The 121,896-nt window shown below is 42.7% G+C and overlaps 2 protein-coding genes across 6 annotated transcripts; one reads left to right on the top strand and one right to left on the bottom strand.

Moving 5' to 3' along the window:
* The first annotated feature begins 2,195 nt into the window (after positions 1-2,195).
* LYSMD4 (LysM domain containing 4) lies at positions 2,196-8,499 on the top strand. Its single transcript, XM_066559099.1, has 2 exons — positions 2,196-2,820; positions 6,205-8,499. The coding sequence occupies exons 1-2, from the start codon at positions 2,548-2,550 to the stop codon at positions 6,721-6,723; spliced, it is 792 nt and encodes a 263-aa protein (XP_066415196.1). The 5' UTR covers positions 2,196-2,547; the 3' UTR covers positions 6,724-8,499.
* Positions 8,500-10,369: 1,870 nt separating this feature from the next.
* MEF2A (myocyte enhancer factor 2A) lies at positions 10,370-90,605 on the bottom strand. Of its 5 annotated transcripts, XM_066559098.1 has the most exons (12): positions 90,504-90,605; positions 56,703-56,900; positions 52,021-52,224; positions 35,123-35,254; positions 34,920-35,057; positions 31,844-32,063; positions 31,577-31,636; positions 21,107-21,297; positions 19,503-19,526; positions 15,828-15,957; positions 12,983-13,109; positions 10,370-12,569 (listed from the first exon to the last, which is right to left on the bottom strand). In XM_066559098.1, the coding sequence occupies exons 2-12, from the start codon at positions 56,754-56,756 to the stop codon at positions 12,224-12,226; spliced, it is 1,626 nt and encodes a 541-aa protein (XP_066415195.1). In that variant the 5' UTR covers positions 56,757-56,900; positions 90,504-90,605; the 3' UTR covers positions 10,370-12,223. The 5 variants fall into 5 exon arrangements, with proteins under 5 accessions (XP_066415195.1, XP_066415191.1, XP_066415190.1 ...); XM_066559094.1 differs by lacking the exon at positions 34,920-35,057; XM_066559093.1 differs by lacking the exon at positions 35,123-35,254.
* Between the last annotated feature and the right edge of the window lie 31,291 nt (positions 90,606-121,896).

The raw sequence follows: 121,896 nt of genomic DNA, 5'->3' as shown, positions 1-121,896 counted from the left end.
CAGCTGATGTTGTATCTAATCCAGGGGTAGCCAGAGCTGGACAGGGAATGCCCTCCCCTCTTGCCTGCAGCACTGGGGCTGCACAGGGGAAGGCAAAGGGATGGCCAACGACTGCACTTAGCTTTAATTTCATTTAAAAGCAGATTTAATTTTTTAATTTCACTTAAAGGTGGATTTGTCCATCACCTGTAGGGCACAGAGCAGCCAGACCCTGGGCTGAGCCAAACCCCAGGCTGTCCCTGCAGGAGATCTTCACTCTGTGGGCACCTGGGGGACTGCCTGCTTAATTCTGGCAGCTGGCAAGGAGGGCATCGTTTCTGCTGTCCCTGCACTCCAGAAAAGCTTCCAATGTGGAACTTGCCAGCAGTGTGTCCTGAGCTTGTTTTTTAAACATCAGCCATGAGTCAGGGTGGGCCAAGGCAAACACAGCAGTGTGGAGCGCAGCGGGCCAGCTCTGCAGGCACCCACGGGGGGGCAGAAATACGGACACGTTGTAAATTGGCGTATTGTAAAATTGGCAAATTGGAATATGGACACACTGTAATATGGACACATTGTAATATCGGCATATTGGAATATGGACACACTGTAATATGGACACATTGTAATATCGGCATATTGGAATATGGACACACTGTAATATTGGCATATTGGAATATGGACACACTGTAATATGGACACATTGTAATTTGTTATTACATATTAATATTGTAGTAACTGAGATGTTACTGTAGCACAGGGCTCTGCAGGTGTGTGACATGACCCCTTGTACCCATGTGTGAGGTGTCCTGGGGCAGTGGCACCTCACCCATGGCTGTACAGGTGTGTGACATGACCTGTGGTTCAGGTGTGTGACATCACCCATCATTCAGGTGTGTGGCTTCACCCATTGTACGGGTGTGTGACGTGTCCTAGGGCAGTGGCACCTCACCCGGGGCTATGCAGGTGTGTGAGGTGTCCCTCTGTTCAGGTGTGTCCCTCTGTTCAGGTGCGTGACCCGCTTCCCCCGAGCGCTTCGGGCTCAGGCTCAGGCTCGGGCTCGGTCCCGGCCCGGCCGGAACGGGGGCGCGGGCCCTTTAAGCGAGGCTCCGCCTCTTACCCGGCCCGGCTCCGCCCGCTCATCTCCTCCCTCCCCACCGCCCTTCCCGAGCTCCCATTGGCCGAGCGGCGCTGAGGTCCCGCCTCCCGGCGCCGCCAGCCAATGGGAGGAGCGCTGGGCGAGACCGTGGCCAGGTTGGTGCGGGGCCGATGGCGGCGGGTTCGTGAGGGGAGCGCTGGGAGGAGGGTGGGAACCGGGAGGTCCTGAGGGGAACGGGGCCCCTGGGAGCAGCGGGACATCCTGAGGGGAACGGGGTCCCTGCGGGGAGCGGGGCCCCAGGGGGTAGCGGGACACTCTGAGGGGATCCGGACCCTCCTCAAGTGCTGAGGGCGCTGGGGTCACCTGAGGCGCTGAGGGCAGCGAGACCCTGTGAGGGGAGCGGGGACCCCTGGGGGACTGGGACCCCCTTGAGCGCCGAGGGCAGCGGGAGCTGAAGGGATCGGGACCCCCTTCAGTGCCGAGGGCAGCGGGAGCTGAGGGGAGAAAGACTCTCCCGAAATGCTGAGGGCACCGGGCTCCCTTGAGGGCATGGGGGTCCCCCTGAAGTGCTGACGAGGTCGGGTCCCCCGAGGAGCCTGGGGAGAATTCGGCAGCCCCTGAGGAGGGAGCTGTGCCGGGGGAGGCCGGGGGGTCCCACAGCAGCCGGGTCCTGGGGGTTGAGCTCCCTCGGCACAGCCGAGCCCAACCCGCAGCTCTGGGTGCCGTGCTCGGGGCCAAGGAAATGCCATTAAATCGTAGTGGTTTCACCTGAGGAATCCCTTGGGGGTAGATGGAGAACGTTAAGGTCAAGGATCCATAACAATGTGGGGTTTTCTTACCTATACCTCGTCCTGACAACAAATTGTTTGTGGAGCTGAGGATTGAAGGAAAAAAAAAAAAACAACCCGAACTTGCAGCTGTAGGCTGAGCAATAATTAAAGTGCTCAGGCAGGTTCTAGTCTTCATGCAGTAAAATTAAGCCTTGTTATTCGGCTTGAAGTTAAGTGTAGCATGAGCTGTCCTTATTTAAAAAAAAAAAAAAAAGGTGCTTTTCCAAGAGCTTAAAATGTAGATTCCAAAAGTGTAGAGAGCTAAAGACTTATGAAAAGGATAACTTTGCTCAGTTTTTAATGTCTCTTGGTAGACAGACTGATGTACGTTTTGACCGTAATTAAAGACCGTTTGCTCAAGGGACTGTGTTGCTTTTTTAATAAAATTATAGAATGTAGCATTTAAAATGTTGAGCAACATAGGTATAAGGTGCTTTTTAAATAAAATTATAGAATGTAGCTTTTTAAATAAAATTATAGGATGTAGCATTTAAAATGTTGAGCAACATAGTTATAAGGTTTGTTCACAGGTGGACCAAAAAAAAAATTGGAAAAAAATTACTGATTGCAGAGCTAAATGCTGGTCTTGAGGAAACTGAAAGTCTCTGGGTTTTGTTGCAGGTGCTGCCGGTGTGAAAGATGAGGCTGCACGAGAGCCGGACAAGACCCTTCCAGGCTCCTGCCACTGTGCACACCTTCCCCGGCAGGCAGGTGTTCGTGTTCCCCAGTGGCCGCTCCGACTCGGAGGAGTCCTCAGAGGAGGAGCTCAACGTGATGGAATTGCGGCCCCGGGGCAAGGAGCAGCAGCGGGGCAGCGCCGCCCGGGGCAGGCCGGGGGACGTGGTGCTCCTGGAGAGGGAGCTCACCGAGGAGGACAGCCTCAACAAGCTGGCCCTGCAGTACGGCTGTAAGGTGAGCCTTAACCACCCCCGGGGCTTCCCCTGTGCTCTGCTAGTGCTGACACCGGCAGGTGCTGGCCCTGTGCATTGTATGAGTGGTCATTGTCTGGGTAAAACTGGAGAAAGGCAAAAATAACCACAGACAAACACAAGAAATGGTTGTTCAGCCAAAAGCCTGGGAAGATGTTGTCAGCCTCACACCCTGGCTGACCTGCTTTCCTGTTACAATTTCAGTGACTAAGTGCAGGTTGTACCAAGTTATTTCAGTGAGGGCAAACATTAGGGAGCTGAGTGTAGCAATGAGGGCCAGGGCTCTGCTCTCAAGGAACATTGGAGTTTTTGAAGCAAATTGAGCAGTACAAAGAAACACCACAGTTATGGGTGAGGTTTTTTGTTTATTTTTTGAAGGGTATCAGCTTACATTTTGCAAGGAAGGTCTGAGTCTAATGGGTGGATGTGGAGAGGCACCAAAGGTCAGTCCCAAAGTCCAGGTGCTGTCTGTGTTTGGGTTTTGGTTGTTTGCTGTCATCCCAAGCGTGCTCAGTTCAGGTGCCTGTGGGCAGGAGGGAGGGCGTGTGCACAGTGAGATTTCTCAGTTGGAACAACTACACAGCACGTTTTCTTTGTTCCAAAAAAGAGCAAAACTGCTGGAAAGTTTAATTACCTGCTCTGAACATTAGAAGCCCCCCATTGTTCCGCAGTTGGAGCTGTATTTTAGAGCCCCCTTTATCTGCAAGCTGGACTGTGATTTCAGAGTTCCATGATGAAACATTGGCCCGCGACCGCAGTGGGGATAATGATACAGCTCTGGCTCCAGTGCTGCCCTGCCAGTGCAGGCTGTCTTGCTTAACCACACAGCAGCTGTGTGGTGCAGCTGAGGCAAGAGGCCTTAGAGGGATTGCAGCAATTCCTCCCCTCTCATGCCCTTAGAAACAAAAACGAAACAAAAAAGGGACCCTTGTAGGTTCTGCTGATGCGTGTGGAGAAGAGAGTCTGGTAGGACTTGAATAGGCCTTGATTGGCCCCAGGAGAGCCTGAGAAGGCAGAGCTGAGCTGTGGTTGGGTGTGAAGCTGTGTGCTGCTCTCAGCAGCCCCTGGGCAGACTCACAGCAGTTGGGTGAACTCCGAGGAGGGAGATTCTGAACAGTTCTTTGGTTTATGAAGAGTCCTGCTGTGCCTCTGCACTGTCACCCAGTTCTGTCCCTGCTGTGGCTGCCCCACTCCCGGAGCCTTTCAGCCCCTCTGGAGGCTGCTGGGCCTGCCCAAGGGAAAAGCAAGCTGATGGAAGGGACCACAGAGTCAGTGTTCTCCTCCCACAGGACAAAAACTGTCCTGCTGCCTGCCTCCCTTCCAGAAAGGGCACTTCTGACTTATTCCAGTTAAAGTGAACAGGTACCAAAGTCCCTACTGTGGGAGATTTGTCTATTTAAAGACTGGCATGACAGTTTTCATGTGTTTTATTTTATTTGCACAATTAAACAGCTCCTGAAAGGTCACCAGGACAGCAGTGAGAACTGTAACCACAGATATATAGGCAAATGTGTGTAAAAATCCAGGAGGAACTTCTCCTTGAAATCAATGAGAACTTGACATTGGTTTCAGAATCTGCTTGGGGAGGGGATAGTAAGACACTGCAACAAATAGCTCTGTGTGTGTGCCACAGATAACTTGGCAAGGATGCAAAGCACTTCAAAATTCTCATTTTTACTCTTGACCATTTATAGTCCTGGCTTGCTTTTGGCATTGTTCTTAGGCTGGGACAAGAGGAGCTCACTGCAGCCAAAAAATGAGTACAGAAAATAAGCCTAAATGCTTGTGCAGCCCAATCTCTCGCTTGCTTCCCATCGGCTTTGTTTGTTGTTTCTGTGTGAGTGCTGCTCCACTTTCTGTTTCTAGAGTCTTAGCACCACACTGCAGTATTTGATTGCAGACACCACGGGGGATATTTACTGTCCCAGTAATTTGTTTTCATTGGAACAAATCCAGAAATTGAAGCAGCACCTCAGTTAGGAGGCTCTGGGTGAGATTGTTATTTCATAACTAAGAAATTTTGCAGTGTTTAAGTCCAGAGCTGACACTGGGGCTGGCCATGAGGAGCCCGGAGCAGTGACTGAGGATCCTTTTGCCTCAGGGTCCCCAGATCAGGTCCTGGGTTAAATGTGCTGTTTTCAGAGTTCTCAAGCTTTGCAGAGTAAACATGAGATTCAGGCCTCCATCTCCTCTCCTCTCTACCTCTGAGCAGAGTGCTTAGGAAGTAAAGTGGGTTTTTTTGTTTTAGCTCCCCAGTTTCCTTGGCAGCCCTGAGCGTGTGTGCAGTGAATGCAGGTCATGCTGTGATTTCTGGAGAGCAAAGCACAGTCCCTCTGCTGTGTCTCTGCTGTGATGGATGAGAGGTGCTTTACCTGTTTGTGTTGCCTTTCTCTTTCCTTTGGCTCCCGCTGGTTTTTGTGCCCTCCAGCCTTTTCCTCAAGGTTCTTTCACATCTCCTTGGCTGCAGCAGAGAGCTCCTGGCACACACTGACATCCTGTTCCTTTCCTTTGACAGAGGGTTTAGTGCAACTGCGAAGTTGCTGTGCTTGCTGGGTGGCTGTGAGTGGCCACTGCATTAAGCATCTTCTCTTGGTTAATGTTACCTGAGAGATGCTGCCTTGCCTTTGTCCTTGCATTGGCACTGCCTGTCCCTGTGCCTGATGCTGCACATGAGGCTGGTTCTCCCCTGCTCTTCCTGCTGCTGGGTGGGGACACAGCTCACAGACAGGAGCCCTACACAGGAGCCACCAAAGGTGGTGTCAGGAGCACAGAGGTGATTGTCCTTCAGCAGGACATGCTCAGGAGGAATGGGCTGGATGAGCTCTGTCCTGCAGCAGAGAGGTGTTCCTTGAGCAGAGGATGCTCGTGCCTGTGTGGGAGGTGCTCACCTGCTCTCCAGGCTGTGCCCTTGCTTTCAGAACTGGTGTGCTCCCAAAATGGAGCTCTGATCACTCTGAAATAATTTCCTGAGCAGGAGATGCTCACACTGGTGTTGTGCTCTCTCCTTAAGCACTCGTGTAAGGTATGAAAATAGTTTTTAAAAGGATCTGTTAGTTAAAAAGATTCTTCTTGCCTTAACTGAGAGAAGGGCAAAGAAAGCAAGGAGAAGGGAGGGCAGTATGGAGCAAAATAGAGCAGGCACAGGAGATGGAGGTTGTAGACTGGTTTCACAGGGGACTGACTCTGTCCTGCAGGGCCTGGAGCCCCCCTGGAACTGCTGGAGAATCTCTCAGAACATCAAACCACCTGCATCCAGGGCCTGCTTTTATTCCCTGACGGCTCCCTGCACACTGGTTTTGTAGCTGCTTCCTGCCTCACTCCTGGGCTGTCCTGCCCTCACTGTTTGTGTCCTTTCTGGATTCCTTAGGTTGCAGATATCAAACGCGTCAACAACTTCATCCGGGAGCAGGATCTGTACGCGCTGAAGTCCATCAAGATCCCGGTGCGGCCGCACGGGCTGCTCACGGAGGGCGCCGGGGTCCTGCGGCCGCCCCCGGCGGGGCCCGCCCAGCCCGGCCTGACGCGCGTGGAGCCGCCGGAGCCCGACCCCGGTGCGGGCAGCTCTGCTGGCGGCTCCGCTGGCGGCCGGCGAGTCAGTGAGTACTTCAGGGGCATCGACCAGAGCATCCAGGACGCCGTGCAGGTGGAGGTGCAGCTGAACGCGGAGTACGGCGGGGAGGGGCTGGAGAGGCCCCCGCCCGAGGCAGGGAACCGGGACAAAGCCGGGAACGGCGCGGACTGCGGAATCCAGTGGTGGAACGCCGTGTTCATTATGCTCCTGATAGGAATCGTCCTGCCAGTGTTTTATATCATCTATTTTAAAACACAAGGCCTGGTGGCCCACACCTCTAACATGACAAACTCAAATGTTTCATCGGCTGGATAGGAAGGGAAATTACCACGAGACTCAGTCGTAGGAAAAAAAATCCTAAGGTGAAAGGGCAGTCCACTTCAGCCTCTCCAGCAGCGATGCCCGTAGGCTCGTGACTGACTCCAGTGCACCCGAGGGGATATCACAATACAGATTATTTTTATTTTTATAAGTAGCTGATGATGTAATCCTGAATTTGACTGAAAATGAGGTGATGTGATTTTGATAGAAAAACAAGGATGCTTTGTTGCTTAAAGAGATCATCACCCAGGTGGCTTCAGAGTTGGGAACTCTGTTGAGGGAAAGTATTTTGTAGCAATTTATTCATTATGGTTGCTTCAGGTATTTCTTAATGCCGTGTCTAGAAGCAAATTCTTTGCTGCTGAGCTAGAGAGTGCAGTATTAATGTGGTTGGAAAGTTGGGGGTTGTTTGCATTTTAAGGAAACACTTTTTGCTGGAATAGAAGCGGGGGACGCTTTTTCTCAGAAGTGTCATTTTTGTCTCTTGCAGACCATGGTGGTTTTGGCCTGCTTGACCCTAATGATGCTTTCTGGAGCTCTGAGCTGGGTGTGCCAGGGCACGATGGCGCTGCCAGCACCCCACCTTGTCACCCTCCTGAGCAGATCTTTGAGCTGTGTTCAATTGAGATGCATCAGGCCCTGGGAAGGGTGAGCCCAGACCTCTTCCCCTCAGTGAAATCCCTCAGAGATCTCAGTGCAGGATCTGTGCTGTCCCAGGGTGCTGCTCAGCCCTGCAGGGGCTGTTGGATGACAGGAGAGCACGAGAGAGGAGTCACAGGCACTTCTCAAGGGCTCATTTGCTGGCAGGAGGTCTAGTCAGTATTATTCGCTAAAAAAACTAATAATAGTCTATAGTGGTGCTTCTCAGAGACCCAGGCTCAGTCATGGAATTACTTCCTTGTGTGCAGTCTGAGTGGGAGTGAAGTGGGAGCTGGGTGCAGGTTGCAAGGCCCAGGACAGTAGGCCAAGAAGGAAGAAGGGTGAAGCCTTTCTGGAGAGGACTGGCGCTGCTGATTGTGACAGTTTCTGTGAACTGACCACGTGCACTGAAAAGCTTCACAGGGCCGTGCTCTTCAGGGCCACTCAGCAAACACTACCTGCTGCAAGGGAGCAGCAAGGGAGGCCTTGGGAGATTTGCTAAAGAGAAGAACTTGCCTCAGAAATTTGATTGAGCAAATTCTGGGCCTGTGGGCAGAGGTGAAGGCTTTTCTGGAACCAACCACTACATGTGTGGGCAGGTTGGTGCTGAGGGTGAGGCCAGCGCTGGTGGGCAGGAGCGGGAAGCTCCTGTTCATTGTCCCCACCTTGGCCAAGCCCCATTTGCAGCTTCCCAGCTGCCAGCAGGACCACAGGGCTTTTCCAGCTTCCCCTGGCAGCCTGAGGCTGGCTGGGGCAGGGCAGGGGCTGGGGAGGGGCTGTGCTAGGAGCACCTGCTGTGCAGGTGCGGCCTCAGCCTGGCCTCAAGGACTGACTCTGTGCCTCTGTGCCTGTGCCGGGCACTGTCTGCCTCGACAGGGAGCATCCAAGTGTCTCCAGCCAGTGAGGACCCCACACCACACAGGCACAACTGTGCTGCTACCGTGAGAACCTGCGTTCCCTGCAGCTCTCAAAAGTGGGAACCTGATTTTATAAATGAACATGCCAAAGTATCTTATACTGAACAAAATCTTGTATTTTTCTTCTGTGAAGAGCTGTATCTCCTTGTTCTGGGGAGGGGGTGGGACCAGGTTCTTATATTTTTAAATAAAGCCACATGAAATAAAAGCACAAGGGGCAGAGCCTGTGCTTCATTTGCTCCCACACAGCTGAGCACCAGCTTAGAACGAGGGGCCCCTTGCAGCCTCACCTCAGGCTCTGCAGTGAGCGGGACTGGGAGCAGCAGGAGGAGCCGGGGCTGAGGCAGGACTGCCCTTGGGCTCTGCACTCCCAATGGAGCCTGGTTCAGCTGCCAGTTTCTCCACGGTTTATGAAAGGTTCCTAGCAGGCATCAGTCCTTGAGTGCAGTAACAAGTGTGCCTGTATCCCTGCTGATGAACACCCTCATGGCTGCAATTAAGAACCAACACCTGGCACCTGGACTGGCACCTGGAGGGGGCAAGGACGCGCCGGACGGGACCAGTGCTCTGCAAACACGAGAGAGGCCGGAGTACACAGTAAAAGCCAGTATCTTTACTTTAGTGAATGCAGGATACAAATATTTTACAACAACCTCTAGCATTTTCTTAACCATTTGATAAAAAGTTCACTAGAATATTTATTGTATATTGAAGAAAAAACAACACATTCAGGGAAAAAAATTGAGATTAACTTATTTTTTTTCTTAAAAGATTCGTCTCAAGGATGGCAACAAAGTCCAGCTTGTGCCGCCAAACGGCTTATCAGCATTAAACCGTGAACAGCTTCTTGTGAACTGTTGACTACAAACATTTACCAAATACATAAATCTCTTTTAAAAAAGCCATTTTAAATATAGCAAAGCAGTGTTCTCTTGCACAGCAAAGTGAAGAAAGGTTCTACTAAGATTTAAATGTTTACATTGGTTAAGTCTTTCTTTCACATTCGGATTTAACTTCTGCCCAGGATCAATTGTTAGGAGTTGTTTTGTTCCTTATTTACTATGTATTTCTTGTGCGCACAGTAACTCGCAAGTTTCTGATGCATTAGTGTCCTTGGAGGGAAGGCAAGGCTAAAGCAGTTCTCTCTGACGAGTCCCTGACAACGTGGCGTTCTCAAAACTATCGTGAGAGCTTGAGGATGGAGGTGATTTGTCACAACAGAGATAAAAATCTTAAATCATTCAGACCTGACTGGGTTCAGCCCAGGATTGGATCCACTTGCACTTCAGTCAGCAGAGATAATTTTAAAAAGTTTTTTTTTTTTTAACCTGTTGAAATATCTGTGCTATGTCATCTCTTTTTTTTTATATAAAACATTTTTACAATTTCTAAAAAAGTATGTTTCAAAGTGAGTTACTTGTTATTAAAAACCAGGATTCCCATGTCCTCGGTGGCAGGAGGTGCTCCCCGAGACCGGAGGGCTGTGGAAGGACGTTTCTGCCGGGGCTGGGGCAGCACAGGGCCACTCCCTTGCCCAGCTCTTTAGAATTGATTCTTTTTATTATTTTTTTTAATTCATTGGTGCAATTTCAATACAAACTCTAACCCTTGTGTAGCTTTGTCTTTAAGAAAACAGTAGTTAAGTACTGTTTAAAAACCTGCATAGAAATAAAGACTATTGAGATACAGTCAGCAAAGCCATCTGATAAGGCACACAAGAAAATAGACAGTAAATGTGAATGCAGAACTCCCACTCGGATGTACAGCAAAGTTCATACAGGTGCATAAATCATGGAACTCACATCACTGGTCAGAGCAGCAAAAGGTTCCAGGGAGCAGCAAGTGGATTCGGTCACTGGGGACAGCGGCCACGGGAACGAGTCCCTCCTGCCTGCACCCTCCTGCCAGCCGGGACGAACCCAGGAAAGGGGAAGCAGTTCCAAGGGAAGGGCCGGAGGGCACTGCAGCCCCTGCGGCTCTGAACGGTGCCAGGACAGCGAGACAGGGCTGGAGGCCACAGGGACAGCGCCCTTCTCACCCCTCCCTTACCGCATCAAGGGATTTTTCCTAACTGGAAAAAAAAAAAAAAAAAGCCCAAGCAAAAACCGTAATAAATATCAGGGCTAACTCTGAAGTGTTTGGGCAATCCCACGGCTCTGCAGCTTCCACCAGAACCAGCACTGCCAGCCTGGAGGTGACCGGGAGCACCGGTGGGATCCCAGCCCTGCATCCAACACCAAACCTGCTCCCAGCCCAGTCTCGTGGCACAAGGGGGCTCTGCATTCCTCCCTCTCTTGGAAGCAGCAAATTTTTCCCAAACCACTTGCCAACTCACAAAACCTTTTGTGCTCCTCTGATATGTGTCATTTCCCTATCATGAGAAATTAGGTCAAGTTTTTCCACTGGTTTTTTTTCCTCCTCAGAAGAGGCAGCTTAAAATGATGCCTTAAAATGTGTTGTAACAGATTTTTTATATTTATGCAGGATGAACTTAACACCGGATTTTTTTTTGCCACTTTGCTATTTATATACATATATATAAAATGTATAATGAAGCTTAACCATACAGCACAGAGATTACAATTGAACGGCACACATTCACCACCAGTGAGGGGGCCAACCCCTTTATACACCCTCTGAAAAATCTGGATAATAATATTAATAATAATTAAAATCCAAAGAAAGTACAGTATATTTAACAAAATAGTAAATATTAAACAGTGAATACTCTACTTAATAAGGACCTCGCCTTGTTTCAAGTTGGCGTCAATCCACAAAAATATACTTTTTAATCTGGTGACCGTACAATACATAGGTACTTACACCAAAGGTGATAATATATTTAGGATGCTATATACACAAAGAGTTTGGCTCAAATTTAAATTTACATATAAGTGTTCATGGCTTATTTTTCCCCCAAGGTTCCGCCTGCAAGTTTTTCCTTTTCATCTTTGAAAGCAAAAACTAGAAAGTCAAAATAAGATAAAACTATACTCTACAAAAAAGCTACAACATACAGCTTTGGCTTATATAAATAATTCATAGCAGAATGTGTTCAAAAGTACTGTATATAACTTTATATATAGTCTTCAATTCATTAGGGTATTGTTTTCTTTAATATAAAATATACATGAGCTAAAATCCGTTTCTATATTTTTCAAAGGTATGAACGTAAAAACAAATTTGTCAAACATATTCCAATTATAACTTAATATATTAATTTTATTTTGTTAATGTTCTATTTTCTAGGCTAATATTTTCTGAATATTTCATGCGAGTTCTCTATGCTCTCTTTCACTCATTAAAAAAATCACTTCTTTGACCCAATACACTTTTTTTTTTTTTTGCACGTGCAAAACAGGGTTTTTGTTTGTTTTTTTTTTTTTATTTCTTATAGCATCAGCCCTTCTCCATGCACCCTCTGCAATAGAGACCCATGCCAGGTTGGGTAATAGAAAGGTCAGTTTATGTACAGTATTGCTTTCTTCTTCCTGCTTTTCTACTGCTCTGCTGCTACAAAGCAATTATTTCTTAACTACGAGTAACCATAGAGCTGACTACACACAGGGACGGTACTACAGGCGAGCCCTCGCTCGGGTGGGTGTGGAGGAGGAGGAGACACTGCGGGGACGCCGCTCTGCGCGGGCCGGGCTGGGGTCACACACGAGTCCAGGTAAGTGCCAGACTAGAGCTCAAACCTACGGGATTGTTCTGTTACTTTTACCAAGGGACATCTGCAGCTATACAAGAGTTTGTCGTAAGTGCCTGATGATTGGTGTATGCTACACACACTAGCACATATATATGCATGTGAAGATATATATATGCACGTATGTATATACATATAAATATACTTATTCACGTCCTTATTTATAAATTTAGATATGTCAGGACAGTTCATGTTGAGAACACAAAGCTGCGAGGGCGGCACGGCGGGTTTATGTCACCCACGTGTCCATCCTCATGCGTTTTACCGAGGGGCTCTCCCGATCCTCCGCGTTGGGCGGCCGCCCCAGCACCACGGGCGAGTGGAAGTCGCTGCGCGGGTCCTCGCGGTCGCTGCCGTCGTAGGAGCTGCTGGAGCTGCTCAGGCTGTCGACCGGCGAGCGCCCCAGCTCCTGGCGCGACGGCGGCGGCGGCGGCTGCGGCTGCTGCGGCTGCTGCGGCGGGAACCCCGAGGGGGTGACGCGGTCCCGGGGAGGGGAGATCGGTTCCGATTTAATGTTGATGTTTTGGTTGGTGTTAATGGAGAGGTTTGAACCCTGAGATAGCTGGCTGCCAGTGCTGGGGAAGGAAAACCAAAGGTGCAAATCAGAAAACGCAGAAAGTGAAAACCAAGTGACGATTCGTGTGTCTGTGGTGGTGAGGGCTTGGGGCTCAGCACAGAAACAAATGCAGTTTACTGGGAAGAGCAAAGGTGAAAAAATCATTAATTAAAGGTCTGAGCTGCGTTTACAGAAGTTCAGAACAAACAAATATTTCCTATTGCCAAACAGTTCAGTCACCACACAGGTGCCCCCTTGGTGAGAAGCTGAGCCTGCAGGGACACAGCTCATTAGCTGGAGGCTGGAGGTGACTGAAGGGACAAACACCCCGACACAGGAATGCTTTCCAGCACAGACAAGAGGTGGAAATGTGCTGAATATTCCCCTGGTGCAGCTGCTCCAGCCCCCCCCAGTGCTGCCCTGGGTACTTACACAAGAGAGCTGAGGGCCGCGGGACGGAGGTGGTGCTGCTGCCAGGCAGACACCTGCCCCAGGGACAGCATTCCTGGGGAGTTAAACCCCTGCAGGGCAGACAGGTCTGCACTAGTCAAGGAGTAATCTAAGAGGGAGAAACAAATAAACAACAAAATAATGTATAGGGGGGTTCATATATATAACATACATACATATATATATAAATACAAAGAGTTTCTGCCCAGAACAAATAAAGGCAGCTGATCCAAAGGAATCCAAACATGAAAACTCTGAAGTCTGGGAGCAATCCTGCCAAGCTCATGGGGAGCTTAACAGTACAGAGGCCTCCAAATGAAAAATTTTTGCCTTCTGCTTTCAGGTTCTCCATGTTGCTGTCTGGGAGCTTGTTCCAAACCCACAGGTACAACACATTAATGCAGTGTATATACAGAGGTGTGCACCTTACAGTAAGACTTGGCCCTGTGCTGTCAGAGACCCACACACATCCCTGCAGGAGCCTTCCTAAAGGCCTCAGGAGTCCCAGCTGCTCCAGCAGGTGAAGTTTCTTGGGCTGCCTTTTTCTTTCTGCTTCATTTCTTCTCAGTTGTCACTTCTACTAAAACTCTGAAAACCTTCACACATATTTCTGCATAGCTTCAGAAAGGTTTGTCCTAAGATGACTGACCCAAAAAGCCCCTTTTGCAAGACTAAAATTGAATTCAAAAAATAAAGAAAAAATAACAACTGTGCAGCCCCTGCAGTGACCCAGACATGCACTGAGCCTGCAAAGCAGCCAGGCCTCCAACACCTGCCCGCTGCAGCCCAGGCACACCCTGGAGATGGATGTGCTGGGCTGATGGGATTTGTCAGAGCAGACCTGAAGGAAACACTGATAGGAATTCAGTTCCCATGTAATTTTTTTCCACTGCAATTACAGCTTTCATGACCATGGACAATTAACTTCTGACACTTCAGACAGGACGTGTCTGGTGACAGGGCTTTGAGAAGGTATTTTTCCAAAGAGCACATAAGTCACTACACAATTAGCTGCATTATTAATTCCCTAAATAATCCCGTATCTGCTGGCAGTGACAGGAGGACACCCCTGCTGCAGGAGGAACCTGGTGTGAGATGTACACACAAGAGCCCCTTGTGCACCACAGAAACCATCACTGCTGTGCCCCCCACAAGCAGCACTGCCAGTCTGTACCTCTGCAAAACAACTGACCTGCAGCCAGGAATTTATGGCTTGGTGTGCTCTGCTCAGGTGTCAATTATTAATTAACTGATTGCAAGGGGGTTTAATATTTTTTTAAATGCCTGGATTGTTTTAGTAATTCAGTTAGTTCTGGCCCTTCCTCTAACAATCTACAGAATACCAAAACAGATTATATAAAATAGGGTATTTGTGGAAAACTCATATCCAACATTTTAATTAAGGATCCAAGAGCTGAAGCTATCCCTTCCAGTCCTGAAAAAAATCAACCTTATCAATCCAGAAAAACAATTAAGGTATTTAAATTTTATCTTAGTGCTTGAATTGCAAAACTGAAATTGTGCTGTAAGTGGAGACTACCCTGAGAATCCCCAGGCAACAATTTGGTTTCAACATCAAATTTCTTCCTGCAAATCCCCTGAAAGGTTCAATCTGATAGAAATGATTCTGAAGTGTGTGAAAACCACTAAAGGCTAAAAGCTTTGCACAAATTATTTGCATTCTCAAAGGAAATGGGCTGGAGTTTAAAATCACAGCCCAGCACTTGTCCATTACGTAGGACATCAGTTCCCACTGCCTTTGCTGCTTCCCGAGATTCCAGCCCCTCTCAGCTTTTGGTGTTCCAGCCAGCAGCTCCCAGGTTATTCTGAGTGAGGGATGCACCCAGCTGCTCCCTGAAACAGCATCCTGGACAGAAGGGCTGTGTCAGGTGAAACTCACTGAGGCTCCTCTGAGCAGGGACCACAAGGGTTTGCTCTGAACAGCCACTGGACACCAGAGCTATCCAACCTAAACCTCCCCTTGTGCAACTGGAGGCTGGCGTTGCCTCATGTTCCATCACTTATTACTTGATTTTCATGAACTACTTTCCCAACCAGCAAACCACTCATCACTTTTACATTACCAAATGCCTTACATCACACCCAGCTTGGATAAAAAGGAGTTTTAAGGTCCTGCAGACAATAAAAGTATCTGAAGAACAGAAGTACTGAAGGATCAGCTATTGCCTAAACGTGAGGCACTCCAGTTCCTGGTGGGATTGCTACAGGCTCGGTTTTGATGAGTAAGAGCCTTCATTTGAACTGAAGAGGAAAACAAAGTCAAGTGTCACAGAAACACGAATTTCCTGGGCTTCTGACTCCGTGTGCAGTCCCAGCCCTGACCCCAGCTGTGGAGGCCAGTGGGCCAAGAGGAAAAAGAATCCACAACGCTCCCCTCGACCCCTCAGGTGACAGCCTCATCTGTTAGGGTGAGAAAAAAGCTTCTCCCAGCATGCCCTGCTGCTGAATGTAGATGAGATGTATCCTATTGGTCCCTCCCCTCTGTCCCACCCCTCAAGATCCCCATACAAACCCCTGCTTTCCCTGCCTCAGGGCCCTTCATCCCTGCACCCTTCTGAGGAAGGAGCTCAATAAAGGCTCTCCTTGGAACCCCACGCAGACCCCGTCCCTCCCTGTGCGTGGCCCGGATCCCAGGAGAGCTGGAATCACCTGGTGTGAGCACGGGTGTGAGCACGGGTGTGGGCACAGGTGTGGGCACGGGTGTGGGCACAGGTGTGAGGTGTGGGCACAGGTGTGGGCACAGCCATGGCTGTGCCCCCAGGGTCTGTCTGAGGCCCCTGCTCCAGGCACGGTCAGCAGCACTTACCGGTGCTGGGGGTGCTGTCCCAGGTGGCCGTGTACACCAGGCCCTGCGGGGGCAGGCTCGGGGTCGTCACCGACAGCACGGGGGTGGCCAGGGGCTGCGTGGACTGAGAACTGCTTATCCTTTGGGTGTTCTGCAAGGGATGGAAATGACAAACCTTGTGAGCCCAGGGGCAACAACGGGAAAGGCAGTGCCAGCGTAACAGAGCATTGCATCCCAGCGTGCTGCTCTGCTGGGTCTGAGTTAGGAACGCGTCCTTTTTGTCAGCATTGGTTTTCTAAAAAAGCTAAAATATTTCAAGACAACCAAAAGGATCTTGGCAAACTGAAATGAAAAATTAATTGAAGGCTCAGTGGGCCACTTCCCAAGCATGCAGATTTCAACAGTGTTAGCGTTGTAGGACACACAAAAATTAATGCAATTTCTTAGGGATACACACAACAATTCTCAGAAGTTCTTAAGTGATTTAAGAGTTTTGAGTCTTATTTTTAAAGAGGTTTTAGTGCAGATGGTGAGATGCAGTTCCACCAGAAGAGAATCTCCCACTTCACAGTTGTTTATCCAATTTTCCAAATTTCAGCTGCCAGTTTTGACACTGTGCTGACTACACCTGTCCTGAAAGGAACACAGAGATCTTCTAAATTTGTGTTGATAAGACTTCAGTGATAAAATAATCTTGCTGTTCCCATGGTTCCTGAGAAACTGAGAGAGCACTTGTTATAATGCAGATATGTTTCCAAGCAAATGACACTGGAGTTCACAAAGAGCAATGGTGCTTTTCTGACAGGGAAAATAGCTAAACTAGATTGTCTCAGATAATTCAACTGTGGGCACAATTTGGCTTTTTAATAACAGTCCTTCTTTCCTATATACTGGAATGAACATCTGCAGCAAACATATCACTCAAAATTAGCTCTAACCAAATTTGCTGGTTAGAAAATTAATTAAACACTTTGGTGAACAGCACCAGACAGCAAAGCTGCTGCCACAGAATGTTCTGCTCTCCACGGTGATAACTGCAAATATTCCTGAAAAATAGGAGGTTCAACACCATTTGGCCATGACAAATACTGTCAAGAAGAGAAAATGCTAGGGTTTTATTTTTCAAGAACAGATGATTACTTTTATCTGCAGAATTCTTAGAAAGAGCAGTAGTTTCTACACCCTGTATTTCTACAAGGAGCTGGGTTTCAATCTGCTGGAAATATGTTTTCTTAAAGCAAACTTCTCTCTATCTCGGAAAAAATATTTGCTACAAAAGGAGCAGTTTCTCATCTCTGGTAGGAATCCATTTCATAACTTTACAAGACTGAAGTTACTACTCCTTTCCCTTATTTCAGACACAGATATTTCAGGATCTGCAGCACTTAAATTTTTTCTCCACTCTAATCTTGAGAGAACGAGCAGCATTAAAAATGCATCATTCCCTTAAAAATATCAGAATGAGCAGGTACAGAAATGGGGCTGTGTTCAATTTCAGCTTAAATTTATGAAGATGAATTGAGGGTTATCAATCTTGTATCTTTCCCATTTGAAGAAAGAAATATATATCACAGCTCCCATATTAAAATTAGCCACAGCTGTCACTGGCTGCCAGCTTCTGATCTCTCTTGTGTCTGGCTGCTCTTGAATTCCCATCTTTGAGCCTCCTGAGGATTTGGGGGCTCTTTGGCATTTATTGCCAAACACACACATTGGCAGATGTGCCCACTCTGCTTCAGAGCTCCCAGGTTTCAAAGCTCCCAGAGAAAGCCCCTCTGATTTTCTGTAACTGATCCCTTTAAATCACTTACGTACTTCTGAAAATCTCCCCTAGACCAAGTTTATCTGGCATAAAGAGATGTTATTAGAGCAGATTTTTGTGTCTGTCAGGAATTGACCTTTCTCCAAAGCTTTCTTGGATGGCTGCCTATAAAGTTGGGATTACTGCATAATGGAAAAGTAAAGAGGAATATACTGGGAAACAATCCAGACCAAAGGATTTCCTTATGGGATTTTTTTTTTGAGTGGCTAATAAAGGTGGTTTTCTGAGGTAAATTCTTTCTGAATATAATTCTTGGAACACTCAGCCACACAAAGACACTAAGCAATACTAATACTTGGATGAGCCCAATATTTGTTGTCCTTGCATGACAAATTTCAGGATTTTTTTCTTTTTAATCTTTTTAACTGGTGCAAATGCAGCAGGAAGAATTCAGTATCTTTATTTCATGCTCTGCTACCATTGGTAGCTGCTTTTCACATTCAGCGCTCAGCTCCAACCACAGAGTGAGTGCTCAGAGCTGGGATCTGGAGCTGCTTCCCGACACAGGGATGAGCAGCAGACAGGAGCCTGCAGGTGTGGGCTGTGTTTGTTTGCCGCGTTGGAGGCAGACCCTGCACCTTTCCCTGTGCTGCTCCTGGCAGAGCTGCTCCCGCTTCCAGCACTAGATGGCCCACGCCGCACACGGCATCCACGCGGCTCCAGCGCCCGCCTGCGCTGGGCAGGGGCCAGGGGCTCGCATCCCAATCCCAATCCCAATCCCAATCCCAATCCCAATCCCAATCCCAATGATATCTGATCAAGTGTTTTTACACTGAGATTTCCTTCTTGCGCTGAAAACCAGACACTCCACTCTGAAGACAAGAGGAAAGTGGGAGAGCTCTTTCACTGCTCAATTAGGAAGACATCCCAATAATGCTTAAAAACTTCAATTTGAATTTCAAAAACCGTTTTCCCTTACTTTTTATATCTATTTCTCATGTTTAAGGTAAAAATCAACCAGCAGCATGCATTCATCAAGAAATGTATCTAAATCACTAATTTTCCATGCTTTCATGCAATTAGAGCCTCATATGAGCAACAGGTCCATGTTCAACAAGAAGTCAAGGTCTGCAAGAGGTCGATTTATTTCTCTGTGATTCTGACACAGCATCTTGTGCCTGGTTTGTGCCACAGCAGCCAAACAATTTGAAATTTGCTCTAAAAATAAGTTACGAATTATTTTAGCCTTACGTTGATTTTCCAGACAGAATGCCAAATGTTAAAACCTTTAGGGAAAAAAAAATAGAAAACACTCAAATCCCAAGAGTTTCCTTTTAAAAGCAGAATGTCTTTCCACTGGAAAAAAAGGTAGAATTATTCATTTGCAATTCTCTGTTCCTTTTGGTAAACAGGGAACACCCCTGTGGTTTGATAATCTCACGCAGGATGAAATAATTCTAACCTCCAAAAAGGTGACCTCACCAGCAATGATGTCATCTCCTTGAAAGGAAGAGAAGTAACACAGGGCTGGTGTTACAATCTGAAGAACTTCACAAGTGAAGCCACTTCCTAAAAATATTCCAATAATTGAGGGGGTAGGAAGTGATTATTTGTATTTCATACAGAAGGCAGTACACATCCTATACACATGGACAGTTACTTTGTAAGGCTCTTTTCCAATGTTCCCTCCAAGAAAAACAGAAACATTTTCGGGGAAAAAATTGGAAGTTTACAAATGGCAAGCACTGACTTTGAACGTGTTTTCAACTTGAATTGGTCAGGTTTTTAGTTTGATAAAACAAATATATTTTTGTCTGCTACCAAGGGAACACTGGAATCATTTGAAATATGTAATGAAACTACAGTTAAAAAGCTGTAGTGAAAGACATTTCCAGCATCTTGCTGTCTCTCAGCAAACAACAGCCCAAACTCACCAACTCCAATTCATCCTCCTCCGACTGTACTCAGCAAACAAGAGGGATAACACAGTTACTAAAAATAGCATTGCTTCCAAATGAAAGACAAAGTCACGTTTGTGCTTCAGGATTTTGATTCATTTTAATTAATAATGTGGATTTGCTACCCGATTCTGTGGATAATACTGCTAGAAATGTAATACTTGATGAAATTCGTGTCACATAAAACCTGCTGTACTGAGCAAACAATGGCTTTGGGGAAATTGGTGCAGCAAGAGCCTGGTGACCCCAAGGACACGGCTGCACACGGGGAGGTGCAGCACGGCAGTCTCTGCCTGCACTGATCCAATAACCAGCTCAGCAACAAAATACTGGTCACATACAACCATCATTCCATGCCAGCATCTACTCTGAAATCTCCTAATTCCCCCAAAAACACAGACAAACCCAAAGCTGAATGTGATGTTGTTCTTTGCAACACAACATTAAACAGGTGCTGTGCACCACTAACATCAGAACTGAATTAATGCTTCTATTTCTAATTAAAAGCGTAATTGTCACTGTAATGATCAGCCAGTGTACTTCCTATCTCTCCTACACTTCAGTATTCCTAGAAAAACCTTTTTTTTTCAAGAATCATTACTCTGAGGCTAATTATAGCTTTTGTTACTTGGATTAATTTGGCATTATTCATCATGAGTACTAGTAACAAATGTAAGCACTTGTTGTAGCTTAAAGACAAATAGGAATTATACAGAGAGTACTTGTGTTGTTTATATCCTGCTCCTCCTGGTTATGGCCCATTCTTCCATATACAGAAAACATCCACAGAGACACTGAAAATTTCTACATGGCAGCAAAAAACGAGGACCAAAGGATTTGGCCAAGTAAATTAAAGGAAAAACCCAGTAACACTTCCTGCAAGACCTGTTCTGGGCTTGAGGCCGTGGCTGCCTCATGGCTGACACAAACCCGTGTGCTATTCCCAGCCTGGCTGGACAAACCCTGGTGCCAGATGCCAGAGAGCAGAGCAGCCCTGCAGAGCACTCAGTGCCCTTTGATGGCCCCGCTGGGGACACGAGAGCCCCGAGGACAGGCAAGGGCACGTTCCACGGTGCCACATCACAGCAGGGCTGCTCTCAGCCCTTCCTCACCACAGAGGCTGCACTTCACATCCCACAGCCATTACGACCCAGGAAAAACAGGTACAAAATGTGCTTTAGGGCACATTAATAGAGCTCACATCACCAATAAGATCAGCCATTCCTCCACAGAATAATGGATAACCCTTTTTAAAACCCACATCCTCCAAACCACCGGAGTTCTCAGTACCAAGTCAGAGGGATGTCAGATCAAAACACCCCGGTCCTGTCTCTATGATTGTGCTCTTAGCACATTCAGGTCAGACTGCTGTTTTACAGCTGTAAAAATTCCTTACAAGCTGAATTCTCCCCACATCACAATCTGTACTTCTGATTTTCATCAGTGGCGTTTCAAAATACAAACACCCCTCTATTCCTGTACCCTATGGTAAGCAGGTGAGACAGTTTCTCCCTGTGCCTGTGGGCAGAACAGCCCATTTCCACAAAGCCAGACCCAGAACTCTAAATGTTTGAACTCACCAGTGGTGGCATCATGCCCTTGCTGGAGGGTGGGATGACGACACGGAGGTCGGGTTTGCGGTTGTTCATGCCAAGGTTTCCTCCTCCTGGTGGAGGTGGGGACTTTGTAGGCATGACTTTGCCTAGGCCATTCCCACCACCACTGGTACCAAGTAGACTTGGTGAAGCTCGGGAATTCACAAACCCATTTCCTGAAAGAGGAAAAACCAATGGACCGTAAGACTGAGGAGAAGGACGATACAAAATTTTGGTGCTCACGTAGCAGTTATGAAATATTTATTTCGTAAAACTTCCGATAACAAACTTCCCACAAGGGGCTGAGTATTGAACAATTGAACAAACACAAACCACTCTGACCAGAGGATCAATATGGAAAGGGAATATCACTTCAAGGGCACGCTGTGGCAGCTTAAATGCTGAGAAGAGCAAATTGCCAAAGAACTATTTCTAATAACATCCGTTGTGTTTCGTTTGCCCTTTGAAGCTCCTCCAGGCTGAGCCTGCAGAAAAGTGAGGGTTTTGCACAACCCCACTTGGTCCCCACCCCCACAGAGAGAGCATGGACTACGCTGAATTGCTGCTGTGAGAACAAAAGATCAGCTCTTAAAGTCTCTGTTTCTCAAATTTATTCTTCGTATACCTCCACGACATGTAGGACTAATTTCAGCATCAATACATACTGTCTGATAATTATATTTAGCAATGGGGGAACAAATCCTTTCCCTTCAAATTCATTCCAGATATACACATCATTTATGCCCATAGGTTTAACAAAGTCTTTGTCTTACTCCTGGTACTCATTTTAAGTGGAATTGGGCAAGTTAAATCCTACAGGTCCAGGATTCAGCACTGAAATCTCCAAGAGTTGAACACGCTCAAGGTAGAGGCCTCAGCTTACACTCAGAACTGACCAGAAAACAGCACCAAGGCAGTAAATCAGTCAAGTGCCCAGTATTCTATTTTCCCATCCTGACAGAAGCACCAATCATGTTAACCAAAATATATTTCTCAGAAAAAACTTTAAAGCCACATTCCAATCACAGAAACATATTTATAGCAACAATTCCCAAAATACACAAACCTTATTCAGCTGCAAACAGAAAAAAAGTTGTTAAGGAGAATTTTGCAACAGGGAACCCCATAGTTCACCCTACAGAACCTGTGTGTGTGTATAAATAAACACAATTCATAGTAAGATTCTGTTTGCACTAACACTGCAGGTCTGAAAGCAGCTTTTATAGGCACAATCAGGGAAAAGTCTGTGAGACAAAGTTCACTGTGTGGGAAATTCTCTCTTAATCGCCCATAGCGCCACGCTGGCATGAATTTTGCACTATTATTCTAATTTGAACAGGCCCCTATGCCCAATCCAATTTTATTGCATTAAATACATATTAATCTAAAAGCAATTAAAATAAGAAAGTTGTCAGTGTCACATTCTAACTTCTTTAGCAACATTTTAATGCCTTTAAAAGCACAGCAAGAGGGAAGAACAGCAACATGTCTGGCAAGGGCAAAAGCAAGGGCAAAAAACTTCATGGAGGTGCCTGGTACCACCAAGATACTCAGCCAGGGCACACTGAGAACCTCGATGGGAATTCACCAGGATGCTGTGAGGAGGCCTCCTCTGGATTTACTCACTATGTGCATTTCCCACTGTGCCAAAAGCCTGACCATACATGGATGATCTGATATGTCCCTTGAGTTTTCCAAGGTTAACGGAGCAAGGAGGAGTCATTCTAATTTAGTACTTTCCTGAAGCATTTGCATAGGAGGTATGGGAATATGACTTTTAACTCAGAACTTATGGGGGAAAGAAGGAACACAGCAGAAAGCAAAGTTTTTAATGTCAGCATTCTTCCTTCTGTATTAAAAACCACAGCAAAAACTGATTTTGTGATTAAAGGATCTACATCCCTCAGCAGAAAACAGCAGAATTTATTCAGATGCTTCTAGGTTAGAGATAAAATTTAGGTGGAATGGTTGAAAAGTTGGGCTGGAGCTGAGAATACACACTAGAGCTAAATATACTCTTGACTGGTAGGAGAAAACTCTCCACAGCTGGGTCACATGGAAAAACCAACAAGCCAAAAGGAGAAATTCAGTTCAGTGCTACCCTTAAGGTTCCTGAAACAGAGATGGTTTTCGTAGAATCTTGATTTTGTTAACGCAGTTATGCATCAATTCCTATCCATTATAAATGAGAGCAGCATGAGCTACAGCCAGCCTGCAGAGACTGAGAGACATCCTACACAATGGACAGAGTAAAAATTAAATGGATTTGCAAACACTCTAGGGAGGAAAAATGCCAGAAAATGGCATAATATTCACCAAATTATATCTGAAACTTTCTTATGGCACCTCCCATTTTCAGCAAAAATGCCAGAGCATTTAAAGAACTTACTGTTACAATGGAAGTAAAGTCTGGGCTTTAATGCAACAATAAATAGCATTTTATTACTCACTGGGGCTGTCAGTGTCACCTTTCCAAGGCAGGGCTGTGAGTTCTGAGCGGTTTAAGCTGCCCAACAATCCCACTCTGTACAAACAGTGGGGTTCTGTACACTTTGGGCCATCCTATGATACCATTTCCTGTCCTCCGGTTCAAGTATTTCGGTAGCCCGTGTGTTAAATCTGGACAGTGTCTCTCTTCCACACCCAATCCAGTCATTTCCTGAGCCCTTATTCCAGGGCTCTGCCAATCCTTCAGAAACATTTCATGCTTTTAGTGGTGCTGTCAAAAACAACAAACTCTCTGCCACTGCCTGCTCTGCGCAGTATCAGGCGGCAGCAGGGCAGCCAAAGCATTTCTTCTGACAAAAGGCTGAGCACTTCTCAAAAGGAGTGTTTAGAATAAATTAAAATGGGAGAAACAGTAATAAAAAAATCTCCTAAGTGTGCAATACTATGGGTATGAATCCAATAGCAGCCCTTTGTGATAAAGAGCTGGCTCTGAACATTGAGCAAACACTGGAGTGCCTGTATCGATCACCTGAAGGATCATATGCTGGGGCTGCAATAGGAGTGCAGAATATTCCTTTTTAGTATGAAACTTCAAGCCTTTTTCCTTTTAATAATCTAATAAGAAAATCAAATTACCAGTTAAGAGTGAAAGGATAACTAAATGTGTGGTATTTCTTAGAGCAAGGTCAGGAGCCAGAAAAAGATAATGAGTACAGGATGATGCAACTACACAGCCCTTTGCCAAACCGAGGCCTTAATAACCCCATAAATTCTACTTACTATTTCATAGAATACAGAAATTGTTTCTACCCCACCTGCTATAGATCTTCCCCAAAGACAATACTTTATGTTTAAAAATGTTTTCAAACTGGAAATCGGAACAGAATATAAAATCCCACATATGTGTAAAAATACAACCATTTTTAGTTCCGAAGGAAGAGTTTTATTTAACTCTAATTCCTTAAAACAGACGTGAAAGCATGTTCAAAACAGTCCTTTGGAAAACAGACACCAATGCAAATATAAGCTCTCAATTATATGAATCATAATTTAATTAGATTTGATGATAACAAAACCTGCCAACGTACATTAGCTTACTTCTTGTTTAGTCAGAAAGTGTTTACTTTTGAAGCAACACCTTTTCTGAAGTGAAATGTTACATCCCACCCATGATACCAACTGGATATTCTGCCTTCAGAGACATAATACAGCTTAATCTCATTTACTGTCCTGCAGCCCAAGACACAGCATTCAATTACATGAGCCAGACTCATATTTCACTATATAAATCACATCAGCTGAAACAATGAACACACGTGGCTGGAAAGTACTCCATGTACTTATTACTACTCAAGGAATAAATTACAGGCATTGATGCCATTAATCTTTCTTTTTTGGTGTGGGTCTTTTGGTTTTTTGGGTTTTTTGGGGGTTTTTTTTTTGGGGGGGGGTGGTTGTTTTGTGGTAGTTTTTTTGTTGTTGTTGTTGTTTTGTTGGTTTTGGTTTTCTGGGTTTTTTTTGTTTGTTTGTTTGTTGTTCATTTTAGAGAAAGACTGAACACAGTTATACACAGTTTTGGAATAATTGTGGACAAGCAGCTAAGCCATGTAAGATTAAGCAAAAGTAAGGATTGTAGTAAATAAATATTTATGCCTCCAGTGACATCATAAAAGCCAACAGACATCACCCAATTAGAAGAAAACTGAAAATTGTGTTTGCAACAAGCCATTGATTCACACGGCATCAGGAGGCCAGATAAGATCTACTGGAGGAAAACATTTACATGAAGAACCTTGGGCAAGGGGACATATTGCAAGTAAAACCAACAATAGCATTTCTGTGTGCATGAGTTGCTCAATTTGTTTACTTTGGGGTTAGTATGACAGATTCAAGTGCAAATTAAAAACAGCATATGCCATTCCTGCCATTTTCAGCTCTGTACAGCACTCACTGCTGATTCTACTATTGTTTCAAAAAGCTCCAGTTCTATATTAGCTTTGGAAAGAATTTACTGTAATATCTCAAGGAATCTGATATAAATGTATTTCTACTGATCTTTACAAATCAATACCTCAGATTACAATTAGAGTTAAAATACTACAATTAGAGTTAAAATATACCTTTGATAGTAATATAAGGTCTTGAAATATGTCTAACATGTAAGATTTATGCTTCTAAGGCAGTACTTTAGGTATTAGAAGGCAGCAAAAAAAAAATACACATGACTAAATGTCAAGGGAATGCTTAGTCATGTTACAGAACTTTAAAAAGAGCTAATTTCCCAGGTTGTTGGAAATTTTCTTTTGCCTACAGCTACATAAAAGGAGAAAGAATTTTCAAGGATATTTAGAATTTAAAGGGGTGGTTATTGTTCAGAATGCAATAGCAAACCTAAATAAAGGCATATTGCTCTTGTAGCTGAGTGAAACATCACCAACAGCAACTGGATGTCCTTTAGGTCTTCTGTCAATTAGACAGATTACAGTTAATTACATCAGTTTACTTCCTAAACTTGCTGATTTCTGTGTGTCTATTAAAAGCCCATGTAAAGAGTGGCAAAGAAAGGAGGAGAGGAATGACATGTTTACAGCAACCTGGGATGTGGCAGTGTATCCTGGCCAAGGGGACATTATGTAAATGTTGAGATTTACTTTAACCCAGCTGGGAGATTAATAATTTGTTCTCTGTGTGGCAAATTCTAACCAGAATCGTCATGTACCTCTCAGTAAATCAGAAATTTTGCTAAGACAACAAACACACATAGCAAGATGTGAAATTTCAACTGAAACCAAGGCCAGTTCAGGGGCTGAACTGACCTCATGTCATGCAGATGGGTGGTTTCCAAGGAGAAAGAGCTACAGTAAAAAAAAAAAAAAATCAAATTCTTTCTTCTTGCCAGCACATTTTTAATGCCGACTTCAGCCACTCATTTCTTGTGAGCTGATTTAATCAGAGAGAGAAGGATGGATCAGCCTTTGTTAGCAAAGGAAGAGGTTCAGCTCCCACCCTGTGGAACAGCAGCCTTTCTGCCCACTCCCAGAAGTCCCTTTCCTTCAGGAGAGCCTGGCAGCTGCAGCAGTCCATAGGCTGCACGTTCCTCAGGGATGCCTCAGCCCCTTCCCTGGAGGAGGTGAAGCCCTGCCTGCTGCACTGCCCTGTGCCCTGCCAGGGACCAGAGCAAGGCAAAGCCACCATGGCCTGACACTGCTGAGAGCAGGCAGGAACCTCTGTGGGCTGCACTTAGCAGCACTCTGAAGTCAGATCCCTTCCACACAGCTGGGAAGTGAGGAGCTCTCACCAGGGAAGCACTGCCTGGGACTGCTCCCACCTGTCACACTGCAGAGGAAGGCCAGCCCTGAAATAGCACAGGAGTGCACAGCCTGAGGCAGGAACGTGCTCTCGGGGTTTATTTGCAGCTGCTTTCCTAGGGTGGTCCTCTCCCACAGGGCCAAGGCTTGGAGCTGATGCAGCTTAACAGGCTGGCAAAGGGACATGGTGGAAATGGCAGAGTGGGGCAGAGGCAGCAGAAAGCTGCTTTCTTAAGGAAGATGCTGATAGCATCAACGCAGAACATTTGCCTGAAACTGCAAGAGGTGTTTTTCAGGAGTCAGCTGCACACCCCTGCTGGGGTGTCTCTCATTTCACAGACCAAACTCGACTAGAAAGGTGTGCACAGGGAGCCTTTGTTATTGAAGCCTCTGGTGCACTCCAGATTGCTGCAGATTCAGACTTGTGCAAAACCAAGCTCAGAGATTCTTTTATCCTCCCCCATCAGCCAAGCCCTCGAGACAAAGGGAACCATTTACAGGTGTGGCTATTCCCAGTTCTGTCTTGATCCCTTTCTGGCAACTCCAAGCAGTTTACAGGTGTGTGCAAGCTGTCAGTGGCACCTCTGCAAAACCCCTCCTCGGGCCAGGATAAAAGACCACACATGATCTACACTGACTCTTAGCAGAGATCCAACAGCTCACCAGACACAGCTTTTCCAGCAGATATACCCTTCAGTTCTGCTCCAAAGGAAATCAGTATTCCTGAGGTTACTTCACATTCTTAGAACCTAAAGATTAGTGAGGACATTAGAGAACATATAGCTCTGGAACAAAGAGGAGAAATTCAGTACTCAAGCAGACCAGATCTTTTTATCCATTCTCCTGGTAAAAATGTCAGAGGAAGGATAATTTCTTCTTCTTTTTTTCCTCTTTTCCAAAAGATTAACTGTGTCCTTAATCTGCATTATTGATCAGAAGGGCTATTTCACTGACACGGAAATGTACAGACAGAAAATACTGTGTCTTTGTGAAATCATAAACAGTCTCCACTTCCAAAAATTCCTTAAGAATCCCCTGGAACTGGGAAGAACTTAGGTCTCAAGGTTTATGGTTTTCATGCAGCCTCGGCACTGAAAACCAGCTCAGGTCCTTGGGATGGTTCTGGCTCAACACCACACGTGAAAGGTGTGAAAGAAAAAGCAGAGACTGAGTAACTGTGGTGCTGCTTCGGAGCTTTTCTGGTTCTCAGAGTCCTCAAGGATGGCACAAGGTCACTGCAAGTGCATTTCACTGGGAACCTGGGGATCCTTCATGGGGTGATACCAATCTACTGGAACACAGCAATGCAGAACTCATGGCAAACTGGAGTGTCATCCATCTGTCCATCCATCCATCCGTCCATCCATCCGTCCATCCACCCTCCATCCATCCATCCATCCATCCATCCATCCATCCATCCATCCATCCGTCCGTCCGTCCATCCATCCTCCATCCATCCGTCCATCCATCCATCCATCCGTCCGTCCGTCCGTCCATCCATCCATCCATCCATCCACCCTCCATCCGTCCATCCATCCATCCATCCATCCGTCTGTCCGTCCGTCCATCCATCCATCCATCCGTCCATCCATCCATCCATCCATCCATCCATCCATCCATCCTCCATCCATCTGTCATCCATCCGTCCATCCGTCCATCCGTCCATCCGTCCATCCGTCCATCCATCCATCCATCCATCCATCATCCATCCATCCATCCATCCATCCATCCATCCATCCATCCATCCATCCATCCATCCGTCCATCCATCCATCCATCCATCATCCATCCGTCCGTCCATCCATCATCCATCCATCCATCATCCATCCATCCATCATCCATCCATCATCCATCCATCATCCATCCATCCATCTGTCCATCCATCCATCATCCATCTGTCCATCCATCCATCTGTCCATCCATCCATCCATCCATCCACCGATCCCTAAGCCAAAGAAACTCTCCCCTGTGTCTGGGCATATGAGGCTCTGCTTTGCTTGAAGTGTTCTCCCCATCCCGGTGCTATGAGACTCCTGGAGCACGTTTAATGCCCACTGAACATTGACCAGGGAGCAACAAGATCATCAATGATCTGGCTCAGAAACATTTGATCTAATTAACAGAAAAAATAAATTAGCTCTAGAGCAAACTCCATTATAATGCTGGACATTTTTTCCCTCTCAAAACTGGTATATTTGCCAAGTAAAAATTTTCAGCAAATGTTTTTTATGTGGTGGGTAGAATTTTAAAAATATTACAAAATGAAAATGCTTTTTCAGAGTTATGACAGCTGCATGTGAAGTAAGCTCTCAGTATTATAAAGTGATCACAAAATTTTCTGTTCTGGATATAAAAAACCACCTACCAATCTTTGCTACAACATGCAGATATTTTTACTCAAAGTTATTTTCCACAGAAAAACTGTTAAGTTGGCAGATTGACTGCTAAAGCAAATCATTTCCATTCCAATCAAGTTACACAGGACTTGAGAAAAGGACTTGTGTGAACTCAATATGAGCCATTTTATGCAACATCTTTGTTTGAACTGGGTCCCAAATAAGCAAGATAACCTTTACTTGCTTGTTACTAAGAGATAAAGGCATGTAAGTGTCTTTCAAGAAAATGAGAACAAAACCTCAGATTCCCAAGAACTTCATAATATTGAAGAAGATGGAGTTTTCCTTTATTTATTTATAAGAGAATATATGGGAATATGGATATGCCAGTACTCCATCTTTACCTCTGACATCACTCCTATAAATTGTGAGCTGCAAATTTGGCATGTGACCTTTCACTAAATCCACAGGAGAATTCTACATCCCTGAGAATTTAAAAAAAAAAAAACCAACCTGGAAGCTAAAAGCAGAAAAAAGTGAATTCTACAATAAATGCAGCAAGAAACTAAAACCATTATTGTCTGCAGACATAATTAACATGAGATACATTTCAACAGCAGCTGTCAAGCTCAAGTTGACAGCAGATTTAGTCAATCTGGTTACGTATGATTTCTTGATTGTGGCTGTAACTGAGGTTCCTGTGCACCTGTCAATAGTTACAAAGTCTTTATGCCAGAACTTACAGCAAGTGGAGCTCTGACAACTTTGGGTACCCCTCTAATTTAGCATTCTGGTGTTAACCAGGTATTTGAGTTTCACTAAAGATGTTCCCCTGTTCTTGTACAGTCACAACTCTCACTTGCATGACAAACCTTTCTAGAAGTGAGTGGGTATATGTATAACATCTTGGGTGTGATATTCTGCAAAGTAAGAGATAAGTGATGCATTTTGACTTTTTACATAAACTATTAATAAATGCAAGGAGGAAAACACTTTACTGCATTAAATATGTCCCCCAAGCTGCTGTAACTGGGCATTTCTAGAGTTTGATACCCTAGAGCAAGCACTGTAACCACTGTTTTATTTGCTTATTGAAGGAAGGAGTCTTAAATCTGAAGCTTCTCTTAATAAAGCCTGATTTGGGAAAAGAGGCCTGAAACAGCCTGATAATAAACTTATTTAGTCTGACTTGAAAAATTCTATGGAAATCAACATCTGACCTCTACAGTTTCTAAAAATAGTAATCTTTTTTCAACTGAGGAAGCTTCCTCCATTTAAAATCTTGCTTACCTGATGGAAACCACTCTTTAATATTTCATATCTTTGCTGCACATAGCCAAGGAGTGGATAAAGAGTGGAAAGTCAATCCTGTGCTTTCAGCCTTGGAGAGCTGCAGCATTTTTTATTCATCAATTCAATTGCTTGACTTGATGTTCAAAGAACTTTTTCCCAGCTGCCACACTAAGTAGCCAGTGGGCAAACACTGAAAGGTCAACAGTTGCTTCTCTAATTCCATGCTATGAACACTTCCCAAGGGGAGCTGGGTGTGTTTGCAAAACTGACCTTCAGCCAGCACGGCTTCCAGAGGCGCAGGAGGAATGTGACCAAAGTGGGTGAGCTGTCATTTATTTTGTCTGTCTGTGGCACGACACATTTCAGTGGCTGCCTGCCCCTCTATCAGAGTGCTAAATTTTGTTTAGGGGAGACAAAATATCATTGAAATGAAAAAGTGCTATCATATATTTTTACTGAAGGCCAAAAAATATTGTGGATTTGATTTTTGGCGAGATCTCTAATTTGTTTTCAAAAGAAATTCTGATCATCATCCAAAACTAAGACAGATCCTAGCTATCAGTTTCCAAGATTTATTGCTTTCTTCATGTAATTGCTAGAAAATGATTAGCAAGATACACATGGCAATACAAACAACACAGTCTGTATTTGCTTCATTCTGATTGGCACCACAACCAGTATCAAACATCCAGGTCCTGCAAATACTGAATTTGAGAACTGAGCTGAGCTGCCTTTAGTGCAATAGTTCAGATTTGGCAAACATAAGATGTTTCTAGAATGCTGTAATTACACCTGTAGAGAAACACAAAAGCAGCAGCATGCTACTACTGAAAACCACTAAAATAAAAAAGGCAAATATTACTGAAGTGGAAAGGGCACAGCAGTAAAAAGTTAAATGCCTGATAATAATTTATAAAACTTGACAATAATAGTGCAGCTAAAAAAATTACGACCTTTGTTCTCCCACAGCCCCTTTTTCCAAAGAGTCAAAATAAAAAATTGCTTTTGAAAAACTGAGAAACTGAAACCACGAGACTATTTATTATAACAAAGACACGATACTGCACTTACCCACTGGACTGGTACCAGCTCCATTTGGCACTGAGAGATCAGTTGTCCCCAGCATTCCACCTAATCAAAATAAGCCAGAGCATTAAACTGACTTGCCCCATGACAGTACTGTGGAATTCTGTACATCAAAACTTGAGCTGTGCAAATGCACTGGCAGCACTGAGAGCCTGTTAGTCAGGAGGGCTCCTGTGGGCTCTGGCAGGGGAGGGCCAGGTGTGGAAGGAGGGGCAGCAGCAGCAGCAGCAGCAGCAGCAGCAGCAGCCTCACCTGCGTTGCCGGCGCTGGGCGGTCTCTGCGGCGCCCCGGGGGACACGTTGCGGTGCAGGGTGCTCTGGGGTGGGGACAGCATGGTGGTGTCCGTCAGAGAGGAGCTGGCAGCCAGGGATGGGGACACCAGGGAGCTCCCGGGGTTGCTGTAGGTTAAAGTGTTGGGATTGGACACCGGAACCGTCACCGACATGGAGAAGTTCTGGGCGGGCAAGCCGGGCTGCGGGAGAGAAGACGAGGAACAAGGAGACAGCGTCGTTAGCATTAACTGTGTTTGCAGAAACAGCACATCAGAAAAATTCTGTCACGGCAGTTTGTTGATTTTTATTAAAGTTAATTCTGTTAGTTTTTAAACTCTATTAAGCTTACAGTTTTAAAACATCCATTTGTTGTAAAGTATGGTGTTAAATTCTTACACATCACATAATTTACAGTGCCAAAGAATTACTCAAAACTTCTCAAATATGTAAAGTTCAAACAGAGAAAACTAAAAGTATTCACGTGAATTCACAAGCTTATAAATACAATAAATCTAACAGTTAATTTGGATTATTACAAAGCAATGACAAGCTAAACATTTCTACAAATCAATGAACTGTTGAACCTTCAAAATTTAAGCATAAACATGCACGTTACAAACAATTATCACACAAAAAAGAACAAGTTAGTAATAACATTTTCTAGTAATAACTTTGCCAATATATTACTATTAATCTCTAACACTTTGTTTTTCAACAGTTTAAAAAAATAAACAGATCTTTAGAAAATCACAAAGTTCAATAATTTGAATTGAAACATTTCAGGCTCCCCAAACCCCTGCTTTAATAACCATTCCATCTTTTTTGCAAATCTGATTCTTTTAATTCTAGGTTTTACAGGATTATTTAAAAGGCAACTGTTTTTCTGCAGTATATATGTTTGTTATTCAACAGCTATTGAATCAAAAGCTGAGCTGCCTGCCCATCTATGGTACTCATTTGGTCATGACTAACTTCTTTGGCCTTTGTCTCATTCCTATCCTTTGACAGTGATGGGTTTCTGAAACAAAAGGGACTATTTTTTTCACAACTCTCATAATTACTGGAAACAAAACCATGACAGGTACAATTTAAGGACAAAAACTCAGTAGTATTTATTGACAGAATAGAGAGAGGTGATAGCTGTGATTAAGGGGTCAAAAGCAAAAGACCAACACACATGACCTATCAAGAACACTTTAAAAAATGCAATTTCATCATGTGTAGCTTAAAAATCACTTAAAATGATACTTCTGCATGAAAAGTTAGATAATACAAGAAATATAACAACAACTATACTAATTCAGAGAGCAGAATATATTCTCTATAAGAAACAAAATCTCTTACTAGTGAGAGCCAACAACAATGTCCCTACTGAAGCATTCTAAGAATAATCATCAATTTTTGGCACAGATGGAAGGAAAAATTAATGAAGCAGAACAACACAAAGCTAGCAAATCATTCACAGTATCTAACCAATGACAAGCCCTGCTGGTGCTTGTTTTCAGGGGAAACTACTGGAAACTACTCAGTATCTACCAAACCCAGGGTGTTTTTACACAGCACACTGTCAAGCAGCTCAGACTAAACTGGAAATACCTGAAGTATGCTGAACACACTGCTAGGAGGGAACAGCTGGAACATTTTTTCTGTAGGTTTCTCAATACAGAACCAATAAGTGACAGCCTCCCCCCACACCTTACAATGAAGGCTGTCTGCCCATCTATGGTGTTCATTTGGTTACGACCGAATTCTTCACGCTTTGCCTCATTCCTATCCTTTGACAGCAATGAGTGCTCGAGAACAAGAGAAACTGTGTTCTTATACAGCCCCAGAAGTACTGGAAACAGAAACATAATTGGTCAAACTTGAGTTACAAACACAGAGCTGTAGAGCTAAAAAATAATGTTGCCCTTTTTATTTACACTAATGTCCACATAGACATTTGGGCTGTTCCCCAAAAACCCATTGAGCTGTAACATACTGAGAGATGGGGCCCGAAGATGTCTCAACACGGAAATGTTGGATATCAAAATCTTCAAAACAAAGAAAACCCAAAATATATTGACTTTATTCAAGCATAACAGAAGTGATGCTGGGTGTCATGACTGTCAGTTTGCTGTTCAGTCCCCAGAGATCTCCTAGGCTCTGAACGATGAAATGATTTCCAATATCAGCAGTCATTTGGAGACACTACTCAAGTGCCCCAGGGTCAGTGCAGATTAACCCACCCAGTTCATCTTCTTTAACTGCTACACGATTTGCATTCTTAAAATATTCAAAGGCTGTGCCAGAGCCCTGTATTATTTTTCTTAGAAAATACTTAGTAATACTCAACACTAACTGAGTTTTGTAGGTGGAAATTAAATGTCACCGTGAACACCTCCACAGAAAACATGCAACATTTCCACTCCTTTTATCCCCAAACTGAAGTTCTGGAGCCAAGTGACTTATGGCTGCACACTGGGTTGCCACTTGGGAGAAAATTTTTAAATATCCTTCAGTGTTCAAGGAAGTATCCATTGGAATTTCAGAGGAGCAATCTTTTGAGGCTCTCATTCTGCAGCAGCCTTGGTTTTAAATATCTAAATAACTTTCTATGTCCAGACTTGAGCAAAATAAATTCTACTAGTTAGATGACAAAATTCTATTTGCCTGCTTGTCACATACTGTAAAATCTTGATCACCAGACAGATGAAGACCTACAAGATGTAAATAAATGATCCTACACCCCACAACAAAAACCTATCTTGGTAAATATATTTTAGGTAGGATTAGGTAATGCAGTATGCTCCTGAAATTTTGAAATGTTGTCTTGTGTTCCAAAGGTATGAAAAACTGGGAGTGCAAAACCCAAGCTAGAGATGATTCTTCTTATTCTTTACAATAAAATGCATTTTAACAAGACCAGGTATCACAACCTCATTTTTCCTCAGAAGTCCTTTTCCCTTCTCAAGCCATTACATCCTCTTGTTTTCGAAGTTGTTTTCAGTGGTAAGCAAACACCATGAAAATTCTCATGCATGTAAGAGAAGCACAAACCATACTTTAGTACTCACTGCGATTTTATGATTCCGCATCATATTATCAAACTCTTCATTAATTTTTTTATATTTTTCTTCTGTATGTGGCGTGAGCACATATGAAGTGTCAGGGTCCGGGCTGTCGCACCCTCTGTGTTCCTTCTTGTTCAGAGCCTAAATAATGAAGTTAATAAAAAGGATCAACAAATAAAAAGTAGAGATAAAATAAAAGTACTTACAGGGCCTCGCTTGAAAATAAAATCACTATCTTCATTTAGTTTGCTGAATCTGTCCTCCGATAGTGGACTGTGCTCAAAGTAATCGTCAGCATCAGGGCTCTCACAACCATTAAGGCCTTTCTTTCTTAAGGTCTGAAATACAATTGGAAAATTCACATACAAATCATACTAACTTGCCAAGAAGTTTTGTACACTACTGAATCATTCAGAGCCCCTGAAACTACATTAAACTTTCACAGACAAAACTCACTGTGCAACAGACAGAATCAGTCTTTCAAGATAGTGGCAAAGTACACAAAGAGAAAAGGTTCACCCAGGTTCCATCTCACAGGTAACTTCCCCCTACAACCACTTCATCTCCCAGCACTGCATGCAAAATCATTTTTAGATACTGGCTGATGGAGAGAAGTTGCCTGACAAGGAACATTCAAGCTTGTGGCAAAGGAGTTAATGTATTCACTGGTAATTAAAAGCCAGTTTACTGGATCTTTAATGAATTGATTTTAGCTCCCAATTTTAATATTCACATTTTAAAGAGCATACAGTTATATTGTGACAAACACAGTGGCTAAAATTCTGATCCAGTTAACTAACTGCAGGACATTAATATCTGTAACATTCAGTCTCGAAACTTGACAAAGACAGGATCTTCCTGTCATCCTGCATGATAACAAGAACCGCAAAAAAGAAATTACATAATGCCTCTCTAAAATGACTTAGTTTGCTAAATATAAGCTTTTTCAGGGTCCTTCAGACTAACTTTATGGATCTACTTCCTGTTTTCTGATGGAGAACTCACATCAACATCCCCTGGAAAAAAAAAAAAAAGGCAAGCTTGTCTACAGTCCAGCCATTAAAGAAAGGATGTGAAACTACAGGTCTCGTGACCAAATTACATGATATATTTGTATTTCTTGTTTTTCTTTTTTACCCTGTTACACAATCAGAAATTTTTCTCTGCAAGCTCTAATTTATAACAAAACAGTATTTAAAGCACTACCTGTAAAAAAAAAAAATCTTTATTTTTTTTTAAAGTTTCAAAAGGAAAGCAATAAAAATTTTAAACAGATATATGTTACTCGTACATAAAGCAGCAGTGGGACCATACAGGGACGAGGGAGTTGCATACTTTCTTTCTGTCAGAAATTATCTATATTCCATGAATTTTACATTAAAACCCCTGAAGATCAGAAATCTGCAAGCTGCCGTTTCCAGTGCCATAAAACCCCCCCGTGTTTTCCTATAGAAGCAATTTCCATTACGCACTGAAATTCTGATTTACAAAACATTTTAGCTCATAGTATTCACCAGCATTTTTTTACTGTCAACTGATTTTTAGTACAATAAAAAATACATACTACTTCCTCACTATTCATATATATGCAAAATCCTGCTTATTTCTACCGCAGTTTGAAAGCAGGAATTGAAAATCCAATTCCGCTGCCTGAAATTCTTTAATATCACAGTTCACCATAAGCTGCCATTCCTTCTCAAGTTTCCTGGCTTGCTCCACGTATCCCACACAGTATCTGGAACTCCCACAAAAATGTAATCACTAAATCAGCATATGGGGAAAACAGGTGTAGGCTCCTCCAGCACCTGTCACAGCTCTGATGCCGCTCCTCTGACCAATAGCCGGACACGTAAATGGACTTGGCCATACAAGGGCCGGCTGCTCGGCCTCTCAAGGTCGGAGCCTGTTATCCCTCTCGCAGCCCTTCCTAACAAGTCAGCCTGCCAGTCTGCTACACTTTGATATCAGCAGGGAAAATGTTAACGCTGGGTAATCTGGATTACACTTAACCCCTGCAGCCCACGGCGCTCTGGAAATAGAACCCAAATGTCTTTAGGCGTGTTGGGCGTCAGCGCGCGGTGCCCTGCACACGATGACAGAGCTGCACGGAGGCTCTGCAAAGAAAGGGCTGCAAGACATGCACAGAGTGCAGCTCCTGTGACAAACACGCTGAGGCAACTGAAGTCTTGCAGCAAGGAGCTTCAGCAGAGCTCTTTTCGATAGTCTAAAGCAATCCAGTGAAAGCTTTTAAATGTAATGCTGCCAACTCATCCCCCCCTCAACGGTAAATTATCCTCCTGCGATTTAAACAAAAAGGAAGAGATTTAAATGTAAAAATGCCTCCTTCCTCTCGGTGACTGTGTGTCATTTTTGCTAACAATGGGGTTAACTCTGCTTTGACTCCTGAGGAAGGAAAATGCCTCAGTATCTCCTGTTTCAGGCTCTGGAAACCGTCACTCCAGATGGGGTTCCTGTCATTGTGGAGGGATTTAAGCCACAGTTCCCTGTCACAGATAATAAGGCTGGGTCCAACAGCCAGAGCTCTGCCTCCTTATCACCAAAACACCAAGTGCCACTTTGAGGACCTGACCATAAAAAGCCTGCGAACTTTTATCAGTGCCCAGTAACACAATAGTAAAACATTCCTGCTCGGTGGCCAGGGCTGCGCACGGAATGCCGCGAGCTGTTGGCATGGGCAGGCGCGGCCGAGGGGAGCCAGCTCCGCCACAGAGCCCGGCAGGGCCCCGCCACAGAGCCCGGCACGGCCCCGGCACGGTCCCACAGAGCCCGGCACGGGCCCCGCCAGAGAGCCCGGCACGGGCCCCGCCACAGAGCCCGGCACGGCCCCGGCACGGTCCCACAGAGCCCGGCACGGGCCCCGCCAGAGAGCCCGGCACGGGCCCCGCCACAGAGCCCGGCACGGCCCCGCCACAGAGCCCGGCACGGGCCCCGCCACAGAGCCCGGCACGGCCCCGCCACAGAGCCCGGCACGGGCCCCGCCACAGAGCCCGCCAGGGCCCCGGCACGGCCCCGCCACAGAGCCCGGCAGGGCCCCGCCACAGAGCCCGGCACGGCCCCGGCACGACCCCGCCACAGAGCCCGGCACGGCCCCGGCACGGTCCCACAGAGCCCGGCAGGGCCCCGGCAGAGCCCGGCACGGCCCCGCTGCGGGGAACGGCGGGGACCGGCCCCGGCCTCTGGGAACCGCTCCGCGGGGACCCGGCAAAGCCAAATGCACAAACAAGGGCTGACTCCGCCCTCGAGATTCTCCAGGGCTAAAATTTGTTGTTTCTCCAAATAATGTAAATAACTCGGCTCTCTGAGCAATTTCCAAGATGTTAACACAGAGATCAAAATGTTATTAACTTTGAGGCTGTTCAGAGGAAAAATTTGGTGAGACCAAATAATTTGTGTAACATGAAGAGAGTTTTATTTCTCTGCTCTGATACACAAGCTTGTTTAGAACAAAATCATAGTATTTGCAGTGGAGACCAATAGATATAAGGCATAATTTTTTATTACCACAGGAAGAGGGGAAAAGAACATTAAATTTCAGGTTTTGTTATTGGATGCTCACTGCAATTACCTTCTGGTGTGAAGTCTTGTTTTCCAGATCATGTAAGGGAATGTGTAGCCCTTTCAGTAAATCTGTGTTACTTTCCACTTCCTCTAAGACTTAGCCAAAATTACTGGAAATTGTTCCAACATGTTTGCCAACACACTGTATTGTGCCCCAGTAACTAAGATTGTGCAGCTTTGATGTCAGGCTGCACTAACTGATGAGAGAAAAATACTGGTTTCACTCAGAAAATAATGCTAAGTATTTACAATGATCCAATGCAGGTGTGAAATCTCTTTTTTAAAAGAATGAAGGAAACACAAAAATACATTTTTATGACACACAAAGTCACTACACAAGTGTTCCAGACAGCTTTGGTCATCTTGATATTGCAGAATGACCAGGAGCTGTAAACTGCTTCTGTTCCACTCTTAGTCTAGTATTGATTTATTTTGATTCGAATGGCAGAGCTTAGAAAACATTGTATGAGAATGGCTGGACCAGCTATGACGGGTTTAAATATTGCAGTCAAGCACATGGTACATGAGCCCCAATATTTTCCTGAACTTCCCCACACATATGTAAAGTAGTTTTTAATTGCACTTTGCAATTAAAATTAGCATTTTGCTAATTTAAGAAAAGAACCATGCCTTGGCAAGAAGCATCTAAGGAACAGAAGAAGGGCTTCTTGCAAAACAACAACAGAAAGGAATAACTGGCTTCTCTCTACGATTCAATATAAATTTTACTGAAACTGATAATACAAATAGCAAAGAGTATAAAAGCACAATAAAGTCATTTATTGTTCGATCCTTGAGGAAGCAGAGCTGATATTCAACCATATCATCTTCCAAAAAATCCAGCAGAGACACATGGAAGGCAGGAGCCTGAAGGTGTCTGAGCCCCCAGAGCAGGAGATAAAGCCACCACCTTCTCCAGGCTTGTTCCAGCCCAGCTCCCAGGGGCTCCAGACACTGCTCAGGGGCAGCTCTGGGGACCAGGAACTCGGAACCCATAAGCATGGATGGGGCCCTGCTTCCAGAGAGCAAGTGACAGCCCCCAGCTGGCCCCTCCCATCCAGACCCCAGGCTTTCCATCCCACTCCAAAAGGAAACGTTGCTGATGATTAAAGAGCACAATCAGTGGGTCTTGTGCTCCCATCAGTGAGTTTGGTTAAAAAGCCAAGACTTCTGATATTGTGATCTGGGCTCCTTACCAGCCCTGGCAGAACTGTAAAGAACTTGATTATGTTCATTGTCACGTCAGGAAATGATATTTTTCTGCCTTAAAGCAAGAATTTAGGATGACCTCATGTGTAAAAAGTGTTATGAAGTGTAAAAAAGTGTCAGGTCATTCAAAACACTCAGTGTTTGGTTTCTTGTAATATTACACAAAAAGGAAATGGTTGCTGCTGTCAAAGCTACCATGTATCATGTTAACAGCTCTATTTTTGCACTTACTATTGGAGCTGGCCAGAGAGAATTTTGTTGGTATTTCATCCCAAATCACTGGGAAAACCATGTCCAAAATTTGACTAAGACTGAAATGAAAAGTGATTTCCCTTGGAAAAGGCAAACCTTTCACTTAAATCCTATGGCTAGTTCTCCTTCTGCTCTTGCAATCAGAGCATGGAAAAGCTGCAAAGCAGCACAAATTTGGAGTAAATATGTTTTAAATATCATAACTTTTTAAAGTGTAAATATTCCTAAGGCCTGAAGTAATGGAAAAGCCCTACCAGTACTGCTAAGTATTAATGCTGCTCTGGTAGGCACCTCCACCATGGATATCAAAAGGATAAATGATGAAAGCTCCCTGATGCTCTGGAGATGCCATGCAATAGTGGAGAGTATTTTTGCCTCACTAAAATGAAAAAAAAAAAATTCTCCTCGTCCATTCCTTATTTAAGTTGGTTTTGCTGGTTTACACTCATCTGCAGCAGGAATAGGTGGGTGGCCAACGCGTGGGCAGAGGAGGCAGCAGGACCGGCCCAGCCCCGCTGGCAGCAGCAAACCTCAGCCACACCACCACTGACAGTCACATCCTACATGAAGAGCCACACCTTTTTTTTCTGTGAGAGTCACAGAAAGAAGGACAAATAAAGCAGTCACAGCACCAGATTCCCACCCAGTTTTTTTCTTAATACATGAAAGATCAGTGAGACAAAGCAGGGCATATTCTTTTACTGCAGCTCAGCTCCCTTCCCACAGCAGGCAAGGACCACTTGTATCACTACAGGCTTTGCATGCAGAGAAACATCCTGCTGAAAGCAGGACAATTGTTTTATTATTTGCTTCCTGATACATATTATTGCCAAGAAGCTGAGCCTAAAATCTGGCTGTTTTTCTCTTCTTTTATAACACAAAATATTCCACTTTCATCAGCCTGAACAATGGTAAGGTGTCTCATCCTTTAGATATCATTATGTCTCCCCTATTATGTATAAAACATATTCAAGTACCCGAGGACTATTCTTAGTCACCAAAAGCTATTTTTAGTTTTTAAACTTCCTGCGGGTCAGTTTGGCTACAGAAGCATCATCATTGCTGTTTCTTTTCTCTAAATTAACAACACAGCTCTGCAGAGTCAGACCTTGACCCTACACTGCCCTGTACACAAATTTACCACTGTCTAAAATCCAAACAGGAGTGAATCCCCACCAATATCAAACGAGAACAGCCAGAGAAAAACCAAATAATTCAACTCAGTAATGGTGTTTTGTCTATTTAAACTCATCAACATTATTTCTGTAGGCTGAAATTCTTTTTCCACAGATAGATGCAGTGTATTGTTTTATGTGATGTTTACAAACTCAGAATATTTTCCTCAGGCTGTATTAATATTCTCAACTTCAACCACTGAAGCATCTGCAAATTTCCTTATGGAGCTGTTTTCCTGTCCTTTGAGTTGGGAGGCTCCTTACATTTAGCCCTAATACTGCTTCTTTCAGTATCCCTGACACATTTTCAATTACATTTTGCCACGCTATCAGTTCAAATTTCACATTCTAATTATAGCCACAAACACATCCATCCCAAACCAGCTCAGGGAAGGAGTGGTGCCCAGCTTTCAAAACTTCCCTGAATCGCACAGGAGGCCAAATTAGATTATGACAGACATTTCCATGAGCTAAGCAACTTGGAGAGCTTAACTTCTTAAAGAACAAGACCTTCCCAATCTTTCTGGCAGGCTCCCCAACCATAATACTGCATGCTAAAGAAAATCTGAACTATTGACATACTCTCCTTTCAGCTTACTTAAATAATATTTTCCATACTTGTGCTCAATTAGTAGTGATATTTAAAAAGCAAATAATTGACATTATGCAAAAATATATGGACATGAAAAATTCTGAGTGCAGTACCCAAAGTTTGCTACAGATATTGTATTTCTTGGCCAAATATTATAGCTTGCTATGGAGAAAAAAAAGGAGGTTTAGGATTAATTACTTATTCCAGGGTTTTACAAATAAAAAACTTCGAAGCCTGCCTAAGATTATCCATACAAATACAAAGAAAAAGAAGAGCCCTTTTAGCCACGCTCTATGTTCAATTTTAGGCAAAGGTATTCAGCATTTACAAATGAAAAATGTTCATGATTTGAAATTTTATCAGTGTCCCTGCTATAAACCACTCTAAGAAAAGACACTGTCTTGTTTCAAATGTTGGACCACTTCCAGTATCTGGCAAATTTTAACATGTATCCCTGGCTTGCCAAACATGAAAGCTAGCTGTCAAATTCCTCCCAGATATGATAAAGATGGCACTCAGGATTCAAACTCTCATTTATATAAAATAACACATACAAAAGGTTTTTAGACTTGATATGGCATGAAGTTTAAATTCTAGCCTGAAGCATCTTTGCTGTGAAACATTATTTTAAGTAGATAACCACAAGCAATTACTAAAGAATTAGAACTTTCTGGGCTATAAAATCCACTCTTCACCCCCAGAATATTACCCAGCTCTGGTCTAGAAGCTATGGGAAAGGCAGCTTCATGCTTGTATTTGTGATTTTAGAGAAACACTATCTGTGAACTGTGGACTTTTTAAAGCAGTTGCTGACCTACAAACAAGCTGGATTGCTTGGTCCTAAATGAACTCCTTGAGACTTAAAATGATTAGTAATCCATTAGCACTGATAATGCTGCTTCCACAGTGACAGCTTAGTCAAGCTCTCAAAGTCCAATTTTTTGATGCATTTGTCTTTGTTTCACTTTCTATCCAACTCAGTAGATCATTAAATTTTATATCACTGAGCAGATTTGCATTTTACCTGTTTTACAGACAGAACCATCAACTAGATTTTCCCATTAAAGAGCACTAAGTGCCAGTTTAACTCGAACTTTTTCAATCTTCTTATTAAAAAAAAAAAGACAAAATAGACTGATATTCATCTTCAAGAAGCACAAATTACTCCTTAGCATATAAATTAAATACATTTTATAGTCCTTCCAGGAACTAAAAATTTGCCAACAAACAAAACTAATGGTAAAATGGAGCAAAACACAGCTCTATGTTAGAACATTCAAAGAGGTATTTCATGGTACATAAATGCTTGACTTCAGTCCTCACCCAAATAACAACACACAGAGCTACAAACTCAGCCTCCCAAGTGCAGATCTTCACGTACTTGCAATGGTTAAATTATAAATCAGCAGCAGCAGTAGCTGACTGAAGGCCTCCTTTCAGCAACAGTGCACTGCAGATAAGCCATATGGAACATGAAAAGTTTCCAAGTGCAGCAATCCATCTGCATAATATCCCTCATAATCTTTTAGAAGTTCTTTAGGAAAAATATTATCTCCTACTCAGAGTTTGCCAAGAAAAAAAATGGCTTAACTCTGATTAGAATTCATTTAATAAAAAGAATGGGGTTCTTTAGGTCTACCTGCCCATGTAGTATTGCAATTACAAATACTTTTTGTCCTGAATAGTTCTTTACAGTTTTAAAATTGGAAAGGATAACAGAACTGTTTCAGAGTCTTGGTACTCAAGATAATTTAGTGCTATCAAAACAGTAATTACAACATGAATGGCAACCATTCCCAAAGAAAATGTTTAGTAGATTCCAAGGATTTATGCTATTGTTAAAACAGTGTTCACATGTAAGATTATGGGCACTGGCTACATCTCCCAGAACAAGATCTAACACCTTTAATATTTGTATGGAACAACCACCTTGTTTCATCATAAAACACCTCAAAAATAACCCAGCTGAATAAGACAACTGAAAGCAGATATTTGAAAGCACCAGCTGAGATCAGTGAGTACAATAAGAACCAGAGAGCCTCCCCAAAAATAAGGAAATAGGGTACAAGCAATTACATCTCTGCTTTTACTGAACTCAAATAATGAGGGTGTGGGACTTCCAGATACAGCTCTAATAATGTCCCACTTCATGTATCAAATACAGAACTTCTCAGTTGTGTGTCAACACAATACATTTAACATGTTTTTTCCTGCATAGCCTCCATTTAGTGCAAATTACTCAAAAGCCAGAGCACCACTTTGAAGACTGTCCTGACTTAAATGTGAAAAGGGGTGGGAAATCAAAGGTGAGGTGGGACCTTAAGAGGTAAAAAGAAAAGGCTGTACAGGAATCAGGGACGGAGAAATTTGAGTAAGCTTTATCATGTAATTCATGTCAACATTAGATAAAACTGGCTCTGGAATGCTTGATTTTTTTTCTTTTTAAAAACTCATTGTAATCAGCAAGTACTGAATTTTAATTTATTTGCAGGAAAGAGCAGGGCTTTAAATGGTACCCATTTGTTACAGTTATAGAAGAGTTTACAGTGGGACAATGTGTAACAGCTTTGATCTAAAAAATCTTCACAACATTCCCAAAATATTTGGGAGTTTTTAATAAAAAATGTATTATTCACTTCCTGTTGAAATTACCTAGTATTTCCAGTAAAACATAAACTTTATATTAAAATTCACCCTACTGCCAATTTAACTAACTTGCCTAGCAGTGCATAGTCTACACTATGACTTACAGGGCTCCCATATGAAATATCAAATCACTGATATGACATAAAAAAACCTGGGCAAGTCACTAAATGAACTGGATGTATACTCGCCCACAAGTATTGCAAAGAAAGGCGTGTCACATGTTGTGTGTCACATGTCATATGTGACAGGCTGTCAGGGTACTTAGAAAATATTGGTGGTGGCAGTTCCTGTGGTACAGACCTCTATCTTCAGGTGCAGCTGGTCCCCAAACCACTCCAATCACAAGGGAAGTGTTTTGTCCAGGTGAGTGCTGAGCGTTACAGCCCCCATGGGCCACAGCACCTGCAGTAAAACCCTGGCAGGGAACAAGGCACAGACTCCCTGAGCCTTCTGCTGCACAAGCACCATCAGCTCGTGGCCCAAACATTAAGATTATTGAAAAGCAGCATATTAAAAACTGCAGACATGGTGAGGTCCAAAAGGCAGGGAGTAGTGAAGCACTGGAGATGACCCTCCCCTCCTTTGGGCAGCTCATGCTCAAACACGAACGTGAGGAACGGAGACGATCAGGAAGCTGCACTGCTGCTGTCCCTCCTGCAGGGTGGATAATCCCTGCCACAAGACACAACCAAACCCACGAGCCTGAAGTCAAAAGATGGGATTACATTAAGTCTCCACTGAAATCAAGCCTACCACATAAAGAACAGTCCTTCACCTTGCTGCAGTTGCAGGAGATGCTTTGTTCTGGGTCTATTCTTTCCACGCACAGCTTGTGTAAAGTCACTCTCTCTTGATCAACAGATGCCATGGTCCTCACTTTGAAATTGCAAAGTAAAAATACACTTTTCTGTCACTACAGAATTTCAAAAGCACCAAATTCTGCAGCAACACAAGGGCTGCAGAATACACGAGACCAGCACAGCTTGAAGAACTTGTTCATACAATAATTATGTCTTTGTGTGACTGCCTGCATGAACTCCAGCACTAACAAGCAATGAGCTGTTGCGGATTTTCTTGGAGTCAATTTTCAATCCTACTTGACACAATGTCTCCAGAACAGCTAAACCCAGAACTCAATCTCTGACAAGCCTTTCCCGAGCAGTGGGTGTGAGAACTTGGACCTTGTGTGTCTGCCCTATAAATTTCAAAACCAAAAATATTCTCCTAACACGGAGCAGAAACAGTTGGAAAAACACTGCTTGTGCAGCTGGGAAATAAAACCAGTTTTCAGACATAGGAGAATCCAATCCCTGCCCTTTGCAGGGCTGATTCTGCAGAGATTTTTGGTAGAGCACACAAAAGCTCTGTACCAGTATTTGACACGGATTTAGGAACCTGGCCCTCCCCAGCAGCACAGCCTCCAGAGAAGCATCCGATCCAATCTGAGATTGTAATGATGCACAGCCAAGTCAGCTGCCACTCATCACTCAGTGATCAGCTTTTTCTGGTAGTTTATTAAAAAATGAGAACATCACAGCGAATTTCAGTTCACAGCTCTAAAGTCATGTCACCGGTGTAACTGTGACAGGGCTGGCGTAGGACAGAGAGCACCCTGAACTGCAGCTACATAAAATCACTGCTGGCAATACAGCAGCCAAGTACAGTCATTATTAGCAAGACTTCAGAAATTTCTATAAAAAGATGCATTATAGACAAACTTCAGATATCTATATGCTTTAAGTAGTGACTAAATCTGGAATTCATCAAAATTCAGAATACCAGCAGAGCATGGTAAATTTAAAGCACCGGCAGTGTTTTAAAGAGGTAGAAGAAATAATGTATTCTTAACCGTAAAACACTAAATTTATTCACTGCTTTAGATACAAGGGAAGTACAGCTTTAGATTATTTGCAGGCAAACCAAAGCTGCTTCAAAAAAAAAAAAAAATCTAAGTCTATCCTACTTCTGAAAATTCTTTATATATCAGCAATGAAGGAATGCAAAACAACATTAACTCAGAACAAAAACTTTTTGCCAGTACTGTCAGCTTGCCCAAAGTGACCAATAATCTGATATTTTGAAATAAATAAATAAAGAGGTACGTTAATCATGTGTATGTCCAAAGCAATTTCAGCACAGCCAAAGAATTAAACTAACATTGTTGAGTAAAACAGTATTACCAAATGCAAGATATGGAAAAATCAATAACAGTAAACAGCTCAAAAAATACTGTGGGAATTAAGAGTTGAATTTAATCTCCCAAACAACATCAGGAGGGGCAGTTGTTCTGTTCAGCACAAAATGCACAGTTGTCTTCTGTCACAATACTGAAGATAAATATGTGCTACCTTGACTACAATTTACATTTTTCAAGGTAGTTGTTTTTTCCTAAACCATGAGTGGGAACTAAAATCCCTAGGTGGAACCTGTTTATAAGTCAGGTTTACAGCAAACACTTCTACTAGAAAAAAAGATGAGATTCAAACCACTCTACACAGACACATAAAAATTTACATGTGTATGTATATATATATATGTATGTATACACACATACATACATATAAAAGCTTTTGATGACTCATTCCAGACCACTTCAGTTTTCAAGCACTTTCCCTCTTTTTAAAGTAAGCTAGAAGGAAATTTTAGTCCTTAACCATACATAAATCCTCCTCAACCACCTCCTTAAAATGTCTCAAAGGTATTTGTGTGCCATCTCAAATTATTTGAAATGTTATATGCAGTATAATTACATTTACATAATCATTTAGCAAATCAAGCCCAATAATGCCTACATTTTCTCAGCATCATGGGCAGATTACCAAGTCTTTTCCTTCCTTCACTGAAATAATTTTTAAGCTTCTTCCTTCTTTTAAATGTGCACCACTTATTCCCACAGTGTTTGGAGACCAAATCAAATGGTTTGAACTACAAAAATACATAATACTACATGAATACATGTTCTTCTATCAGCCCAAAGCTTTCTTCTTTCTTTATTCCCCCCAGGTTTTGCTCACTTCTGGCAGTTCTCCATCTATCAAAAAGGCAGGAATGCAAAACAATGTTAACACATCACAGTGCCAGCCTCCCTCCACTCTCCAGTGTGTGTTTAACCATCAGCATTCCTGGTGCCACCTCACAATTCTGTAAAGCTGTGCTGACATTTCACAGAGATTTGGAGATTTTAGTCACATACATTCAGCATCAGTTTTCATTTTCTTGGTTGTGGGGCACTTTCTTCTTAAAAATAAATTTTAAAACTTACAGTGTAGCTTGTGTTATAAAACACTTCAAAGAAATAATTATTTTTTAAGAATTTGGCCCAGTTTCCACCATCTTACTTTTTAGCTTTGAATAACAAAATATGGAAGCCCAAATTGCTTTGCAAATCCTTATCTAGATCGGATACACCAGGTATCCACCAAGGAAGGAAACAAGATCAATTAACTGAAGGTCATTCTCATCTAATTTTGTATGTGTGCATCCAAGTATATATTTAGATACAATTCCCAGATCTTCATTTTCACATGAAGTCAACCCAAATTTAAAAAAAAGGAAGCAATGAACCAATTCAAGTGCTACCAAAACAAACTACTACGCACCAACAACAGTTCAAAATACACATTGGTTATTCCCAGCCTGGAAAAGAAGCAATGCTGGGAGGTGGAGAAAGCTGGATGAAAAACAAAACCAGAGAGCTTTTGGTTTATAAACACAGTGTTTCAACACCAACTTTTCTGTTTATGCTCCCCACACTGTTACACTTGTCTCTTGGCATATGCTCCATCTGGCTGGGGAGATGCATCTGCTTCTTCCTGCTGCAGGCTCTCCACGTGCAGCTGAGCTCTCCGTGCTCACTCGGAGCCAGGAGCCAACAATCCCATCTCTGATCCCAGAGATGTTCCTGACTGCACAACGTGCACTGCTCCTCTAACAGCTCCATTAACATTTGGTGAAAAGGCAGAGATGACATGTATTTTAATGCAAGAAAACAGCTGATTACAGCAGCAGATGAAACTGGCTTGGTGGCCCTGCTGAAAGCAGCAGCAGGGTCATTTACCTGCTTTGGCTGAACTATGACAAAACCACTCTCACACCAAACCATCACAAATGTTACTCCCCATTACAGTCACCTATCCCCACGGTAAGGTATTTAATACAAACACCCAAATCATTTGCTGGAATTTACACCAGAGCAGTCCTTCCACAAGAATGAGTATGATTGCAATAATTACGTGCCATAGTTTAAGAGAGATTTTTTTGTACTTTCTAGTTATAATTTTTATTACAGATCATTACCTATTTCAAGGACAGCTGTCAATATCTGGGGTATAACCTAAGCCTTATTCAGCACATTACTCTACACTGAAAACAGCACTAAGCTACAGAGCACAGGAGAGGCTCATTAACTGACACCCACCCGGAATTCTCCTGGGCACAGATGCCAACTGGGAAAGTAGGTCACATTTTACACAGGCTCCTAAAAATCAAACCACCTCAGTCTGATGAGGTGAGATGAGGAACAAGCAAAACCCACCATGGCCAAGTGTAGGTGAAATAAACCCTGGTTTACTGTATCAGTCAAGGAAAATGAAAACATGGAAAAAAGAGAAAAAGCTGAGCTAAACAGGCAGGAAGAGCCATCTTCAGCCCTTGACTCCCAGAAGTGAGGCTGGGAGAGAGGGAACAATTGTGCAACTGCTGCTTTCTGAAGCCTTATTGAGGGTCAGGAGGACCCAAAATGGAAGTGATATCTTATTGTAAATAACCTGCAATAATCTTAACATCCTGCCCTAAAGAAAATATACAGTGCCTGTTCATCTCCCTCTTTTCCTTTGGATTTAAAAACAATGAATGCTCAAGGTCTCAAATTGTCTTTTATACATGAAAACATTTTGTTGACCATATGGATACAGAATCCTGATAAAACCTGAAATTCTTCCCATTTTACTTTGCAGAAATACTTCTTTCTTCAGGAAAAATAATTACTTGTCAAGAATAATCTGTTACAGAAAAAAAGTCCGTGAACATTAAAGCATCAAATGCTTTAACACCTACAGCAAGTCCTTCAAATCACAGACAGCACTTCAGTGTAACAATCTGCAACTGTGCCATTATGGGTTTGTAAAACCAAATACATGATCCCAGTATTTCAAGAATTCAAAGCATATACTGAATAAAAATTTCACTCTTTTCAATACCTCTATATGGTACATCTATGCTGTGCAAGAGCACTACCTTACACTCCAGTAACCTCATGAAAGAACAGGTCATTCCCATCTACAATAACACGTTCAGCAAAAGACATAACTGCATGCATCAAAAAAAATTTCTAATATTCACTTAAGATGCCAGTGCTCTCCCTCCCACTATGTTTTCACAAACATTCCAGCAGCAACAGAAGACACCAAGCTCTGGGCATATGAAAGCAATTCCTATGCCAAAACTGAGCAGGAGACAACTACAAGGGGGAGATGTCTCATCGATTTCACTTAATCATTTACAGCATTGATATCTACCCAGTACTGGAAATGAGTAGCAGCAGATTTGTTTCCTCCCTTATCCAGCTTCTGAGCTGTGTGGAATTACCTTCTTCCAGCCCAGGAAAACTCACCTGCCTGTCATGCACATCAGGACCACAGTGGCTCCAGAATAGTTCCACGGTGAGCCAATGCCCCAATAAATGCCATTTGCCACATTCAGGGAGGTAAGTTAATTACTAAACATCTATACACTAGCTGCAACTCCATACAATGGAATTACTTTTTATAATTCAGTTTAGTATGAATTTGACAGATTTTAGGTGCTTTGCTGCAGTAATTTTCATTTGTTAAAACAGAATTTCAATGTCGTTACAAAAAAAGAGAAGCCATTTTACATTGTTCTTTCAGCATGTTTCCAAAATGCTGGTGATGTCACTAAACATCTATCACACTCCAAGCACCCATCAATCCAGAAAGAAAAAACCCAAAAATATTTCACAACCAGGCTAAAGAGCACACAGGGCTTATCTGAAGAGATAGGAGGCTGCATTCCTAAATTACACTGTATTTGAAAAATGGGAATAAAGTCCTGAATTCCACACTATCATGAAACATTAAATCCAGAGAGGAAAATTAGAAACAATCTGCAGATGAGTCCTTGCATGTTCCCCCAGAGCACATCTGCCCTGGGGTGCTAAATGCACTTTTATTGTACTGCTCAGGGGTCAAACACCTGACCCTGGTAAAAAACCCACCAACAAGAGGAACCCAAAAATGCAGCCTTGCACAGAATTACTCTGGAAGAGGTCCTCAGTCCTCGTGATGTGAAGAAGCACCATTACCATGAGTCACAACACAGAGGCCCTGCATGCAGAACAAAACCCAGCTGGACTTGCGTCCCTGGCTCCAACTCATGTCTGTCACCATCCAAAGCTCATTCTGCAGGAATTAGGTTTTCCCTTCCTCTCCAGTGGCTATCCCTTATTTATGCTAATCCAGGGACTAAGCCTTCAGCTCTTCATGGCTTGTATTATCCCTCTCTTGAGAACTCAGTGCTGAAGACAGAAGTTGGGGAGGGTTTTTTTCTGATCATAAAAGACAGTTGACAAATTAGCAGAGAATCTTCTCAGAAAGAAATATAAAGCATTTGTCTGTAACTCAGTTTTGTCAATCTGATTTTTTGCTTGCACACTCATGTACAAGATCAGCTAGTACCATCCCTGTACTCTGATCCCCCTGGCAATAGACTCTTCAGCTATTCAAGGCTAATCATTATTCTGAAATCATTCCTAAAAAGCAAGGCATTTGTTCAGAAGACAACTTTAGAATTTAAATTAAACCCTTAAGTCAGCCACCTGTTTTGGTCTATTTACAGGACTACTGGAGACATGCTCTGAAATGCAGTTACAGTACATCAAGGCTCCAATTGCCAAGAAAATCCTTGAATTCTACTGCACCTAATTTAGAAATTATGTACTGAAAAGAGTTTCTATTTAAAGCTCAAGCATTATAAAAGTAGATGAAACCAATACCTTGGAGTAAATATATTCATGTTATTCTATTACTGCAGAAACTGCAGTCGTTCTGCTGCTATTTTAATTGACAGTCACTGGACAACAAATTTAATTAAGTTCATTTATTCCACACATTGGCTTTTTTTTTTTTTGCTTTTTTTTTTTTGGCTGAACAAGGGGCAGCAGAGGTGATGGCTGATTTGATCCAAGTTCAAGATATGACTGGTAAAGTGGCTACTACCTCAGAGGAGAATAAGGGCCAACTATAATTGTCTGTTAGGCTGAGGGCACTCTTCTGACCTTTCTCTCCCACTTAGTTCATTTTTTCTCCCCATTAAAACCTTGAACATTTCTCCCCCTCCTTCCCCAGAAAAACAACCATTTTTCACACCTCTATTTCCATTGCCAAATGTGATTGAAATCAAACATGTTTCCCAGAAACTGGCAGGGGGTGGAGGGCAGATGGGAAAACAACATGGCTGTAAAGACAAGTTATTGCCTTAGAGAAACCAGACTAAAAGCAGTAGTTTACATTTTATAACACGGTATTAAATAACTTTAAAGCATTTGATTAAAATATCTTAAAATGCTCTATGTTGCTCTATGTTTTAATTATTAAGGAGATAAGAAGACTGATGTGTCTTCTCAAATTGTTACCTCAACAATATCTGAGTTGGTTCTGCTTTCATGGGGCTCGTTGTATTCTGTGTATTTTAGTAGAACTTTGTCCATGTCAGTGCTGGCATACTGAAAGAGTTTGTTAGAGCTGTTAAAAATGATGAGTGCTATTTCACAGTCACAGAGCACACTCAACTCATAGGCCTTCTTCATTAATCCAAACTTCCTCTTTGTAAAGGTGACCTAGAGAAGAAAGAATAATGATTGATTTATTTTTTTAAAACACATGACAAGGGTTTGAAAGAAAATAATAAAGAGAATAATAAAGGTATACACTGACTGAGCCTACACCATTTACTCCTCCTGTAATATGTAGCTTAACACAAGAACTGCCTATAACATCTGGTACCAATTTTAGGGCCCAATGTTCTCTATTCGACCAAGTTAAACAATTACAAAACAGCCCAGCTCTTCCACTGGTACATAACTACCAAGAAGAGTTAAATTTTAGTTAGAGTTTCAGTTAGAATAGGATAATTTAGCTTTACTTCCTCTGTTCAATAGACTGACTTTCCAGGTATCACAATATTTTCTTCTGTGGTACTCAACCTTAATTGTAACAAAATCAAAGAAAACAGAACACTCAATGGAAGTAACACTTACTATGCACTATGAGTTCTAATTATGTAAAGCTAAGAAATGTTGCTATTTTGTTGCTATTAAGTAATTTATAATTTGACTTGTTTTCTGCCACTTGGAAACATCAGGAAACAATTGTTCCCTCCAGTTAGAACTGCTGTGGGGAAACAAACCCATTACAGACCATCACACAGGAGCATCTGCCCATCAGGGAAAGAGGAAACAGTTATGGAACTTATCATCAGTTATGATAAAAAAAAAAGTCTAAAAAATCATTCCTGTCATAAGACAGCAGCTAAGGATATAAAAGTGTCAATGCATTTGACACCTCCCCATTGCAATTGCAAGCACGAGTCTCTGTCACAGGTGAGCCATCCACACGCCCCATGTCCCACAGACAACAGCCAGGGAGATTTTGCAAGAGAGGAATGAAGTAAGACACAAGAAACAATCAAACCTGTTTTCTGGGTGTCTGTAGTTTAATTACCAAGCTGTACAGCGAGTTTTTGGGAAAATGGATGGGAGACTTCTTCTGTATATAGACACCTGAAGGCTTTTCTCTCCTCATTATCTCACACATACTACTTTTTTAATACCATTAATAATACAAAGTATATTCTATTCTTCCCACCATGTTAACAGACTCAAAGGATACACAGCTGCTGTTCTTCTGACACCTAGAAGGTTATTACCTGAGTATGGGCAGGTATAGAGAGGTATTACTGCTTAGAGTTTGTCAGGAAAAAGGCATTATAAACAAAATGTGTTTGTGCTGTGTCACCTGGAGAAGTCCTCAGAGAAAAGAATGAAGGTTTACTGCCACTGAGGACCAGTAGGATCCTGGACAAGAGCTCTCCATTTCTTTACTGGAATTTTATCTTTCTCACCTCCTGTAAAGCTGCTTCACTTGTGAGATTCTCAGCTGGCATCAGCTTCTCTCTTGGTGCTTGGACAGTGCTTAGCACAAAGCCCACAACCACAGCACCCTGAGCCTTACTTCAACACACACAGATTATTTTAAACTCAGTTTTCATTTCAGAACCCAAAAGCAGTCTTAGTTTTCTAAATTTCTCCTTTTTTCCTGTTCCATTTAGGACCACATCAAACTCAAAAAATATGTCTCGTTATTGCAGGTAAATCATTTCCCCAGCACTATTTTAATATTGCTTAGCAAAAAAATGGGTGAGGAGGAGACAGCAAAGGCAGCAAGATTGAGCTCCTTTGATATCTAATTTACTGTGCTGGATTCTCTTCAGCTTAATGAAGATAAATGTCCTACAGCTCATTCAAGAAGATAAAGCTGCTTAATTAATAATACAATGACAGTCTCATGACAATCATAATCCCCCTGAGGAATGGTCTATATATTCTGTTTTGAGCTCACATACAATCCCATCAGAAATAAGATGCTTCTGACAAAACAGTAGTTTTTCCTCCCACACAAGTTATATGAACTTGCTTTGCAGGCAGAGCTCTGTCCCATTCTACTTATATTTGCAAACAAAGAAAATCCAAACCTCAGACTAAACACCCAACCAGGACATCATAGGCATGTCCATGAGTGATCTGCTCACCAGCTCTACATGCCATAGAAAATCTGACAGGACACAACTGAACTACACTGTCAGATCAGAACAAACCCTGAATGCCCTCCTTATCTGGATCAATGAAAAAAAATCTCCAAGTAAATACCTTATAAATGCCCAGTGCATCAGGGCATTCTAATATGTTGAAATTCCATATCCTGGCTACCAAAACCACAGGACACCGGTGGGGATGAAGGCCATCGATACCTCCACATATAAGAAGTAAGATTCCACTAACAAAAACTACTTCATCTCTCTAAAACCTTTTAAAAAGAAGATGCAGTGTGTTTTCATCTGAGTTCCCAGAGAAAAAGGATAAGGCAAGCCTAACTCTACTTTCAAGTTAGAGCTTAAATCCTCTTCCTTATCACTAAGTAGCCCAAAAAGGTGCTAGCCAAAAACCTGCCAGAAACAAAACTCGAATTTAATCTCCCTATTTTGCTTCAGTCACAGCAATGGTGTAAGTGGTCTAAATTTTTATACAAATGCACTGATTCTCTTCCTCTCCATTGTTTCAATCTGAACAATGGGATGGGGATTCAAAAGAAAAAAACAATTTCTCCTGGAAAAAAACCAAAAAACCCCTCACCAAAGTCAGGGTAGAAATGTAACACTGTTTGTTCCTCAAGCAGAACAAAACCAAGGCTGCCCAACTTAATCCAGATTCATGTAAAAAAAGGAATAAGCAGGATCAATTCCCATCTCTTCCATGTGCTTTAAGTTGTAGAGCAAGATCTGAAAAGAACTGAAGTCATTAATTCATCTACTTTTACTACGTGTACTTAAGACATTTATCTACATCAAACATAAAGTCACTGGGTGATTAAAGCTGTTCAAACACAATACTTGGCTTTCTCCCAAACTCCAATAATACTTTTCTTGCTATATATAGACTTCTCAGAGTTTACATTGCTTTAAAGTGATACAGGGAGAAAAACAATCTTGATCTCACCAACAAAACAATGGGCTCTGAGCTGATGTGTCAGCAGCAAGAGAGTCCTGTGGAATTCTGACAGTACCCCAACGTCAAACTGCTGCTCAGAAGTTAAAAAAGGAAATCAAACAGCAGGAAGGGAACAGAACAAAACAGCTGCACAACACTACACTAGTCCATATTTTGCCTGCACCTTGAATTCTGGGTCCCTTGGCCATCAAAGTAATGGAGTAATACTCCAGAAGGTTTCAGGTAAAAGGAGCAAGAGGTGTGAAACAAATTCTGTATCAAAACAGCTAAGCAGCTATAGCCTGAAAAAACTTACTTTAAGAGAAAATAAGCAAGTGTGGACAGACTCTAGATAGGGAGTCACTGTTGGCTCTTCCATACAAGAGCTAAATGATTGGCAGAACCATGACAAAGGGCAAATAAAACAGTGCTTCTTGAAACAACGGGCAATAGGGCTGGGGATTCTAGACAAAAGATGTTGTAAATGCTGCAACATTGTAAGGGCTCAAAGGATAACTGAACAACTTCCCTGGTGGGGGGTGGGGAAAACAAACAAAAAAACCCATTAATGGTTACTAAATATACGGAAACCACATCCAGCTCAGGAAATCCCTGAGCTAAGAATAGTTAAAAGCTGGAAGAGGATTACAGGGTCGGGTGCATGTGCATCTCCAGCCCACACGTATTTGCTCATGGCCATCGCTGGACAAAAGACGTGGCCCAGCGGCACCTTTGGCCTCAGCCACCAGCGCTGCTCTTAAAGACTTTAAGTCATTCCTGTAATAATTTGCCTTAAAAACGACAGCTTCCAGTTATCCCACTATATTTTTCAGTATCCAATTAAAATTTTATTTTGCATCCCATGTAGCAATTCAGAAATTAAGAGGAAACATTACAGCAAGAGTCATCAACTTTTGGTGCTTTTCAAGTTCACAGGGCACCTCTGTGTTAGGGCACCAGCAGCCAAGCGAGCAGCTTTCCCTGAAACATTCATTTGAAGCCGTCTTCCCTTCTAACTGACAATTTTTAAAGACTTTTGTAACAAACAGCTCTTAGAAGAAATACAAATCGATGCTTTTAAATAGAATGTTAACAGAATTTGTTACTGTATCCAAAGGACAGGATTCTGCCCACAGCCACCTCAAACTCCTCTGTCTACAGAAAAGTGCTACAGAAAATACCTTTACTAGATCCTTCCTGAATTTCTCATCCTTTCTCTGCCTCCGGTACTAAGTGTTCCTAGTAGTTATCAGATCAAGCCATGTGTCTTTAAAAACACCCCTCCACTGTACTGCTAGCACAGCAGGATATCATTTAAATAGGAACAGCAATTTTAAATTTTAAGTAGTAAGAATTATTACTTATAAATAAATTTTTTTCCTCAAACAGTCATAAAATCATTGAGGTTTCTTATTCATATTCTGGCAAGGGTATCTGTGGATACATGAAGACAAAGCTCAGCTTTAGAACAATGAATTAGGATGAATGTATTCAAACTTTCCATTAATTTTTAAGATTACTGATGGACCTGTTCATGCAGACTTGGTTCTCACCTGCCTATTCCGTTCATCCATTATTCTCGTGATCTGTATTTTCTTTCTCCCCATTTTCGCCTCTTCTTTCTTTTGTTTAGCAATCCAGAAATAAACTAATCCAAGAAATGTCCCTCTTCAGTGTTCTAACACATGATACAGTTTTCTTTTACTTTGTCTTCAGCTTGAGAAACGGTTCCTACTTCTTCTTATAAGCACCTAAAAAAAAGTGAAAATATTAATGGACAAATTACTAAAAAGGAAGTATCATTAAAAACCCATAGAGCCAAAAACATGTGCATCATGAAATTTCAGTGAGAAATCAAGTGTTTTCATTAGTAAAGTATTATACTACACACTGTCTTCTAATTAAACTCCCACTGGTTTGCTGCATTCTACGTACAAACTACAGACTTAAAATGACCAATAATTTCACACACTTCCAACTGAATGCCTCAAAAATACAATTATCAAAGGGGTGGTGCTCATCACTCTAAGACTTAGGCCTTTAGTTATCTGAGGTTTCACACATTTACAAGTTTTGGTAAACTCCATTCAATAGTTTAGAAAACCTTATAAAGAAACATTTTGTGTTGCTTGTTTTCTCTTATGAAATTATCACAAAAATAACAAAACAAAGCCATGAGAATATCAAGTTTCTGTTCCTAAGCCAAATTACATCTCCTTTTGTGAGCCACTTCTTGGGGTTCCATTGGGAAACAAAAAGGAGAAGGAAAGAGGGGAATCTCTCTACTTAAGAGACCAGAGAAAACAGTTTTGCAAGAGAAGTATTTAATGGTTACCATGACACCAAGGAAGACCTGAGACCTGACATAGGTCCAATTCCTCTCTCCAATAACCTCTAAGTGCCACATCTGCCAATACCCATTTGCAGCCCAGCACCTGTTTCATTGTTCTATTGTTCACCAAGAGAAATGTGCAGGAAACTTGAAAAGCCAGTGTGCCACCACATTTAAATCTGCACTGAACAAACTTCAAATGTATTTTCAGTAAAAAAATTGCTAAACTATAATCCAGACATACTGCTTAAATTGTAGGACAAACTTAGTTGAAGGAAACTGCAGAAAAATTTAAATCAAATGGCTTCTAGAACATGAAGGATCTACTAGAATGTATAGACATGAAAGAGGTACAACTCATTTATCTTATTATCACCTCATACTCATTCAAAGGGGTAAAACCAGCCCAAATATTAGCTGATAGCCTCTCTAACTTCCCAACCCAAAACATCTTCTGAAGCAAAGCCTTGCATATTTTAATCTGGGTGTCACCATGCCATCTCCTTGAGGCCATGTGTAGAGAGTGGTGCAACCACATCACCATCAGGCAGTTAATGAGCAGAGACAGCAAGAGGCGATTAGTCACAGGCTACACTTCACAATACATTCAATTTACACCGAGCAAACAGACATGATGTTCTTGGGAGGAAAAAACAGAGGTGGAGGAACATGACAAAATGAAGGGATGTCATTTTCTATTTACCTGACAGCAACAAAGGACTGCTTTAGAAAACAACACAAAACGCCCAAGAGTATTTAGAAATACTATTTAATGAAATTTAAATTAAAATAACACACAGTATGATGTCCACTGGTCTACAGGATATGCACTAAACACTGTGTATAAAGCAAAGCATTTCAAACATCCATCAACATTGCACTGCTTTTGTTTTCTTCATGAAAAAGGATTTCTTCCAAGGTGCTGCTAAGGTAATTAATAGACAGTGGAGATCAGATGAAGCAGCCTCTATACAACCAACAGCACCCAGGGAATATCTTCCAGGGAAACAACAGTTGGCATATCGATTTATCCCACTTTTGTTTAAAAAAAAAATTCTCAGCTCATGCTATGATCACACATTAAATTTAGTTCTGGAAAAATCTGGTTGCATCCCTTGAACATACCTAATCAAAGGATCTCTAACTAGCTCCTAAAATTTGTTTTCTCCTATATGTATGGCTTCAGTTTTTAAACCTCCCATGTATTATTGAAACAGTTCTCTGAATACAGAATTACCAGTTCTGGTAATTAAAAGCACCCCATCATCACCAGTACACAGAAATGGCCACCACACGAGGCCAAAGATCCACCTGGTGCAGCATTTTATCTGTGGCTAGCAGATATCACTGGGATGGCCAAGGAAGAACACAGGAATAGAGTAATAAAAATATAAACCACATATTAGGTGGTTTAGTCTTTCTGCCTCCTGCAACACATACTCAAAAGCAAGTCTATACAGTGAATAAAGTAAGGAACTCTGGGGAAAAGGGAGAGAGGAAGATAAATATGATGTGAGATTATGCAATATATATACTAAAGAGCACAAAATAAGAGATGCACAAATGGATTGTATGAGCTCAATGGAAGGCACAGTAGCAGGGAAACACTGTTATCTGTTCTGTGCACTGCCACACAAAGGGAAATGGGAAGCAGTAATTTTCACCAACACCCTGTTACAGCTTTGGGGTGTCACTTCAGGTCTTTTACAATGCTTATGCTCTATAAGGCATAAAAACCTCAAGCTATTCCCCATTTATGAGAGTTCACTGTTCCCTCTCATCTCAGGTCTGACTTTCTTTAACCTTCAACACTTGTATCACTGACTCAGAAATTCCCCATTGCTATGTGCACATGTGCCCAGCCCAGTCCAGGCTCTCCTCCCTCTCCCACAGGTTGCTATGGACACCAGAACCTGCCTTGGAACTGCATTTTCCAAAGGCAGCCCAGCTCTGGGATGCAGCATCCCTGTCATTCTGAAGCCCCACTCAAGGTGATTTGCACAGCTCAGAACTGAAACAGAAGTTTGGCTTGAGCTCAGGGCAGAAAGGACCTTGGCACAGCAGCAAAATCAGAGAAAACTGTGCAGTAAAAAGGCACTTTCCATGCAAGCTCAGAACATCCCAATGGGAAGTTACTGCCAGTGACAAAGGCACCTTACATTTCTAATGAGAAGAATGACTTTTCCTTTTACTCATCCTTGATCATGTCACAGTTGTGGTTTCATTTTCCATCCTGACTAGCAACAAAACTATGTACAATAAGATATAAAACTGGGTCCAACATCAGGTTCCATCAGAAATGTAACTAGCAAAGCTTTCATTTTGCTAAATCATAGTTACATTACAAACACACATTAAGTGAAGCTCTTAATTCACAAAGCCATTTCATGTAGATCATAACACACTTTTGCCCAAATAAAGGAAAATCTGCTGATATACATATGAAGATCAACCCACATTTACATCTGAGACTAAATCTGAAACGAACACAAAGTAACCTTGATGAAGGTAAAGTTCTACTTCCTTAAGTGGCACAATCCAATCACAGCCACCAAAGCTGCTTCACATTACTTGCATGGGCACACAGAAGCAAAAATAAGTTTGTCTTCAAGAAGAACTTCAGGTATATATTAAACAAAATAATTAGAGTAAGAAGAGAAAAAGAAGGAAAAATCCCACATGCTTCATTACGAACTTCAAATAGAAAATAATGTCAGCTTGCAATAAAGGCAAGAAAAATTCTATTTGTCTTGTCCAAATAACAGCCTATTTGTTTCAAAGTAAACGATTCCAAATTTTCTGGATTTTTTCCCTTCCCCAAAACCCGTGAAAACAGCACACTAATTACTGACAGACAACAGAACCACATGCAGAAACATACCCTCACAACTGCACATCTTCAGGAGCTCATCTGAATTTGTTGTCAAGATTGCTTTCAGTTTCACAGATTGTTGAGAGAGATGTAACTTTAAAGCAAGGAAACTGTATTTGACCTATTTAAAAAGATTCTTTCAAGGGTTCAGTGGAAACACATTATATCTGTACAAAACTGCACAAGGTCTGGAAGCCTCCTGGCAGAACAGGTTAGGAAAAACTGTGTCAGAATCATACTCCTTCCATTTAATTTCCTTTTATTTCCCTCTGACTCTGTTTTCTTGAAACTTCCATTTCACCACCATGGTTACAGGTTACATCTGACAGTCCCCGTCTCCTCACGGCTCATTTACTGCAATGCACACAAAGGAATGAGTGTCCTGACGTCAGATCATTTGCATGAAAACACAGATCTGCAGAGATGCATCTTACACAAGCCTTGGCTATGCCTTACTAAATTGCAGAGAGTCATTTTTACTGAACCAAGATTAATAGGTCTTTTTCTAGTCTTAAAGGAGCCTGTGCAGATATTTTTGTAGATATGGCTCCCCAGCATGAACTGGTGAGCACAGACTGATCACAGCTGAACTGCACACCTGCTGGTTATTCTGACATTTTGCACACTCACATCAGCAGAATATAAAAATTCCCATTCACAGCAGCACGGAGATGAGCCCCACCACGTGTTGGCTGTTGCACACCAACAAGGCAGATAACACAGAGTATCTCATTTTTCCACAGTATAATAATGGACAAATGTCAGTGTCCTCTCTCCCTGCCCCACAGTGCTGAGTAGAAGTAGCAAGGGAAAAAAAAAAGGAGTCAAAGAATGTCTTCACCAAAGCAATTTATCTAAAGGTTAAAGGGCTGTGTGGAACACAGCCAAACATGATCCTCAGACTCCATTTCACTGTCCAGAAGTGAGAAAGAAGAACATTTTCTTCTTCAGAACTTCACAGAGATACAAACCATATAAAGTAAGTACACAACTGCAAACACCTTTTTTTTCTAAATCCCATACTAATTACACAAAATATGTTCACTCAGATATGACTGCACTGACACACGTTGAGGTCCATGGGATGTCATCTCTGTGCTCTAGACATTCCACCAGCCCTGCTCCAAAACTCACTGCTACCACCTGGAAGCTAAATTTGAAAATTAAAATTCCCAGCAAAGGGGTTTTTACATACCTTTATGTCTGCAGTTAACAGAGAGCACACTCAGATCCTTGCTGGGGTTTTTGCAGAGGTGTGCAAAACCAGCACCAAAGCAGTTTCCTCCAGCCACATTTCTATAGCCCTGTCACCATATATTGCTGTAAGTAATGTCAGATGTAATTGTTGAACAAGCACACAGCTCCCCTTCCAAAACAAGGGTACATGCTGTCATTTATCTCTCCCTGCTTGCTGCATCACAATCTTAGGAAATAAATCTTTTTTCCATCCTGAGTTTAGAAGCCATTCTTCTCCATCCAAGCAGAGCCTCTCAGTAAATGAGAGTGGCCTCACAGCTTCAAGGTCCTCTGCCACCAAGTGATACACAAGCATTGTTATAAAACAATAATATAACTCTTAGCCAAAATTACTGTTTTTTTTAAAGTGGGACAATGTAAAAAACAGGAAGCCATAAACAATTCTTTATTGATATTCTGGTTTTATGCATCATAAAATCCTTGTTTCTTTCAGCTGGGTACAAGACAATTTAAATAAATTGTACTTTTAAGATTTGTGGAGTTTTGCAACCGAACATGGTCCTCAGCTTCCACACTAAAATCAAATCTATTTTTGAGCTCCTAGTTTGTAAGTAACAGAGCTTTTCAAATTAAGTTTTGAAGGCATTAGAATAGATCATGGAATATTTTCAAAAAATATCCTTGCTGAAGAACTGCACCTTCCAAGTGCTCCTTAAATCGACTGTTGCTGGAAAAGGCCCTTTCTGCCATTTCCTCCACTGCCTAAGATGAAGTGGAAGAACTCCATTTTCTTGCACACAGAACTACAGAAATCTGAACTGTATCAAAAATGAACTAAGATTCAAATGTCTGTTTTAAAACAAGTTTTATTACTCCTAGAATGCACTTTCAGGTTGGATTTTCCTGACCTGACGGACCAGTTTTCCAGAACTATCAGCATCACCTATGACAGCACATGCACTCCTAGACAATGTGGCCTTGTCCAGGACCAGGGACACCCAGGAATTCTGCTCTGGTTAGTTACTTTCAATTAAATGGGTTAAGATTTAATAATACTCAATACTCTGACTGTACACTTTCTCTTGGCCTACTCTTCAGTTCAAAAAGTCTCTGTCTTCCTATTCTGAGTATTTATAATTTATACTCAATGGAACCAAAGCAGCCATTATCAAGCTGTGTACATATTTACTACATCTTTTCAAGTAACACTAAATTCTATTTTATTATTCCCATCCATAACTTTGGTATTTTCTAAACTAATTTATCATTGCATTCTCAAAAATACATTAGAACATGGTTAGAAAATAAGATCTGGAAACTGCTGAGCCAACAGTGGAGAAAGACCACAGAAAGAGAACTAAACTTTCAATACTGGATTAAAATCCAATTTTAGATACAAGTAGAATATAAAATATTAAGTAATCACAAGAATTCTGCTGCCAGACTTCTACAAACAGATTAAGAAAATAACTGCATGACTGAATAGCTGTCTGGAAAACATGCTCCAGAGAGTTTCTCAAGAAACTTGCTCCTAATTTATCATGTAATTTGTTGAAAGAAGTGCCTTTTCCACGGTATACAAAAATAGCCACAAACAAAGATGATTCGGGACACTGTTAACAAAACAAACCCCAGCATGTAAAAGCTGAGGCAAAAAGGACTGATTTCCTAGTGAATGAACCACAGCTTTTACAACAACTATGTCAGTTTGATCACAATTTTAGAACTTTTGATCAGATAAATTCTCCCCTTTTCTTCCATTTACAGCTGTTGGAAATTTAATGAACTAGATGCAGAAATCTAAACTTAAGTTTGGATACGATTGCTCCATAACAGAAGAGCATTTGCAGGTATTTAATTAGTGCAAAACTGATGTTTGACAGCTTTCACAATGACAAGCTCAAAGTGCAACTCAAAGCATTTAAACCCAGCTTTTAACCCCATAGACATCTGTACATTATAAGCCACAGAAGGAAGGTTTCTTTCCTGAAGCAAAATATACATATAAAACACATTAAATGTTTTTCAAGATCAAAAGCATTTGCCTCATTCTTATCAGGAATTTGTAATGGCTGTGGAACTTAACTACCATGTGGCCAAAAAATGGCACCGAGCCACGTTTGTGTTATTACAGCTCCTCTTGGGCTCAAACGAAGGCAGCCACCAGAGGAACCTTCCAAAATGCTGATAAGGACAGGAGATGGCTTTAAATCATACACCACTGGACCCACAACAAAAAGCTGCCACAAAGCAGCACTCCTTTGTACAGGAGACAAAACCCTGTGAAATGTACTTTTCCTATTCGTCTTGGGATGGGGATCACCAAACCCTTGCTGCTGTTCTCAGCAGGAAAAATAAATTTCATGGTTTAAAAGCAGCCTAATAATGACTGGGTTAGAGTCAGGTGAACAAAACACCTTCACATAGCACCGGTCATTAACTAAACAACAACTAATAGTGTGATCAATTAAAAGATTAATTCTCATATTTTCCTTCATCTTACAATAAGGGAGACTAAAATACATACACAGTACTGTTCAGTTTCTTATTAATATATTTACCAACCAGAATGGAACTTTCTGGTTTTGCAACATCTTTATACTTCATTAATCTTCTTCAGGCTCACTGATGCATCTTTAGATAACACTTAACATGCCGTTAAGTCATGGCTTTAAGAAAAAATATTACCATTGTAAAATCTCTTTCCAGAAGTCTTCATGTTTCATCAGTTACAGCAGTGACACTCAAGTTTTAATTACTGCTACCTTGGCTCATTACTTCTCCCATCTCAATTTAACTTTATCAATAGATCAGAGAATACAGATAATCTTATTTTGCATAGCAACATGCATTTGGCAAAGGTGTAGCTCATTATCTCCGAGTTCTCACCATGGCTCTGCCCCACTTGTCACATCTCTGTTTATCTCTACGGCAATCAGCAGAGCACAGAGCATTGCCATCGCCAGAGCTGCTCACTGTACACAGACAGGAGATGTTTCACAGTTCCTGGAACAGAACTCAGCTGCAAAGTCCTGAATTCACCTGGTCAGATTTCTGTGAAATTCTAGATAAGCTGTATGCTTTTTTTTTTTTTTGGCCTATGTGGGCACTAATCGTTTTCCTCCCTTTGTAGATAATTAATTTAAAGGTTTGCCCTGTTCCTTTTTTTAACATGGTCATGCCAGGCTGAATTCAGTGGGTGGAGCATTTTAAACATAAGCAACAATATGCCCAACTAAAGTTAAATTCAGGTTCCTGGCATTTCTATCTAGAAATCCTTACCCACACAGAGCACTGTTCTTCCTTTTGTCTCTGAGAACATGATTTAAGTAGATCATCCTTTCTGAGGAGTACTGAAGCTTTTTGTGTGCATGTTTTGGAGGGGGAACACTATTTTACAACCATTTAGAATCTCAACCAATAACCTACATGTAAAGAAGTGAACATTCATAAACCAAAGCTAGACAAAAATATCCATCTATACAAGTTCTAACTTATCATAACCACATCTCACACTAGATTATTTTGCAGAAAAAATAAACACACAAAAGCAACACCCAAAAAGCACAAATACAGTGCACTATTTTACACACAGTTCAAAATTAAACAAGGTGTCAGCTGAGCTAAATCAAGCAGCATCCTGACATAAGATTTGAAATGTATAGAAATTAAGACAGGCAGGAAAAAATACTCAGAACACAGCCCATACTGTATGGCAATGTTATGAGATCTATTACTCTTTTCCTTCAAATATTCTCTTTAAAATTGCATTCAAATTCTGCAGGCTGCACTTCATTTTCCTTGTAGCAAATGCCAAAGCAGCAATTCTGCAGTCAGGTAAAGCAGTGTCTGTGCTCAGTATATGCAAACTGACTGGTTCATAACTGGTACAGTTTTCCCAAGGAAAGAGCAGAAAGCACAGCAGATTTCTCCCTAGGAAAGGTGTAAATAAAAGGCATTTCTGTCTGTCTTTTACTTTCTTCTACTGGAAAAAAAAAAAAAAAAAACAGTACATAAATTAAGAGGTAATCTTATTTAACACTTATTTAACACATTGCTTCCCTACAGCAGAAAACTGTACAAATTTGGTACTACAGTGAACTGATTTTTTGGATTTGCAGCAAGAGTTCTAGAACTCCATGACGTGTGAACACTAACCAGTGAGTAAACTTCTAGTAATTCTTTGCTACCTTTTACAAAGAGGGAAACTGCCCCCTGTGCCTGTGAAGTACAAACTGTTGAGGTAATACAACAAACAGCCGCAGGACAGCAACTTCAACACATGTTCCTGAACAAACATTACAGCAATCAAAAATATTTACAGCTGACTCCAGGAATGTAATGGGACCCAAAGGCAGCCACAGCATTCTGTGGCTTTGCTTATACCTTATATCCTACAGAGAGTTTCCTCAAGTCAGCCTTCAAACCTAACAATGCCAGATCTTACTGAAGTTCTCAGCAAGGGACAAATGTGAGTAGATGAGAGAATGGAAAAGAAAAGGATTATAAACAAGATTCCTCCTTGCACACTGTGCCCTTGCAAGATGGGTTCTGGCTTCCAAGTTGGCTTCAGTCAACAGTGGCTTCGTGACGCAGAGCACTGTACGCTCCTGTTCTGTACTTGGGAAACATCTTCCCAAGGTTTGGCTCACCCTCAGTTATCTGCCTCTTCCTGATGTTATAGATCAGCTTCTCTTCATGCTCTGCACAAGCCACAGGCTCCAAGCTTCTTGCACAACTCCCATCTGTGTTGGTTTTCTGCTAGGGTTTTTTTTTACCTGCTGTGACAGGCAGTCTCCAGACCATTTCTCTTTCTTACCAACTACATGTTTCCAGTCTTCCCAAGGATCCCATGTGACAGGCAACCCCCCCTTTAAAGGAAATAGGACAGGAAACCCAAGAAGAAATACAAGAGAGAACACACATCAATGATCTATAAGAAGCTTTAAATCACTGAACAATTATCCAGAAAGCTTTCTTGATAATTTATTCGATGTCTGATTAAATGACAGCATGCAGTCATATTGTTGAAGTGCAACAATTATAAACCAGACAGACACGACAACATAATGCTTCAAGCAGCCTGCATGCCTCAGAAAGACACTCAGCAAACCATAAAGACGCCTACGTGTTTCTAACAAAGATTAGTGGCAAGTTTCTTACTCTGTGGCTGCCACAGCCTTTGTTCAAAAATCAATCTCTGCTTTTAAAATTCAGATACACCACCAGTTCAAACTTCTAAATAAAAATTATAAAAAGCTATACTAAGTATATACTATATATACTTAGTATTTCTAAGATATTAAAACCACATTTCAAAGGATGATTCCTGTCTCTGCACTCTTTTAAGCAAATAGTCCCATCATATTTAAATAAAATAAACCACATTTGTTGTTGGTGGGGGAGCTACAGCAGATCACAGAGCAGGTCCTCTCCAGACATGCATGGAGACAGTTTCCTTGTAATCTAAACATTTCAGAATCCAAGGCAGACAGGTAGCAAATAATAAAACAACATACAAGTGAGATGAATCCACTCAGCTACACCTCAGCCGTGATAATCTGCAAAAGGATTCCATACAGGCAGAACTTAGGCAGCATCAAGGAACTGAGGAAAATGCTGCTGGGCACCACAGGCAAGAAACTGCCTGACTCCCATGACCTCTCCAATGTCAGCAGCCACTTTTAAAAGCAGCCTAGAATGAAATTCCTTACAGCCCAAAACATTTTATCGATCCAAGTACAAGTACTCCATCCTAACAGAGTTACTGCCCTCCATTTGGATGTCCATATTCTCAAAATCAATCATGAGCTAAAACTGTCCTAGTCAAGTACGGGGCAAGCCATTAAAACCAGAAGTTTAGTACATTAGGATCCAAACACCTAAACTTACTGTGGTAAACTCCATTTTTACCAAGAATATTATTCAAAATATATTCTGCTTCTAAACATTTTTCTTTTTTGGCAGGTGATGTCTGTAGTCTGGGCACTCTTATGCCATTAAGATTAACCCAGCCACTTGGATTCTCTTGCAAAAATGTCAATTTAACTACACTGATAATAGAACATTGACTCTTCAGATACTTCAAAACTATTGTGTCCTTAGCAAAGAACTAGCACAGACAGTTAGTGAATATGGTTTAGTTGAGAAATTGAAATTCAGGCTGCTACAGTAACTCTGTTACTTGTTATTACCTGCAAGACAGGTGAAATAATTAGATTTTACCATTTGCTCTTTCTTGCCAATTGCTGCAAATGGAAAAATTAAGTTGTTTGACCCTAAGTAACATTACTGGTTCACAGCAAAGCTATGTGATTCAAGTGTTAGATAGCAACATGCATTCAAATATCTGATTCAACAGCTTCTGGAGTGAAATATTCCATGACTATAAAAAGAAGTGAGAACTCTCATCCATTTATTCCCATTATTGTATTAAAAACAGAAATCCTCAAAACTTCAAAAATATCTCAATTTCTTTCCCTGTCAACAAACCCTAAAAAACATCTTACATGCAGAGGGCCACTAAAAAGGTGAATTAGAAGATTCAGCTGACAGAAGTTTAAGTGAAGGGCCAGAAAAACTTTAATCAAGGTCTCAACAAGAACCAGTTAAGTGATTTACACAAACATATAAAGTCTCTCTGATAAACTACTACATGAGTAATGTATTACATCACTGAGGAGCCCAACAAGAGCAAGGAATATTGAGGAAAGAAAGCCACAGAAGTTGGTTCTCAATGTATTTGAAAGGCAGCTGGGCTGTTTTCACAACTGCATTAAGTAGCCAGGAATCTGAAGCAGAAGCTCAGATAGTTTCAGATTACTGTAGACTTCCCTTACTGAAAACCTCTTGGTTTAAACAAGTATATTCATTTACCTTTGACACGAAACATCAGATGCAAATGTGAGCTGTTTGAAACTGGAAGAGAGACATTTTCATCTTCACCACTTCCTTGGCCAAGCAGAGTCTGATGCAAGGACTGCCTAGACCTGACAATAACCAGGCTCCATCAGGAGTCAGACTGTAGCTATAGCTGGCCACCCAGACCCCCAGTTATACATGAAAAATGAAAAACCAGAAACTGCCAGAAACATCAACCAGAAACCATGTCAGAAGAGAAGACTGCATGATCTCTTGCACTATGAGACAGAGTGGAGATCTCAGCATTTAATTATGGAATCACTGATTTAAAGCTGCTTGGAACATACACAAACAGTGCAGTATTTCCACACACTGCTGGGTCCCCTCCATCCATGCTGCCTTCTTCATCCCTGACAGAACCCTAGCTAAGAGCCCTTAGGAACCTTATTTGAATTGCAAAGCAAATACAAAGCAGTTAGTTGGGAATGACTTCTTGAAGGTGTATTGTGGTTAAGAGCAGTTGCATTTCACCATAAAACCTGGATGCTGCCTGTAGCCCTGGTAGCTCAAAGTGTGCAATGTGTAAGTTCACACACCTCGGCCAACCCATGAGCTGGGACAAGTGAGATCAAGCTGGCGTTGAACTCACGTGAAGTGACAAACTGCAGACACAGAAATTATTTTCATTTATCTACCACTATTATCAGAGCACACATGAAAGCATCTGCAATCTTTTCTGTTCCTTTCTCATAAGATAAGGAATTTTGTCTTTCTGAAAAACCCTATGTACTTCTTTATCTGGGGAAAAAAACCACTCAGATATTAGATATCAAATACATTTATTAAAGTGGATTCTGTACACTAGAATCAGATGCTAATTTAATTATTTTACATTATCTCATTTTACTCATTCCAGGTAACTAACCTGTGAACATGATTGTATGGAGTTATATGAACAAAACGTAAACCACAGCAAATTGACACAGTTTATACACAGCTCTCAAGAACCTGCTGAGAAGCATTCCTGCACCTGCAAGAAACCCTAACTCCTCTTAAAAAAACTTCATTGTTGAGTACTCTGGGCCTTCAGGACATTAAAGCATTTCTCTCTCACATGCTGACTGGAAGCCTTGCAGCAGCTGAAGCAATAAATATTGACAGCAAGCTGGCAAACAGCAGATAGCAGTGCTCTGCTCTCCAATTTCACCTGCCTCAGCAAAGACCCAGCCTGCAAGGGACAGCACACCCAGGGCCTCTTCAGCTCCATTATTGCTGCTCTGGCCTGTATTGAAAATGTGTTTTCCCCTCCAACGCTGGTGTAGCTTTGAACATATCTGCTTTTCTATACCATCCTGAGAATCTGAATCTCCTCACTGCCACACAGATACACAGCAACAAAGTTTTCACTGGCCACAAACCATACTGCAAGAAACTTCCAGCATCCAGTTCCATCCTGTCCTGCTCTTTGCTGATGCTTTGCAAGTCTTGCACATGAGGCCACACATTGCTTAATAAAAACTGAACAGCCAACTCAGAGCAAACACTGGAACAACCATATGCCAAAACACAAGCTACTCCTGACAGCTCATGGGAATTGGAATTAGTGAAGTGGATTTTAATTAGGAAACTGTATTGATGACTGAGTTCTACTTTTCCCTCAATTCTCACCTCATATCCTCTACTTTGAGGCAGGATTATAGACGCTGCAAGGAAATGCATTCAGACTTGCTTAAAGAAAATTGAAAACAAAACACTGTGACTACAAAATTCTGTCTTCCCACTGGGAGAAAGGGACCTTTCCAGCAATTCACTCCCTGCATTCAGACACATTACAGATCGCTAGTTGGTTTTTTAGCAGACTCCATCCTGCTGCCAAGTTAACAGATTTTTAAACTGAGATTTGAAACAAAGACTTCTAAGTATAACCCAGAAGGGTGAGCACTGAGTTGGACCCAGTCCTCAAAACCTGATCTTGTGATTTCATCTGGAGCTCATACACTTGTATCCCTGCACAGACACACCTATGATTATGGGCTATGTTTAGATTTGTAAGAATTCACCAACATCCAGTGTCATCATTTTCTCCAGCACACAGCTTCATGGAGGGAGGGGTGGAGACATTCTCCACACTATAAACATTTGCCTACTTTCAAAGGAAGATAGGAATCAAAACAAGCTTACCCTGTACTTCTAGCAGACACCACTCTTAACATGTTACATCAACCAACACTTCTGGAGATTCTTCCTTCTAGCTTCTGGTAGGTTTCCTTCCTCTTTGTCTACCACTGAATGTACTTCATTTTGATGGTAATATCTGATTAACAACCTCAGCAAGCCTTTAGAGGCGGCAGGCACTCCCCTTTGTAAGCTTCACTTACCCAAAATAACACAAACCCTTTAGTATTCCACAACAGAAACAGCACCACATAAAATCTTAAGGCCACCATCACTGCCCAGTTCAGGAAGAGATCTGCATGTATGAACCAGATCCACCCACAGGAATAACAGCATCTAAAGCAGCGCTGAGCTTTGGTTTAAACAGAGTAAACCAAGAGTTCTGCTCTCACACCCTACTGCTGCCAAATCGTTCCATCTGCATTAGCTGCAAGATGTCAGCTTGGGCATGGAAAGGAAGAATTATTTAGTGCATTTAGTGAATACTCTGATTCAAAAATCTCCTTTCAGTCAAACAGGTGCCCCTGCCTAGGTAGAACAGAAGCCACAATATCCCTGAAGAGGACGGTAGTATCCCCTTAAAATTCCCATACAGAGGAGTGATGCTCTTAGGTCTCAGTGCTTTGTTCTTTTTTCAATTAGTCCAGTTCCTTCAGGGAAAATGCTCACCATGCACAGCTGGAAGAAAGGCAGTAAAGGGAAGAGCAGGTTCTCAAAAGCAGAAGTGTGACAGAGGACAGCAGCAGAAAGAGTTAACAATAAGTTTGTGACATTTTATCTAATTTGATGCCACATAGCACAGAACAAAGACACAGACCTGGCGTTTTCAATTTAGTAGATTCAAACAGGCATTAAGAAGAAACTGATTTTCATTCACTTTCGAGGATTTCACCTTAAGGGAAGGTCTTTCAAGGATGCACATGGTATTCGTTGGCCTTCTGAAAATTAAATCAATTAAGCACAAGACTCAGTTCTTGTAAAAAAATTACTTAGAACATCCATGAGGAAAGGAAAAGTATATAATGAAACCAAAGAAATATTTGTCAATAACACCGACTAACCCACTAGAAAGATGCTGCAGCTTTTGCTAGAGGTCTGAGTCTGCACTGATGGCTCTGCAGTGTCTCAGATCCAGGTTGCTAGGGAATAAAAAAAGGGAACTCTAAAGGGACCTTGTTGCTTTCATATGGCATTAACTTGGGAGCACCAACCATAGCTTCCAACACAACTACACCCTCCAGGGCTAGAAACAGGACATTTGCTAAGGTACATAATGGATGCTTTATGGAATAAATTTCAATTCTCTACCATGCTTAAGACATTTCAATGCTACTTTATTATGTGCATCCTTAAAGCACACAAAATCTACTGTGCTTCCTTGCAATTCTTCTGCAAATGCAGCATCTACCAAAACTAGAGAAATCCATAGAAAGTATCTTCAATCTTTGAAGGAGCTCACTGGTCCATAATGACAGTGCATCTAGAATACAATAAAAACCCAAAACCCAACAACCAATTATTCAGAAGAAAGTGCCTACACAGACTTCTCAACAGGAAGAGATGGAAAAAGCTGATAGCTGGAAGAGGCATGTTAAAATCCCAGCTGGGGAAGGTGGAACCCTTCACCCCTCAGCTTCCAGACAAGCCTCACTGGCAGCACGTGGGGCCACCTGGCCTGGGAAGGGAAGGAGCTCCCAAAGCATTCAGAACCCACCTGAATCTTCCAGCTAAGGAACACGATCATGCAAGGCCGAGACTGAGGAAATCCTTTAGCAATGTGTTGTGTACATGGAGTATTAAAGCTCCACTCTGCTGCTTGGATCCAGCCCAGGACATTTCTACTCACCTGGGCCCACAGCTGCTGTGCAAGAACCACAGGGAAAATGGGATTGTGCAACAAAACACGGGATGATGAGCAAATCACCTCACTCTCTGCTCAGCACAAGACATCAAAAACCCCTAAACTGTAAACCAACATCAACATCACACTTTCTGCAACAAATCAGCAGGGAAAATACTAAATTTTATTAGGATTTTGCATAAGCAAGATTATATTCCATTAAAGAGATTATCCACTTTTTAATGTTGTCTTGATAGAGGACTTATGTGTGCCACTCTTCCCTGCTTATCATCTCCCAAATGGTGTCCTGGTAAATCTGCAGAAGGCACGTAAGTGACACTTTAGCTTTTAAGCACAGATGATACCAAGACAGTCTGACAATATCACAGCACTGCCAAAATTTACAGTTGTGGGTTTTCTTAAAGATTAAGTACCTGAGGATCAGATTGCTATTTTCAGATTTCATTTAAAATTTAATCTTTGGTCATCATGGCAGCAGAAAACTGAACTGTAAGAGCCAAAAAACCCCAAATAAAACACTCCAAAAATTATGATGGATTAAAAAAAATCTCATTATTTTGGAATTCTATCTCTCTCACACTGATATGCAGAGACATTGCTGCAGCATTCCAAATTCTGAGTTGGTTACATCCCAGTAATAAACTGAGTCTCTTTAAATAGTTTGATAACATTTTATTTAATGAACAGAACTCTGAAAACATTCAGAGAAATGTTAACTTTTGAGAGCTTCTCTGTTTTATTCACTTGTATAAGATCACATGGTTACTAGACACATGCATGCTAAATATATTACATGCTACCATGGCAGCAGGTCAGTTCTGCACAAGCTGCTTGTATTAAATTTCTCCTGTAAGTGACATTAGACTTTAGCTCTGCTCCAGCACATATAGGAAGAGGCTTCACATTCCAAACTACCATCTGAAGGGGAAAACTATGCCAACACAGTACAAAGTATGCCTGTGCTACTTTAACCCATTTACTATTTTAACACACACACGCAAGCCTTGCATTTATGTTATCTATATTATGAATTTTTCAGATTCAAGACTCCAAAGCTAATGGCTTTGTCATAGTCTTTTGCTATGAAAATTTAAGGAAAAGGTCACACAATTATAGTCTATAATATGTGACATGTTCAGATTGATGAAACTCCAAACACTAAGTATCATTAACTGGGTAGGCTACTCAACTACATTTGAAATCTTTTACTGCTTTATTAAACTGCCTGGATACACAGTAACTACTAGAACACATTTTAAATAAGCATCATTGCATATTGTTGTACCAATTTCAGAGCAGATGTTCTCCATAAAAGACAGTGATATATTAAAAAATCCCACATACTGTCCATACATATATATTGACATGTCTAGAAATACACACACTGGCGTATAAAAAGCACAAACAAATCTGAGTTGTCAAAATTAATGGAGCACACCCTAAAAATATTTCATCATCCTCTGTTACAATGCTTTAATATGTCATACTACAAAGGGACACACTGCAGAGAATGCCAGCATAATGGGGTAAGGAAGGCAAACTCTTCTAAAAGCAGCCTCTAGATCAACACAGGATCATGTATTCCATGGCTTCAGATTGGTGCCTTGGAGAATGCAAAGATAAAAGGGGAACAGGCTTGATCACCAGGGTCAAGGGAGGTTATCTGTATTCTGCTGGAGGAATATGCATTAATCCTCTTCTTTTCCTAAGCACAGAGGAAAGCCTAACTCAAACACTTATCAGTAAGGGTGTAATCACAACAAGCTTCAGCTGACGTTGGAGGCAGAGGGAATCACACAGACCTTTGGTAAATATTTAGGCAGCTAGCCCATAGAAAAATCCTGGACTGTTGCTTCTCTAGTGCAACCATATCCACAGGGGGTAGGTGAAAGTTCTCACAGACCTACTTTAGCTGCAATTGCATGTTTGCTGCAACCTCGAAGCACATCCTGACACTGCTCCTCTTATACAGAAATTTCGTGAGATGGTTCATACTTCATCTTCCCCTTCCATTGGTGGGGACAGCTGGAAACCAGACAGAACTACCAGCAGGCACCAGCTTACCCACAAGAGAGATCTGCTATGGGCATACCAAGAGAACAGGGAGAGGCAAAGGTAGAGGTACGCCTGGATTTTGAGCAGATGATACTTTAAACTAGCTCATTATTCAGAGTCCTCCCTTAATTACTCTGCAGAGCACACCAGCATTTATCAAATAATACACTGTCACAAAGATACAGAATACCACATTTTTACAGAAGGAAATTATTATAACACTTTTAATTTTAGTCACCCAAAGGTTAAGCACCAAACTGTAAAATGTCTGCAGTATGGTCCTGATACATTGACCGGGTTTCGTTTTGACATGAGAACTTCTGCTCGAAGGGACCATGTTGGAGGCACAAAATCATTTCTAATATAGCAGGCACTTATTTTTTAGCAGGAGAAACACTTCTATTAGGTACACAGAGAAAATGTATTCTTGTAGTGTCACACATTAGCACATGATTGAGAGCCTTTATCCGGTCAAACAGCGTCACATGGACCAAGTGCTAACACACAGCAGAACTCTGCCTGAAGCTCCAGCATCGAATCTGGGCCATCCCTGCACTTCCAGGTTTCTGTGCAGCTGCTGGGAAGAGCTCCCCGCCCCCCGACCCAGGGGAGCACAGAAGCTGTCGCTGCGAAGAGCAAAGAAAAAAATCCTCCTCAAGAAGCATTCTTCACCTCTGCAGAGCTGTCACAAACGTGAGCCTGGCTGAATTACCGCATCCCAAACCTGGCATTTGACTTGCTACTGCTCGAATATTTAAGCCATCCCTTTCCTATCTGCATCAGAGCTGAACCCGTTTTTTCATTACATCTTATTTGGTATTTTTTCCACATTGATGACTTAAGAGGTGCAAACATTGTGACCTGCTATTAGCAAAGCTCCAGCATTGAAGAACAGCACAACACAAGTCCCAGCACACCAGGAGTATTCAATAACACACACATACACTGGATTCCTTTCACAAAAAGAACACACAGAACTAAAACCAAGAGCTGCACTGATAAAGAAACCCCACAGAAAAGTCATGAAATAAGTGAACCAGTCTGCTGGTTCCATACAAAGACAAACCAGGAACTGGAATCTACAAATACAACTTGTCTACAGAAAACATATTTTTCATCTTTATAAAGAACATGTTTCTGACTGCACAATTAAAAAGCAGCTTCCAAGTTTTATCAATACAGTAAAAACTAAATAAACAGTGATTCTTCTGTAAGCAAATAATATTAAGGTGCCTTACAATCTTACATATCATATGCAACAAGTTTTGACTAAGAAAAATAAATGCTCAATATTATACAAAGCACAAAAAAATTCCACTGACCTTGGTGAAGGACTTGGAATTAAATTATCTGCAGCTGTGAAGTGCTACAGGTTACTCTTACTTGAGAAGCAAACAAAAACCATCAACAACAGGCAGAAATCAAAACCTATCCAATATGATTATCAACCAAAGTAGAGTTTGAATAAAGTAAAACTATGCAGATGCTCTGACTTTCAGATCAGATAATAATTGTTTTATTTATCTAAAAGTGTTGGTACCTAATCAGTTTTGGAGCATCTGCTTTTCAAGACCCCAGGTGAAAAGAAGAAACAAAAATCTGTTAATGTAACATACCCAGCTGACAGATGTAGAATTGTATTCATAGAAACACTAAAAGCCATACCAGAAATGGAGGATACCAAGTAAAAGAAGATATACTTGCCAAGAGTAGAACCCACGATATTTGCTTTCTCAGGAGAAAATACACCAGCATTTTAACAGGTAAATGTGCCAGAGAACTTGCCATCTACTCACCAGGAAGTGAAATGAAAGAAAGCTCAAAAAAATAGCACAGAAAACAGAAGGGGGTGTGGTGGAAATACTTCTTGTTTACTTGCAACTATCTAAAAAAAATATAGAGAATAAACAGCTGAAATCCAACATATTCACTCTCCCAGATCATCACACCAAAAATCACAGGCAACACAGCTTCAGCTGCTTCCAGCACTTGCTTTCAGCCAAGTCACACATCACCCCACAGCTCCTGTACTCCTGCCCTGTCACACTGACACAGGACAGAGCTCGGGATTGTTCAGCTGCACCCAGGCAGGGAGATGCAGATTGAGGCATCTGCACACAGCCAGCAAGGAATCCACTACTGCAAAGGCAAGGCACCAAACTTCAATTTTCTCAACGGCAAAAAAATACTCATAACAAGGCAAGGTCTGCCAATGAAGTAACGTGCTGCTAATCTAATGGATTAGCAGGCAAGTTTCAGGCACTGAGGTCTTCCAGGTCACAATTTGCACTTTTAATTTAACCTACAGGTATCAACTAGAGAACTGAAAACAAATGCAAAAACACAGCACTTGCACCAGAAAATTATTTCTCTTTTTTTATCTTGTATATTTATAAATAGCAAGAGCTGATGGAAGTAGTACTTGGCAGAACACAGCCCTCAGTTAAAGCTCTCAGAGTCAGGCATCCATTTGGTCAGGTCAAATTACAACAGGTAGAAAACTGCCACCATCATCATCCAACCATTGCCACACCCCAAGACCTGTATGCTGCACTTCAGAAGCCTCTGTCACACATAAACACCAAAATTAAATGAAATTATTACATCCCCTGATTTTCCCAATTTGTTAAAGGCCATCTGAGCCAAATCTTTCTTAGAACAGAGACATCAATCTAGACCACAGACAAGTTCTGGAACTGCAAGTTTTATTGAAAGCCACAAGCTTCATTGTAGTTTAATCACCTAAATTAAATACATAAACAAGATTTCAGTTTTTAAAAGGATGACTGACTTAAATTTGCCACATTAATCTACTTTTGAAGGTATTCCATGAAGAAACACTTGCTACACCAAAAAACATTAGTATGTTCTCATAACACACAAAAAATGACCAAAGCACATCTAATAAAGAAACAAATGGAAAAAGAGTAAAAGTTGGTGGGTGCTGTCATTTGCTTTACTGGAACACATCAAATAATTTCAGCACTGTTCCGCTCAAGATGTAAAGAAGAGCTGAGACAGGAATTCACAGCTACAAACCACACGAGACCACGTGAGAAAATGCATCCACCTCAAAAAGCAGGTGCACTGCCATGCACATCTTGCTAGTGCATAATCACAACTGAACATATTAACCCAGTTTCCCAAAGCCTTAATGATGACAAATATGACACTGAAAACATGTTCTTCATTAAGAAACAGGTTTGCCCCATTTAGGTGCTACAACTAACGAGCATTTTGTGAAATGATGGATTTTCAAGCAGTAGGGATAATGAACTAAATGCTTTCTGTGTGCTATCCTAACATGCCACTGAGTGGCACAGGTACATTAAAGGAGTTTAAAGGTGTCCTGTATACATCTACCTAGCCACATTTATCAAAACAGAGCTTTACTGGTGATCTGAGAGGGGATCAGACAGACTACTTCCCCAAATTTGGACTAATCCAGAAGACAGATCTAATGAGTAGTATTTTTCCTATTGTATTCCCCTTCAGTACAGTGCCCTGCCAAGTCTTCCAAATGAGAGTGTTATTAATATAAGTCCAGGAAGGTACTGTAGAGGAAAAATAGGCAAGGCCTGTTAATAGGATACACAGACCTCAGATGTGGGTGAAGGATCTTCTAGTTTAGATTTCATACATAAACTGCTTGAGACTAGCAAAAGAGCACTAGAACTCAAACACTTTAACTTTTCTTTAAATGGTATGGACATTATTATTCCTCATTATCCAAATGACTCTGAGCAGCTCCAGATTGAGTCCATCTCCCCACAGGCAGAGTATGAACCCCAGGCAGTAAGAAGGCTGACACCAGAAATTGCAGAACAGAATCTCAACCCACTGGAACCTGAGAGTGGCAATCAAAGTGCAGATCTAAAGCTTCGTTCATTAGATTGAACAGTGAGACTTCAATATTTACTGTAGATCTAAAAGAGAAATGTACAGATTCACAAAGAATGACTGCACACATGCTCTCTAAACAATGCTAATCCAATTAGGTATCAGTCATTTAGACAGATACATTGCTTTAATTATGCTCAAATTGTCTCCTATTGCTAAAATGAAAGTTAAATAATTTAATTTTGTATGTGAATACAGCAGAGGAGAAGGAGACAAAGACTTGGATTCAAAAGTTCGTGTGATTGCCAAAAGGGGAAAAAAGACTGTTCCCTACACACTCAGGAACCATTAAAACCCTTCAGCATTTTTTGCCAAACATGGTTTCACGTACTTTTTTACAGCGCTTCAAAAGGTTTTGCTAAGGCAACTTGTGTATTGACAATAATACAGGCACCACGCTGCATTATAAAGAAGACAATAGCAAGATCTGAGTAATGTGTATTAAAGAAAACACATTCACTACCATGGGAACCCTGTCAGAATTCACCACTACTGCAAGTCATCCACAGGAAGCTTTTCTGTGCTAGACTTCCCCTCCTAAATAACCTCTCTACTAATACCTCTAAGACATAAACATTAACATTATAGCAGGGAACAAGCACACAGGCAATGCCACTGGCCTACAGCATTTTCATCTAAATAGGTCTAACAGACACAAGGAGACAGTAGAAAGAATTCCAGAATAAGATCTCCACCACTTACATCATCAGTACAGCCAAGGATTTCACTGGAACATTGACACTAATTCACTGAAAACTCATTGTAAGCACAGTTAATGAATGTGGGAGAAACCAGGGGAAAAAAGAAAAGGGAAAAAACCAACTCCATACACATAACACAAAGAACCAAGCGTTACAAGAAATGTCCCAAATCCCACTGGAAGCTGACTTTATCTAAAGTAGTCTAGGAAGTTTCACTGGAATACGTGGACCTTGTAAAGTATTTGTTACTAATTTTTTAGTAACAAACTACACCAGACTAAAATCATGCCTAGACCAAGCTTTTGGGATCCACAGCTTAAACAGGAAGAGAAGCAAGTTCCCCCTCCCAGACTCAATTACAGTGCAACTCCACCTGCATGCGTAAGGGCACCAGCAATTGCAACAAAATAAAACCAGAGTTAACCATTAAACTACACAGAGGTCTTGTCTGGCTACAGCCACTTACAGGAAAAGCTCAAGGAACATTGCAGCATATGCAAGATTAATGTATAGTTAACACTCCTTTTCTCAGTTCCTGCATGGAGGCAGTACATCAAATCCACCTGGAAGCAGAACTCAAATATTATCAGAAGAATTTGTTTTTAACTATGGCTTACAGAGTCCAAATTAGTTTTTCAATGAAGGTCTGCAAACTCAAATGTAACAAAAGCATCTCTTAGTAGATTGTTCTGCAGGGTTTGACAGAAGTTTCATCAGACTCCAGAATGAACAGGTATCAAGCCAAAGAGAACAAACCTTCCCTATAAAGCATTTTATATATAAACATTGAAATAACAGAACTAAATTTTCTCCTTGATGTCAAGACTAGCCAGTATTGGAGTGCCCTACCATGAGCCATTATTTCAACAAATAGTGAGCTGTGAAATGCTGAAATCCAATTTTAATCAACAAAACAGCATGGTAATAGCACATAAATTTAGGGAATTTATGAATTTCAGAAAAAGTGCTCTTCTACTGAAATCCAAACAAAGGGACAGGTCTCAGAAAACACAGAACAAATCACATCACAAGCAACATCCTGAATGTATTGTAGATCAAGTTCCTTTCCCTGCATAGTAACAAGAAACAAAAAGTATTCTAATCCCTTGTTCAAGATTGTAGCAACCACAATAGCCACTGCAGCAGCAGCCTTTCCAAGAAAGGCATTTTAAATGTGGAGTTTACCCCTCAGAACTGGTGCACCTACAACAATCTTCATCACACAAGCAATTGTGCTCTTGTCTAAATTTGTATTTGTCTAGAGAGATGGAAATGAAGACAGAAGACAAGACAGTTATAGAAAGTATGAAACCCAGAGATACAGTCTCAAGGAAGTGTAAATGTTAATGGTCAGACACTTCAAACTTTAAAGGTCTCAGACCTGAAACGCTGGTAGGCTTGAACCAAGGCACCTGAGGTAAGATGAGGCTCTGAGGTAAAATGATTCTCTCTGAAGTGTGAGGGCTGATGAACAGAGCCAGACACCAAAGCTACAAATATAACAAAGAACCCAAGAAAAGGAACTGAACTGGAACTTAATTTTTTTTTTTTTGTTTCCATTTTATTTGTATGTTGGTTGAAACCAAGGAGAAGCTGCTTTCTAGTTACTTTATCAGGCTGTTGCCAAATTCCTGAAGGAAAACGTGTAAATCCTAGCACAGGTGAGCTGAATCATTCATGTTCAAGGTCCACTTCTATCTTCCGAAGATTTTCACCTACTCCTCCCTTCCTGCTGAGTGGCCCAAGCACTGACACATCTCTGTGGTTGACAGCGTGTGACTGGGGCTGGGCTGGCTGTCCCGTCATTGTCCCAATACTGCCACCAGATCAGACTATTTTAAGATAAGCTAATTATGCCACTGAAAAATCTTATAAGCCACTAAGACTAAGCAGAGGAGACCACGAAGAATTAAAAGCAGAGAAGCACAGGTTAGACAGAAGCAAGAACTGTGATCTCAGCTCTTGCAGATGAGCCCGGAGGATTCCTTGTCAGATTGCAACTCTGAATTTTAGGTTTACTTTCTCCTGCTTCTACAGTCCTAACAAGCACAAGAGGAACTTCACACAAAAGGCTGCTGCTCCTTACACATTCAGAAAATTAGTCATTCAGGCCTTAGAAAAACAACACACCAAGACCTTTGTGGTTTTCTTGTAGGCATTATCTACATGCATGCAAGACAGCTGCAGAAACCAACTTAGGTGCCTTAAACAGATCTGAAGGAAAATCCTCAATCGGGATTTTGTTGCACAGAAAGATTTCAAGAAGTTTATCAGATCATCTTCTCATTAACATTTCATTCAAGGACTAAATTACTCAAAAGCAGGTAAAAACTTCTTCTGAGACCTACTCAGCCAGTGCCCAGCAATATTGTGATAGGTTTTATTACAGAACAATTCAGCCCTTAAAAAAAACTTGTAAAAAAATTGGATCCAGAAAGTCCTACATAAAGCACAGATATGAGCATCACATGGGGGAGGAGGTGAGGTGGGGGCTTTAGATAAAGTTATTAATATATCTGAAGAAGATAGAAAGATACAAGGAAGAAATTCCAACTATCTTTCCATACACTTACAAGCAGGCCTCGTCAAAATGAAGATATATTTTGCTGAACGCATGAATTCCAGCCTAACATCGAATACTTTAAAACCAAAGCAAATTAAGAAACTGAATGCAGTTTTAAATCACCCTAACTTTAAATTTTATTTTACTTAAATTAAATAAAAACACTTAAAATAAGAGTTTGCTGATATTAGACTAGAGCATCATCAATGATAGCATTAAAATCCTGAAGACAGAACTATTTCCACAGCTTTAAAACTTACTTTTTTAATAAAATGAGGTTTACTTGACCACAGTCTATTCTCCCTCATTAATGGCCTCTGATTATATTGGCCAGTTTCAGCCAAGTGCTATAGCAAATGCATCGATTATTTTTGAGATTTCCCAAAAGTGCTGCAGAATTTTTGACCTGGCATTAGCAGAGAAGCCCTGGGCAGAGCACTGCAGTGACCAGAGGCAGCAGGTCCTGGGGGATGCTTGGGCAGTCAGCAGGCCCTTGTGCTCAGCCTGGCCACAGCTGGCACACATTTAAGATACGTGGAGAACTGAAGAGAAACACACTGAAAAGAGGGGGTACTCTAAAAGATCAACAGAGGAGTTAAAAAATAAGGGAAATGGAAATTCTCCAGGTTTTATTATTTACAAAATCACTTCTTTACTATTACAGTTTGGACTATTTTTAAATTTACTTCCACCATTTCTCCATATTTTAATAACATAAATGAAATGGGCTACAGAATACAAAATAAAAATTTTCATATACACACTGTCTTTGTTCTTCCCTCTTCCCCATACCATGCTTGGCTTGCTCCTCAGCAACCCAGCCATAGATCTGGAATCCTTTTATCTCATGCAATCACACTGGTTACACTCGCCTAGAGCCAGTGTTAACAGGACAGTCTACAGATCCTTTCATGACTTCCATCTCCCCCGAGACAAAAACTAGATGGTGAAAAGAATAAAACAAAAAGGCAGCAAAACCCAATGGCACCCAAGAGTAAGGCCAGGTTGGCTGCGGCCCCGGCTTGCTCTGAAGCGTTTCCTCAGTGCCGGCGCAGGAGCTGATGATGGCTTCAATCCTCGCGGCTCGGCCGAGCCCCCGGGGCTGCACGGGCACGCCGGGATCACCAGAGGGAGCTGCGGGGGCTCCAACGGGGATCGGGGCTCGGATCACAACCTCCTCGCTCGGGGCAAGTCCTCCCCTCAGCTTGGAAGAAAAAGCAGCTTTTGCTTGAGTCTCTTTGTAGGAACCTTCCGATCCCCTCTCAAGGGAACGACTCTGTCACTTCCTCCTGGAATCTGGTGCAAGTTTTACATAAGCGCCATGTGCTAACACACGACTCGTTGTAAATACGTGTGTGACAATAACGGGGTGCACGGGCTAGTTCAGGGCATCCTCAGGAGAGGAGTGTAAAAACAAGGATGTCACCGCTCGGCTTAACTCGGCAGGCCAGGAGTCCAACTCCTCGGCAAAAACCCAAGGGGAAAACCACCAAGAGAGGCACAAGGGTCTGCAAAGCGCTGAAGCAGAGCCCCCTCGCAGCGAGGGCAGGCCGGGGCATCTGCAGGAACATTCACTGGAAGCAGCTTGGGGATCGCTGCGGATATCGCGTTACATCCCATCCCACCGGGAACCCACGTCTCCTCTGGAGGAAAGCCTAGGCAAACATTCAGCCAGGAGTCACCAGGAGCATCAGAATGCCACGACAGGAGCAGGAGCTGAAATCTGCAACTCTCCCATTACCCTGTTCCACCTCCTGAACAAACCATCAGTCTGTTAAGGTACTTTCCTCCTATTTTGCATACGGCACCTAAATGACTCCAATATTGAGGAATATTCCATTTTAAAATCCAGAATTTCCAATCGTTTCAACACCACATTTCACTGGTTTCTTGAAGATACTGAGTTAGCAGTGATAAATAGAAACACTGACCATTAGCTTTTTCCTTTTTGTAGGGAAAAAAAAAATCATTTATCAATTAAGATAATTCTTGTTGTTTCTGCCCTCCTCAAATTTCATCTCATATTAAACCCAATACAAAGCCTGGAGAGTCATCTTAGATTTCTCTGTGCTTCACTAAGAACAAGTGCTTTCTACATGATTTTGTAATACAGATTTGATAAAATAGTTTTTAAATTTCAGTTGTTCCAATTGATAATTTTTCCTTTTTTTCTTAAACAGCTATTCAGGTTAGCAGTTTTCCTATTTGTGACAAAGGAAACAACAAGCACCTATTTAAAATTCATTATTATTCTATGACATCCACAGCCATTCCATGTTCCACATGCTCCTCGGGAATTTTCAGGGCATTTTTGTTCATAATTACAACTTCTGCAAATCACCCATATTCCGTATCTCCAATATTCAACAAATTCTTGCTTCCATCAACTGACCACATCTCTCTTCAGCCATCCACAATTCTGTCTCCTTCCCCTGAAGGTGGAGTTCTAATTTAGTGCTTCCTAATGGAAACCATTAATACTTTTACTGCTGGCACTTTTTTCATAGCCCAACATCTCTCAAAGCAAAGATCTTCACATACATTTCAATGACAAAAATTTAAGATGCCACCATTTGGAATGCTAGGAACAAAGATAAGGAGGACAACAAGAAGACAAAACATTAAAAACCCCAACACTCAAAAGACACACAGGAGGATATTAAAGTCTCTTGGAGGAAATCATTCTTCTGCACTCAAAAGCTTCAAATCCCTGAAGCCAACTTTTCAAGTAAATATGTGTATTATTAAACTCAGACTAACAAACATCATTTGACAGCCTACAGGCTCAAAAACTGTAGAAGAAAGTGCTTTTCCTTTTTTGTAGGCATCAAATGAAACAAATTATCTTGTGCTGTACCTCTGACTTCCCCTCTTTTACCCTGAAACCAAGGGGATTCTGAATATAAATTTAAGACACCTGACTTAATTAAAACCTCATACCATTACACAATCATTTCAACAGCTTCAAGGAAAAATAAAAATTCTGAAAATTTCAGTTTATTACCCTCAGTGCCTGATAAGATAATAAAAGAACAATGATGATGGAACATCCCCTTTTCTCAAACACTCTCAGAAGACTCGTTGCTTTGAAAGCTCACCCTGGAAGAAGCAACACTTTTAAACTGCTCTATACACCAAATTATTAGCAGTCATTCTCGTCAGCTCACAGCTTTTAAAACAGGATGCATGCACTCATATCAGGAAGAGGCAGTTGCTTGTGAAAGAACGATACCAAAAACAAGATGTCCCTCATGCTGATAACCTCATACAATGCATCTGAGCTATACCATACAAGTTTTCCACATGATGGTCTATTAAATACAATTCAAAACATCTGGAGAAAGATAACCACTTAAAAACAGTCACTTTCTTTGATATCTGAGGGGGGAAAATATTACAACTTTTTTTTCTCAGCTCTTGTACTCAATTATTGCAGATTTGGTGTGATACAGGGTGTAAAGTCCCATTATCCTGACACCTTCCAAAAGTTTCTCTAATGGACATTGCCAAGACAAGTCTGTTGTGCCCTTTATGACCCCTCACCTTTAGGACATGTGTGTGTATCTGAGTCCCTGAAGGTTAAGCCTCTTGCTTACTCTCTTCTCTTACAACTGTTTCTAATTCTTCCATATCATAAAGAACACTAAAACAATCTCCTCTGAATTCTGTTTCTCAATTCTGTATGCCACAACCTTCAAGAAAGAAATGTGTAATAGCACAGCTCATTTACAGACATGCTTACACAATTATATAGCTAAAAGTTTAATAATTTAACCCCCTTGACCTTCCAAACACCAGGTGATCACAGAAAACTAAAAGATCAGGTCTGTGTATATTGGTATAAAACCTCAGCTCTGGTCCTGACCACAGCCTGCAAGTGTCACTGCACGTACAGATGGCACATCAGCTTTACATATTCTCACAGGGCTATGGTGAGCCTTCAAACAATAAAAATAACACCAGTCCACTCCATGAAATCCTAAATTACAGAAGCAATTTGGTTTTCAAATGAAACTGAGTTACACAAACACTCAAAGAGATTTGAAATAAATGGGAAAAAAAATCCTTCTTCACCTCTATTATCATCATAAAAGTATCACGAGCACAAACCCATCCATTCTACACACCCACTCCTAGGTGATCTCTGACCATGACACATTTTTCTCTGAGTCAATTTGCTCCTGATTAGAAAAAAAGGAAAAGATGCTTTGTCATCAGTGCCTGGTACACAGACACCTACAGCAAGCACCTTTCCACGACTCTGCTTGGCTGCTAATTCCTAGCACCTACTTTTTACCTTACTACACTTCAAATAGGCATGCAACAATTCTCAGTAGCTCCTAGTGAAATCACAAAGCAATGCAGAATGCATTTTCAAGTTTCCAGGTTGGCCCACAAGGACTTTGCCAGAATTCAAAAGCTCTCAGGGACAGAGGCAAATATAACTGGGAGACCTACCTAATTAAGCATCACTAACATTTTGAATATAAAGTAGTTAATTCCCTGAAAAATAATTCAATTAATCACACTCTTATTAAGAGGGATGTATTTTGATTCTGATCAGAGAGGCTTGTACTGCTACAACACACAGAACAAAAAGCAAAGTGCTCCCATAGAAAAGGTTCTGTATTCCCCTGCACTACAATTTGGAAAAAGACTAGTCACAAAATTTGGCCTGCCTTATTGTAATAAAATTCCTTCCTAGTTCTTCACTGTAGACTCACAATAATAATAAAATGAGAAAAGAAAACATATATATATATATATATATATATATATATATATAAAGATATATATCTATATATATACTATATATAATTTAAAATATTCTAACTAGGTGATTATCTTGGACAGGCAGGGGTGAAATCTCAGGAACAGAGGAGTCTTGCATGATATTAATTCCTCTTTAGTGTCAAATGGAAATGAGAGTACACAGTACAGGGGTTTATGTTTCTGAAGAAAGTTATATATTAAATATAAAGACATCTAGAAACACTGCTGCGGAACAACTAAACAGAAGCCAAAACAACACCGTTGATTAAAAAAAAAAATCAATGGCTTAATATGGAGGAAAAACATTTCTTCTTTTTAAGTCCCTAAGCAGTAACTTGAAAGATCAAGTGTTAAAATAAGAAAGCACCAGATGAGGGGAGCGGTCAGAGGTAGAAATCTAGATCAGATGCTTACTTTCAAATAAAGGAAGCAAAATCTCTTATTGCAGACTAGGAGCTCATTATTTATTAGCTGGTGCTGTACCTCAGAACACATGCAGGGGGGAGGGGAACTGTCATATTACACAGGCTGGGCTGAACTCTCAGTAATACTATTGTGTTCTGTTACACTGGACACTGCATCAAGGACCTAAAATGTATTTTGATCAGCTGTCCAAAAAAATTCCTCAAGTTTTTTACTGGAAGGTCAACAAAGCTAACTCGGGGGAGAAGTGAAAGAATGTCTTGTGTCATCTCCCAAACCTCCTAAGATACCCAAACCACCTTGCAAACATCCAGGGAAAAACCAGCTACCTTTAGTTATTTCACATCTGAGTGCACCTTAAACCAAGGGGATCCTGAGTATAAATTTAAGACACCTAAATTAAAACCTCATACCATTACACACCTTCAAAGTCTTTATTCACGTCAGTGGCAGGAGCAAGAGTTGAACTCTCCCCTCATCGGCAGGGCCTCAGTAACAGTGACAAATCCATTCGGGTGATCACTGCTCACCCTGCAGTGCACAGGACGGCACACAAGGAAAAGGGAATGCTGTGTTTATATCCCCTGGCTACTTCACCAGAGCTGAAGGAATCAAACCTGAACACAAAGCACCAAATTCACCCATATTACCACAGACAGAGATTGACTTTTGTTCCATTTGAGCCATTGAAGAACACGTTATTACACATGTGAAATAATGTCTTTCCCACACGATAAATGTGAAAATGTAAAGCGATTTGTGCATTAAGAAGCACATACATTGCCACATGATGTTCCAATTAATTCAAAGGAAGATTCATTGCAACGAGAAGGAAAAGAGATCCCAGTGCTTTGCACACATTACCAGGCTGCTGTCAGGACTGAGGAGGCCTAAAGCCCAAGGTTTACACAGAATATTTAATCCTTTAAAAATAAAAAAATAAGAATTTGGTGAGGCGAGTAAAATGTGCTAATGGTAATTTTTAGAAAACATATACTTTCAAAAATTCAACTAAACCCCACAGACCTCTCTCAAGCTAGGCATAACAACCCACAGTTATAACTAATCCAAGATATTCCTTATTTAGGAAAAAAAGTTTGCCAAACTAATACAGATTGGCTCATTACACAGCATTAGACTACACTTCTTTCAGTACTCTGGAGAATTAATCAGCTGTGTTTTGCTAGGAGGGCATGGCTGAGAGCAGGCAAGGTAGCACGGCATTGTTCACAGAGCAGAGTGGTGCCTCCAGGCTCTCTGAAGCAGCACTTGGGCCCAGAATATACAGAATGACATCAACAAGTTATCTGAGAAACGTGGCCAACATTCTAAAATAAACCCATAAAATCTCTGCTGCCCGCATTAACCAGTTTAAGGTGAACCACACACACTTCAGCTCAAAGGTTTCTAAATAAGATGAGTCTTCTGCCATAATGAGCTGTTTTGTTCTCCAGAATTATTTCAAGTTTGAATGCAGCCATGTCCTCCTCATTGTGCTAGTCCAACATGACTCAATTTCTCTAAGTTCATAAAACTCAATGTTCGCTTTCTTCTCCATCTGTGGTTTCACAGAGAAAGAAACTCATATTATAGGGCTCTAAATGCAGGGATCTGCACATATGCACAGCATTCCATGGCACCACTCGCTCAGAGGTGAGCAGTGACCACATCGGTTTAAACACACACTGAGAAAACAGAGCAGGACAAGCCAACAGCAAAGAAGCTGATGTATTTCCACCAACATCTGCAAATGTCTGCTCACAAATAAACCCCAGAAAGGCTGCAATGTTCACAGAGGCTCAGATCAGCTCCAGGGGCAGAGAGAAGGAGTTCCATGCACACCAAAGCTGTCCTGAGGTAGAGCCTGTCCCTGACGCTGAGGGACTCTTCCCATTTACCGAGGATCCCCCTCTGCCACTACACGTGGGCCACACCAAGCACAGATGTGGGAAAGAATTACGGAGGAGAAAAATAACTGACCAGGGCACTGGGCTATTTTCTTTATGAAATTCCAAACTGAATGTCCTCAGTCAAAAAAGGTTCATCTCCAGCTGCACAGCACCATCATAATCCCTTAGTATCTTGACAATTTGTTCCATTCTCTTATTTTTGATTTGCTGGCTTAACAAGTATAGAATTTTAAAATATCATTTAATAATGATACCCTTTAGTGAACAAAAGCACCGACATTATATCCTTTATTATAATTTATTATAATCCTTTTAAATTATGTAATTGAATAACATGTCATTTTGCACATATTCTAACACCTCAGTGGAAAAAAATAGTTTAAATGAGGAACTTCACACTTCTCCCCCAAATGCAAATCACCTGTGAGATATGAGGGAAAAAACCTAAATATTACATTCTCACACGTAAAAGGCATTTTAAATAAATTTAAATACAGACAGAATAGATTACAGGAATGTTGCCCTGACATCTTTTGCACAGGTATTTAAATACCAGATACCAATAAGAAGACACCAGAATTATCTAACAAAATATAGTATGGAGACAGTTCACATAATAAAGGTTGAAAGCTCATAGCCCCCTTCATGCTAGATAAAAATTTCCCAGACTGTGAAAACGGTTTAAAATAAATACATTTACATTATCAATTCCATACCAAACCACTTTATTTTCCTTACTACTGTTAACAAATTATTCCTTTTCCTTCCTCCTTTGTACTTCCCAAAACCCCTTTCCCCCACCGCTCATAACAATTTTAGTCGTTGGCTATGGGACACAATGGCTTTACACTAAAGAATTTTTAAAAACCCTCTTCTTAAATTATCTCTTTTTTCCCCTACACAACTCCAATTTCTCAACTCTGAAATTAATCACCTGTCAAACAAGGCATTATGGTCAGGTTTTCTGAGCAATTCCACTCTCCTCACCGCTTAGCATCTCAAAAGCAGGTAAAAATTTATTGTAAAAGACAGCTCCATAAACTTAAAAAAATTAGTCTTTCCAGTCAGCAGCGGTCCAGTCCTTTTTCCTCACGACTTCTGCCGCCGAACACAAAATCCTGCTGGCAGCACAACCCCGCTGTACCTTCAGCCTTCTCCCTCTGGACAGAACAGCCTCCGGTTCACAGCCCAGGAGCGCCTGTCCCCCTGCCATTCCCAGCACACCTTCCTGCGGCGCACACTCAACTCCTGAACCCTTCCCAGCTCCCCCGGCCGACCCCCGGCCGCTCCCGCATTCCACGGACGGGCTCCCGGGGAGCCTTTTCCTGTCGCTTCCCCGCTCGCTGCGATGTCGCCTTCCCCAGCGACACCCAGCACAAAGGGTCCCTTCCCCGCACCCCGGGCGCTCCAGGGCCGCGTACCCCACCCTCCTTGGCTCCCTCCCGCCCGGTCCCCGGGCAGCTCTGCCGGCCTGGCCCATAAATGTCCATCCCCTCCCGCAGGAAGTTCTGGGGAGGCCCCGGGAACTCGCCCACCCCGGGACCCCGCCGGCTCCCCCCGCTCCGCTCCCTCAGAGCGGGATGGGGCCGCCGGGGGGGGGACCCTCCTTCTTTTCCCCCTTCCCTTCCCGCCGGCCCCTCGGCCGATGTCCCCGGCCCCGGCCGAGCCTCGGGCTGAGGGAACGCGCCCCGCTGGCCGCGCGGAGCCGGGACCCCGGGACCCCTCGCTCACCGCTGCTCCCCGCTCGCTCCGCTCCCGCCGCGGCTCCTCAGGAGACACTGACACCGGCGCACGGATACCGCGCCGCGCTATTTTTGGGAAACAAGGCCCGACCGCGGCCGGAACTACAGCTCGTCACACTCTTTTACGGTGTCCTTCCGCACGTTTCTCCGCGCAGCTCCGGCAGGGCCAAGGGCGCTCAACGGCGCCGGGCAGGGGCGGAACGGACCGGGGATGGCGGGGAGGGGCGCGGTGCTCCCGCGGCGGGCGGTAGGACGGACACGGCCGCGCTCCGCACTCGAGGCATCGCCGGATTACTTTGTTGGGCCGGGGAGCGGCCGGGCCTACATTCCTGCCCGCCGACCCGCCCCGGAGTGACGGCGTGCACAGCCAATTGCACCGCCCGTGCAGGACAGCCCGCCAATCAGCGCGCAGTTGGTGGGCGGGGCGTAGCGAAACGTGGACGCCTTGAGTGACATGGAAGCGCTCAATCAGAAAGGGAGGGAGGGAAGCGACAACCAATCAGAGCCCAGTGGGGGCAGGATCCTTGGGAAGGGAACGCCCCTCCTGGCCGAACTCGGCGGGCGAGCATGCGCACAGCGCGGGGCCGGGTGGGCCGGCGCTGACGCAGCGGGCCCGGCCCGTCCCGCCCCGAGCGGCGCCTGCGCCACCCCGAGGCCTGCGGGGCCGGAGCGCGGCTGTGGGGCAATAACAGCGAGGGTTTGGGGCAATACCAGCAAGGGTTTGGGGCAATAACAGCGAGGGTTTGGGGCAATAACAGCAACTCCGGGGAATGGAGCCGGTGACCCCTCCTGAGCCTGCAGCACGGCACTGCCCCTGCGGATAAACAGCTCAGCTGGCCCTGTGTGTCACCCCCTGAAACCACCACCGCCTCCCCAGCACATGCACATATATATATATACAGTGTATGTGTATGTATATAAATACACACTCTGTACTCTGTAGGCACGTTTTTATATATGGTGTATCTATAAACACACTGTGTCTAGTATATGGAGTATATATACAATATATAAAATATATGTATTATGTATATATACACACTAGGTATATACATATCTAGTAGATATATAATTGTGAGAAATAGCCACTGGTAAAATTGAACAAGGGCAAAGTTGTAAAAGCAAAACTATTAATACAAAGTCATTACTCTATTAAATAAATATACAATATTTTATATAGTATATATACTGTACATAATATGCATTATAAATACATCTATGGTATACAGTACATATACACTATATTAATGCTACTCTAAATATTAATTATATACAATATATCTAATGGTATGTATAGTGACTACTGTACAGATAGAGATTTTTAAATTATTTTTTAAATAAAATAAAATAAATAAATTAAAATAAATTTATTAAAAATATTAATTTAAAAACCATTTAAATGAATTGAAAATTACCATTAATTTTAAATTAAATATATTTTCTGCCTGTCTTGCTGTGACTCTCCCAGCTCTGAGGACATGAGCTGTGTCTCCACGTTCAGACAAAGGTGACAGTCCACCTCAGTTCCAGCTCCATGCATCCATCCCCACCTCCCATTATCTCTGCCAGAGCTCCCATTAATTCTGCTCTAAGCAGAAGAGACTGCTCGGGAATCCAGAATAAAAGACATCAAATGGGCGTCGTTCTCCTTCACAGAAGGCGGCAGCTGAAGAGCGACCCAAAAATAAAATTTTGATGATAAAATGATACTTGCCAAAAATCATCTGCGCTCTACAGCTCTTCCAGATTTATCCTGTGAGATACCCACAGGCTCAGAGTGGAGCGACAGGAGCCATTTCACAGCTCCAAATCACTGCAAAGGGCACATCTCTAATCAGGACACCAGCACCAAGGGTGCTGTCTCTGAAAAACAGACATCAGAGGGGCTCTTTGTATTTTAGAATGGTGTCATTAACTGAACACAAAGAGGTAGCTCCACAAAAGGTTGGGGAATAGGATGCCAGGAAAGATGACAGAAACTCCCATCGGGCAGGGTGGTAACCACACCATGGGGTGGGAAAAGGTGGATCCTCCATGATCATTCCCGAAAAGTAAATGTCAGTTTCTGTTGTGTATTTCCAGAAGTTTAGCACAAATGGAAACAGTAGTTCTCAGTTCTCAGAAATGCTGGAGTTCAGGGTTTGCAATGTACAGATTAGTTTGGATTTAAAAGTGCAGTGAATAAGTCGAACAGCTTCTGAAACATCCACCTCTTGTTCAAAGCAGAGGTGCAAGAATAGACACTTCTTCTTGTGGATCTAAGAGAAAGATTACAAGTAGTGAGAAAAACATCAAAATATAAATATTTGCCATCTACAATCATATTTTCAAACTGCTTGTTGCTGATCTATAACAATCAGGAAGATATTTAAATCCACAAAGTTTTGTTTCAATTTCAAGATGAGCAGTCTAAATGTCATTGATTTTCATATGAATAAGATTTATTCTCTCCTTCCTCACTATACCTATCATCCATAATACCTGTAAGGTCTATTACTAGAATCTAATGATTAATACCACAAAATCCTCTCTTGACAGCAATATGCTGAGAAGATGTTAAGATAAAATACTGAATATTTAAGTTATAAAAGTCAGTGGGAATCTGAGTAAGACATTGAAGCAAGGCCTGAGCAAGGACTTCTGGATATACTCATGAATTATTTTCAGTACATATTATTCCAAGCTGGCAAAAAATAGAGCAGGAAGCCAAAGAGATAAATAATTGGTTCTAATCTGTCCTTTTCAGTGGCACCACAAAAATAAGCAGAGCATGTGTTGCTCAAGGGATTTCTCTATGAGCCTTGCAAACAATGCCTCAGGGGCACAGAGCAGCCTCCTTCCCACTGAAATGCTTTCCTGCCCTGCTGGAAACACTGCCCTGCGTAACAATTGAGAAAAGGAAGTGTAGAATTCAGGTTGCAGTTGAAATTCCAGATGTTTTTTCCCATGTGTGATGATGTGCTGCCACATCTGCTCCTGCAGAACCCTCCTGGGACTGGTGGGGGACCAGGATGGGTGGTGGGGAGGGCACAGATGTCCTGATGTGTCACAGTGAGTGACAAATGTCACCCCTCAGGCTGACACAAATAAAGTCACAGAAGAGTTGGTGCATCAAAATCCTGAAATCACTCCCTGACCTGATGGTGCTGCAGTGGGTTTAATTTCCAGGACAACTGCAAAGACCAAATTCTCCTGGATAATAGAAAGGGTGCAAAACTGTAGGTAATAAAGAAAAATGTACACTGCAGAGAAAAAAATGGCAATCTTTGTAAGACTGGAGAAGCAGAAACATAAGAAAGCCCCAGAGAACATCACACTGGCGTGTCAATATGACAAGGGAAAAATTACCACAAGCATCTGCCAGGATCACTTCTGAGAGAAAAGGGAACAACCACTGACTGCATTTCTGCCCATCTTATGTACAACCCAGAGACTGAAAAGAGCCCCCTGAAATCTCTTCCCCTGGCCAAATAGCAGGCACTGCAATTTCCATGATATCCAAAGAGAAATAAACTCAGAGCAATAGCAAATATAAAGAAAGATAAGGAAAAAAGATAGCAGTGTTCTTAATTTTAACTGAATAGCCTCAGAGTTGTATAGAGTCATCATCCAGCAGTTGTTATGGCAATAAAGCTTTCCCTTGCATCTCTATTCCAGTGCAGTTCCACCCACCCATTCAAGGTATTTTGGAGGCACTACCACCAAAATCAGATCTCTACTAACTTTCAACTTACATTTTAGGACCTTCTTACAATCCACTCCACAGATGTACCATGGCTTTTCCTCCTTTCAAATGCTCCTTATATTCCAGAAATCAGCTTTTTAATCTTGTGTCCTGGGAGAAGAGAATCTGATCCCCATGCTTGTAGAGATGAACCAAACGTTCATAAAACCACGTTCAACGTTACATAAAACCAAAATGCAGGACTTTTAAAATCATAGCTAAGAGGAGTAGGGGATGTTATGTAGGTTTTGCATGTTTGCCAAACAATTAAGTTACCCTTCAAAGGGAAGGGGGGGGTCTAAGAACAAGGTTTTCAGAACAAGGTTCCTACAAATCACAGGCCAGATTAATTCCTAACATTGTTCCACTTACAATGGGGGAAACACTCTGTGAATGAAGATTTTGTAAGGGACTACTGATTGCAACAAAACCGAATTGTACTCACAGCATTTCAGGATGGGAACTCGAAGTAGAAACAAAGGAGAGGGGCAGGGGGGACTCCCACCTAGGGAGCAGGAAATCAGAGAGGAGCAGATAATGGTTTCTGGCCATTAAGGCTTCGGGTAACCCTGTTAACCCCGTGGTCACCTCAGCACAAGCACTGCCTGTCCTCTCGGGGAGCTGGCTGGGAGCAAAGTCCCCTGAGCTCCCTGTCTGTGCTCAGGAGTGCTGCTCTTACTCTCTTTGGCTCTGATGTTCCACTACACACAGATAAAATCAAGATTTCCTTATTTTACTGAAGTCCAAGTTGCCTGACAATGCATGAATTAAATTCACTCAATCCATCCCGTAAACTGCTCTGTATAAACCACTAGTATTTCCACACCATTATATGCTATATTCACTAATCTGATTGCCTTGGGAATATTTGTTTTTCCAAAACTTGTGGCCAAGGTACATAAGATTAGATCAGACACAGCTTGTCTAAGAATGCTGTTATGTGGGTGTACAGTGTATTTGCTAGTTTTGAGTTACAGGTAAAGGTACTCTTTCAAGTTCTTCCAGCCAGGGGTGTGAGCTCAGTTCCCTGAAGTTTTCTGCTGCAGCACTTGGAACTTTACATTTTGCTCTGCTCTTGGTGTTCTGACACTGGAGGATCAACAGGGAAATGCTGGTGTTGCCTCACCGAGGGCACGCCCGGCCCGGACCTCAGCAAAATTGGTGCTATTTTATAGGTCCCACAAGCCTCTCTGGGATTCACGCTCTTCTGCTGGGATTTTCTCACCATTCTGCATGTTAACATGAACCAACAGCTGGGTTTAGGAGATGGGCTATAAATAGCAACATCATGCTGCGAGCAAGCTTCTTGGAAAGTAAAGAAAATACGTTATTTAATGCACTCTGACATTTGCCTTTCCTCCCCTCATTCCTAAGCTGCACTCCTGTAAACACCCCTAATGACAAATGCAAAGAGGTTGACTTGTTCACATGGACATAACAAGTGCTGCCTTGAGCCCAGGAGATGATATCCAGAGCCTCTTACCTCTCCCCTCAGCTGGCAGCCCCTGCACAGCAGGGAAAGGAGGCAGAGCGTGGATGGAAATTCCTGCTTCCAACAGCACTCGAGATTACAACCTTTGGTATTTTATTTTCATGGTTGCTCCATGTTGCTTCAGAAACTTCCTGCTTTTGCCATATCTTTCCATTCATTAAAGTTGCAGCTTGCAATTAAACATTCTGACATAACATAGCTGAGATTTTTTGGCAGCAGCCTTAACCAGAGGTTTTCAGAGTTTCCTGCAGACGGCTTTAAATTTTCATATCCTCATGAACGCTTGCCACCTTCTTTTAATAACTTGAAAAAATAAGCCTCTCTCAGGAACTTCATTGTTGCTGTATTTCCCCAGCACTCGCTTGCTGCTGTTAGCAATGTGTCGTGCACATGTATATTTATAGAGGGAGCAAAGCCTTCATATGCACTCTATAGTTTGACATCTCATAGGGAACACACAGATTGCTTAGCAGACCTAAAGAAAAATAGTTATGTTCAATATTTTCATTATTAAAATGTAATTTTCTCTTCTGACAGCATTGTGCTATTTCACCCCTCAAAAACAATCATATTTACTGCATTATTCAAAACTTACAGGCCCTCATCTGTTAATAATTTCGTAGCTTTGTACATATTATGACTGGTATATATTGCAACACTAAACTATTTGTATTATTTTTATGCAACAAAGTATTTCTTAGGATAAATCTTGACCTTTTTCCAAGGAGCTGGAAATCACTTAAAAGGATTTTAAAGCTATTTGCATTTTTAAGATGTAAAATATATTTTATAATTTGGAGAGCTGTTCAAATACTGCTTGCCATTATCTCCAATATAGATTTGAAATTTATTTTAAAGGGGATCTTTTTAATGTTCAAACTGACCTTAAAGTCTTTTTTCTTCTAACATTACCTGGCAAATAAATTCTTAAAGGGATATTATCAATTTTAGAACTATGCTTTAGTCTGGAAAAATTTCCAAGAGATTAAAGAGAAAATGGCTCCTTTTTTCTGTAAGTTTAATTTCTATATTTGACAGCAGTATGTGTGGTCAGTATCTCATGCTGTTAGGAAACAAAAGGGACAGAAATAGATATAGGAGACCATAATACCTGAAACGTTTTTGAACTACTTTTTTAAAGTAGATTTGAAGCTGATGGGGCCTCTTCAAGTGACAAAAGACTTGTGGAACTCTTAAAAGCCAGATAAGTTTCTCCTGACTTGTACAGAGCACCCTCAGCTCCCTCTGCAATCAGCTAAAGCTGCTCTTAAAATGCAAATTTAAGTGTTATTTTTTTCCCTGCATTTTGTCTGCTTCACTTTAAACTCACTGACCAAACTGCAATACAAAAAGGATAAAATACATTTTTTTATCCTGATCTGGTAGCCTTCATATCCAGAGCCCACCGTGGCTCTGCAAGATCTGGTAGAGTATGCAAGGCACAACAAAGAAACTTCTAAAGCAGTTAACTTATGGAATAAAGATTAATTTTTAAACTTGGGCAGTTTACAAGGTATATTTTGGGGATTTATAATGCTGAACAGACTCCTCAGTACAAATATTTCATCGGTGCACATCCCATTGATTTCTTTGGGAGCACATGTAGGACGGTTGGTCTGTATCCCACAGGATAAAGAGCACCCAGCAGCTTCCCTGCTCCTCCTGGCCCTTCCAGGTAGAGGCAAAAACTCATGGATTCTCTCGTGGAGTCGGGAAAAATCAGCTGAAAATGCTAAGTGTTAACGTGGATCAACTGGTGCACGTTTCCCAGCTCTGAATCCCACCAGGCGTTTGTTACGGGGTTTGTGGTTTTCTTGGCTGGGATTTTGGATTATTGCATACTTTCTCAACCCTTTACTAAAAATATGCTCGGTTCTTACCATGAAATGCGGCAGCACATTTGTTGCAATCTCTGAGGATGGTTTCTTATCTGTCAAACAGTTTAGAAGACAAACTGGCACGGAGACAGCTCACCTGTTTTCTGTGGTTTTCTGTGATAAACTGCATCTCAGACCCCATTGTGGCACCGAGGACAAGTGTTCTGAGACAAAGCTCATGTAAACAGGTCACCTCTCCCTAAAATGCCATTTCATTCCCAAGCCAAGCCAGCTGGCTTTGGACAGAAAGTTCTTTTCTCCTTGCGTGGGCAAACTTTATCGCCTTCCCATCCTTTTTCTCTTGCTGTCACATTACTGCAGAGGTGGCGGTGGCTGATAGCAGAGTGAGAAGCAGTGTTCAAAATGTGTCCAAGATAATAATGCCTGGTCCTGCAGCCATGTGTTGAATCCATCCACGTGATCTCACAGAACCTAATCAAATGTCTTCCCTTTCGTTACATGAAAGATGAACTGAGATTGAATTCAAGTTTTTGAGTTAAAAAGAAAAGTAACCCAAAGTTTCAGTATTTGATCCTGCATTTCATTGGTCTCAGTCACAGTTTCAAAGGGTCCAAGCACATACTGTGTTTGGAGCTTTGGAAACTTTAATTTCGATTTAGCAAATCCTGTTGTGTTCCTTGCTGGGAAGAAGCAAATTTCTTCTTAGAAAGTATGACCATCTCCCACAGGGCAGAGTAAGAAACAGAGTGTTATTTGGGAGGAAAGCTGAAAGTTTGGGATTGTGGGGTTTCTCTTTGTTATCTTGTGGTTGGTTTGTTAAGATGCAAGTCCATCTTTAGATTCCAAAATGAAAGGCCTTCAAACTTCTCCGTAAAACACTGCTCCAGAAAGTCAATGGAAAGTCTCTCAAAGATCTGACCCGCACAACTGCACCATTTGAGCAAATGAGCAAAATACACAAGAAGTACAGTTTAATTGGTGTAAAAGTGGCTTAAATCTGTTTTACTCCACTTAAACCAAGCTGAACCGTTCTAAACTAGACTAAACCCCTCAGTGCCGAGGAAGCCAGGCTCTGGATTGGCCATGCCCGAGCTGTACCTTCCCCCTGGGGAGGAGAGGCTACCTCAGCTCACCCGGCAGGTATGCAGATGGAACAGCTGACACACAGAGGCTCCTTATCCCCGCGCTAATTTGTCCACGTGTCCACAGCCATAGTTACACTTGTTTATAGAACAGCAGTTTAAAAGGACACTTTCAGGGGCTGAATCCATGAATGAGCGATCTCATTCAGGTCCCGACGTGCCTGACAACTCCCCGCGCATCAGCTGAGCCTCGCTAATTGACCGTGTGTGTTTGCTCTTAGCCCGTGGCCATCGGCGATGGAAGAAACCCGTTCAGACTTCTCTTTTTCTTGGCCTGAGGTCACGCTGACACGTGGAGCTCACGTTTGCTGCGGGAATGCTGCGATTGTGGTGCCCTGATGGTGCTGGCAGCCAACAGCATCCCCGAGCTCTTGGTCCAAATGCGGTAACTGAGAGCGTAAATCAGGTGTGAGCTCAGGGCAGTGCAAGTCAGGCAGGGATGGATTTAAAGCAAATTAAACCAAATCACTCTTAGTCCAGAGTAAGAGTGGGTACCCAGCACTAGCTTAAGTAAATTCAATACAGCTGAATCTAATGTATATGGAAAAACTTTCAACCGATCATAAAAAGCCAAAAATCTTATGTTCCTTGCTTTAGGGCATGTGCATTCACTTCAAACAACAAATACAACTGGACACATAAAGCAAGTGAGTCAAATTCACAGCTATCCCTGCAGACAACAATCAGAGAGGGACAGAGGGAGCTCAGAAGCAGCAGAACCTTCTCAGGCTCTCCGGGCAGGTTTGTGACACTCGTTTTGGGCTGTAACCTGCTGAAAGTGCGGGTGAATATTCCGCGTTGTCTCAGAAGTGCGTGCTCTGCCTTTACTTATAACAAGTATGTAACAGCCCTAACACAGCCCTGGTAAAAGTCAACTGTGAACAAACACAAAACAGCTGAGTTTGTTTTCATTCCTTGAGTGTGATGAAAAGTATTAAGGATCAGAAGATGATACAGAGGCTGAAAAGTAAATCTAGGTTTCATACATTTTAATATCCAAAATGTTATTAGTAATTTGATCTAGCAGAAAATTCTCTAATTACTAAAGAGCAAATAAAGCTTCATTTCCTCAAATGGCTTTACTCTTCATCTCTAGAAACTGTTGCTTCCCTAGAAATTAGGGAAATATAGCTGGAATTAGTCATATAGGGACAATTTTTTTAATCCTTTACCAAAGGGAGATGGATTTGAATGAAGGAATGTGGCCCCCTAGTTCCCATTTCCTGGCTGAGTTATCTCTTCTAAGAAATTCTTTCATGGAGAGTGTCCGTGGGAAACTAGTCTGGATTCTTTGTGTTGTGTGAGATTTTAGAGGACTGTTATGGATCAGCATCCCACCAGGGAGGATACAAGATGCAAATGCACAGAAAAATGAGAGTCTTGCCCCTACAGCATGCTACGTAGTCCTGGCTGTAGGCTGTGCTCCAGATTTATTCCTCTGTGGCTGTTGAGAACCAAGGAGTTGTCCTGCAGCCTGTGGGAAGGAATGCAGCCCTTTCTCATGGTGGTTACTCAGCCCATTCAAGGTAAAAATACATCACCCTGCACACTATGGGACTGTGCTGTCCCTGCCCTTTGCCGGGGAGCCACTTTTGCTCCCTGATTTTTCCCCCTCCATACAGCACTGTGCTCACACTGCACAGTTGCAGCAGACCACACATTTTGAACACAGGAAAAAAATAAGCATATTATTATCAGGATAATTGAGTGTTGGAAAGAAAGTTGCCTCCAGCACTCTGTCCAGATTAAAATCTCAATCAGCACCATTATCTGGGAAGTATCTGCAGTGACACGTGCATGCTCTGCATCTCAGTCAGCAATCTGGCCCAAGCATTTGCAGAAGCTTTAGCAATTTCTTTAATGACCCTTACAAGTCCTCCATCTATTCAAAAGCTGAAATGCCAGTCTATGTAAGACAAAAACTCCTAAAACAGCAGATTGAAGTACTCCATGTAAATTGAGCAATTTCTGTTAACACATGTCGACTAAATCAGAGCTGCCAATCAGCCAAGCTGCTCCTCTGTGACAACAAACATCTGAGGTACTGGAGCTTGAAGTTAATCGAAGTTATTTATTTTATCATGTAGAACTAAGCCATCAGCCATTGCTCTCACAGACATGGTTTTCATCTTCCCCTTTAACCAGGGTACACTTGCTTTCTTCAGAGGAAGATAGATGGTATGTACTTAGCCTCAATTTTAACCTTAAAAATTCAGCTATTAAGAGCTGATGTTTGTTCTGCCTCTAGTACCAAATTATTCAGGCAGGCATAGTTTGGGATCACTGAAAGAAGAAAACCTAAACCACAGCTATTGTCAATTCCAGACCAAGCACTTTTGTTTGTATCAACATGAAGCAACCACGAATGTAAGCACTGTAGCTAATACTGGTTTCCTCTCACCATGTCAGTTATCTGAAAGGTTCCTTCAGAGGATTATTGTTTAAGAACTGGTTCAATGGAAGAGTAAATACCTCCAGCAAGCAAAGCAAAGCCATTTCCACAGCACCATTTCTATACCCTACCATCAGTTTATTTCTTTTCTTCTGGTGCACAGTGTTGCTTCCCCAACATCAAGAGTGAAATTATCGTTTAGTAACATTTCTCTGCCTTTGCATAGACTCCACTGACTGTTGATAGTGGTTGCCTCCAAAGGCCCTGGGGATGCATGTTATGCTGCATGCTCTGTGAGGCTCCTCCTGAACAATGCAGAGCTGATCCCTCTCTCCGTGCCAGCTCTCTCGTGAGCCATGCGCTGGGGTAACAGTTCCAACTTCCTTCTGTGTCCTGGAGATTTTGGCTCCAGCCTTGCTTGTTTGCCATGAGAAGGTTCCAAAATAAGAAGCACATTCATTCCTGCTCCCTTCTTTTCACATGGTTACATTTAGCCTTTCTTTTAGTGCTTTCCTCCCATCACAAGGCTGGGAGTAGTCGCTGTCTTACTGCTTATGGAAATCATAATTTATGCACTGTCCCAATGATTTGCTTGTATCTGAGCTGCTCTCAGCCGATCTGACTTTGTAGCCTATAGCTTTAGGTGCATCTGATGATTCCCCTTTTTCCCCTCATTGTTGTGGTTCGTTAGTTTTAGCACTGCTGACACAAACAGTGCATTTCAAAAGGCATCTTTCCTGTGGGCTCTGTTTACTCGTTAATGTGGCTAAGTGTCATCTGAAGTCCTGGGTGACAGCTTGCTTTGCTTTACATTGCAGCGTTCCCATATAAGATTTATTGTGTCTGAAGGAAAACACAGCTACATCTGTAGGAAAGGGAAGAAAGTCATGGGAAAAGGGGAGTTGCTGGAGCTCTGGCTGTGAGGGGGACTGGGGAACTTGACATTTAGGTTCCTGCACAAGATGTAATTTCCAGCTGAACAGCTCAGGCACTTACACAGCTTCACTTTGGCCCCAGCTGTGCACTAAGTGCAGCCGACATCTCTCTTAAGAGCCACTCACAGCAACCTGACTTGATGTGACTGTTTTGTTTTCAGTAAAAGGCAGGAGGAAAGTTGCTTTAGCAATGCAGCTGATAGCCCACATGAACTGGATTGGAGCATTTCGTCCGGGCCACTCAGAAGGGAACCAAAGTCGCTGGGAAAATGGCAGATGAATCTGACAGCTTGCAAATAAAGTTTTCCTGGAAACGTTGCACAGTGAGTTGATGGCTGTGTAGCTTCTGGTACTGAATTATTGGTACAATCCCAGTTCTTTCCAACGAATCGCATTTTCCTCACTTCGGGATTAATCAACATGTCATTTAGATGTACTCTCAGACAATAAGCACTATGATATGGATGTCAAACTATTTTAGGTCAGGCAGTTTTCCATTTTTAGCTTATATATTCTGTGCGAGGACTAATGCCTCAGATTCAGAAAAGGCAAATGTCACAAGATCTGAGTAAAATCCTGATTCCATGAGGGATCAGTCAGAGTTGTGCCATTGACCGTGATAGGGCCAGGATTTCACCTGATGGGTCTGTTTTAATTAAAGCTTTTTCCTGCTCAAATTATGGTTCTATCCTCAGTAACTGAGACAGTTACTCAAATTCCTGCTTTTAAAATGCTTCACTGCACCATGACACTGCCTAGCACACAGTTTTTTGCTGTAAAGCCTTAAAGCCTTAATATCTTTATGTATCATTCTAAGACAACCAAGACTGAATTTTGGGTGTGTACTTACATATAAAGATCCCTGTTTTCTTGTACACTTTGTGTGTACATATGCACATACACATACCCAAACACACACAGACACAGTTCCTCCTCTATTAACATTAAACAGTAATACATGGTGAAATTTCTCATGCAAAGCAGTCTCCAAAATTGAGAAAGTAAAAAATTTTAGGAATAGAAAAAAAAAAAATCTGCTAATCCAGCTAGCTAATATATGCATTTAAAATGGAGACAGCCTTTCATCTTATTCCAAATTGGACACATGTAGGTGCCTGTCCACCTTCAGAGCTCAGAATTCACCATGGCCCATCAGGTGTCACATTGTACAAACATTTTCCTGCAGAAACTCACAGAGCCAGTGAGGACAGAATTCAAACCCTCCCTGTCCACAGCGAGTCCCTGCCATCCAAAACAGAGGAGAAACGCTGGGTATGCCTGCGACAGGGAGAGCCAACTGGAGGCCCACAGAATTTGGATGCAGTTCCCAAAGCAGTTTTCCTTGGCCAGGAGGATCTGGCTGGCTCCGAGGCCAACCATGTGGTGCTGCTTTTTGTGCTTGGGGCAGGGTGCACAGGGAGCTGTGTCTGCCTGATCCTCCTGGGCTCAGCTAACCTGCCCCAGCCCGTATGAAAATGGCTTTCTGAATCCTATACAAGTTGTCTATCCTTGTCTCCATGCCTTTGTGCACACAGGAAAACTTATTTCACTCATGGTCTGAGCTGGCCAGAGCCCTGAGCTCAAGCTAATATCCTGCCTCTCAGCAGGCCACAGTAATTTGGGCATATAGCACATTAGCTGCAGCTCCATGGCTTCTGGTTCTCTTGGCCAGCAGCCAGAGTAAGCTCGTATCTGCCTGCAAAAGCCCATGTAGACATCACTGCTGAGCCTGGTAGTCAGAAGACCTGTGACAGGAGTGGAAAAATACTGCTCCTGCACAGTAGGAAGCAGGAGTGGAGCTTGTGCTTTACAGTCTCTCAGTGTCTTTTCCAAGTGCTGGGGACCTTCACGTCTGAGCACCGGTTGCCCAGTCTGACCAGTCAGGCCTAAAACTCAGTGAGTGCTTGCCTTTGCTGAACATGCAAATGCCCACACTGCAGTTCATGAAGTACCTGCCTACTTGAGATTCGCTCACTCTCAAAACCCTGACTAATTTCTCCCATTAAGTCTCCTAATCTCCAGGCTATCATTTCTTTTTAAACTGCCCCATTGATTTAGTAGCCTCTTTAAAAGGAGCATTAAAATTATTCCCCCTCTGCAGCACTGCTCTGGTTCATTAATTACTTCACATTACCAACATGAAACTTGTAAAGCAAAAGAAAATTGCAAGTCTGACTTGCAATTGCTCTCCCAGTTTCTGATCCCAGGTCTGGGCACTGGCTGTGCTGGGCAGTTCCAGCCCCTGCCCTCAATGCTGGCAGCACAGACACACTTGGAGCCTTTCACTGCTCCAAAAATCCTGACAGAACCAGAGACTGTGGATCAGGGCTCTCTGCACTTCACTCGTACGAAAGCTGCAACAATCTGAGTGAGAATCGGCTTTTGGGGTCATTTTGGATTCCTCTTACACATTTTCTTTTCTCTTTTTCTCAGAGAGAAAGAAACCACATGGGCCTCTGGTCCCTCTCCTCAGCCCTGCAGAATCACTCTCCTGTGTACAGAACAGGTGAAAATATGTATTTCCTTTTAGAAATCTGCAGAAAATACAGATTCAGTGGTGGCTCTCCTCATCTGTCAAACATAATGAGCTGGGTAGGAGATAACAAATACAGAACTGCATCCCCACAGATTGTACCTAACTGGCCACAGGGGAGCAGGGTGACAACTCTCCCAAGTGACATTTCTGCCAGGTGACACCTCTCCCATGTGACATCTCTGCCAGGTGACACCTGTCCCAGCTGGCACACTCCAAGCCTTGCTCCAAGGAGTTTGTGTGCCTCATTGGGAGCAGCAGTGCTGGCAGCAGCTGAGCCTTGCCCCTGCAGCAGAGAGAACACGAACGGGTACTGCAGCCCCCAGTGCCCAGCCTGGCTGGGGGAGCTGAGCCTCTGTTCCACAGCCAGCCCATGCTCGAGGAATTCTCCCCTCACCTGCTGCAGGAGCCTCAGCAGCAGCACCAGCTGCAGGCTGTGCCCCAGGGCTCACCCCTGCCTCCCACTTCAGTGCTCCACGGTCTCCAGCTCCCTCCCTTCTACACCTCACTCTCCAGCCCGGGAGCTTGCAGAATAAAGTTGTGCCGACTGACTATTCCTCATCCTTAGCAGAAAGGGAACAGCAGAGCGATCATCTTCCCAGTGAGTCAGTGCTTGCTGGAGGATGCATGACTCACTAGTCCCCACACGGGCTGCCTCCCTCCTCCCCCATCGCTGTGCCTCACCTCCAGCCTCTCCTGTTCCAATCCCACCTTTACAAAAATCATCTTTATTCATTAGTCCTTCCTGCCCTTACCTTCTTTGCTATGAGAAGCCTGGGGGGACAGGGAAAACTTAGCAGTACTCCTTAGAAAAAGGTGCTACTCGTTTTCAGCACCCAGCTCAAGGTCTGCTGGCCCCTCTGGACACCAAACACAGCTGTGCAGCCACAAACTTGGCTGGCAAGGGGCTTTCCAGGGAACCCCATTAGAAGCAGCAATTCCCTGCTCCAATACATCCTTTTGGGATGCAGGCAAGGTCCCAGTGTTCTTCAGCTTCCCCTCCAGCCCATTGTTATGATTTCTCAGGGGTATTTCTGTTAAGGACCCGCTCCACTAAGAAATTATGAACCTGGATTAAGGAGAAGCAGTAACTGCTGATTGAACCAAGAGGAGAATCAATGAGCCAGTGTTAGAAATCAAGGAACAGAGTGCTTTTTCCCCATCAGTTCCAGTGCAATGCTGTTCACTTCTTGCTTCCTGACTTTTACAGAGGCCTAGTTATTCTCATCTTATCCCACTGAGCTAATTTTCCTCCCAGAAATAAAGTCCTGGCTGCTCGGGATCACAGGAGGAAGGAGTCAGGATTTTATACCATGGAAAGGACATTGGCTATAATGCAGAAATGGGGATGGGAGAAGCTGCTGACCTTTAAAAAGGGAAGAAAATGGAAGGTTCTCTTACCTTTTGGGACCTGCAGAAAATGAAAGCATGGAACTTCTGCAAATACAAGCTCATGAAGCAGTGCTGGGTACCAGATTTGCTGCACAAACATGCCAAGCATGGACTCCCAACCCAAGCAGGGCTGCAGTAGCAGCAGGGAAATCTTTTGCAGCAAATGTCAGGTACTGCTGGGTGGAGTGGGAAGAGCCTTTACCCCTTTGTGGTGGGGCCCTTAATGGATGTGCTGAGCTGCAAAAAGGTCCAGGGAGAGTTCAAGCTCCTGCTCCTGCCTCCAGGTGTGACTGCCATGCAGACAGTGATGAAGGTGATAATTTGCTCAGCTATGAAGGTGATCTCTCCACAGGGAGGGACTTGCCCTGCCTCAGCCCACGCTGTGTTTTCCTAGGAAAAAAGGCAGCTCAGCATCCTGTACTCTTTGGCACATAATATCTTTAGCTGATAATAATCACACGTTGTCATCATGAAGGGCAAAACTTCATTAGCCAGCCAGGCCTGGTTTCTTTAGAAAATAATCAGAAAACAGCTAAAACCCAAAAGCCCCAGCACATTTGTGTAACTTTACTCTCAGATTTTGTGACAGCCTGAGCTGGATGGCTCATGCCAGTTCCAGCTCCGACCACAACACCCGACAGGGCAGACCCTGCTGGCGGGGGACCCATAAGAGGACAAAAGCCACAAAATCAACTCATCCGACCCCAAAACTGGGCAGTGGTTGCAAAGGGAGGGCATGGGGTGGACAGAGTGATTCAGAGAAAATTCCTCAGCTTATTAAAATCGTCCCTGCCCAATGGAAATGCCAAAAGAGTAGCAATTCTGCTTGCTTCTGTCTTGCAGTGAAATCTTTTGCCTGGAGCAGATCGGGATTAGCTCGTTACAGGGCAGCATGTATGACACATCCTGGCCACAGCCTGAGTGAGCAGAGGCTGCTCTCCTCGGGGCAATCCCTGCCTCTCCCTCAATCTCCTACAGCTCCACACACAGGAATGAGGCTCAGTATTAAAAACAGCTCTGTCTCCCCTCCTGCTCTCAAATACAAGCAATTTAAATCAGAAGCCTTTCTTACAGGGAAGAGCAGAAAGCCAGTGTTTTGAAGCCACATTCTTCTCACTTGTTAACATTGAGCCCAGCCTTCTGCTCATAAATAATGCATATAGCTCTTTTTCCTCAATTACGCAGTAGTGTCAGATTCCACACTCTGCCTTCCCAGAGTTACTTTCTGTCTCTTCTGGAGACAGCAAGGCCCACTTGGACGTCTGCAAGAGCCACAGACTCATTAGACCTGACGAGGATCCTTTCCATCCACCAGTAAAAAGATCCACACCACCTTTGTCCCGGAGTTTCGGTAATTATCCCTCTCTGGACTGAAGTGCTGGGGAGAATGTGTTTACAGTAAACAGGTTTTGCCTTCTCCCAGCATTCATGGTGCAGAGTCTAAGTGCACTCCAGGATGCCAGGGTGAACTGGGCAGGAGGGTCACTGCACAGCTCATGGGCTGGAGTGCAGAAAGAGAAGAGAGGAATTAATGCTCCCGTGGGCCGAGCAGGGAGGCAGAAAAATCATGGGGAATTCAGTTTGTCAGGTGTGTCAAAAATGTGAAAACAAAAGAAAACAACCCCTCTTCTTCTCCTGCCCACCATCTTTTTTGATTAATTTAAACTTGCTGAGATGAGGAGCCAAGATTTCTGCTTTGCTATCAACAGCTTGCTCTCTATAGATACTGACTCATTACTGAGAGGCTGCCTGTCTTTATGCCTTAAACTAGGCAGCCAGAAAATGTTACACTGAAGTATTGCATGTTATAGATTGACAACATTTAAAACCTAGATGGCCAAGCTACTGATATAATTTCCATACTCATTAACCATGACATCTCCAGTTCTCCCCCACAGCATTCTGTCAGATTTAGCCAGACCCAAAACCTGTCTTAGCTGCCAGAAATCATTTCTTTACTCCTCCACGGATTGGCATCGCCTGAATGTGCTCTTCCCCCTCGGAGCAGAAGTTTACAGAAATCCCTTTCCCGTTTCCCAGCTGTGCATCCGGCCTGCCCTGCGCACACACACGCTCTGTGAGCTGTCCACAGCCGTGCCCTGTCTGGCTGGCGAGCTGCCTGCTCACAAGCTGCTCCAGCACTGCCCTTGAGCACCAGGCAGTGCCGAGTCCCCTCTCAGCAGTTCATGCTCCGTGCGAGCTCTAACGCGATCCTGCTGGATGGCTTCACCCCCACGCTGACATCGACCTCTTGGGGACCCCAGGTTTGCCCATGGCAACAAGCTCCTGAGTATTTGCAGGCTCATTTTTGCCAGGTTGTATTGTCAGAGCCGTCTCACAGACCGGCAGTCTGTCAATAGCAGGGTCGGGCTCACAAATGCTGAGTGACACAGGAGTGCCGAGCGCTCGGAGTTGTTGGTATGAAAGAGTGTTTCACACACGATGTGACACTGGAGAGCAAGCACAGCCACAGGGCCACAAGGTGGGTGCTGGGCTGGGCCAGGAACCCTTATGTGGGCATTCTGAAAGGGAAGAAGTTTAACTGGTGGGCGTTAAAAGGGTGAGAGGCCGCGTTTCCAAATAACTTCTCTTACAAGGAGAGTAACTTTAGCCAGGAACAAATCCTGCCTGTGAGCGGGAAGAGCTTCCCAGGCTGCTGCTGCACACAACCAGGGCAAATGCCAGAGTGTCCGAGGGCAGGTCACCCTCAGTGCTTCACAGCTCAAGTACCATTCGTGTAAAAATTCCATAAAAAATGAGAAAGAAAAGAGAGGAACAAAACCCCCACCAGGCTGGGGCATTCACCTGCACAAGGACACTACTAAACCCAGGCCCCGGCACCACAAAGCATTTGATTAATGCCACCAAATACCACAGCATCGGTGGGGAAAACATGTTCTCACCCACCTTGTATCTGTGGGGAGAACAAATCACGTCAGCCCGGAGCACGGAGCTCACACGTGGCCGGTGAAGCCCGGAGCGCTGCCTCACAAGGCATGTTCCTGCCCCGGGGGAGCAGCGTGCTCCGGGCACCTCTCACGTACCACTGATAACTGCTGGCTGTCCCTGCCGGCTCATCCCAGGTCAAATTACTTGTGCCAGTGTCAATGTGCTCTGCTCATGGCCAGCAGGAAGCAGGGGAAAAGATGCTTTGCTCTACATTCTAAAGCTGGAAGAATGAAAATACATGTTCAGCTGAAAAATCTTGCTTAAAATATGGAACTGGTCCAAATGCTTCAGATTGGAGTAGCTCAGAGGAACAAAGAGAAGCCTTTCCAACAGACTGGGAACCCAGTCAGGAACAATGGGGCTCAGATTTAAAACACAACCCAGAACTGAGTTCTTGCAGTTCCTGGAAAATATGAGTGCTGGACTGATGCATTTTTTCATTCATTATTATTATCTCCCATAGACATTCATCCTGATCTTAACATCTTTATTGTCCACATAGAGCAAGTTTCCTCTCAAATAGAAATGAATGTTCCAGTAAATTTCCTTAGACAAAACCATAGAAATTAAACAAAAAAAAAGACCCCTTTATAACTTTTTAAAAACCATACACTTCATGTTGTGATTCAAAGTGCTCTTTGTTTCAGTAAGTATAAATACTGAATTTTACAAAGAAAAAAAAGCAGAAGTGAGAGGAACAAAACCCTTGTGTCATACACGGGTTAGGTAACAATTGCAGTGTTAGTTCCAGACTGATTATGCCAAGAGGCAAATACTAGGTAAAGTCAGGGTTGTTATTTTGCCTCAAGGACAACAGATCTTTGTCCTGAACCCTGCAGTCAATACCTATAAATATTCTGAGCGTTGTCATAAAATTTTGAAAAACCTCTCTCAGGGACACAAATATAAGACCTTCTGCTTTAGAATTACAGCAGAGTTCAGTTAGAAGCTACAATTCACTCCTTAGAAGTGTAAGAATCATTTTGCATGCAATTCAGCTGATGTAAAAGATCTTTTTGTCTGCATCAGTCTTAAATCCTTTTAGCTGAACTCATTAGCAGTGGGGACAGGGAGGACTGGTGTTATCTTAAAGCCCTCTGCCAGGGAAGTTAGACCTTCTCTCAGAGAGGGAGCAATGGCCACAGAGGTGTCAGGGCAAGGGCTCTGGACACCTCAGAGCCCTCCCTGCCTCAGCTTCAAAGGAGCCTCAATAAATCAGCCCTCCTGCAAAAATGCTGTGTGACCTCTGGCGAGAGAAGCAGTACAAAGCCACGCGAACATTTCCTTTTATTATCGGTAAATACTCTTGAATTGGTTGGAATTGTTCCTGCCACTGATATCGCTGATCTCTGAAGAGATAAACACCAGCTGATTGATGACTTGTCTGCAAGATCTATTTCAACCACCCCCAGGCAGGATATTTTCCATGCGGGTAATAATAAATCTTACTATTGAATGTCATCAAATGAAAGAAAATTACTGTAAAAATAGGCACAGTTATGTATTTCTTATTATATAATATTAAGGAAGATTTTTCAAAGATTTGAGGAGTTTTCATATACATGCCTGATTTTTTGGAATGTACTCCTTTTGCCTACATTTAATATATATATTTTAAAGCCTTGTACAGTCAGCCAATGTAAAGAGACTCTCTCCTCAAAATAGCCTGTTGTGTAGTCAGGTCTGGAAGGTGAGATTCTCATCATGGCTGAGACTGAATAAGAACAATGATGTCCTTTCTCAACAGATGCCAGGGCTGCCTTTTCCTAGCACATTCTATGTGGTATTTTCAGGTATCACTCACACTATTTTGTTCATTTTATTTGCAAAGGAAGCAAATGGCATCCTTTCTGTCAGTTAATAAAAAAGGTTTGAGGGGAGAGCTGTCACTCACTCTTATTGCTCCAAATTCTTTTCTAAAAATGATTGTAGAGTTCCAGCGAAAAGTTCTCTCTTCATTATGAGGGCAGCAATGAAAATGCTCCTGCCCCATTATTTGTGCCAAGAAATAAAGATCCAAGCAACTTTCTAGGACCTGTTAGACATAATAAAGTCAATGCTTTGTACCAGGTGGCTGTGCTGCAGAGGAAGGAAAATGTGCAAATCCAAACCTCACATTCAAAATGTAAGCATAAGAAAAAGAGCTGTGAAAACAAGATTAAGGTGATCTACTTACCAAATGTTGCATTCTACCATCATATTATCTGCACAGTATCAAAAAAACCCCTCCTTTGACCCCAAAGGCAATAATCCAGACAGGGAAAATGTGGAGATATGGGAAAGGGACTGGAGACAACAATTCATCTGAGGCAACATTTTCCTGCTCTCTCTGTCCTCAGTCTATGGAGGGAAAATTTGGGCTGCAGAGCCTGGGGAGACAAGTGACAGTGAAAAAAGCAACCTGAGGGAGAAGCAACAGCTTGGTAGATTTGTCCTATGTGATCTCTCCTCTGTGCAAAATCCACTGCTCCATTCTGGGAGCAATTTGTGCAGAGCAAAGATGGTGAGGAGGAAAAGAGAAGGAGAATTAAGAGAGATGAGAGAGCTGTGCAGCTTAAAGGGAATGGATCAGCTCCTTAGGGATCAGAGAAGCTGTTGGCCAGCAGGATAAGTGGATGGTTCTGTAAAGACTGGGGAAAGCCAGGCAGGAGTTCAAAGGCAGTGGAAGGAGAGTCTGGTACTGCCAAAATCCACCACAACATGGATCTCATGAATGGAACAGCAACACATTGCACAGTCATTAATCTGGGAGTGTGGAGCCCAATTAATGAAACCAGAGAGCCTTGGAAGGGTGGTCAGAAGCATCCTGGTCTAGATATTCCTGTTCTAGACAATAAAAGCTATGGAAAACCTCGGACCTGCCCAATTAAGAACCAAAGCCTACCCTGGCTCTGAGTGTCCAGGCAAACCTGGCAGCATTTGTCCTTCATCAGCCCTGACTAAAGCAAGCTGTGAGGTGATCTCTGCTTGGAGCTCAGGGCTGGGAGACAGAGGCACTCCTCAGGAGCCTTCAGCACGAGATCTATAAAAAGGAAGGAAGTAAAAGACTTTGGTTTATTAGTTTGTTACTCTCCAATCCCAACCATTACAGGACAGGCACTATGTTTATGATGGATTCATTTAGAGAACATTTTCTCCCTGGTCACATAACTGTGCTTCAGACTGAAGCCAAAGCTGTATGGGGAGGGGGGATAAAAGCTGCAGACATTTTTCAGGATCATATACAACCCAGTACTTCAAAAGTGCACACAAGGAGATGAGCCAGCAATGAGAAGCTGGCTTGACCTGTAGGAAACTACGTCCAATTTTTCATTGTACCACAAAGTTCTCCTGCAGCTGTGACACGCCCCCCATTGCATGGTAGAACTGTGAGAAGAGGACAGGAAATTCATAAAGATTCACACAATCTGCCATTTACTCTTCCAACAAGCAGTTTCTGTGTTCTTGGAATGGTTTATTTTAAACTCAGCCTGAATAAAATTATTCCCTGACCATCCCTGAGCAGCTCTCCAGCATCTCTGACAAACACCAGGTTTCCAGGTACCACTGTTGCCATTTCACCTGCAGTTCATAGCACATCGACCTCATCTCTAAAACACATGTACAGTCAAACTCACTGTGCCCACAGGGACCAATTTATTTTTCCATCACCTGTAGCTCCCTTCAGTTTCTGCAGGAAGTAGCTGGCAGCCTCTAACAAGGAGTGTTATGAATAGCGTGGTAACGCCTTTCTTCATCCCTGTTAAATTTCTCATTTCATCTTGTGAAGTCAAATCCTGGTTTCTGCAAAGTCCCTAAAACAACCTACATTGATTATAATTGGCTCTGCAGTTGGACTGCATGTACTTTATCTCCAATTTTGCAGATTCATTGCCTACTACTGCTGTCTCCCTACATTTAGATAGTTATCCTACTGCCCTAGAGGTTGTTCTGGCAACTGGAGGTTGTGACAGTCCTGACACAATACATGGGAGAAGTTCTTTCAGTAGAAAAGTTACCTTTCAGTCCTGTCTGACCAGGAATTCTGGCTTTTGCCTTGTCTCTCTATATGTATCACCCCCTCTCCCCCATTAGGAGCTGAGGACTCAGTCAACTGCCAAACTGCATGGAAAAATCCTGGTGCACAGAAGAGGATCCAGTACCTCTGAGTGGTTTGTGATTTGCATTCTTTGTTACAGAAGCCAGTGAAACCAAGCCAAAATATCAACTTATTACTTCAGTCAGACCACTTCCATACAATTTGAAAGCACAATAATTCTGAATCCATGTCTGAATCCTCATGTTGCTGATGCATAAGGAATAATACAACAGGATAGAATCCAAAGACAAATGAAGCTTCACATCAACAGGCAAAGCTAATTCCACAAAGATGGATCAACTCATGGCTGCCAAGGATTTCAGCATTCAGGCACCTTTGTGAACCTTATGGTAAATTTGATCTGTTTCCTCCAAGGAAAATCAAAGCCAAGCAAGCTTCACTGGCATGAACACTTCTCACATTTCTGCTGCTTCTGTTTGTAATGACCACAGCTGACTGGGCTCAGGACAGATGCTGCTGCCCAGCCCTGCACCCTTGGCACTGTCCTGTCCATGAGCAGCTGGGATCACTTCACAGATGGAACAATCCCATTGTGGACCAGGACGCTGCTCACACGTTGCTTCACCGTGCTCTGCTGAAACCCCAACTCTCCAGAGTTCCACGGGTTCGTTCCCGTGTATTTTATCCTCTCTGTCACAATTGTATCACAACAGTGCTTCGCACAGGTCTCCTGCCGCTAATGCATCCCCTCCCGGGGTTATCTAAGTGCTCCTGGTACAGCCCCTCTGATAAGCTGCACATCCAGCGCTATCAGCAACGCGTTATGAAAGGAATGTCGCGGCAAAGCGCTGCCGAGTCACAAGACAAAACCCACCCCGGTGTTTACAGCAGGGTAGGAAATACCACATTAAAATAAAAGCATGACAAGGGAAGAGCACACGTTGGGGTGGAAAGAAATCCAAGCCATCCCTAAGCTCCTGGTTCCTTTGTCATCGAGTTAGTGCATTACAGAGAAGATTTGTTTGGAGTGAAAGGCTTTTTGTGAAGCTTTATCTTGGCCTCTAGCAGACAGAACTGACAACCCTGAAGTGGCAAAAACCCCTTGCGAAGTGCCACATTCAGCGAACAAAGGAACCCAACACCATGCATGGAACAGCAAACTATCAGCTCCCAGGGGGAAGTGTCATTTTCACATCCAGTTTGCTACACCAGAGTGGGAGAGAAGCTCCAACTGTTTTGAATTCATGTGTCAAGTCAATCACAGGAACAGATAATATTGGAGTTATATAAAATTTCGGAAGGAACCCCCACCCACCACCTGTAACACTCACTCGCCACTGTCAGAACAGTTCTGTAACTGAAGACAGCACCAAAGAGAAGTTGTCCTTACGGCTTTCTGCACAGCAGATGATGGGATCATTACAATTTATTCTGCATATGAACTGAGAAAGAGAATAAGTGTTTATTTTTATTCCCACCAGAACAGTATCTGAAAGTTTCCACTGGACTCTGACTATAAGTGCTACTTACTTGATTTTAGTTTAAAAGGGGAGGGAGGGAAGGAGGGAGGGAGGGAAGGAAGGAAGGAAGGAAGGAAGGAAGGAAGGAAGGAAGGAAGGAAGGAAGGAAGGAAGGAAGGAAGGAAGGAAGGAAGGAAGGAAGGAAGGAAGGAAGGAAGGAAGGAAGGAAGGAAGGAAGGAAGGAAGGAAGGAAGGAAGGAAGGAAGGAAGGAAGGAAGGAAGGAAGGAAGGAAGGAAGGAAGGAAGGAAGGAAGGAAGGAAGGAAGGAAGGAAGGAAGGAAGGAAGGAAGGAAGGAAGGAAGGAAGGAAGGAAGGAAGGAAGGAAGTTCAGAGGAGAATGGCCTCAGGACCTCCACAGCAGAGCTGGGGATGGTCTCAGACATTCTGCTGGGCACTGCAATGCCATGAGCTAATTCCTGCCCCAACTAATCCAGCCAAACTGCATTAACAAGAGCTTGGACATGCACTGAGGAGCTGAGCCTCTCCAACTTCTCTCCCACAGAGGATTAGGAGCTTGCATAGGGTAATTTCTGAGCCCAGGCAGAAGAGCTTTGTGTGAATAGTACCTAAAAGCCTTCTTGATGCCATGTGCAGAATCTCAGGCTCCCTGATGCTGCAAGTCTCACCCCTCGACCTTCCTTAGAGCCCTCCCCCCCTCCTTTGTGCACACTCAGAGCTGAACCCATGAACTCGAGTTTTACCCTCTGCTGTGTGACAGGACACCAAGGAGGGATCACACCTGCCCTGATTTCCCCATCCACCATTTACGAAATTAAAGCTACACCAGCCCTGTCCTCTTTCACGAGCACCGAGTGAGAGCAAAGGGAGAAAACCACAAGGGGAACAGATGCTGCAGTTTGAAGAACAAGAGAGAGAGAGAAAAAGATACCACTGCTCTCTGAAAGCATCCAGAAATGTTCCTATTCAATTCATTCAGGCCTACACAAGATCAGGGAGAGCACAGGACTACTGTGAGGAAAATCTAGGTCACATATGATCACAGCAGCACAGCTGCCACCATCTCAATGGCCATGTGAAGTGAGTGAGGACTGCAGCAAGGACCTCTGCTGAAGAGGGTTTTTTTTTTTTTTCAGTCCTATTTTACAATTTCCCCTCATTAAGGTGTATTTTCCGGCAGGGCTGTGAGTACATTGGGTCTTCAATTGGGGTGAAGGATTTAGCTATAAATCCCAAAAATGATTCAGTCAGTGGAATTTCTGTAGGATCATTTAAATAGTTTATAGGCTGCCAGGCAGGATTTTAACCTTCTAACAGTGACAGGAACAGTGTTACTTTCCTGTTCTTTTGAATGCCAACACATTTCTTAGTTTTCTTTGTTTCATATCTGTTGTGGATACACATTGCTCCCATTTTCATTAAGGAAACAGGAATCTTATGCTCTTTTAATACACCTGTGAAAACTTCTTGAAATCCTCTCATTCAGTGCTCTCTTTTTGTTAAATACACAGGTCAAACCCTGTGGTCCCTTCTCCCCCTTCAAACAGAAAAGTTAAAATAAATGCATGCACACAGACAAAAAAAAAAAAAAAAAAAAAAAAAAAAAAAAAAAAGAACTAGGACAGCACAGCCCCAAACCATTATCTTTTTTCTTTATAGTTAAACAGACCCTCCAGCACCTTCTCCTCTCCCCTTTTCTACACCTGAATAAAGCCAGGCAGGATCTAAAGCCCAAATACTGAACACTCCTGCAATTCAGGAGATTAGAGGGAAAGGACAAATGTTCCTGGGTGCCATGAAGCTAAGCCAAGCATCTTGGAGCAGCATTCATTAAGGAGCTGTGCCAAAAGTCCTGGCGCAGGCAGCTGGAGCAGGAGCAGCTGCGGAGCAGAGGAAATGCTGCACGGCACAAGGCAGGAAAATAATGCACACAGGGAGCCTTTGGTGGAAGTGAGGATGTTGCAGATACAGCATTAATATGGATTTGTTCCCCAAAACAAGCAGCCCAGACAGCAGAGCAACAGGAAGTCAAATCACCTAAGTGCAAAGGGACTGACTCACACCTATTGTGAGACCTGGCCATTTGTCTCCCAAGGTTTTCCTAGCCCGGTGATGCTGCAGCCTTTTCCAAGCCCTGGGACCAGCCCAACTGCTTCCAGCCTCAGGGAAAAGCAGTGACACTCAGGGCTTAGGGCAAGGACTCCTGTGAATCATGGCTGCTAATTATGTAACTCAGTATGTGTGGAAAAGACAGATATTTTAATGCATAGCAGTTCAAGAGCAAAGGCTCATCTCGGTATCTTAGGTAATATGTCCTTTACCAGGGACTAGAAGTAATACCTCTGCTATAATACTAAAAAAATCTGACATGAAATCAATCCTGGCTGGAGATCCTGGGTGGTAGCTGACCCTGGCAGCACAGCCCTTCTGCCCTGGGTCAGTCTCTCCCTGTGCATGTTCAGGGGGGATTCCAGTGGTTCTTCAGACCCATTGGCCTCCCTGAGCTTTGGGGGGGCTGGATGAAACCTTAACCTGTTCCTGGCTGCCAGGCTCAGGTTTTGCAGGTAGCTGGGGAGCCCATGTTAGCTGGTTTGAATTCAGAATTCTAATCAGATGAACCAAGTAACTTTCAATCAAATTAGGAGAACAGTAGGGTTTGTTCTTAATCCACAACCATTTAATCTTCCGACTCATTAGTTGTGCACAGGCTCGATGAATATGTATATCTGGAAGGAAAAAAAATGTCTTTGACCTTGATGGGAATGATAACACACATCTCAAGTAGGTGTGAGCTCTCCTTCCATCACACTCACTTTATTATGTAGATTCAACAATTCCTATTGCTCTGAATCAGGGTACTGAGAGTTATAGGCAATCCTACAGCCAATTAGGGTTCTGATGAACCTGGAATGATTAGCACAGTATTTACAGCCAAGCTGCCTCCTACCAATTTGCATGCAAATAAAAATATATCTGTTTTAACAGGCCGTTCTAGGCAATATAACCAGGCTCCAACAACTGGGGTGAGGAAGAGAGGAAGTACATTCAAAGACAAAAGCTTCAGAGCAGGATTTGGTTTAAGAGCTTGAATATACTGTTTCAATACATCAGTGTCATTCATGCAGTCTCTAATGAAAAACTATTCATACAATTTATTTTTTTAAAGAATTTAAATCCACATACAAAAATACTTAGCCACACTATTTCTAGAATGAAGATCTCAGCTATCAGGAACATTTCCTCAGTTTAAGAAATTATTCTATACTGCTAAGAAAAATAAACTCATGGGCAAGTTCTCTGAGTTTCATCTGATTTCCTGGCTTATACTTTATTTCTCCTTTAACTGAAATTAATGGGGGAGCTTCCTTTGACTGCAACAGAAGTAGGATTGTAAAACCCCGTCTTCCTTAGGTCTGTTTTCCTCCTCTTGCATTCCATTACAAAAGCTCCCAAAACTGACCTTGACTCTTGTCCACACTTGCTGCAATGAGAGTGGCAGAACTCATACTGAAGTCAGTGGGAATTAGGCACAAGTCCCCAATGCATTTTGGGCACTACACCTGGAAAATATTTCAATATGAAACATTTGTGAAGCACAGACACTGGCTTGGGCTAAAGACAGCCCTAGGGATCAGGGCTAGGAAAAAATCTGACCCAAGTATCTAAGTAGGACTCTTGTGTAGCTCTTGCTGGAAGTCTCCCTCTGGGAGCTGTACCAAAGCTGGGGAGGGATCCAAGAAAAGTCATCTCCTGTTCCCTTTCTTGCTTGGGTTTTCATCTTAGAGAAGACCAAGCTGTCCCATCAGAGCAGTCCAGAGGCAGGAAATGGAACAAACTAAAGAATCCAGCAAGGGAAGGGGCCCTAAACCCCAGTCAGACATGAAAGAACCCAAGCAGGACCATTGCAGGAGACTGCAACCTCCCTTTGCCTGTAACAGCTGTAAGGACGAGAAGCAAAATGTGGATCTCTGCTGTGTGAATACCCCAGGCAAAATCCTCCTAAAACAGGGAGTGCAAGGCAAAGAAGCCACTGCAGACTGACTGGCAGAGTTACACAAAGGGCTATATTTACTTTTGTGTTCTTCTCCAGTTCAGCCTCTCTGTTTCTATCTGTTTGCTGCCTCCATTGTTGTTTATTTTAAAAGCCCCCAGGGACCAGAAATTCCACATTTCTGACGGAGCCCCTGCAGAAGTAACTTCTTCCCTCAGCAACAAAGCAAACGCCAGCTGAGAAGGGGCTCCCGCTGCAGAGGCAGCGCTGCCCTTAAGTGAACCAACATCTACACGTGCAAAGCCTTCCCTCCAAGTGGGGAAGACCTTTTAACTTGACTCTGCCCGTATCAAGGGGATTAAGGGTACCATTTAACTCAGCCCAGCTTCTCAGCTAACAGTATCCTTGCACGCACCTCCACGGCTCTTTGGCAGCTCAGTGCAAGTTCACTTGAGCCAGCTCTTAAGGCTTTTATCTTTAAAGCCAATGTAGATAAAAAGTTCAGGAGGCCACCGAGATGCAACCTAAAGCTGTCCCTCTAAAGTGGCAGGCTCCAGATGAGCAAGGGAGCAGCAATAGCCAGGGCCTCGGTGCTTTCACCCAGGGATCCCAGCCAGAGCTGGCCCTGCCACGTCCACGGCAGGATTTGCCTGCCCAGCAGCATCCCAAAACCCCAGCTTCTGAGGAGAATCTGCTCACAAACATCATCTGTTTCCAAAGGATGGCTTGTGCTGGGGTGAAATGAAACAAGTCCAGTTGTTGCGTTTCTTTTTCCCTGTGGAGCAGGTTAAGGCCAAAGAAATTTAACCGCTACTCAGCTGTTTTCTGCTGACATCGCTTGCATTCCTCCCTCTTCTCAAATAACATTTGGAACTCCCTGCCAGATAGTGCAACTTGATATATGCCCTGATGATAGAGGGTGGAGGGGAGGAAAGTACATTGGCTAATATTTTTCCATTACAAATCTAAACGACCCAATCTACAGTTTAATCTGCAATAAAAACAGCAATTTCTGAAAGCTGGGTCACTGACTTGAGGCCAACACTCATACCTGAAACCTTTATCCGCAGATCACTTTTAAGAGGCTGCGATAAAATTACTATCAGTGCTATTTCCAAACTTTTGAGGGCACCCAATGGATTCTGAGCCCCAGACTCCTGGATCTGGAGACAAGATGTGACTCTGCTCGGAGCGTTCAGCTGGCAGCGGTCACGGTGCCAACAGCCTCACTCAACCTCGATGAGATTTTTCCTTCCCAGGTACCTCAGAGATCCTTCAGTATTGAAAAGGATGGTTTGCCTTTCATGAACTCAAGTCCTGGTGGCTGCCACCAACGGAGGAAAAAGCCGGCATTTACCACACAAGGGTTTTCCTATACTAATGGCAGGAAATACCACAAATACCAGGATGAAATAAAAATCCACAGCCCCTCCAAATGCCACATGAATTAGCAAGGTAAGGGCTTAGAATTTCTGGTATTTGGATGTCAATGCTCCTCTATGTGTTTGGAAATTTGGGGGTTTATTACTGCCTTTTATCCACAAATATAAATTTGGCTATTTTTGCCTCCTGATCACAACAGCAGTGCTCTCAGTACTAATATATTTCAAAAATACGCAATGGGGATGATATGTCAGGAAAAGAAGAAAACAGTTTTGGCTGTGCCTCTGCTCTGCAAGAGAGGAAAGACAAAGTCCTTTCCTTTCTGTGAGGACTGAGCTATGCTGGGATATTTGGTCCATTTATTTTACCAACTCCCTGAGCTTCTCTCCCAGGGCTGGGAGAGCAAAAATATGAGAAATTTTACTCCAACGTCAGCTGGCCTGAGGACAAGGAGGACAGAACCCTCAGAGGGAAGGCAGCTCCCCAGGGGCTCACAACTAAGAAGTATTTCAGCTGTGAAAGCTTTGCTCTCCCTGTCACCACAGCCATGGCTACTGGACGTGCAGCTGGAGCTCAGCCCCTGTGAGCTGCACAGACAGGGATGGACAGACAGCCCCTTACATTCCTCACGCGCCAGGATTAGTGGCCATTTGTCTGGCTGTACGTATGTCCTAGAGATGGAGTCTGAACCCTGGTGCAGGCACCAAAAGCATAAATGTCCTCAGGCTAAACAAAACCCTTAGACCACAGCAAGGTTCCACTTTTTCTATGACTTCAACATTTATCACCTAATCTAAATGATACCACCACCAATCTGATTTATTCTGTGATCACCTCTCACTTGGTCCAGGGGCCAAATACCACTGGAGCGTGACAGAATGTGCCAGCAATGAGTCCTGGGTCCACCCTGTCCCCTTACAGGCCCCTGAGGGCCCCTGCTCACTCTGCCAGAGCCTGCTGGCCTAACCTGATACAGACATTGCTTCATTCCAAGCAGTCACTAAAACATCTCTTTGTAAGGGATTTCCAAAGTACATTTATCACGAGGTGTTCTCCAGTCCTTCACCCCTATGGGGACATTCTTGGAACAGCCAAAATTCAGTTCTCCCTACGCCTCAGAGTCAGGAGGCAAGTTAGTTGGCTTGGAGCTTGTATGAATAAATCAGCTTTTAGAGGGGATGAAAGAAAAACGTGACAGAATTTGGTCCTTCTCATTCAAAAGACCTTATCTAGCAGCAGAGGGAGCGAGGAGGGCAGATTCACCTTCAACATGATAATCTCCTGCTAGCTCTCCTTACAGCATTCCCAGCTCCTGCCCTTCACTGGATGCTGAGCACGAATGTAGGAATGAATCACTGCTGATCTTGGCAAAATACCAGTCTCCCTCCCTTTGCTCCAGCTTGGAATAATCCCAATTTTCCAAATGGCTTCAGTGAATCCAGGATTTAAGTTCAGCTATTAAAAAGTAGCGGGAACCCATAAATCACAGGCTTTATATCAGCGAGCTCTTTGATGCATTTAAAACAATTACTGGGGAATATATGATCTTCCTAAAAATAACTATTTATGTGAACACCAAGAGAGAAGCTACTGTCAAAACAGAATACATGGACAATCCCATCTCCACCCTCAATCCCCAAGGCAGGCACGAAGACTCTCTTCACTCTATTTTGCTGCTCACAGCTGTATTAGAATTGATAATATGTCGAAATGACACACACTTATGATGATGTTAGAGCAGCATAAAAATTATGCAGTAAATTAATGTATGCAGCAGATTAATGTATGCAGTAAATTAATGTATGCCTGCTTTCAAGGCGAAGAGGGTGGAGATCACCAGTCCATAGGAAGTCATTTTTTTCCCCCATCATATTGCTCACAAAATGGCTTGTAATTACAGACTTTCACACACCAGGCTTGTATCAATGGTGACATTTCATCCCTGCCATGGATATGGACACAGGAGTGCTGGATCAGGCAGAAAGAGCTAATCTAGAAACAGCTCAAAGAAGAAAGCAGATTAATTCATTCTGCAGTCCACACCTTGCCAGAAATTTTTACCAGCAGAAATTTTCCAGCCTGCAACCCACAATA

Source organism: Molothrus aeneus, chromosome 13, assembly GCF_037042795.1.
Source record: "Molothrus aeneus isolate 106 chromosome 13, BPBGC_Maene_1.0, whole genome shotgun sequence".
Lineage (NCBI taxonomy): Eukaryota > Metazoa > Chordata > Aves > Passeriformes > Icteridae > Molothrus > Molothrus aeneus.
Note: the sequence above shows the minus strand (reverse complement) of the source record. Positions and strands in the feature narration are given on the sequence as shown.

Coding starts and splice junctions, on each gene's coding strand:
- LYSMD4 (XM_066559099.1), top strand. CDS start 2,548: ATGAGGCTGCACGAGAGCCGGACAAGACCCTTCCAGGCTCCTGCCACT. Junction 2,821..6,204: donor CCCTGCAGTACGGCTGTAAG/GTGAGCCTTAAC, acceptor TGGATTCCTTAG/GTTGCAGATATCAAACGCGT.
- MEF2A (XM_066559098.1), bottom strand. CDS start 56,756: ATGGGGAGAAAGAAAATACAGATCACGAGAATAATGGATGAACGGAAT. Junction 32,064..34,919: donor TGCGGAATCATAAAATCGCA/GTGAGTACTAAA, acceptor TCTCTCCCGCAG/CCCGGCTTGCCCGCCCAGAA. Junction 15,958..19,502: donor AGGAGGATGAATTGGAGTTG/GTGAGTTTGGGC, acceptor CATCCCTTGCAG/AACACCCAAAGGATAAGCAG.